Raw genomic sequence first — 144,179 nt, 5'->3', positions numbered from 1 at the left:
ATCAACAGCACTGGTATCCTTTATGTACACTGGAAAGACAGAAAGCTTGGTCCTCTTCAATTGTCATTAGTCTGCATTTGATTTAGTGTTCAAGTTAATAGTGTTTTATAATTATTTAATTTAAATTAATGGAATAGTTATACTTTTTTGGAAAACTTAGGGAAATCCTAATGTAGCCTCATTCCTTCACATTATGTTGAAAGTATTTTAATATTAATCAATGCTTATTTGTGCTACAAAAGTCTACTGTACATAGCATTAATGCAATAAACATTTTCAGATCTGCCAATGCAAAAATAGGCATCAGAGAGTTTTTGATACGTTTGTGATTCCCTAGACTCCTGACCAAACCAGATGACTGCTCCTGCAGAGATCACTTAGCATTCCACCAGCTTATAATGGGTACTCAGACAAAACCATCCTCACTTCTACCAGAAACAGCACTTTTCTGTGTTTCCTGTGACCAAAAGCCAAGACACTGGAAGGCCTTACTCTGAGCCAGACTTAGATTCACCAGTGTTAGATGGAAGATCTGTTACTCCACCAAGCACCCTACTACATCTTGGAAACATTACTGTTTCTCATCCATGCAAAAAAAAAAGGGATGAATATGTCCCTGTTATAAGCCAACAGAATTTGGTACTGGTACACTATAGTGTTCTTATATAATAGAATACAATGCTACCAATTTAAGTGCCCTATGTTAACCATTTGCCATCAGTTGAGATATTTAAAAATAGAAATAGAATGTACCACAAATAAAAGGAAGATATGCTACAGAGAAACTAGGACTCATTCTAATCTGATTTATATAGTATCAAGAGCAGGTATAAACTCAGTGGAATTATACTAGTATAAAAGTGGCACAGAAGAGTAATTCAGTACATTGTAAAGAACATACAGTAAACATTCAATGTAATCTGCCACATGATGAATGTACCAATACACTAAGGCAGAAGAACACACAAAATTGGCTACATTTGGCTGAACTAGTACCAGAGCCAGATGAGGATGAAACAGAAAAATCAGTTCTGTGGACGCTGGGCCATTACAGCTTCCTCAGTAACATAATGACTGTAATCCACTCATGAATCAGTCATGAGTTGTACAAAAAGGCAGCTGAAACTGAGCCCGCATCAGAAAATGGCATACGAAAACCAAAATTAAATACATTAACCTTCATAGCCTTTCAGATAAAGATCTGTTAATTTTACAAGAATTATGCAACCAACTACACCATAAACTATGCATGTGTGACTTTTCACTGAATTGGCCCCACAACAGAATGCTGAGGAGCACATTCCAAATTTCATGTATTTGTATATATTTATATATATATACAGTTCATATAAAAAGTTCAGCTACAATGAGCATACTCACTACTGTCTATGCAAACCCTTTTCTACATGGCACATAAAAAGGAGAGAAGCAAAACCAATGCAAAATCTACTAAAGATAAGGTTTTGAAAAAATAGGGTCAGTGAGACAGCAGAGCAGTAGCAACCATGCAATATAGTCAGTGACACTATCATGCAAAGTAGAAAGCAGCAGATAAAAATATCTGACATGTGTTGAGCAAATTAGGAGAGCAAGGTTAATACCACCTGAAGATGCTGACAGTATAATAAAGACAAAAGACTATCTTCAAGCCTAGTGCTGTTGAACACTGATAAAACAGCTAGGGTGAGCCTCTGCTCCAAGAAGTGCTTACGGTCCAGGGCAGTGACGATTTGCTGAAGAAAGAATACAGAATTGCTAAGGTCTTCTAAATGATTTTCAAGGATATAAAAACATAACAAATCTTGTTCTGCCATTGATAATACAGTTTATCAGCTAGTGAGAATACATGAAAAGTGAGGGTTTTAAAAAAAATTCTCAGATTAATTGTTAAATAACGTTACTACAAGGAAAAGGTATTCTAGGTTGCATTACTTCAAGTAGGCTGAGAGGCTAGAGAAGGACATAAAGAAATGGTTTCGCTCTGGATAATGGAGTGTGAAAACATGATTAGGCCCAGTTTACACATGCAACTTCTCTTGCATGTGACCTTGTTCTTTGGGGTTTTTTTGAAAGTTATGTACAGAATTAGAACATCATGTTCATAGACTGCAAGAATCATGCATGCTGTAGGCATGAGGCATATTATTAACCTGCAAATCTGTCTGCATGTTATTCAAGCAATTGAGAGGTTTGACAAACCACTTCGGTGTGACATACTATACTTTGTTGCATGCTGGATTACAGCCAAAAATATTTTCTGTTGTTTTTTTTTTTCAAAGTTATCTTTGACTTTCTCCACATATGGGACAACTTAATAAAAAGTTAAAAACCAGCTGGCTGTAATCTCCAGGAAATGCATCACTCCTCTGGTGCTGCATAATTAGTACCTTGCATTTGCTAGGCATTCCATAGGAAAATTAATTCAGCTCATCATCAGTGCATTGTTAGCGTGTCGATTCCCCCATCAAAACTTTCAGTAATGTTTTTTAATTTTCCTTCACATCTAGAGGGGTCCATCTCAACCAAAAAAAAAAACCTACAAGTCAACGCATATTTGTGGGAGAAAGGCAAATTCTTTGCTGCTACAATTTTAATCCTGAATCTCCCCTGTCAGAATTCTCTGCTGCCAGGAGGACATGGGAGAGTAAACGGACAACAGACCAACAAGTTACCAAAACAAGATATCTCTCTTCTGTCTCTGACAACCAGAAGTTCTGTTTTCACCAGTGGGAAAACCATATTTTCTTGTTTCGCCACTGGGAGTTTTCCCACCACAGTCTGCACAGTCAGACATCCTCTTATCAGTAATGGAAGTACATGTCAGTTGCTAGATATCTAGAGAAGGACAGATCACATCACAAGTGAGAAGTGAGGTTATAATACATGCATAAAAAAGCGATTAGGGTTTTTCATTTGATTTTAGAAAGATTATGTGCATTTTATTAAATAAGCTTCTCTGTTAACATTGATTCAGCACAGTGTAGTTTATGTGGATGGAACTGAGCCAATTTACAGCTGAGGACATGGCCAAATGGTTTTCCAGGTTCTCTCATTTCATGTGTCAGAGGGAAATGCTACTGTGTAAGCTGTCAGCTCAGACACCCCTTTGGTGGTGTCGCTAGAAATGTGAGTTGAACACTTCATGATAAACTCTGTGCATCTATGGTAAATCTGCTAATAAAACAGTAAAGTCAAGGTCATTTGAAGAGAAGAGTGACATTTATGGAAAGTTTTACATTTTATTAAAGAAGACAAAATTTGAGCTAAACAGGCATGACTAGAAGCACTAGATGCTAAATAATTGTGTGACTCGGAAACATGAATGTGCTGACACTTAAGGCAATGAACTGTTGAAGTTTTAATGTGATGCACTCTGCCTAGTGCCATTAATTAGAATTGCCAAGACTTCTCTCTCACGTCACATACGTCCATGCAACGACACCCAGCATGACATGGGTAATAACTAACTAACTGCAACTTCTTCTGAAATCTACTTTAACGTCTCTCAAAACTTTTCATAATTGTGATACTTACTTTCAGAAAATGAGTTATAGATGGTGATGAATAGGGCAGTGAAGTTCAGATTTGGGATTAACCTCTGATTTGAATCTACTATGCTGAGATATGATAAGAGCAAGATCCATGAAAATGGTGCACATATCATAGTGGCAGAGCAACAAGGCACAACATACTCATACATCCCTTCTATCAGCAATGGTACATTAACAGTATTTTTTGTCACATAATAATTATTGGGATGAAGGAAGCAATTAAAATATACAGTAATGGTTTTAAAATCTTCCTGAAAGATTTTAAATTTTTAACAGATGCTGACATGCATATTCCTCCTTAAAATATTCTCAGTGCTAAGAAGGGAAAATCAGGTTTGCATATTTGAAACAAAGAGTACCATTATGTTATTCTGCATTTCAGCTTACACTTTGTTAATTTATTTTGACTAAAATAATGAAGTTTCATACATAATATCTAGCTTTCTCTCTGAAGTTTTAATTTTTTGAACCACTTTTATATTGTAACATAAATGTCAACTAAGATCTCATTTAATTCATTATCGTTCTCAGGAAATCTGCTTCTCTTTGAACTTTTGGTGTAATTTCAAGTAAATCAACACCCAATCCAAAGTAAGTGCTCTAAACCAGAAGTCACATAAAAACTACACAGCAGCTAGTTGTATTTATATGCTATACTATTGAGTTTGTGCTATAGTTATTGTGATATTGACCTTGTGCTCACCAATAGGGAAGGGCTCGTTGGAAATTTGATGCTCCAGGGCAACCTTGGATGCAGCGATCATGAGATGGTCGAATTCGAGATCCTCAGGACAGTGAGAAGAGCGTCCAGCAAGCTCACTGCCCTGGACTGCAAAAGAGCAGGCTTTGGCCTCTTCAGGAACCTGCTTCAGAAGGTTCCATGGTATACAGCCCTAGAGGGCAGGGAGGCCCAAGACTCTTGGTTGATATTCAAGGATCACCTGCTACAAGCTCAGGAGTGTTGCATCCCAACCAGAAGGAAGTGCAGCAGGAGGGCCAGGAGACCTCCTTGGATGGATAACGAGCTCCTGAGGAAAATTCAATTGAAAAAAGAGGCTTATAAAAAGTGGAAGCAAGGACAGGCAGCATGGGAAGAGTACAGGGATGTTGTCCGGGAGGCTAGGGACCAGGTTAGGAAAGCTAAGGCCCAGTTAGAATTAAACTTGGCTAGAGGTATTAAGGATAACAGGAAGGGATTCTATAGATATGTAGCAAATAAAAAGCAGACTAGGGAGAATGTAGGCCCCCTCAGGAAGCTCTTGGGAGACCTGGCTACAGGATTTGGAGAAGGCTGAGGTTCTGAATGACTTCTTTGCCTCCGTCTTCACCGGTAAAGGCTCTGACAGCACCACCCAGTCTTGGAAGGCAGGCACGGGGACTCTGAGAATGAAGACCTTGGGCCCACTGTAGGAGAGGATCTGGTTTAAGACCATCTTCAGAACCTGAACGTGCACAAGTCCAAGGGACCTGATGAGATCCATCTGTGGGTCCTGAAGGAGCTGGCGAATGAAGTTGCAAAGCCGCTGTCCATCATATTTGAGAAATCGTGGCAGTCAGGTGAAGTTCCTGATGACTGGAAAAAGGGAAATATAACCCCCATTTTCAAGAAGGGGAAAATGGATGATCCAGGGAATTACAGACCAGTCAGTCTCACCTCTGTGCCTGACAAAATCTTGGAGCAGATTCTCCTGGAAGGAATGCTAAGGCACATGAAAAACAACAAGGTGCTTGGTGACAGCCAGCATGGCTTCACTAAGGGGAAATCCTGCCTGACCAATTTGGTGGCCTTCTATGATGGGGCTACAGAACTGATGGACAGGGGTAGAGCAGTTGATGTCATCTACCTGGACTTGTGCAAAGCGTTCGACACTGTCCCACATGATATCCTTGTCTCTAAGTTGGAGAGTCATCAATTTGATGGATGGACCACTCGGTGCATAAAGAACTGGCTGGATGGCCGCACACAAAGAGTTGTGGTCAATGGCTCAATGTCCAGCTGGACACCAGTAACAAGTGGTGTCCCTCAGGGATCAGTGTTGGGACTGGTCTTGTTCAACATCTTTGTCGTTGACATGGACAGTGAGATTGAGTGCGCCCTCAGCAGGTTTGCTGATGACACCAAGCTGTGTGGTTCGGTTGATACGCTGGAGGGAAGGAATGCCATCCAGAGGGACCTTGACATGCTTGTGAGGTGGGCTGATGCCAACCTCATGAGGTTTAACCATGCTCAGACACCTGGGTCAGAGCAATCCCAGGCACAGCCACAGGTTGGGCAGAGAAGAGATTCAGAGCAGCCCTGCAGAGAAGGACTTGGGGGTGTTGGTTGATGAGAAAATGAACATCAGGTGGCTTCAGTGTGTGCTCGCAGCCCAGAAAGCCAACCATATCCTGGGCTGCATCAAAAGGAGCGTGACCAGCAGGTCAAAGGAGGTGATCCTGCCCCTCTACTCTGCTCACCTGGAGTATTGTGTGCAGCTCTGGTGTCCTCAACATAAAAAGGACACGGAACTGTTGGAACAAGTCCAGAGGAGGGCCACGAGGATGATCAGGGGACTGGAGCACCTCCCGTATGAAGATAGGCTGAGGAAGTTGGGGCTGTTCAGCCTGGAGAAGAGAAGGCTGCATGGAGACCTCATAGCAGCCTTCCAGTATCTGAAGGGGGCCTATAGGGATGCTGGGGAGGGACTCCTCATTAGGGACTGTAGTGACAAGACAAGGGGTAACGGGTTAAAACTTAAACAGGGGAAGTTTAGATTGGATATAAGAAGGAAGTTCTTTCCTGTGAGGGTGGTGAGGCACTGGAATGGGTTGCCCAGGGAAGTTGTGAATGCTCCATCCCTGGGGGTGTTCAAGACCAGGTTGGACAAAGCCTTGGGTGGCATGGCTTAGTGGGAGGTGTCCCTGCCCACAGCAGGGGGGTTGGAACTAGATGATCTAAAGGTCCTTTCCAACCCTAACCATTCTATGATTCTATGATTCTATGATCCTTCACAATATGGGCTACCTATTTATTTTTGAAAAATCTCTTTCTGGTTAATACAAAAGATAGGTTTATAAACACTGAAACACAATTTTGAAAAATGGCAGAGAATACTAATATAGCAGATTTTAAAACAGAGAACACCCACGAAAGTGAATGCATTATCTTCCATTTCCATTTTACATGAGCAATTTTCCTAAAGGATAACAACATAAAAATATTAGCATTTTTCTTGCCTTTTTTTTCTTTTTATCATTGTGTTTGATTTCAGACTTTATGATATCATGATTCTTCTCTTGAAAGCTTGTCTTCATGGTCTGATTATGATAAAACAAAAAAAAAAAACAAACAAACAAAAAACCCCCAACTTTTAAGCTTTTAAGTACGAGTCTGGAAAGATACTAACAAGTCCATTTTCATATCAAAAACTCAGGTATGGGTGAAGTTAATTATATTTTCAGGTTTTGGATCAAATATTTAGGAGCTTCAGTTCCCTTGGTTCTATGTGTTAATTCTTTTGTATATTGAAGATAAAGGCAAAATTCCAGGTGACTTCAGTGAAGTATTAGAAAATCTCATATAAAGAGATTTTTTAAACCACTGGAGCTCTACAAATAGCAATACAGAAGTACCTGCATGCTTATGTTAAATACATTGACATATATTAGTTTACATATTTTCCAAATATGTAAATATATCAAACTTTACGTTTGATAAACCATCTTGAATCTCATTATAAAAAAGTTTTTCACAACTGAAGTTAATAAAGTGCCAACATTTCTGGGGGGGGGGGGGGGGAAATGCAGCATTTTCCCCCTCTGTAATTCTTAAGCATTTCTTATATCTGCCAAAACAGTACATGGACAGAAAAACATTTAAATTAATATACTCATAGAAAAAGAGTTTACTTTTCATTTTTATTATCATGAAGTAAAACCTAAGAAAATTACTTTAAACTGCAGCATTGCAGTAAGAAAGGTGTCCTGATTATTAAAATAAGACTGCTTTTAGCAGAGGGGAGTAAATGATGAATAGTGATTATCTTTTATCTTTTTTCTCTAGATATTAATCAGCCATTCTTTTATTTTTTTAACATCTCACCACCATTGTTTCTTATTTATTCAGTTGTTGAAAGTTTGACTTTTAGTTTTATTTCTGCATTTAAAAATATATATTGAATATTAATAATAACAGTATCAAGGAGGAGGTTATTGTTCACAGAAACAGAATTTGTCCTAGACCAGCTTACATGCAGTCCTGTGTTTACGGCAAGAAGACCTACTTTGGCAGAATTCTGTTCAGAATGAAATGAATGGCATAAATCATAGTTACTTCAGTAGGACCAAGTTTTGCCTAAAGTAACATCATATCTTTACAGTATTTTTCAAGTTTTCCAAGAGGACTTATCTTTAAAATAATTAAAGAAAAACTGCTAACAATTATTTAAGGAATAAAAATGTTTTTTTAAGAAATGATAGATGTTACCTGAAGGTATTGTTACAGAAAAGTAATGCCCTTATTAACCATTTTCTGCCCAATAAATCATTATAACTGTGAAATATCTATCATTAGCAAATGATTATTCATTTATTTTCTCACATACATGAAATTACTCAGTTTCACTGTAACTCTATTCCTGAATTTCACCACTATTCTCTGCCACTGAGTATATGTTCCATAACATTATTCTTGAAGTTCTGACATCAGAAAAGAATACATTCAAGACCTTCTGTAATAATTTCATAAATTTACAGGTTATTGATTTTAGTATTGGATGTAGTTGGAAATATGCTACTGCTAAACTTGTCCTAGATAATTTTCAATACCTTGATTTTTTCCAGTAAATTTGTATGGCAATCTACTGATCATATCATTGTGAACTTATTACACACCAGTGGATGGCTTTTCTAAAAGCAGACAATACGTTTTTAAAAGAAGACAAGGAGTTCAATGTGCAGCTTTAGGTGTCACTTGATAGATGGGAGTAGCTAACATTTAGGAGGAATTCATCACTTCTAAGAAAAATGAGAAGGGTTTAATACCCTTCTTCCCTAAAAGCAAGAAAAGAAGTATGGAATAGAATGCCCTTATGCTGGGCTGTAGTTAAAGGTGAGAATTCTTGCGAAGTGCTCAATCTTAGAGCAAAAACTGGGATCACAAGATAGCTTTTATATTCAGTGCTAAGTGTTCATATCTTAATTCACTGATTTACAGACTAATCCTTGATTCTATCACCTTTGCTGCCAATTTTTGAGCTTTGAGATTAAATTTGACTAATTGCTTCATTCTTCACTGAAACTGGTTGCATACAACTTGACAGCTTGATTAGAGATCCAGTGATTTGCTGGGTAGAAACACCATGTCATTGGACTGCATAAGTCCCAAGGGGCACGCTGGACAGAGCTTGGCAGTGCTCCATATTGAGCATTGCAAATTTTAAAGGATTGTATGTGTAAAGAAAATTATGTTTATGAGAACAAGCGGGTAGCACATTTCTACTTCTGGTTAGTCACCCATTCAAACACTTCTGTCATTGCCTCTGCAACAGAAAGGAGTATGCTGACAGCTGTATTTATCTTCCAAACCTGCAAAAAGTTAGAATAAACATCATGAATTCAGTATTGGGCAGGAAAAACTTTGGTGTCCAAGAAGAACAGTAAAATTTAATGTAAAGTAGATTTTAAGATTTTCAGCTGAGAAAAAAAGAAGGTAACTACAATGAAAAAAAAAAATCAGTTACAGTAGAGCATCAAGTATTTAACTTCTTGAGGATACAAATTATCAAGAAATCATCAATATACAAATTACATCTCCAGCCAACCAGCCACTGAAAATAACTTATTAGGTATAAATAAACCTGTCTGAAACAGGTATTTAAAACTACATCTGCAATTCTTAGCACTGAAAAACTTCTTAGATTCTTGTTATTATAGAATCATAAAATTGTTTTGGTTGAAAAGGACCATAAGGTCATATAGTTCTAACCCCCTGCCATAGGCAGAGACCCCTCACACTAGACCATGGTGCCAAAGGCTTTGTCTTGCCTGGCCTTGAACACTGCCAAGGATGGAGCATTTACCACTGCTTTTGGCAACCTGTTCCAGTGCCTCACCACCCTCACAGTAAAGAACTTCATCCTTATATCTAACTTCCCCTATATGAACTTCCCCTGCTTTAGTTTAAGCTCATTATCCCTGTCCTATCACTACAGTCTCTGATGAAGAGTCTCTTTCTTCTAAATATGTTGGTACTTGAGATGGCAGAGCAGACGTCCCAAAGCAGGTGTTGCACTGGAGAGGTGGCTCAGCCACTGGGACAGATTGTGTCCAGATCCATAACTACCAGCAGACCCGCTGAAGAAAATGTGACTACCATCTGCCAAACGTGGGTCTGGATCTGAACTTCTAACTGAAGATATCGTTTTGCATCCATTGTCATGAAACCCATTCCACTATTACACGTGCTTTTTCTAAGTCTACTTCTACTCCTTCCAATCTTCCCCTTTTGGGGTCTGACTGTGATCTTATTCTGTTTCTATTTATTCTTTTGAGCAGCACAAGTTCACTAGCTTCAGGGAAACTAAATTTGACTTATAGTAGTGGAGTTATATTAGACTTAAACCAATGATTTCGACATGATCATTTTCAGTGTTAGACTCATTTTGCAAAAAAGCAGATTTTCCTTCCCTCTCCCCCATTTGCTGTCACTATGGCAACAAAATCCAATGAGTTTCTGTAACAGCATGAGCAGGGGCGGGAGTTGGGATGAAAATGTAGCCATAAAAATATTCCTCTTGGCAACAAATTAACTCTGAAGTCATATTACTATTTTATCTCCGTACATCTATCTTTTCTATGCTATCTTTCCCCCAGATTGTTAAAAATGCCTGGTTGCTATTTCTAAACCATTTGATGCATGAAACATTTTTGCTTTGGCACTTTGAAGATTGGAAAGTGCTGATTCAGAGTTCTCAGGCTAATAAATTCAGGTTTATCATTTACATTGGCTCTTTAAGGCACTGTTTTATTACTTCTCATAATTACAGGAAAGCCCTAAGGGGACCTTGGGTGATATACACAGTATAAATATGAATATTGATTCAGTCAGTCAATCAGACAGGCATTATTTTATACTGTACATCTACATTTCAGTGCTCATCTTTAGCCAATGCAGATAAATAATGCAAAGGGAATTAGAACCATACATATAACTTCTGAATGGCAAGAATAGTCTGAAAATGTAGTACATAATAAACATGCACATGAGAGCAACTTATTAGTAAGATAACTAGTATTCTGGCTTCTGTAGTAATTCTCTCAATCATGCTATGAACTAGACGCCAAATACATTCCCTAGGGGCCAGCTATTCATTCCTTGGCTAAGCAGCAATATAAGTAACATTACTTTAAACATGGGCTGTTTCTCCTCTACTCTGTAACTATCCCACAGTGTTGCAACTGTAGTGAAAAGAGAGCTGGAGTTCAGCCAAAGAGTAATTTGCAAGCCAGTCAAGTGGGTATAACTGCACAGAGACAGGGTTTTTTTCTTCTTATGCTTTTTACCAAATTAAAGTTAAATACACCTGGTTTCTTAAAATTCCTTCTTTCACTCCTGTAAGCATATGTACTTCCAAGTGACTTTCTTATTTGCAGATCCAGAGATTGTGTAGGAAAATTCTGCATGGCGCTAAACCAGCAAAAGATTAAAATGCATTCTTAACTTTATGCACAATCCCACTTTATAGAATCAAACATTAAGCTTATTTTTGAGAGTGTTAGATGAGTTTGAAGTGAAATATACATGTATAAGTGCTTTGCTAGATCAGATACCAAGTTTTGACATTTCCACTGTTTTCTTGACAAGTAATTGACGCTAAAATAAAAAAAAAAAAAAAGGTAAAAATATTGGTAATGGAATATCTTAAATCTGGTTAAATTCTGAATATTACAGTAACCATTCTACTATTCTGTGAATTACGTTAATAAAAAGCACATCATTGAATTACATTTTCATTGACAGTATACTGAAATGCGAAGTACTCTTTGGAGAGGTCAATTATATTTCACTTTGTTCAATTAAATTGATTTGATTTCTGATTTGACAGTTGTCTCTCATGTCTTAACAACTAAGCCTGCTCAACTGTATCACAGTAGGCAGGCTTTAAAACTGACAGTCTAAAGAACAGAATGTATATTTTCCATTCAAGCATACACATATGGGCAAATACACAACTCCTGAGATGCAAGATTTTCCAAGAAACATTCAAAGTTACATAGCTTCAGTACCAAAATTAACCTTAATTCTTGTAAATTTTTGTAGCAATTTATATAATTCATACTTTATATAATAGTTCATAACAAGGAGAATAATTCTGGAGACATTCCTATTTGCTTGCCAGAGCTGACCAATGGGTTACAATTCTCAAAATCCTTACAGCATCCAAGTGCAGTCTCAGGTATCCCAAAAACCAGCACTATTTTCCCTGAACACAATTGAAAACTGTCAGGTGTATAACAAATGAACATCATTATTAGCATCATAACTCCGCCAGGATGATTGAACGCTGAATAATGCAGAACTATTGTGCATGAGTCTCATTTAAGTCTCCATTTATTAGATCCAGTCTGCCAAAGAACTATTTGCAAAGACTGTATAAACCATTTCTAGTCTGTTAGAAACATCTCTTTACTCATACATTGTTATGAGGAGCATTGCAAGATTTCTAATTGCCAATTAGAAGGACAAAGGGTTGGGGGGGAAGGATGCTAGCATAGAAACTTTTCTGTATATCTATCATCCCAAATTTTGACTACTTTGGAAAAATACTCCCAGATTCTCACATCTCAGTTATTTGAAGTATATAGAGACTTTACATATTCTTCTCCAAGTAAGGCTAGTGAAAATTGAAGATGTTCAAAGATGCAGCCTAGCATTTTATAGGATGAAACTGAAGTGCACCTCACTATGAGAGAAGAAGGCAGGCAGCCCTCTTGGAAACAGGTTATTGTAAGCTAACACCAAATAACACAACAAGCTTTGTCAGAATGCCATGATTTAAGCCCAGCCAGTAACTTGCTGAACCCATGACACAGCCTTGTTCACACTTTCTCTTTTTTTGCCTCTCTTATAAGCTCTGGCAATTTGCCATGAGACAGTTTAAGAATTTACCCTTTCCTTTGTTTTTCTCTGCCCCTGTGTCTTGCCAGAAACAACAAAATTAACAGTCTGGATGAGGATCACATGGTCACAATGGTGGTAAGGAAGCTCTAGACCATGTCAGCCACCTCATTTTCTATCCTGACACTACACAGTCTGCTCACCTCTTCCACAGCTTCTCCCTCTGCATCTCAACCAGGAGCACCATGCCCTTCAGAGGAGGGCAAGCAATAGAGAATTCCTGAACCCCAAGACCTGGACAGCAATATTCTCCTTTCAGAGCTCTAGCTAGGTCAATGGCTCTGACGTGTCAGGACAGCTTCTCTAGCTGGTGCTGCCATCATCCTGGCATATTATCACTGCACCACTGCACAGAGTTAAGAATCCCATGCTGTCTAAAGCAGAGTTTCTAGTGACTTTTACATCCACCCTCACTGCCAAAGTTGCTATTAGTTGTTCCTGTTTGCTGGAGTCCTGTTAACAAGATAATTGCTCCCACACAGCCAGTCATCAGTTAAAGTCTGAAGAAAGACTTTCCCTAATAAAGGTCCAGATAATCAGGAAACACCTAACTGAATCCATCAGATGCAGATTCACTGAGAAGAAATTAGAAGTCCAAATCTAAATGAAGCCAAAAGTAGTGGGGTGCAGCCTGGATCATGCCCCAGGTGCTTGCAGCTATGCTCAGCCTGGTACCTGCCTATCCTGCACACAATGCTGAGCCTTTAATGAGAGCCAAAGCTGCATGTGGGCTCCAGCAGAGCCCATGGTTCAGGGAGGTGCCTGCAGTGGCCTTTGTAGACAAGCAGCCTTGTGCAACTGCCCTGGGTTCAGCAGTACCTGTCATAGTCACTGCACCAGCTACTAAAGAGAAAAAATGACTGCTACTGCTGAACCCAGGACAGCAACTGTTGCCACTCTTTCTCACAGTTAGGCAGATGCAATTGAAGGCCATTTCCAAGATGGTCAGTCGTATGTTGGCTGCAGTATTATGCTTTCCAGGCAGCCACTCTGTCTCTACACAGAGGGCTGCAGTCCTGGACCTGGGCTGCTGCCCGCCTTCCTGTACAAGCAATACTGGTCCTGCTTCTCTATGTGCTCAGGCTTTTGCAGATACACCGCAGGAGGGCTCTGCCCATCCCTTCTCCCATCTCCTTCCTGTCTCGTTCCTGGCCATTTCCTTCCTACCATCTCTGGAGCTGGGCTGGCTATGTGGCAAACTGACTACATGGCAAGTAAAAAAGTCAGATTATTTTATTACTTACTTAGTGAAGGATGGGATGGGAAGATGTGGCTGGTATCAAAAGGAAGACAAAGAGGAGACAAAAGGAGTACCACCTTGGATTGTCAGATCTGTCTCATGGCATTACACTTGGGAGTCTCCTGCTTTCCTCTTACCCAAAGAGCATCTGCATTTTTCAACTCAGACCTGGCAAAAACTTCACTATTTTTTTATTATACCCAACATGGCTGTTCTGGGAACAATATGCATGAAGCATGGAGAGTTAAACATTTGCCCCTTTTGCTCTGATCATGGTTACAGACAAATTTCCATGTTCCATACAGAAAAAAAGTAGTCAGTACTTTACCATGAATCTGGGATGCCCATTTAGGGATACATATCCTAAGGCATTCTTCTGCAAGAGATTACTCATGCTTCTTTGTTTCTGATAAATAAGAAGGAATTACATTGGAATTTGCCTTGTTCTAAGTTTGGGAGAGAACTATCTATGTAGTGAATGGACAAATGAACAAACTGGGATGATGCATTCTATTTTAGTAAAATCTCTGCTTTAAAAAAAAAAGTCTGCATAAAATATTTGTATACAATATTTATGCATAAGTCAAGTTTTAGTCATGATGACTTCTGATGCAAATCATCTGCTAACACTCTACAATGGCTACCAGAAATAGTAGATTAAGGTGGCATGACATAATACCATTTGGGTAAATACATAATTAAAGGGCACTACAGATTGCAAGAACGTATAAATAAGCTTTAGCAGGTAACTGTGACCAATATACCCCCAGCAAAAGATTAATTGACAAATGATTTAATGCTGGTTTTGTGAAGGGTTTTGTATATCAATTTGTGATGAACAAAATACTTGAACAAAATACAGCAAAGTTTCTCTTTTCAGGCTGCACAAAATTATGTCTCCTTCTTGTACATTTGTTACTTAATATCTCCTTTCTAGCGATCTGATTATTTCTCAAGCCACAGACTTCATGCAGGTCTAGTGATTTTGCCAGATTGGTACATGTATAGCTTCTAATTAGATTCCAGTACAACTAAAACCTTTATAACCATTAACACTTGACAGACATCATTCTCTATAAACAGAAACATGTCAATGACCTGTAGCTTAAGAGCTGATATTGTCTAGGCAAGGTAACAGATTCAAGCATGTTCTTTGCCAGCAAACACACTAGCAGGCAGTGTCCATCTACCACTGATACTTTCAGTGTTTGAATAAAGCAGTCACCATGATTTTAATTGGAAAACACCACCTGTAAAACATCCATATTGCACTGAGGTAGCGGTATCATCATAGCTGGAAAGGGAAAATATGTCAAAACATAAACGCAGTTTCATGGTATGAAAGGCTTTCTCAAGGGTTATGTAATCTCAGAACATATGGAGAAAAAGTACTGCATTCATAATGAGGATCATCGTGTAACTCTTAGTTAGCACATCCACAGCTGTTATAGTCACTTCAATCTAAAATGTATACATTATCTCAAGGACTAAAAACTTTTCCATTGTTTTACTAGGTAAATTAAATTCAGGTGAAAAACATACTTTCTGCAAGACGAGAGGAGACAAGATGGACTCATTTCTACACGGATTTTAATTGGAATTGTCTCATCCGACCAGCTGCTCATCCGACCTACTGTTGTAGGTGTCTGTTACAGCCCACCAGATCAGGGTGAGGAAGTTGACGAGGCCTTCTACAGGCAGCTGAGAGCGGCCTCACAGTCACAGGCCGTGGTCGTCATGGGGGATTTTAACTTCCCTGATGTTTGCTGGAAGGACCACTCAGCAACCCAGCCGCAGTCCAGGAGGTTCCTCCAGTGTGTGGATGATAACTTCCTCCTGCAAATGGTGGATGAGCCGACCAGGAGAGGAGCGCTGCTGGATCTCATCCTCACTAACAAGGAGGGTCTGGTTGAAGCAGTAAGGGTAGAGGGCTGCCTTGGTTGCAGCGACCACGAGACGGTGAAGTTCAGGATCTTGTGTGGTAGGACTAGTAGAATACCAAGTAGAATTGCAACCCTGGACTTTAGCAGGGCAAACTTTGGCCTTTTCAAGCAATTGCTAGGGGAAATCCCATGGGCAAGGCTGCTTGAAGGTAAAGGGGCCCAAGATAGTTGGTTGACATTCAAGGACTGCTTTTTCCGTGCTCAAGATCGGAGCATCCCGACACGTAGGAAGTCAAGGAAGAGGGCCAAGAGACCTGTGTGGCTAAATAGGGAATTGCTGGGTATGCTCAAGTGGAAGAGGAGAGTTTACAGGTCATGGAAGGAGGGGCTGGCCACTTGGGAGGAATATAAGGCTGCTGCTAGGGGATGTAGGAAGGCAGCTAGGAGGACTAAGGCTTCCTTAGAATTAAACCTGGCAAGAAGGGTCAAGGACAGCAAAAAGAGCTTTTTCAAGTACATGGCAGACAAAACTAACACCAGAGGCAATGTAGGCCCACTGATGAACGGGATGGGTGCCCTGGTGACAGAAGATGCAGAGATGGCAGAGTTACTGAATGCCTTCTTTGTCTCTGTCTACTCTGCTGCAGGCAGTCCTGAAGAGCCCTATACCCCTGAGACCTTAGATGAAGTCAGGTCGACGGAGCGACTTGCCTTAGTCGATGAGGAATGGGTTAGAGATCAGTTGAGCAATCTGGACATCCATAAATCCATGGGTCCAGATGGGATGCACCCGCGGGTGCTGAGGGAACTGGCGGAAGTCATTGCTAGACCACTCGCCATCATCTTTACCAAGTCCTGGGAAACGGGAGAGGTGCCTGAGGACTGGAGGAAGGCAAATGTCACTCCGGTCTTCAAAAAGGGCAAGAAGGAGGACTCGGGTAACTATAGACCGGTCAGCCTCACCTCCATCCCTGGGAAAGTGATGGAACACCTTGTCCTTGGTGCCATCTTAAAGCATATCAAGGATAAGAGGGTTATGAGGGGCAGTCAACATGGCTTCACCAGGGGGAAATCATGTTTGACCAATCTCTTAGCCTTTTATGAGGAAATAACACGGTGGATGGATGATGGCAGAGCGGTGGATGTGGTCTACCTTGACTTCAGCAAAGCCTTTGACACAGTCTCCCACAGCATCCTCACGGCTAAATTGAGGAAGTGTGGACTGGATGACCAGGTAGTGAGGTGGACTGCGAACTGGCTGAAGGAGAGAAGCCAGAGAGTTGTAGTCTATGGGGCGGAGTCTAGTTGGAGGCCTGTAACTAGTGGAGTGCCTCAAGGGTCAGTACTGGGACCGGTATTATTTAATATATTCATCAATGATTTAGATGAGGGAATTGAGTGTACTATCAGCAAGTTTGCTGATGACACTAAGCTGGGAGGAGTGGCTGACATGCCAGAAGGCTGTGCTGCCATCCAGCGAGACCTGGACAGGCTGGAGAGTTGGGCAAGGAATAACGGGATGAAATATAACAAGGGAAAGTGTAGAGTCCTGCATCTGGGCAGGAACAACCCCAGGTTCCAGTATAGGTTGGGGAACAACCTGCTAGAGAGCAGTGTAGGGGAGAGGGACCTGGGGGTCCTAGTGGACGACAGGATGACCATGAGCCAACACTGTGCCCTTGTGGCTAAGAAGGCCAATGGCATCCTGGGGTGTATTAGAAGGGCGGTGGTTAGTAGGTCGAGAGAGGTCCTCCTTCCCCTCTACTCTGCCCTGGTGAGACCCCATCTGGAATATTGTGTCCAGTTCTGGGCCCCTCAGTTCAAGAAGGACAGGGAGCTGCTGGAGAGAGTCCAGCGCAGGGCAACCAAGATGATTAAGGGAGTGGAGCATCTCCCTTATGAGGAAAGACTGAGGGAGCTGGGTCTTTATAGTTTAGAGAAGAGGAGACTGAGGGGTGACCTTATAAGTGTCTATAAATATATAAAGGGGGAGTGTCACGAGGATGGAGCCAGGCTCTACTCAGTGGCAAACAATGATAGGACAAGGGGTAATGGGTACAAACTGGAACACAAGAGGTTCCACTTAAACTTGAGAAGGAACTTCTTCTCAGTGAGGGTGACGGAACACTGGAACAGGCTGCCCAGGGAGGTTGTGGAGTCTCCTTCCCTGGAGACATTCAAAGCCCGCCTGGACACATTCCTGTGTAACATTATCTAGGTGTTCCTGCTCCAGCAGGGGGATTGGACTACATGATCTTTTGAGGTCCCTTCCAATCTCCAGCATACTGTGATACTGTGATACTGTGATACTGGACTGTTCTTACCTCAACCCGTGGGAGTTAAATTCTTTCAGTTCTCCTCCCCATCCTTCTGGGGGGGGAGGGTTGAAGGGGGGAGTGAGAGAGAGACTGCGTGGTTCCGATTTATGACTGGGCTTAAACCACAACATCCTGTCATGAACTATTAAAATATTACAATAGGCTATGTAAGTAGGAAAGATACTGTTGTGTCTTACCAATTTTGACAGGTAATGCTAGGAAATATTTGGTTCCATGATACAGTTCTTATTACTTTCTTATTAATATAATTTTTTGCCTTAATAAGCTCTCCTTGATCTCTCCCAAGGTCCCACCTCTAAACCTCTACAAAATATCAAATATATTACTGTATGTAGTAAAAATGTAGCAAGAGTTTGCAGTGTTATGCCTTATTCAAACAGAAAGTTTTAACATGCTTCCATAGCCAATAGAGCTTTTTTTGTAGAGGTCCTTAACTACAGTCTTTCGCTCCTTCCTCTTCCACATCCAGTCTGTTGCTCACTTTAAGCTTCCTCAAAATTCAGGATTTTTTGTAATAACTACGATTAAAACTCTTCTGCTAGATGTTGGTGCTCTCCTATAGCAATTGTACTGACACTTATTATTACATTTGTCCCTTTTCAGTGTAGAAAGTCACTGTCACAATCATCTTTCACATTTTCAAATCACAGAGCATGTTTTTTTTTTTATCTGTTTATGGACTTCTTATCTCTTTATATAAGAGATATAATTTCTGACTTCTCATAAGCCCATCATCCTCAATTTCCTTCCTTGTTTGTTCTTCCCCAGTCACCTCACTATCTTATCAATTCTTCAGTGTAACTTCTTTGCCTGCTTAAGCCTTTATGACTTCTAACATATGGCTTCTACACCAATCCTAACCTACTGGAAAATGCTACCTCAGAGAAATGGGTGCAATAGTACATGCATGATCTATAACTGTCAGTGCATGACAACTAGCCATTAACACAATTCTGCATATTTGAAATATGCCAGATAGCAAATCTGTTCTTCAAATACCTAGAATAGTCAGCCTATTCTCCTGTACCTTGGAAACTGAGTAGGTGTCTTATTTTCTTCATTGCTGCTCTGGGTTATGTAGCTATTTCTTATATCTTGTGTAGATAGAAAAATCTTTGGAACAAGAAACGTACATTTTACTCATGTTGATAAAAGTAACATTTATTGTAGTCCTACACAGAAACACCCCCTTGAAAGATACACTCTCCCCTGTGACACCCCCTTGTCTTGGGGAAAGACCTTGCATGCGCTTGTGAGGTTGGGAGCTATGCCGGTGGTGGCATATCGCTCCAGTAGGGTCTCCCATGCCAGACAGGTCTTAACTGAAGGGTCAGACAAAGTGTGTCCATGGGCTCACTAGCCTTTGGGAAACCATCCTAGGAGAAGGACAACTCTAACTTCAAACCCGGGCAGATGGAGCTTGTTTAGCCCTGTAAGGCCGTCCATCTAAAAGAAGGATACTCTAACCAAACCTACGACCTGAGGACTTTGCTGTCACCGTCCAAGCTTGCTAGGCCCTGGCAGATAAACCTCAGGTGTAACGGGTGAGGCCAGTTCCTCTCACACTGCGTCTCACCTAAAAAATCTACTGCGCAGGCCCAAAGGGCTTACCCATACTTGCAAATCCCTGTAGCGACAGGTGAGGGATGAAATGGCAGGTGATAAGGTGCACTGGAAGCTGCAGACCCAACCCTGCATGCAGGCGGTTGACGACATTGGTCATTTGAGACTGACCCAGGGGATGACAGTTTTGTTCAGCAATATCCTGAATGACCAAGCAGACTTTTTTTAAGGAGAGCACTGCTTGCTCCATATGGAGAGAGGTCTAAAAAAGGTGGCCTAACCACAGCTCATCTTCCCCTCCACATGGCTGGCTACCCATGGCGAACAGGCATCTTCTATTGCAGTTGATCAAAGACAAAGAGACAGAGGCATACAACTGCCTCCAAAGGTGTGTCCAGATTGACACTTGCATGTCAGAAGATCAGAACCATGCTTGATACAGCGAACAGTGAGCATCCTGAGTACCATTCTGCACTAATTGCCCACGAACTGTCACAACTCAACACTGACATTGCTGTTCTCAGTGAAGTTCACCTTTATGAGGAAGGCAGCCTTAAAGAATGTGGTGCCGACTCTACACTCTACTGGTCAGGCAAATCCAAAACTGAAAGTCATCTTTCTGGAGTTGGCTTCATGATCAAAAACTCCATTGTCTCTAAACTTGAAAATCTGCTGATAGGTCATTCCGATCTTATTATCTCCTTACGTCTTCCACTACACAATAAGCAACATGTTGTTCTTCTCAGCATATATGTTCCAACTCTGCAAGCTGACCCTGCAGAAAAAGACAAATTCTACACTGACCTGCGTTGCCTCTCCCAAAAGGCTCCTATATATGATAAGATCATAATCCTTGGTGACTTCAACGCCCAAGTAGGTAAGAACTTTGAAGCCTGGAAAGGAGTACTAGGCAAGCACAATGTTGGTAGCTGCAATGATAACGGTCGCCTCTTGCTAGAGTTTTGGGCAGAGCAGCAGTTTACCATCACCAACACTATTTTCCAGCAGAAAGATGGCCTGAAGACAACCTGAATGCATCCGCAATCTAAACATTGGCACCTTATTGATTATGTCTTAGTGCGCCAGAGAAATGTTCGCGATGTCTGTCACACCCGTATGATGCCTAGTGCAGAATGTCAAACAGACCACCACCTTGTGCGTTGCAAACTTAACCTCTGCTTCAAGCCCAAATCTAAGAGGGGTGGCATTCCAAGGAGGAGGCTCAATGTTAATAAACTTCAAATAGCCACAGGGAGGGACAGCTTTCAGGCTAACCTTCAAACTAGGCTTGAAGACCATCTTGTAGATTCTTCTCCTGAAGTGCTTTGGCAACGTATTAAAAATAGCATCCTGCAGTCCTCCATAGAATCCTTTTGATTCTCCTTAAAGAAAAACAAAGACTGGTTTTATGATAACAATCAGGAGGTCCAGGAATTGCTGACAAAGAAGAGATCTGCCCATCAAGCACACCTCACTCAGACATTTTGCCATGTAAGAAATGCAGCCTTTTGTCTTGCATGCAGTAAACTGCAACAGAAACTTTGAGACATCCAGAACAAGTGGTGGCTCAACCTAGCAGAAAAGACTCAACTATGCGCAGATTTGGGTGACCACAGAGGATTCTACAAGACTCTGAAAGCAGTGTATGGGCCCACGTACCAGGTTCAAAGCCCCACACTTAGTGCAGATGGCCAAATGCTTCTTACAAATAAAATCTCCATCCTGAATCATTGGTCTGAACATTTTCAAACACTCTTTAGTGCTAACCGTGTAGTTCAAGGCACAGGAATCCAGCATATTTTACAACATCCGGTGAGAAATGAATTGGATATAGCTACTGAGATGGGAGAGACTCTTAAAGCTATACAGCACATGAAAACTGGCAAGGCAGCTGGCATTGACGGAATCCCACCTGAAATCTGGAAGCACGGAGGCCAAGCACTTCATGCTAAATTTCACGAGCTAGTTGTGCATGGCTGGGAACAAGGTAAATTACCATCAGGTTTTCGTGATGCAATTATCATCGCTCTGTATAAGAAAAAAGGTGTAAAGTCAGACTGCTCAAGCTACTGAGGTATAACTCTGCTCTCCATTGCTGGAAAAATCCTTGCAAGAATACTATTGAACAGATTAGTACCTGCTATCGCAGAAGAACTTTTACCTGAAAGTCAGTGTGGTTTCAGAGCTAACAGAAGTACCACCAGACATGGTGTTTGTTCTCAGATAACTGCAAGAGAAGTGTAGAGAACAGAATAAGGGGCTCTATGTAACTTTCGTTGACATTACCAAAGCTTTTGACACTGTGAGCAGAAAAGGCCTCTGGCCGATCTTGGAACGATTAGGTTGTCCCCCCAAGTTCCTCAAAACGGTTATTCTGTTACATGAGGAACAGCTCAGCCAAGCCAGATACGGAGATGCATTCTCTCAGCCCTTCCCAATAACCAATGGTGTGAAACAAGGTTGCATTCTTGCACCAACTTTATTCACAATCTTCTTCAGCATGATGCTCCAAAGGGCTACAGTACACCTCGATGAACAAAACGGCATTTATATTTGATATCATACTGATGGGAGCCTATTCACTCTAAGGCGGCTGAAGGCCCACATTAGGACCCTAAATCACCTTGTCCATGAACTGCTTTTTGCTGATGATGACACCCTCATTGCCCACACAGAAGCAGCTCTGCAGTGCTTAACATCTTGCTTTGCGGAGGTGGCTGAGATTTTTGGGCGGGAAGTCAGCTTGAAGAAGACAGTAGTTCTTTACCAACCTGCACCACAAGATTACCATCATCCCCACATTACCATTGTTGAGGCAGAGCTTAAGACAGTTCAGCAGTTCACTATCTGGGAAGCATTATTTCCTCAGATGACATGATCGACAAAGAGATAGGCAACAGAATAGCAAAGGCATATAGAGCCTTCGGAAAACTCCGTAAGTCTGGTGCAATAAACACCTGAAGAAAAGTACAAAGATTAGTCTCTATAGAGCCATTGTACTGTCTACTCTTTTATATGGGTCTGAATCCTGGGTTATCTACTGCCATTACCTGCGACTCCTCGAATGCTTTCATCAGCACTGCCTCTGTACAATTCTAAACATCCATTGGACTGACTATGTGTCAAATGTTACTGCCCTTGAACAGGCAGGGGTCACCAGTATCAAGGCCATATTGCTGAAATTGCAGCTGCACTGGGCAGGGCATGTCTCCAAGATGGAGGATCATCACCTCCCTAAGATTGTGTTTTATGGTGAACTCGCCACTGGCTGCCGCAAGAGAAGTGCCCCAGAGAGGAGATATAAGGACTCCCTGAAACAATATCTCAGCCTTGACCATATTGACTACCATCAGTGGTCCATCTTGGCCTCCAATCGGGAAACTCGGAGACACACCATACATAATGCCATTGACTCCTTTGAGAACACATGCAGAATTAGTCTCAAGGAGAAAAGACAATGTAGAAAGAATCATGCCTCATCTATACCACTCAAGGAGACCTTTCGCTGTGCTTTTTGCAACCAGATTTGCCTATCCCACATTGGCCTTTTTAGTCATCAGTGTGCTTGTAGAGAGCGTTGGTAAAGCCCTTGCAGAATCTTCATTCACGAAGTCAAGCCACCATCATTCACACAGATACACTGATTGTGATTATTTACTAGGGTCTCAGTTGAGATCTTCAAGCCCCTTTCATTTGCAGTGAGCTGAAAAGCAAAATTTAACACTCACTGTAAGTTCCTATGCTGGCTTTGGTCAGCATTTTGTTCTGCTATAGAGATCTGACGATTAAGCTGCTTTCTAACTTACATTTTCTATCTGAACCTCTGTAACAACTGCTATAAAATGACTCTTAGCAAACGTCAGGACAGTTTAACAAAATGTGAATTTGTTTTGATGGTCTCTTCTTCAGGATGAACAATGGCAAAATTGAAAAATTATTCTGTCTTAAGTTTCCCTGCTGATACGTTTCCTGTGGCTCACTCTTTCTTACCTTCTAAAATTAAATCACAGAAAGCAAGCTAAAATATAAATCTTTTATTCCAGAAGTGCATATATACTTTTCTAAAAAGAACCCACCAATTCAAAAAAGTACATGCATTTACTGTCATTTATGTTACTCTGGTTCACTGTACCTCCTTTAACACTTACGCTTTATTACCCATGAAGCCAGTACGTTTTAGTCATGTCTACCCCCTGGGTAAAATTATATTTAATACTGCAACCATTTAATTTTTCACTATCCCCTTCAATTTAATTTAGATTTCACCTTGAATTTTTAATAACATCTTCCCTTTTACTCATTTGTACTCAAAGGCAGAAAGTTCATTGGCAATGTGATGTCATTTCTTGCCTTCTACCTTTGTTCTTTCATTTTAAATTACTTCACTTGGAGGTTTTTTTGTTGGTGGTGGTGGTGAGTTTGGTTTGTTTTTTTTACTTTGAAACTGTTTAATATTATTTATTAAAGCTCTCTTTAGCTGGCAATTAATTCCTTGACTCAGGTTCTGGACAAACTGTTGTGGTTTAAACCCAGCCAGACAGCTCGTTCACTCACTTTCTCCCTTCTTGCCCTCCCCCTACTCCCGGAGGAACGGAGAGGAGAATCAAAAAGAATGCAACTCCCACAGGTTGAGATAAGAACAGTTTAGTAACTAAGGTATAACACAAATCACTACTGCTACCACCAATAATAATAATGATAAAGGAAATAACAAGAGAAGAGAATACAACACCTCAGCACCAGCCGACCAATAACTTGCCCCACTCCACCCTACCGAGCACCGACCCATACCTCATCCAACCCCGCAGTGAATTAGCCCTTCCGGGTAACTCTCAGTTAAATCCCAGGCATGACGTGCTGTGGTATGGAATACTTCTTTGGTCAGTTTGGGTCAGGTGTCCTGTCTCTGCTTCCTCCCGGCTTCCACTCCTCCCCGGCAGAGCTCAGAGGCTCAGAAAGTCCTTGGTCAGACTAAAACATCAGTGTTATCAGCTCTGTTCCCAGGCTGAAAGTTAAAACACAGCACTGCACCAGCTACTAAGAAGGAGAAAAATGACTGCTACTGCTGAACCCAGGACACAAACATAGAAAGCTGATGTTCCAGAGTCTGTTTTCCCATCAGCTACTGAAAAGCCTTTTCTACATAATAGTCTTCCTTTTTATTATTTCCCATCAAAGTGAGAAAGCTTTATTTTAATGCAAAATGATGTTTGATGGTGTTTTGGTTAATATGTTTGCTTTTTGCAGTACTATTCTTAGTTTAAAAAAAAAAAAAAAAGAATGAAAGCATAAGGGGAACAATTTGTAGTGGATTTACCTTCTGTAGAAAGGTGTTCTTTGAAAGGAATGATACACTCATTAGATCCTCTGGATGACCATAAAAGTAAAACAAAGGCTGAATTAGTACCTCAGTTAAAAATGCCAAGAAACCTCTAAGATTAGTCAGAATTGAGCAATTCAAAATAAGAAGTAAAAGGCAATAATTCCTTCCCTGCATGAGTTTATTCCTCATGTAGCATATTCAGAATCTACTAACTCAGAGAAAACTGAATGGATTTATGCTCAAATTCATCAGCCAGAAGTGAAATATGCAAGCCCTAAGATACTACAATCATGTTCAAATAATTACAGGAATTTAAACTTTTCTAAACAAATTGCATGCAGATAGAGAGAAAAAAAAAAAAAAAGGTAGATATAACAGCAGGGGATTTTAATTTTCCAGTACCCATGAGATCATCAGCTATTTTTAAAGCAGTGTCTACTGGCAACGGTAATTAGTTAAAATTGACAAGGTATTCATTGTGGCATATTACGACAGGGAAGAATTTGTATCACACCTCTAATTTAGTACTTCAATATATTGTAATAAATTAGTTTCATGGCCCCAAAAGGATATTTACGTTTCCTGTCTTTTAATGTTTTGTAACTCTACCATCTTTTCTAGTGCATCAATATTAGTATTTCTATTTCTATATCATGAAGCTGTTTAGAGGAGTCTCTCTATAAAATAAAATGTACATCTCCTAACCACTGCCTTTATGACTTTTATCTCAATGAACAGCTACATGTCAGATTTCTTCCTGCTAAAGCAGAAAAATCTTGCTGCATAATTTCCCATTTACCTTGAAACACAAGAAATCTTTGCCACTTCAGAAGTACGCATTCCAGGTGTTGGGGGTTTGACTTATTGTTTGGGAATTATGCAGGTTTGATCTTTTTGCTTTTGCTGGTATTTCTTTTTGGTCCATCTCTGAGAGAGAGAGCAAAAAGAGTTTAGAGGCACATTAAAACTGGCTCAATATTTTACAATCTGTCCTTGTCTGAAGCTGTTACTGACACATCACCAGAAACACTAGAGGCCTACCTAGGCTTTACACTAATGCCTCCTAGATGAAATGATTGAGATACAAAACAGCACAGACAGGCAGCCTAAGAGTAACTACAAGAGAATACTGCATTTAACTTTATTTTTTTTTAATTGGTTTATAAAGAAAAATGTGGTGTCTGACTTTGATCATTATGCACCAGTAGAGGTGGAAGTAAGAATTGTTCTTTCTTTCAACACTAGTCACAATCCTTATTAATGCAAACCCTGTGGAAGTGTTCCAAACCTTATAAATGCTATTTTTAGCTGAGCAATTGTTTGGTGTCCTTAGCTAAATCAGAAGCTCAGCAACACAGGAAATGTGCAATCAAGTGTTTAAGGAAGTTACTAAGACGTATAGACATGTTTTCTGTTTTTCGAAACTTTGAGCCCATAGAGCATGGATACATCTTTGTTCTGTGCCACATTTTTTATTTTTTTAAATAATTCTACAGCTTTCTATGAAAATTTCCACTTAAAAATCTTGATAAACAAATAAAATTCATACCTGTAAAATCACAGTACCTAACATCAGAGAGTTTCTTTTTGGTCTACGCAATAGTGTAACCCAATTATAAAATAATTGGTTCAGTGGTACTTTGTATGATCATTAAATGCACAGGAACATAAATAGGTGGAAATCTCCTTTTGCCACTCTTTTTACTCTTTCTTTACCATATCCTGCCAGTGTTTTTTTCCTGATGTCCACCCAGTAACAGGATATGCAAGGAAGCCCATATATCACCTTCAGGAGATTTACACTTAACAGGAAAGGTTTGAAGTAAGGAAGTAAATCAAACCAACTCTTCTTTCTTCATCTGTGTTCAAAGAAAACAACCAGAAATAGGAGATACAGTCTTGAACGGGTCATCTTCTGACTAAGGCAAAGGACTGGAAGTTAACAAATTGCAATCTTTTCCCTAGCTCTGTCTCACATCCTTAAAAATGTCAGGATGTTTTTCCACATCTTAAAACAATGCCAATAATAACTAACAGCCTGAAAAAATACTACTGAGGCTTTATTCTTAAGAACAATGAAGTTTTTACCAGAAGGCAAAGAAGTAAACAACACTATCGTTTCACATGGAGTGGACTATAAACCATCACATCTAGTAGGATGACTACTTTTCCCTCTGGGAAATTTGGCCTCTCCCATTTTTAACAATTTTTGAAGTATCACTTCTCTGAGCAGAAAATGAGATGACCCTTCCCGATCTCCACAGGATTTTTGGTATTTTACAGCAGTAACATAGGATTATTGACTACTGCTAAAACCATTTAACCTTGTCCACTGTTGTTTACACACTGTGCAGGTGACTTAATATCCAGTTGTTGGTATAGCTCTACACAGGACAGTATTGTCTTGCTTGCAAGACAATATTGTGAAAAAGAAAGTTGCACAGTGTGAATGTGTATAAACTGATAAATATTTGAGTGTAAAACTTTTGAGTGTAAAACTAGGCAGATGATATCTATGAACTGACTGAGCGGCAGCTCAGAATTCCATTACTCAGAATTCCATTCCTGAAAATGTCAGCTTCTAGTTAAAAACACTTTCAGACTAAGCAATTATAGAGGAAATGATGTCTACAAATGTTTCAAGATAATTCAGAAAAACTGAATTCTCTGTGTAGGGGCTGAGAGCAGAGGGAAGGGAAAGGACAGGCTGTGATTCAGTGGTTTTGCATGATTATTGTTGACATGCAAAACTTTTCCATTCAGTGTAAGTACTCAACAATGTTCATAGTACAAATATTTCTATAACACAAATTGTATGTAGCCTTTAGAAATAAGTTTCTTATTAATTTTTACTAGAAAGAACATGACTGATGTCAGATCACCAGTTTATACTCAAATGCTGGTGTTCTTGAAGGCTCTTCGATTCAGATTAAAAATTTACTAGAGCCTACCCAGCTCCATATGTTTACAGAATAAACAGTAGTTTAATTAATAAAGCTCATTGGGATTTCTCCACAGGAATGATTTTACCTAAAAACTGATTTTCTGATGTAAAGTCAAAATCAAGTATTTGACTGTGGGTCTCTCTGACTCATGTATTTTACAATGCACACAAAAAAGACATTCTTATTTTTGAAATAACAAAACATTAAATAGCATTTCCCAGGCACTATATTGCACGATGGAAATTATATATCAGGCTTCTATTCCATGTTGGCCTAGACTCTCAAAATAACATTTCCCACAATGCAATATAAACTTCTCTCTGTTTGAACTGGCAGGTATTACATGAGAGAAAAATCTGAATTCAGTGTAGAAAGACCTGGAAAGCAGAAAGGACCCTGGATGCAAAGACACTGAGTAACATGTTCAAACTAGTCTTTTCTCCCCTTGTTGACTGTTGGAACACTGCAATGCCATCATATACTGGTTTGAAAAAAAAACATAAATAAATCTGAGTGTCTATCTGAACTTCTGTTTGGACAAAACAGATCCTAGCCTCCATTAATCTTCCTTTACCAAATTTTGTGCATAGTATAGTCTTTTAACTCCTAGCATGGATTTCACTTTCTGTATTGGACCACACTGCAAATTCACCAACTTTGCTATCACTGAAATGCATTCTTAGTATCAGAGTATTTCATATTAGATTCCCAGTGTCAGAGTCCTTTCTCTTGGCAGCCCATGAGTGACCTGCAAACATGCCCTGGAGAAATATCACCTTCACAGAACTCTAAGAAAAATTTGCACTCCTTTAGAAAGATATCCTATATAATTTTATTCTTGAACCCCACGAATATGTAAAGACTCTTTAGAATTTTGTGACAATACTTGTCCCTTTTTTTTTTTTTAATAAAATTCAGACATGTCAGTTTCACTAAATCTTTTTAAGAAACATGTGCCTAAAATGTTTCCTGAACACTTGATGAGATGGGAGATGGATAGCACTTTAAGTTCTTGTCAGTGAAACCTGGACCAATTCTAGCAAAGTGCCATGTCCTGACAGCTCTTTGAAACATCTTGGCTCTTCTGAGGTAAACACTCTTGAAAGAAGGATTGCTGCCCACTGAGTCTTGGTAAGTGATTTTCCTGTGAAGGTTGACTTAGTACAGATCAATAGACTGGCAGATTTATTTGCAGACCACAATCTCTAAAACATCTTTTGGAAACTGGGAATCATTTATCACCCTTTTTTACTGCCTTTCCTCCATCATAAAGTTGGCCAGAGCTTTTCCTGTGAGAAAAAAATGTAGAATAAAAGTGAGTGCATATTCACACGTCTGGTGGTGCAAAAAGAAAACATTGCAGAGCACTGTTCTGACCACAGTTTCTCATTTTGGCAGCTGTATTTCACAGTGAGGCCCAGCCAGGGCAGGGAAATAAGGGAGTACAGAAAGTTCAAATGAGAACCAGATGTTAGGAAAGTGCTGAAACAACACTTAATGTCCCAACAGCTATTTGTTTCAGCACCCTGAATACCAGAAATGTCACGAAAACATATTATAATAAAGCATATATCACTATGGTGATGGAAATGAATCATAGAATCATAGAATAGTTAGGGTTAGAAAGGACTTTATGATCATGTAGTTCCAAGCCCCATGCCATAGGCAGGGACACCTCACACTAGAGCATAACACCCAAGGCTCTGTCCAATCTGGCCTTGAACACTGCCAGGGACGGAGCACTCACAACTTCCTCAGGCAATCTGTTCCAGTGCCTCACAACCCTGACAGTAAAGAACTTCCTTCTGTATCTTAAAAAAAATTGAAATAGTATTCTATACTTAAATAATTATTTATGAGTGAATTAATTTATTATTTATGTAATTACGTGCTAACCTAACAATACAGAACTCGGTAATAGAATTTTGTAAGTTATTAGGCAGCAAATTCTTCTGTAATTAATAGCCAAAACCATAACTGAAATGAGAATCATCAAGTAAATGCTAACTTCCCAGCAGCTCCAGCTGAGTCTTTTTTGACTACTATTTTTTTAGTACCTGTAGAGTAAACTGAATGCCATAATAGTAAATCACTGATTATCATGAAGGCTTTTCTGAACTGGAACTCCAGTTTTACTTCAAAAGATGCAATAGAGACTGACACAACTAAGGATACTCATACACCATTTTCATCTTTATAGGCAAGATAATTGCCATCTTTACTTAGATGAACACAGTGGTGTCTCCCGTGAGGATCTGAGAGTATATATAGCAAGACAGCTTTTCTATCACACTTATATATACTCCCTGCTCCATACAATATATGACTTTGGGAAGGTAAAATGCCCTATAGAATACTCACTCCTTAATCTTATTCCCTTGGAGGAGGTCTGTGTCATTTATGTGCCATCCAGATGATTGCAGGTGGTCGATTAGGCTGTTTAAGGGGTTTTCAAGGAGACTTCATCCAGTTATATTTTTCTGAAGGGAAGGCCACCTCAATCTCATTACTGCTTGCTATCATACCTTGTAAAACAGTCAAAAGGAGCAATAGAAGAAATATATTTCCTACCTTAGTTGAGCTGTATCCAAACATATATCTATTTCATATCTACATTCATATATTTATTACATTAGGTGAACTGTATTAGAGTATATATCTCACTACTTCATATATTACAAATCTTTTTTTCTTACAAAGTTTTGACGTCTTCTCTGCAGGAGTTAAGAGGCCTTTTCTAAAAAAGCTCACACATTTTTTAATCTCTTTTTAAACTAAATTTTTTAAATTCTACTTTCTAACTTGAGCCGCTGTAATTTGATGTTGCAATTTTGCTTTCAGCTACTGCCCATCATGGCAAAAACATTCGTAATGACAAATCTCCTATAAAAGACTGCTGCAATGATCACTCTTGGACCAAGTAATTCAGAGTGAATCAGTGGTACTATTATTGTTAGTACAATTCTGTTCCTCACATTTCTTGTTCTGTTAAGAATTAGAGATTACAGATGTGAGCTGGTGTTCACATCAAAACCTGAGTAGCAGTGGCTTGTACACAGAAGGATTGATTTTAAATAGTTTTTAAAATTCCAAAGTTCTACCTGTAATTTATTTCTATTTATGAGGATGTGAATACTAAAGTAACCTTTAGAAAAAACTTGGTGGACTTCTTAAAGAGAAGTTTTACGTTCCCAAGGAAGCACAGTATTTAAGGATGTATATATAAAACTGCTTTCTACCAATATACAAACCTACAAGTTCTTCATGAAAGAAAGCAGTTTTACAACTAAGTTCCTCCCTATTCATAAAAACTGTGAAATACACACTTAAGTCAAGATCCTATCTAAGCATTACATTATATTATATGCATGTGTATTTTATATGTATGAGCTTATATATTATATATAAATATTATACATCCTAAATAAACCAGAGCCTAAGTTTTGGAAGAACAGATGTTAAACTTGTAGTGCTATTGAGTATTTACTTTCCAGACAAAGTTAAAACACCTGACTGGTTTCTCATAACTTTAAATAATATCAAGGATGTTGTGATTTAATTTAATTTTCAAAAAAGTATTTGTAGGTTTTTAATTTACTCAGATATTTCCTGGATCTCAGATATTAAACTCAGCTAAGAGAAAAGAAATCCAGGGCAGTAACATCACCTAATGATACACAAGTGTTAAGTGTTTTGTTGTCTTGAATAAGGGAACTCTTGTGATCTGAACGTTTCTTCATCTTGGCCCCACTGTCAAGATTTCACTTGAAGATTTAAAAAGAAGTATCTCTGCTTAAACAGTGTGAACTTTGAGAAAAATAACGTGAACTTTTAGAAGGCTATCCCTTCTAGCAGTGCCAAGTACCTGAGTAACTCCAGCAGTAGTCTTAATTTTCTATTAAATAAAAGGATTTCAGTATTGACATAAGATGGAACATGTGCTTATAAACACTTAAAATCTCCTTTAATCAGTAAATTTCTCCTTCCCAAAGGTGCTTCCAGGTTTTGGTGGTAGAAAGCAGACTATTTATGTATTAGTGGGCAAAATTTGTGAGAACAACTATAATACATGATTAGATCTGACTGCTGAGGATGTTTGAAGGCATTGCTCAGTGATATTAAAAGCTGGATAATTTCTCCATCCATATCCACCTTAGTTAGTCGTTGTATAACAGGAAGCTACAAATATCAACTTTACGTTTTTACTCTTTCTTGTAAGGGAAAGAAAACACATACTGTTCCAATCCATATGGTATACCCTATGACCCATAACATGGGGCTATTTTCACAGGCTACTATTCCTATCTGTAGAATAACTACACTTCAGACACATGACATAAAACCTGCTTATCACATTTTAACTAGCACTTTCATTGATTTTATTCATAAAGCAGACAGAATTTGGCCACTATTACTTTAAAATTTAAAATTACTTTAAAATACTACTTTCACTCTGCTGATTTATGCAGACTGAAGATCCATTTTATTTCAACATCTTTAAAAATATGCTACAAAATGTATCTGAACATCCATGTAAATGGATGTCGCAGGTTTTTGGACTGCCAAGTGATAATAGAAAATAATTTTTTCACGCAGATTCGTTTCCCTAATTTTAAATCAGCCTTCTGAAAGTAATATAAAATAAGTTTTTGCAAGATTTGTGCATTTTTTCAGCTTTCAAACCATTAGGGGAAGTTGTGACTTCTGCTGCCAGTAGCATGACTCCTCAATTTACTGAACATGTTCAAAAAATGTTTAACAATTCTTGACATTGAACTGACAAACAACAATGGAAAAGGTTTAGTTACAGAAACTCTAAATTATATGCTGCAGGGATGTGCAAATTTTAACAAATTATTTAATGACACATACAGCTGTAGCTTACTTAGACCTATCAAAAAGATTGGGCTAAACTTACTTCAGAGAAGAAAAAATGGAGGAAAAGAAACTGTAATTCAGAAACAAAGGGAGAAGAGATTTTATCATTTACTCAAAGTCCAATGGTTAGGACTATTTCTACCTCATCTTTCGCCACAGGCACCAGAACAGCTATTTCCTACTAAAGTATTCTAAACATCGTGTCGGGGTATTTTCCAAGGTGGATTTTTTCTTTTTTAAGTAGCTCCATAAATATTTGTAAAGGATCAGGGAGACAGAGAAACTAAGAAAAACTCTATAACCTCTTCCTTAAGGAATAAAACTCAGAGAATACCAAAACCTGGACTCTAGGCCTTGCTGTACTGAACAGTAAATTTGTATAACTTCAGAAGGCAGATACGAGATCAATTCATAGAATAATTTTGAAGTTCATACACAAAATCTATGACAACAAACCAAGAGAAACCTCCACTTCTAATGCATGATCAACTTTAAAATTAAGTTGCTAAACCAGACTTGATGGAAATATTCAAATGCCTGGATTATTAATGTTATTCATATTAAGCATCTGAGTAGACCCCTTCTCATGTATCAAGAACCTGTATATTTTTGCTAATATCCAGAGTGGAGAGCAGAAACCTGCTAAATATATCTAGATTTTCATTAAATCAGAAAATTATAATTTATTGCTTAGTAGTGATAATGTTACAAGAGCAATATACCACACACAATACAAATCAGGGACCTCAGGTGGAGTAGACATCTTGTGAATTGATAACAAAATTATCCAAAGCATCACACATGGCAGCATCTGTGGATTTTTAACCATTCAGACATCCCTTGAAAAAAAAATACAAAAAAAAAAAGCTACTTCTTTGAATAAAGGAGTGGTAATTTACTGGTAACTTTTCAACAGTCTGACAGATAATAATACAACAAAAGGTATGGCAGGAAAAATTTTTCTTTTCTAGATGCTCATTCAAATGATTCTCTAAAGAGTAGGAAAGGTGTGGTAATAATGGGAAGGGCAAAACTGGTGTAAATGACCACTATTTTGAATATATAATCAGATCATTTTGAACTTTTTTTCTTTCAAGTTTCCAGGTTTGACACCAGGCCACAAAAATAAATCTGTTCACACAGCATTTTCCAGGTTATGTGTGCAAGGTGAATCTCTCCTCATTCCTTTTGTTGCATGGTCCACGGAGGCTCATGTATTACTTTGATGACTCTATAATCACTCAAAAAAACAGCATGGAAATTGCCTTCTGGACTTTTTCACTGATTTTGCATTTTAATGGTATCATAAACAAACTCATCATCTCTAAAAGAAATATCGCCCAGACGTAGCAGGAAAATTCCCATTGATCAGATCATTATAATGAGACTAATCCTCTGCCCCTACCAAACCACTCAGGACTCTAAAGTAATATTTATTAGTGAGTTTTAACAAGAGACTTGAAATTAATTTGTATAAAAAGGTCTAGCTAAGTAGATTAATTACATGAGCTGAGGCCAAACTCTTTATGTGTGAAGTCTTATGCACAAGGGTGCTTATGCACTACAGATTTTCAATACACTAATTTCAGCCTAGATTTTCTGGTTCCCAGTTATGCTACACTCAGCAATGAGATTTGCCAGTTTAGAACTTCCAGCAGCCCTGCGATTGCCTTACTTGACCCTCACATAAATTAAAGCATTCTGATAGCCTGCTGCCAGTAACTGCAGAGAAAAACTCAGTGGCTAAGGACTATCTTGACCTTGCTTCCTTTCCCCGGGAGCTTCCATGTCAGAGTGAGGAGCACAATCAGAATCCATTATCATCTTTTATTCCCCCTAGAAGTTTTACAGAGAAGTCATATGGAGGCTGAGCTATCAACTTTCTATCAACTTTCCAAAACTATTGCACTTCAGAAGACAGAGGAACCAGAAGGACGACATAACCTCCCTCTGGAGGCAAGTGGTTAAAATTTTCCTAATGAAGTAGATAGGCCATGAAGCTGAAAAGCAGAAATTGTATTTCTTTCGTTGGGTTGATCACAAATTTAAGCAAGCCACTTAGAACCTTAGAAATGTAAATTCTTAGATCCTGATCAGTCTTAATATTTCTGCTATGGCTGTCCTTCTCTCTGAAATCATCCTAGAAGTCAGTGCACACCACTGGACAGCAAGATATTGGAGGATGTGAAATAATTTCACGGTATTTCTTATTCACGTATTCATTTGATAATTCCCCTTGAAATATGCCTCATTCTAATTGGAACAAACTGAATATACTTGCTCATTTTCCAGGCATGACTGCCATGAATGGAAAAAATATGATCAGGTATTAAATCAAGGTACTACTACAGGTTGTAGGGATTTTGTACATTCATTGGCAGAGAACCAGACAAGATCACTACGTGCATGCATTTTTTCATAAAATAACTGCTATTTATTCAGAGCCTCACAGCACCATAACTGATCAGCCACTTAGGGATATTCACTTTCAGTGACCAGTTTCAGGAGAACTCATATGCACATTTACTTACTACATCAAGCCAGTCATCACTTTCCAAAACTAATAAAAACCAAGAGCCTATAACCAGTCAAAAATACTGTGACTGAAAGATTGCCTGCCACAGTTGTCAATGCCTTGGGAGTTTTCTGTTGCAACAGAAGCAACAGAGAGGCCAAATAATTCACTTCGCTCCTCTCCTTTTCTATTTGGTTCAAAAGAAAGAAAATCTACACAGAGCTGTGTCAGCACTAACTCAGCTGTGAGGATTCTGCTGCACCAGCCTTATGAATACCTTGTGAATGAGTTTGTGTAATTTCTTTTTTTTTAATACAAAAGACTTATGTTTATTCTCTTATGTAGTATCAACACAAAGTCACAGGTCCAGAGTGTACATGTGCACACACAAAGTCAGTGCTAAAAAAAAAATGCTAATGTATGATAACTGATTAGCAGGCTTAACAAATTCAATAATGATAAAAAATCAAGGAAGAAGGCAAACAATAGAATATTCTTTCTATGGTTATATAAATTAAAATGCATACGTTAATAAAACTGATATAGCAATAGAAACTTCAAAGCATTTGCAAGATAAAATGAAAACCCCAACAAATAAACAAATCGCAACAAACGAACAGCCATTCTGTTACATTCTCACACATTCTGTTTCCAGCTTATTGCACCGTAGACAGGCTTTTATTGCCATAATGAAAGCTAGACCAAGTTAGAACCGAGACCAGATATAAGTAACATAGGCAATTGAAAAAAAACAAACCAAAACCAAAAACCCACCAAAAACCCCCCAAAACAACAAAACTGACAGAAAACTGTCAGGACAAAAAAAAAAGAAACAAACAAAAACAACCCCAGAAAAAACTCAGAAGAGGACGCGTAGGTACCGCAACTATTTACGCCGTAATGCCACCCATGAGTCTTACATGTTCTAGCCTATTCCTCCACTCAGTTTCTACAGAAGTCTATGTTCTGCGAAAATTACATGTCAGAAAATGAAAAATCACTAAACTTCATGAGATTTCCTCTCTGTCCCTTTCTCCAGCCTACCACATGCCTCTGAAAGGCAACCAGGTGTACTCTTCCCAAGTTTTTACCTCCTGAAAACTTGTGCACATGCTTTGTCTGACCTCAGTGATCACCTGGCTATATTGAGAATCCACACTCCAATATTCATGAATCCCAGAACACTTCTCTCTTTGTTATATATATATTTATATATAAAGGTTATTTTCCTAACTGGAAATTTCTGAGAAATTCTTTTTAAAACAACTCTGTATTTCTTTTATTCTGATGGTAATACTGTGTCCTGTTTTTAACATACTGACTTAAAAGTTAAATGAGTTTGCTAAAGTGCGATTTTGCTAGATTTTCAAAACCAGCCAAATCCCAAAGAAAATTATAATCAAATGATTTCATATCTCACAAATTAGAAGGAATAACCAGTGCAACAGATTAAGAAATACAAGTTATTTATTGATAGAAATTTTGTATATAAATTCCCAGAAAGGATTATTGTTCTCTCTGAAAACACAACAAAATTGAGGCATAAAGTCAGCACACCATAAGTTGCCTGGAAGCTCAAAAATAAGGAATATCTGTGTCTGTAGCATAAATTTTACAGCTGTGATTCCTTTATCATCACTTTCACATCAAACCCACTTTTCTACAAACTAAATATAGAAAATGGTGTGTAGCACTGATGTTATCACTTCAATAAAGATGTATTTAAAGTTTAAAATTATAAAGTTTTCCAAAGTCAGAAAATTATGTCCCATCTTTAACTAGTTTCACAGCAAACATTCAACAATTGCTCTGACATTTGAAAGACACCACGTTTTTCTGTCATTCTGTGGCTTGAAAGCTCAGTAAATTCAGTCTTTGCCAAAGGATCACATATTACATAAACTCTGGGAATATCACGTAATGTACTCTTCTGCAATGACACAAAGCACTTTTAAGTGAAACCATTTTTGCCAGTTGTGCTGCTTCTACAATCTCATATATTATTATATTCATTAATTTTTCATCTGTATTTTTCAACTCCATTTACAAAAATATCAAAGCACGATTCTGCTAATGCTGCTGCAGTTACAGATTCATCAGGCAGAATTTCCACTACAGACACTTACTCTCGAAGCTACCTTATTAAATTGTGTTTAGGTATAAACATTAGCTTCAGATTGCTTTCTAAGACCAATTGCCTAGCCAGAACCATATTAAAAAAAACCAAACCAAATCAACAGCCGCCCCACCCCGAAAAGAAAAAAACAAACAAACAAAAAAAAAAAACAAAGAAAACAACCCCCCACAAACGAAAACAACCACAAAAAAAAAAAAAAAAAACAACAAAGAAATGATGCACTTTTGGAACTTACTACAAATGAATATCCATTGACTGCACTCGCATGCCTATAAGTAGAACTAATTACTATGAAGTTTCTACAATTCGTTAAACTGACTGTTAATGTACTTTCCTATTCAGTATTGTAACAGATGGCAGGTGAAGACACATAAAGGCATTTTATGAAATATGTATGAGAACCTAAAATACAGAATGCATCTAATATTGCCACTTCTACTCATATTCTTAGCTACCTAAACTTTTTAGAACCTCCCTTAGTTCCATAAATGATTATGCTCATAAATATCAGCAGCTGTTTCTTTTAAGCCAGACCAATGAAAGAAAATGTGATAGTTTCAAGAACTACTATGAACAAGCAACTACTTTAAGATGACTTATAATGCATTCTAGACTTCTGTTTGCATTTTTCGATTTTCTTTGGGGACAAAAAACCCCACAAAACCCCCAAAAATCATGATTTTTTTTTTCTCAGTATAAATTTTTTTTGCTTTCAGAGGAGGATATGAGTAAGCAACCCTTTTAAAAAGCTTGGGTTAAAGTGCTACAATCCTTTGCACATTCTTGTAAAAATACCTGTTAATTACAAGACTGAAAGAAATTCAGAAAACTTGCACCAACACAAATTTATTCTAGTTTGTCTGTTATCTTCTCGAAACATCAAAACTATCATTAGTATCCACACTGAAACAGGATTCTCAATAATCACCATCTAACAAATGCATGCACAAATACACAACTCCAAAGCAGTACTCTTCCAAATTCTGATTACAAAGAACTAATTAACTGAGTTACCAAACTAAGACTGCCTGAAGTGAGCAGGTTCCACCAGATCACCTTCTTGCCTGTGGGGTTTGACAAGTCCTTCTGACTCGACTCCTCCAAGGGAGGAATCCTTTCTGAATTCTACTCAGCTCACAGACTTAACTCCTAGGATCAGTTCTAAAGGCGAAAAAAACCTGAGAGGTTGATTATTCAGATGCCTCTTGGAATAGACTATGGGAATCCAATCCCCCAGCTACTTTTGTACGTGAGCCTGATGAAAGATGACATTGACTTAAACACTGGCTTTTAACAACAACACAGAGCATTCAAGAAACACATTGTGGTATCTGGAATAAATCACACCTGTTTACGATTTCTGACTTAGGTAGACGGTAAATACTAACTACACTCTTCATATTTCTGAGCTTTTCTTCACAACCACAACAGTATCCATGCCAAGATTCATACTACCAAATCAATTTTTAATTGAGGCATTTAAGTTAAGAATCTAGTCACCCTAGACTTCTATTATCCTCAGCAGAAGATCTTAGGTAAGCTCTATTGCTTTCTGGAAGTATCCCTCTGTTGCTCCCTGAAGGAAATGGAAAGGGCAATTAATGCTGATTTGACTCCTGATGAAACAACTTGCCTAAAAGCCTAGCATTGGGTGTGATGAACTTGGGCCTTCAGACTTCTCAATACAGAAAAAATCGTGCTTAAGAACATTAAATTCTGGAACAAATTTAGGAATTGTCAGAGTACAATTAAACTATAACGCTTTGCTTTACGTTTTCACATAATTAACATTATCTTATCTCTGAGTAATTTTTCCTGCTATCATAAATTCAGCAGTCCTCTCAGGAGTGAAAAATACAGGTGTTGCTTTCTATTCCAAACTCACCCTTCAGCCAGATTCCTCTTTCAGCCTGTCTTTCCTGCTATCTTGTCAGATCTAATCATCAATTAGGCTACTACCCTAATTCTACTCTCCAGCCATTTCTTCCACATCCTTCCTGAATCAACAATGACTGCAGCACCATCCTTTCAAAAGAAATACACTGGGCATTACTGCCCGTATACTGGGCCTTGAATATTCAGATAATATGCCTTGTTGTCTAAGGCATAGTGATTTTGCCTTGAAAGTACAGTCTCTCATATTCACTCATGGAGCCAATACTCTCCTCAAGGTTTCTGTTACCGCTTCGGTATTACAACTTGTGCCACACTGTAGTATGTGGCCTTGATTTATGCAGTTCTGTGCATTGGCACTGTATGCATAGATTATCTTTCTAGATAATTTTCACCTTAACAACTTTCTCTTTGCAGCCCTCCTTCTTCATTAAATACGAGCTTTTTTTACTTTCAAGATCTTAATATACTTTCCTAGATACTACTGGCATCAACAGAAAACTGCATACCAACAGTATCACACTGAGGTGAGGGAGCAAGCAGTGTGAAACCTAAGGTCTGCCTCTCACTGCTGCTCACAAATGCGAGCAACGGTGCCATAAAGATCACATTCACACGGCTGCTGGACTACTCAAAGCAAAACAAGCCACAGCCTTCTTCAAATATGGGCAAACAGCATTTGAAACGCGAGAACAGCACTTTTGTGTCTGTACTGTGTATTTACAAGGTAGTATGAAAAGGAGATCAACAATACACTAAAATGCATTAAACTAGGAAACGCAAGAAGGCAATAATCCTGTGTGGAAAACCAACCATTATATGCTCTTCCTTCTCTTTCAGATGTCAGAATTACTTTACTACTTCAAAGAATTTCAATTTCTTAGGGTTATTTGAAAAAAACCCATATCAAATGTATTTTGAAATAGGCTTTTTACTGCCTTAGAAAGGTTATTAAAATGCTGACACCTGTCTCTCAAGATGTTTTGCTCTATGCTTTTGTGATTACTGCCACCATTCTGGAATACCTTTCAATAGCAAGTTCAGTTGAATACATTAACAGAATCAACTGCTTGTAAAGCAGTTGCAAAACCTGCTATTATCTGACAATGTTATTCCTTTTGTAGAGTGTTTCTGGACTCTCCTGCATTTAAGATTTTAAACTTTCACAAAGTCTTAGCACACCATATGAAAAAGATTATGCTTAACTTGTAAAACGATTCCCATTTAAGTTTCTTGTACATATTCTTAACACAGGGTATGTACGTCTGAGCCCAGTTATAGCTGGATCTTATTCCAGTGAAGCCAACACGCTGCAGAACTCTAGTGTCATTATTTCCATAAGCGTGTTATTTTGTGAATGCATGTAGTTGCTATAATAGGGGTGATTTAATGACATTAATTCACACCAAAAATCCAGTGAATATGCTCTTTAGAAAAAGATGTCAGAAAATGCAATTGACCTTGGTTTTAACATATTAACAAGCCATATATGAATACACAGTGAACCTGGTTAATAACTGAATTTTCATATCAAAATGTGAATTATTTACATAACAAAAAAATGAAATATACCTATTTTAAAAATCCCTGGTAGTCTATAAAATTGTTTATGAAATTAGTCATTTTGACTATTAGAATAGAAAAATTGGTTCTTGTTATTGCAGACTCATTTTTGTTACTTCCTCACTTCTAAAAACTGTTGTCTTCATACATGCTTAATGGCTACTGCCTTAGTTATGCTCTTCATTGAAATTTGACATGCTTCAATCCGAAGTGAGCACATCACCCTGTTACCAAAGAAGCAGAATTAACTTTGATGTTGCTTCCTGCTTAGCATCCCTTCAATGTTCAGCCACACTACAAGCACTTAAATTTCAAAAATATTTTTGTATTAATATTTTAATGTATATGAAAAGTAGCCTAAAAAGATGATCTTGTTGTGAACTCCAGCCTGGGACATGAAGTTTGAATGCGTAATAGACACAGTTTTCTTCTGCAACCCATCACTTAATAATTCCTATATCCTACTTTCCCTTTATAAGAAGCGGTTTCAGTACTTCACCTGGCTATTTCAGTTGCTTGTTGTGTAATGCTGAATTCTTCTCTTCCATATGTAGAGAGCTAAGTAAAAAACACAATCCTACTGTCAGCTAGATCCTTGAAGCTTTGTTATAATAAAAAAAAATAATAATTTCCAATAAAAGAAAGGAGCAAGCCCTGAACAGATGCCTTGGTATCAGCGAAAAGAAACACAAGCTGCTACAAGTCATAGAACATCTTCTGGCTTTGTGGTCCTCAATGTCTAGTACATGCTATCAGCACTTGCATTCTGTGAAACTTCTAAAATTCTTAAAATTGGTTCACAAAACATAAACAATTAATTGAAATTGCTAGGATATATTTATTGGCATTTTCAACACAACACTCGCTTAATGCATATTTCATTACATCTGTACTGTGCATATAAGTGGCTGCAACAATCACACATTTCAGTAAGTACTCCAAAAATATGACTTATATGCATGACCTCTGGGATCAAGGCCAGTTGTAGCTGCAAGAGAGTGCGCACAGCTGCTGCTACATCACATAAGCCTGGAGAGTGCCAAGATCAAGGGAGGGAAGCAGGACCCTGTCATAACCCCCATTTTCCTTGAACAGCTTACCCCTCTGACTCCTCTGTATTGTTCTGCAACATATTATGTCCTATAAATACATGCTATCCTGCTACATGCACAGACAAGCAGCTATTCTCAAAGTTGAGAAGATGGTCTGGAAAAATATGTTCAAACACTAAGAAAGCATGCCAAAATATCTGAGTGAATTACATGAAAGGAAGAAAGGTCAGAACAAAGCATCAAAATATGAAAGTGTTATATGGGGCAATGCCTCAGAGCATACTGGCTGTGACAAGCTGACAAGAAAATCTTGACTTAGAATGAATTTAAGTCTGAAAAACAGAATGACAAAGAGCCAATGAACCAGCCATGGCGCACAGTAATTCTAAACTCTGGAAGCAACTGCAGTTTAAAAAGGTGAAGCCAGAAAAAATACACATTTTCATCAGTGACTAAGTAACAAAACCCCAAAATTGTCGGAAGAAGAAGGGCCACGAGTATGTCATCAGGGTCTATGAGAAACTTCCAAAGCAAGTAATTTCAGCGTCCAGAGGAAATGGAAAGAAAAATTGAAGTTACGACCCAACAGGCTGCACAGACAGAGAACAACTCTAACTGATATGAGGCCAGGCTGACAGTGGTTGGAGTCAGAACCACAGCTGGCTCCCTGGCCCTGCTTTTGTCTTTGTCTTTGCTAAAGTGTGCAATAGAATTTAAGACTTGCATATCTAGGAATTAGTTTTGTATGAAACATTAAGACAAAGGGAAGCACCTCTTTATTTTCCTTGTAAGATCTTTCCTTACTAAGTTTCTGATTTCAATTTTACACTCAGTATATACAATCTAGATATAATATTCTTATTTTAAAATATACTAATGGTATTGAGTGCATCACATTCAATACTGCTGCATATGCAGACATAATCAAAAGATGCTACTTCTCATGTAGAATACTATGGCTGCTTACCGCCAGTGGTACTACAGTGGTGGTCTGCTGACTAGGCAGGCTGGGCATAACTGCTCAAGCCAGCGCTTTTTCCAAATCAGCAGCTGTAGTAAATATCTTTCACCTGCCCTTAGAGCCAAAGCACTCACATCAACTGAAATCCTGTTAACCTGAAATACAGCTCCAGTTGGAAATACCAGTACTACATTATGAAGGGATGGGTTCAAAGTAGTTTGTTAGCTCTTTATTGATCCAAATGAAACCTAGACTGCTATCGAGCAACCAATACCACTTTCTGAAACATCCTAAATGTTTCAAAACTTGGAAGTTTTACCTTGATGGACTGGTTTGGCCTGATCCCACTTGCATGCAAGACTGGATAGAAGTCACAGCCAAAGGTAATTTAGCTGCAGTTAATTTACAGGAGATGGCTGAGCATCACTTAGAAATCAAACGTTAATATATAACAACATCTAAATGCTAGATCCTGCAGACAAAATGCAGCACAGAGGCAGCTAAGGACAGCTGTATTCGTTTATACTCAGACTTCCGAACAGAATCATTCCAGGCACCACAGTGCCACCCAGGGACCAGCTCATCGTTGGTGCACAACTGCAGAATTCCCAGAAGTTGATTAGTATAAACAAAAGGGTTTTACATTTAAAACGATTTCATCAAATATTTTTAAATATTGTCTCAGTTCTTGTGAACACTGGAATAGATAAATAGTGACTTGAAACAATAACTGATTCATTCTCTAGCCATGACAAGACTTGTTTACATTTAGCCATGAGTTCTACAAGATAGAAAAATACCTGTAAGAGTTTAAATCAGTCATAGAATTGGGCTTGGGTTGGAAGGCACTTTAAAAATTATATAGCTCCACCTCCCTTACATGGCTGCTCAACAGGTCCTTCTAGCGCAATAAATGAAATAACGAGGAAACGTGCTGATGAAAATTCGCCAAACTTTCCAGACTTCGACCGGGCCCAACCTCCAACTCTATTCACCACAGCTACTTAAAATGAGCTGTGCGTGTCGAATTTTACAGAGCTAAACCTTTATTTCTGTGCCAAGCGGGCCCTGCCTTCTGCACGAACGGGAAAATCAGTCTGGAAACTCTAAAGTGGTTTGGAAATGGAAGCTGCCTCGTGTCACGGGGAAAAGCGGGGTACTGGGGAAGAAGCCTGGAGGCGCGGCACCATTCCCCGAATTCTCCTGTGCTCTTTTACAGGCTGGTCCCGCGGCTGCAGCTGCAAGGCGAGAAAACTGCGATCCCGGGCTGTTGCTGACGGACGCCAGAAGCGAACCCTCTTGGCCGCCGTTCCCAAAGGAGCAGGGACGTGGGCGGAATGCACTACCCATAGCCGCTGCGATGGCGGCTGGCAGCGCGCCACTGGGGCTGGGCGCGGGGCGGCCGCGCAGGCGGGGTCGGAGGACCGAGGTCCCAGAGACGTGGCCTAGAGCGGCGGTTCCACCATAGAGTTTCGGCTTGGAGGGGCATCTCCACCGCACTCCCGGCGCCTGCGCGCAGTTTCGCTTCGCGCAGCCGGTGCGACAGCGTGTGGGGAGCGTGGTGGGGCTGTGGGAGCTGGGTGGGGAGCGGTTGGTGCTATGGCCACTGAGCTGAACCTCAACAACGAGGTGAGTGAGATACCTTTCACCGCCTCCTCTGGTGTGTCGGCCGGGCGGGGGAGGCGCGGGCCGGGTGGAAGCCGCGGCGCATGGAGGGGCCCGGGACACTTGGAGGGAGAGGTAGAGGCAGAGCTGGGCGGCGGCGTGTGCCAGCGGGCCGGGCCGGGCCGGACCGAACCGAGCCGACCCTCCCCAGGGCCCGCGTGGCCGCCTGGAGTGGGGAGGAAAGCCCCGGTGTGGTCCCGGCTGCTGCTGTCGCCATGTGGCCTGAGCCGGCTGCCGCCTACTCCTGGGAAGGCCTGCGCAGTGTGCTGGCTCTCGGCGACAGGTCTGTGTGATGAGAGTGAAGATATGCCTTACGAAGATAAAATTACCTTTAGGGAGGCGCTACGCAGTGGTCGACGTGTGCTTCTCTTCAACATCCTGAAATTGAGTGTAGTATCGTTATTGCATCGTGTCTGAAGTTTTGCAGGTGATTCTAGTAGACCTACCAGAGTCTCAGTTGCCTCTCTCCTGGATAGCAAACACGGTGTTGCCCTATTGCTTTGGAGGTGCTGTTAATGACAAATGACCGGGTTAGAGCTAACCTTTTCCAGTTTTGTTAGAAGTCTGATGTTTCATATTTCTTTCAGATTTTTTTATCCTTCTCTATACTGTGAATTAAATTAGTTAGGTGTATTTAACTTCTGATGGGTTTCGACTATGTATTTGCAAATAATAGTGTACGGTAAGTGTGACACGACCAAACCAGCCTCTTTAAACTTTTGCTGCAATGCCTGAAGAGTAGATTTCAGTCCTGTTGAATACGTGTTGTATTAGTTTCTGCAGATGGCATTGTGCACTTCCAGGATTCCTAGGTAATTTATGGTATGGTTAAAGTTGCTGTTTGTCATCAGCAGAATCAAAATGACAGATTATACAAGCATGCTCAATTTCTACTTATATTTAAGGTAAGTTTCATATTCTAGGCGTATGGGAGATTGGCTTGCAAGTCAAGGATTAAGTGAGAAGGTAGCCTGTTTGTTAGAAAAAAACATAGGTTGATATTACATAAAATACAGGTATATTATAAACTTTTGGTCCTTGCTATTAAAAGTGTAAGGTCAAATGTGAGTGATTTAATATTGAAGTGTGCCAGTGAATCACCAAAGAAAAAAAAAGGCATTTTTGTCTTTTTCCATAAAAAAAACATTTGTTGTTGAAGCAGAGATTTTTATTTTTTTTTATTGACCACGTTCAGGTGGTGATTCATGGTCTTTCACCAAAGAGATACTTGGGTAACAAGGGATTAGGACAGGAGTATTATTTGACTGACGAGTGACCTCAGTCTTTCAGAAAGATAGAATACAATGAGTTTCTGTAGAAAAGACTGAAAAAATTGGTAAGGACAGTGGGGATGCTGTTCCTTCTCATAGTTCAAGCATCACGTTATCCTAAGAGGAAACTGAAAGTAAGTTCTTAGGTTTTCTGGAGGTGAGAGCTTTCATCAGAGCTTGGTTAAAAAGTAGACACTCTCTAATAAGTCCATCTGAGATGTGTAAGGTAGTACAGAGACTGAAATCATGGATGCCACCTCATCAAGAGAGGCAGAAGGTTAGGCTGGCTGAGAGTCTGATGGAGGCCTCTTGTGACTAGGTTAAACAATTTTTTTCCATTTCCACACCTGTGTCTTCTCATAAGCACCAGAGCTGTATTAATTATTACAGTGATTAGTCATAATACATGAAATACTTATTTTCTTTACAAATACCTGGATTATCTGCTGTTTATTTATTACTGAGATGCCTTTAAAGAACATATTTTACTGTGTCATGGTTTAAGCCCACCTGGTAACTCAGAACCATGCAGCTGCTTGATCACTCCCCATCTTTTTCCCCACCCTGCTCCTAGAGGGATGGGGAGGAGAATCAAAAACATGTAACTCCCACATGTTGAGGTAAGAACCGTCCAGTAAGTAAGATATAACACAAAACTACTACTGCTACCACCAGTAACAATAATGATAAGGGAAATAACAAGGGGAAAGAATACAACTGTTCAACACCCATCCACCAATAAGCAGCCCGACCTGAGCAGTGATCTGAGCCTTCTGGATAACTTCCCCATTTATATACTGGGCATGACGTGCTGTGGTATGGAATACCTCTTTGGCTAGTTTGGGTCAGGTGTCCTGTCTCTGCTTCCTCCTGGCTTCCTGTGCCTGTCCTCACTGCCAGAACATGAGACTGAAAATGTCCTTGGTCGGAGTAAACATTACTAAGCAATAACTGAAAACATCGGTGTTATCAGCATTGTTCTCAGGTTAAAGCTGAAAACACAGCACTGCACCAGCTACTGAGAAGGAGAAAGATGAGTGCTATTGCTGAACCCAGGACATACTGCTAAGAAATACTTACCTTCTAATAAAGGTGAAATGGAATTTGAGCATAAATAAAGTAGCAATTTTAGAAAGTCTAATGTTTTAAACAATTTTCTTTAGTGTTCTTCCAGTTTGCTAAAGGGAAGATTTATTGTAATTACAAAGTGGCCCTATTAAGGTGCACTTTTAGCATTCTGCAGTCAACCAATACTAGGCACCCTACAGATTTCTTACCCCATTAGGCCATATGAAATAGGCATGATGGTACTTGTTGCAGAAAGAACTTTGTCGCCCTTGTATAGCTGATAACTTGTTTGTCTTAGCTGGATTTGTGGTAGTTCTGTGTAAGGCCTTGTAAATTCATCGGTATTATATTTTAGTTCTGGTTTTAATTCAGGTTTTAATTCTGGCAAAAGCATGCTTCTGCTCTTAACTGATGTAATGAACTATAATATTCTGTTGTATGATAGAGTCTTAAATCCTAGGATGACAGGTTTCAAGATTTTTTTTACCAGTTCATATTTTGTTTACAGGAAGAACAAATAGCTTGGTATCAGTGTTTTTCAGTAACAAACCGTTGTCTTGATAAATCTTTTAAGTCAAATTACCTTCATTTTCCTTACTTCCTGTTGTGTATTTGATACCAGTAACTAAGAAAACAAATAGTTATCAGTGTCCAAAACTTACTTGTTCTGGAGTGTCTACAACATTCTTATAATCTGTATTGTCCTCGGAAAAAGTTGCACAGCATCTGCTTTGTACAGGTAATATATACTTACTTAGCTTATTTCTGAATGGGAAGGATAATTACTTACCATTTGAGTAGGTAGCATCAGTTCAGTTTAATTCAATGGCAGGAGTTGTTCTGGTGTTAGTGTCCTGGTAAAAACAAACAAAAAACCCCTCACTCTGAATGGAAAGTTTTGTTAGTACAGTGTGAACATGTAGCCTTTGATTCCAGTATTATAATGAAGTAGAGTACATATGTGTTTTGAAATTAAAGGACACTTAAAGGGGTAATGCTTTAACTTGCCACCAGTGAAACTTCAGAGTTGAATATTATGAACAATTATCATTTGATTAAAGAGTAGTGCTTCCATGAAGCAACATGCTCCCAGCTGTAGTGATCTAATACAGAGACTAAAAATGTCATACTGTTTAGGTGGCTCTATGAATGGGATCTGAAATTCCTGTACAGTGGTAAGCATACTGGATAAAAATAAGAGGGAATTGCAGTTGTTCTGATGAGGTGAAATAAAACAGAAAAGTGTAAGAAATAATTAATAATTATTCGCTATTCACAGGATAATTAATTTAGACATTCTATTCATAATTTATCTTTCCATGTAAAGTTGCTTATATTGGTGTAACAGCTTCAGAAACTCACATTACGTCCATTTTTAACAACATTTATTGTGCCAAAAATGTATAAATCTTCTTTTTCTCTAGTTGCATGTATAGCTAGATAATAACAGAAAAAAGCAAGACCTTGGCAGTACCAGTGTTTGGCAAAGTCCAGTAATTTTAAGAAGCCATCATCTTCCTGCTGACAAATAATGTGGTACAGTTTGACTGCATGACTGAAAAATTAGGATTGGAAAAGAGTTAAAAAACACAAACGTTTTTGTAATCCAGACATCCCAATTCCTGTATGGCATTATTGCATTTTTATTTCTGTACCGGAGGAAGAGTGGGGTGGGAGGTGGGGAAAAGTAAAGACTGCACTAAGTTATAACAAAGTGAAATCGTGAAGACTAGAGTTTTTGAAAACAAAGAGGAAAATGCAGTTCTATTTTAAGATTTTCTACTTATCATTTTCAATTCTACAAAGGAAACATAACTTGTGGAATAAAAATGTTTGATTTTGCAATTATTATGTATTCATAGAATCATAGACTGGTTTGGGTTGTAAGGGATCTTAAGATCATCTGCTTCCAACCGCCTGCGGTGGACAGGGAGGCCTCACAGTAGACCGTGTCGGGCAAGGCTCCGTGCAGCCTGGCCTTGCATGCTGCCAGGGATTGGCTGCATATGATCAGTGATTTTGCAGGGTTTGCATTGAGCCTAATTGTGTTCTCATCTGGTATTCAATTTTATAATTCAGGCTGAAGGAATCTTTTTCTTTTTTTTTTTTTTTTTTCCCTCAACTGTTTCTATATATGTTTCCTATTTTAAAAAGCTTTCTAAATTTTCAGGTGTCTTGTCACAGAATAGGTTTGGAAGTTAAACTTTTCTGGAAATGCTAGATGGCAGCACATAATCATCAGCTGCCATGGACAAGGGAAGTGTAAAGGGAGTTAGCTCATGTTTAATGTGAAAAATGATTGTTGTTGATCAACAATATACAGTTGGGGGACAGGGTTTGGTTGTGTTGGGTTTTGTTGTTTTTTTTTAATTTTAAAACCTGTACATCTTAAATGATGTTGTTCCGTTTTTACAGTCATACTCTGCTACCAGTGTTACATGTTTACAATAAATAGTTACCTCTCTGCCCTTCTTTTTTCATTTCTTTGTTTTAATTAATTTCTTGTGACTAACTCAAGGAATTAAGCTGCAGAAAGCCCATGAAGCTAATGCATATTATGCCTGTATGAATTGTTCTAAAAATAAGTGTTCTAATGTGTGTCTACCTAAGTGCTGTAACGGCTGAAGCTGAATATTAGTAAGCAAATTTAAATTTTCTCAGAGTTGAGAGGTTTTTTATGTCTGTGGACATACAAATTTAGTTTGCTAAACTTGTTTGGGAATGGAATTGGTATCAGGTGATTTTTTTTCTCTTGAATTTATGTTTAATAATCAATTGCATGCATTCAAATTAATTTCTCTCTATAAAAAATGTTATGAATCTCTTGCTGAATTAGAAAAGATTGAACTTTATTTACAAAGCTGTGGGGTTTAGAAAATTAAAGCTGATGTCTACAAAATGCTTGTCAGCCACAATTAGAGTATTCTCTTTTTTTTTTTTTTTTCCCTAAAAGGTAGAGTGAAGATACATTTTATATTCAGAGCAGTATGTGTGCACACACATTTTTCAGTTGGCTAAACAAAGTGCAGATTTCAAAAATGTAGGGAGCTTAATAAAGAAGCTCAAGGTGGGGGATTCCAATCAGGTAGTGGTTTGAGTACCGACACTTTGTGTTGTGATGCTCAGGCTCTTTTACTGTTCAGATTTAGCACTGCATCCTGACCTGGTTTGCAATTTAGATGAATGACATAATCAGAAAGCAATCTGGACATGTGGCTGAGGATTTAGGCTGGTGTGCAGCAAAGTCAAAGATAGATAATGTGGCTGATTATGAAAAAACAAGAAGAAAGCCATGGGGAATAACTTTAACTTGTGAAGAAAGCTGACATGCAGCCTCTTAAAGTCTCAAGTGGCAGTCCAGGTTTTATCTGTGAAACTTACCATAGTGCAACCAGAAGTAAATGTGTATTTGTAGATGCTTGTATAAAGCATCTTGTATAAATGGGTTGGCCTGGTGTAGCATGGGTAGGTGCATTTGTCATTAGGTGGTCAGACACAGCTAAGATAACAAAAGTAAATAGAAAAACAGTTACTGAACTTGAATTTATACATGCCTTCACTCACAAACTGCTGAAAGGCCAACTACATTTTTTAACATTGAAAGGCCTTTCATATAAAGCTTTTTGTGAACAATTGGTTGCTTTGTGGTGTATTAGATGCATGCAACATTCCCGCAAAGGACTGTAATTCTCTGACTGCGGCAGTTGGACTTACTGCTTCTGAAGCTGGGGCTTCTCACTGTCTTTGCTCCTCACGCATTCCAACCACGTAGTCATGCCTCCCTCTTCTGTGAGCAGAGTAAGTTTTTTGCTAGGGTAGATCTCTGCAACTGAGGTAGCAGGGTCTAACAGGCTGTGAGAGCAGCAGGAACAAGGGACCAGGGATGGATGGGAGAGGCTTGGAGGAGGGGTATAGACAGATTGTCCCTCTTCCACCTCAGTGAGTTGTTCAGTTGGTTTGTGGCACTGATAGTACTGTGGTGTTCTTTGCTACTTAAATGTTTATCTTAAAATAGTGGCTTTTCTATGAAATAGCGTTTGGAGAGGGTGTGCAACCACCAAAATCCAAAAAAGGATGAATATATGATGTGCAGCTGTGTTGTCCAGCAGGTGTTTATGTTACGTAAGTTAACTATTTGTCACAGCTGTAAGGGCAGGAGAACTAGAGAGTTGAAAGAGGAAAACAAAGGAGCCTTTTATTTGTCTGGTCTTGATAATGTTACATAATGTGTTCATTGGAGAGTGACTGCAAATCAGCTTGAAAGAAAAATCTAATAGTTTCACTATTAGACTTAAATAAGTTTATATTTTTTTTTGAAAATATGACTAAGGGGAAAACACAACTGGTCTCTTACCTGTTTCAAAAGAGCCCTTAAAATAAGTTGCAGTCCAGGAATAAGTAAAGCAAAATGTAATTTTTCAGGAGTTGTATTTCCCACATGAATTAGAGAAATGAATACTTAGGCCTTCTTTCCTGAGTTTCCTTTAAAATTGCATTTCACTATCATGAGCAAGCAGATGTAAGCATTAATATTTTAGTGCATCGTATCCAAATGGCTAGCATTACCTGAGATATGTTTTGATACTTTTAAGTGCATTCCTGGATATTCTTTACCAGTGATGAAGAATCCTAGATGGAAACTTTCAAAATAACAGTGTCTGAGTGCTGTAGGCATTATGGTGTTTAAAGTGGTTTGAAATGCTAGGCTGTTAGCCCAGTGAGGTGATGTCCTGGGTTCAGCAGTAGCAGTCATTTTTCTCCTTCTTGGTAGCTGGTGCAGTGCAGTGTTTTGACTTTCGGCTTGGGAACAGAGCTGATAACAGTGATGTTTTGGTTTGGCCAAGGACTTTGTGAGGCTCATGCTCTGCCAGGGAGGAGGGGAAGCCAGGAGGAAGCAGAGACAGGACACCTGACCCAAGCTAGCCAAAGAGGTATTCCATACCACAGCACGTCATGCTCAGGATGTAACTGGGAGTTACCTGGATGGGCTGGGAGTCTGCAGGGTTGGAGGAGGTATGGGTCAGTGCTTGGTCAGGCTTGGGGGGGGTGGGTTATCAGTCAGCTGGTGGTGAGGTGTTGTATTCCCTTCCCTTGTTATTTCCTTTATCATTATTATTATTGGTGGTAGCAGTAGTCATTTGTGTTATACCTTAGTTACTAAACTGTTCTTAACCTGTGGGAGTTGCATTCTTTTCGATTCTCCTCTCTGTCCCTCTGGGAATGGGGGGAGGGCAAGAAGGTGGGGAAGTGAGTGAACAAGCTGGCTGACTGGGTTTAAACCACGACAGGTGATCCAGGCTTCTCTGGGGAGATGAGATACTTGACCAGTTATCTGGTATTGAACTGAACTGTGAGATGTCCTGCTGCTCATAATACAAAATATCATGCTGTCTTTCAAGGCATGCCTCTGTCTGATGGGAAAAATGCTTCAGTTTTTGTTTAATGGTTTAGTTGTTAGAAAACTTTCTAGCAGTTGAAAAACTTTCTAGTAGTAGTTTCTAGTAGTGTATGGGTTCCCTCAGTCTGAGATGAGTTGAATCTTGAATGACTAGCAAAGTGCACTAATCACAAATACTAACACTAATGCTGGGGCTACTGTCCGGCAAAGACGGGAGATTTTATGGGGTCAGGCGAGCCTGGTCATGTATTTCACCAGTGGGAGCATTTCCGTAGGAAAAGTCCTTGGCAGTGCTCCAAAGGCTGCTTATCCAACGGTTAATATAAAATGCGTGAGTTCCCTCAAAGGAAATACTGGAACTCAGAACTCTTTACCCCTGAGGAAACTCTTCTTACTGGTCCACAGATGAGTTCCCTTTTGTTAGTCTTGGACTTACGAGCCTTGTTTATTTCAACACCTCTCCAGCATTCTGGTCAAGCTATTCTCTTGAAGTGGAGGCATTTGTCCAGACTCCCTCAGATTGAAGAAGGTCTGTAATGTTAGGCTTTTCAGTCCTCGTAAGCGCCCCAACCTCTAAACTGTTCTTCATGTACCAGTTTCCCTGGTGGACACTAGTTGTGGCACTGTTCTGAGCTATCTGCCAGTATGGTTAAACTCTGAGAGATGTGTTCTCTCTCTTAGGCAACTTAAGTCAGCTTTGATTCATCTGTGACCACTTCAAAATTATTCTTTAGGTAAAGTGGTTAGCACTTCGATGCTTTTGAAAAAGTACAGGTGCCTAGGATGATCTGTGGTCAGAATTGAAGCTGTGCCTGAATTCTGGCACTGCCAAGATCTGTATACCCCTGACTTGCACATGCTCTTACAAGCTTCCTTGAAGCTGGTCTTGCAGTCTCTTATATGTCACTGAAATCTGTCTAAAGTCTTTGAAAAAGCATATAAACAAGTTATAAGAACTGAGTAAAAGAAAAAACTGTACACAGTTCAAAACCAAATAGCTGATCTTTTCCATCAGTTTATTTCTGAGTATGCTGGTAAATAACTTTTTTTTTTTTCTTTTCTGTAAATTACAAATCTGCACAAAGTTAGAAAGCAAGCAGGACTTTGAACTCTGGAATACTTGACAGCAGTTGCTTTAGCTCTATGGAAATGCATGTAAAAATTCTTGCATTACTTGTGTTATTAATAATTCTAAGCACAACAGTTTCTTGAAGGAGAAGAAAATTGTGCTAGATTGGGCTTGAATTCTGCTTAAAACAGTTAGAGTGTTAAATTACTGACATTCTTTTACAGACCATATAAATGTCCTAAGGAAAAGGTCTGTTGAAAGCTTATGAGATTTCCAAACTTATACTCTGTGAGATAGAATTCTGAGGAATTGTGGTCTTTCTTTTTTTTTTTTTTTCCCAGGAACTGTTCCAGCAGCTGTTTCTAAAGTTTCTAGAGTTGCCACATCATCACTTATACGAATTTGAGCAGCAAATTCTGATCTCATATTCACACAGATTTTGTTTCAGCAGATTGCTGAAGCAATTAAACATGTCAAACTATGCATTTTTTTGCCTCTGACAATATTGCATACAGCCATTGTCAAACTACCGTACTTCAGGACTTCAGGACAGAAATGAAAACTTTTCCTTAGCTCAGGTGGTTTTTATAAAGTGTGTGTGGTAGGCCACGTAGACTAGTAAGATGCTCGCTCTCATAAAACAAAACATCTGTGGTTCCTTGGTGTGGTAGTGTACAGTAATGAAAAAAACATGCAAACACGCTCATGGGAAACTTTGCAACTTTTATTTTAAAAGAACTATGAGATACTTGTGATACACAGTGTAGTGCTTTATCAGATGTAATTTATGGGTATATATCCATACATTAAGATTCAGTTTTTAAAAACAGTTTCAGTAGGGTAAACATGCTTAATTTATTACTGCTATCATTGCACACATTTGCATTGCAGGGCCTGAAGCTTCCTGCTAAATGAAGAAGGAAACAAGGCTGAAATGAGTGTAGAAGGGAGAGAGTGGTGCTGGATTTTTTCCTAATAGAATTTGAGTGCTTGGGGGACTGTGACTTCTAGAAAGGCAATAGTAATAGTTGTGGATTCATTGAGAATTGCCAGTTGGTATAAAAATTATAAAGTTTCTTTCAGTTCTTTGATGTGGAGGTCAGTAGTGAAAAGCAGTTAAGGGAAAAGTTTTTTAGTTATGGTTTTTAGCACAAAAGTGGCCATTTACTAAATTGAGACTTTTTTGATTATCCATTAAAGGATATAAGAGAAAGAGATTTTAAATTCTCATACTGTTTTTATATGAAAAACAAAAATAGCATTACATTATTGCAAAGATGGTTCGGAATGATACATATTTGTTCATATGGCATTTAATACCATGCAAAGCTAAGTACATAGAATGTAAATCAGTTACTTTTTTTTTTTTTTTTTTTAGAATGTAAATATTCTGTTCTTTTTTATTGTGGTATATTTTCTGTCATATGGTCACATGACTGACAACAGAAAGGCGTGACTTTAATTTTTGTGTTGAGTAAACAGGTCAAAATTGGGTCCATCAGAGTTTGGGTCCATCAGAGTATTTGTGTAATGCATCTTAGAGAACTTCCATTTAAATCGCCACTAAGTTTGATATCGAGATCCCCATGACAGCAAAAATAAGCTAGCAGCAGTAATTCACAAGTTTTAAGTTTGGGTGTACTATCTAGAGATCTAGTTGGATACATTCAGTTGTGCTGGAAGCTACCTTATTGTGTGTTTGTAGACTTGTTTGAATTCTTTTTGTCTGCGGTCAAGCAAACATTGGATTTGAAGTAGCTCTCAGCAGCTGAATTGGACAACTATCATTTTAAGATAGTGTTGTATAGCAGCTTGGTAGAGTGAGAAGTTAGATTGCAACATCTTTATAATTGATACAACAAGAAAGCGTTGAATCTCAAGAATTCTTTTACCTGACTACGAGCAGCAATGAGTAATATTCCAGTAGGAGCAGGAGCTCAGACTGAGGAGTAAAATGTGAGGGACTTTTTGTTTCATACTTTTAATGAGATATATAGAATATTGTGATTTGATATAGATAATATCTTAATGGGTCAAATGTTGGAATTAGGGGTTGTTTTTTCTCCTAAAAAATACTGTGTATTAAGGTAATGTGCAAACGTAAGCAGTGAATCTGGAATAGCTTTTTGTTTGGAATCTATTTTAGAAAATGAGTGCCATCTTATGATTTGGCTTACTCAGTGTCCAAATAAACATTATAATGAGAATAAGCCAGTTTCTGAGTATGGCTTGATATTACTATAAAATTACGTACATTCCTTAATTATTTTTTTTTGTGCAGTTCAGAAGTTTATTTCCCTAGATTCTGACCTTGATAATTTCAATAGAGAATGAAAACTAACTAGCAAAATAAAATATGCCAATGGAAAGCAAAACTTACTCGCCAGGGTATAACTCTTAGTACTCTTTAAACTAAAAATATTGAAATAGCATTTATTTTGTCTTGAAAAAGAAGTTCACAAGAAACCCCACGCCATTTAAAGAATATAAATTATTTAAAGCTAATGGTGTAGCAAGGCAAGCAGAAATGAGATTTTTGAGCAATGCATGCAGTGTGTCACTGGCATATAAATACCAGTAAATGCTGAGTATGAATATCTGAGTCTCTAAGTGGTTGGGAGAACATTTTCCTTTGAATTTGTAGCCATTACAATGCGCCAGGTAGATAGCATCGCAGTTCTTACTGTGGTAACAGGCTGCTTTCATTATTTTCAGAATTATCTATATCCTTGGTTTCTGCCTAGGGGTACTGAGGGAGCTGGCAGAAGTGCTTGCAGAGCCACTTTTAATCATTTATCAGCAGCCCTGGCTAACCAGGGAGGTCCCAGTTGACAAAAAGTTACCAAATGTGACACCATTTACCAAAAGGGCTGAAAGGAGGATCTGGGGAACTACAGGCCTGTCAGTCTGAACTTGGTGCAGGGAAGGTCATTTGCAGATCATCTTGAGTGCCATCACACAACACGTACATGGCAGCCAGCTGATCAAGCCATGTCAACATGGGCTTATGAAAGCAGGTCCTACTTCGCTAGCCTGGTCTCCTTCTGTGAGCAGGTGACCCGCTTATTGGATGAAGGAAATTCTGTGGATGTTATCTACCTATACTTTAGTGAAGTCTTTGACACTATTTCCCACAGCATCCTCCTGGAGAAACTGGCTGTTCATGGCTTGGACAGACGTACTCTTCGCTGGGTAAAAACTGTCTGGATGGACTGGCCCAAAGAGTGGTGGTGAATGGAGTTAAATCCAGTTGGCGGCTGCTCGCAAGTGGTGTTCGCCAGGGCTCAGTACTGGGGCCAGTTCTGTGTAATATCTTTAGCAGTGGTCTGGAGGAGGGAATCAAGTGCACCCTCAGTAACGCTGCACATGACAACATTTGGGCAGGAGTGTTGATCTGCTGAAGGAGAGGAAGGCTCTGCAGAGGGATCTGGACAGGCTGGATCAATGAGCTGTGGCCAGTGGTGTGAGAGCAAAGTTCTGGGTCCTGCCCTTGGGCCACAACAACCACATGCAAAACAAAGGGCTTGGGGAAGAGCGCCTGGAAAGCTGCACTGGACCCAGGGGTGCTGACTGACGGAGCTGAACGTGATTCAGCTTGTGTCCAGGTAGCCAGGAAGGCCAACAGCATCCTGTCCTGTATCAGCAATAGTGTGGCCAGCAGGTCTAAGGCAGTTATCATCCCCCTGTACTGGGTACTGGTGGGCAACATCTCAAATCCTGTGTTCAGTTCTGTGCCTCTCACTGCATCAAGGCCATTGGTGCTGGTCTCTATTCCCAAGCATCAAGTGATAGGATGAGAGGAAAAGGCCTCAAGTTGGGCCATTAGAGGTTTAAACTGGATATTAGGAAAAAATTCTACACTGAAAGGGTTGTCAGTCATTGGAACAGGCTGCCCAGGGAAGTGGTAGAGTCACCATTCCTGGAGGTATTTGAAAGATGTGTAGGTGTGGCAGTTGGCTTAGTAGTGGACTTAACAGTTCTAGGATAACGGTTGGACTCAATGACCTTAAGCATCTTTTCCAACCTAAATGATTCTATGATTCCTCTTCACTGTTTTATGAGACCACATTACAAAAAGTCTGAGGTCGTGTACAGATATGCTAAATGTAGGAAGGGGTGAGTGAATAGAGACTAGTTGTATGAGAAGCTGGTAAGAACTGTTTTAAATGGCAACTGGTTCAAAGAGTAAGTGATTTCATTCAAGGCAAAAAACAGTGGGGGACTGCTGCAAAGGAAATGAGTAGCATAGGAGCAGGAGAGCATAAGTTAAATGTAGTTGCATAATATAATAGGAATTCAGATGATATAAAGCAAAAGGACAGTTAAGCGATTGTTTGCTCGTGGAGCAGTTCAGAAATGAGATTGATGGAAGGAAGGGGTGAGCAAGATAGCTGATAATTCTTTTAAATATTGTAGCCATCGGAAATGGTGGGTGGGTAATGAGGTGTGTGTGTTGGACAAGAGGAAAGAGGATGAGGAATGAGAAGGGCTCATAACAAGGGGAAACTTGTATAAAATGCGAGCTTCAGAAGAAGGGAATCCCCCAGTAGAACCACCACTTGGTGTGGTGAGAGGTTCTAAATGACTGAACAATAGGTGGGTAATGTGAGAGCACTTGCTCTGTTACAACAAAGAAGATTTTGTAGGAAACTTTGAGCACTGCTTTAAGTTGTTAGTAACTAATACTGGGATAGGTTACACAACTTTTTATAGATCTGGTGTCTTGGCAACTGCCTGGTAGAGAACTAATTGCAGGAAGGTACAGTTTTTCAATGAAAGACTAACAAAGAGTAGTGTCTGTCAGACATCTGAGAGGGATATTTAAGCTCCTTACTCTTACTTCTCATCCTTGTCCTTTTCCCTTATTTCTATTTTATGTCATGAAGAAACTTCCAAGAAGAATGCAGATTATTAGATATTTCTATTTTTTTTCCCCAAGCATTGACTTTCGTTTGTGTTTGTGAAAAATTCTCTTAATGAAATTAATTTTCCTTTTTTAACTGTTCTTAGGGAATAAAGAACACTAACTGGTGTAACAAGGTAATTCTCTATTCCCTCTAGAAAGAATTCTGTCCATCCAGAAAGACTGAAAAGTAAGTTATATGGTTGTGCTGTTAAAATAATTCACTTGTAAAGCTCTTTTTAGGTTTGTTTTTTTTTTGTTGTTGTGTGAGAGGAAGAGTTCTCACAAGAAGAGACAAGTTGTGGAGACATGGTAGTAGAGATCACCTTAATGGAAATTGTTTCAGCTTGTGAAGTAGTATAGGGAGAGTTGTTTATTCCTTCAAAATGAATCAGTACTGGTGATACATAATCCTATGATGAAAATTAGCTTAAAATGTTGCAAGATTTAGTTTGACTTGTGGTTTACTTCTATCCAAAAGTTAATACTGAGTTTCACTTCAGCAGTGGGAGTTGATATGGGATCTTTCCTTTTTTTTTGATAGGAGTTTTCAAATACCTAAAGAACCTTTCTGCTTTTTGGTTTCCTAGCACTTATTACTCCTCTTACATGTATGGACAGGGATGAATTTTACTGAGAGGAGTTTGAAGGAAAGTAGGTTAGACTTTAAAACAAAAGCTTTATTTTTCATATCATAATACGAGCAAATACTTTTGGTTTTCAGTTTTCACAAGAAACAAGCTATACACATATTTAATAGGCAATGTGAGAATTGTGGTATTTAGTTAATTTTTTTTATCCTTCAGATTCACAGGTGGATAAATGATTTAATAGTTCTTTCCCCAACTTGATCACTTCTCAGATGATGCTGAATTTCACGTTAACAAGCTTGAAACCTTTTTTCTTTATGATTCCTTTATGCCTGCGTAATAACAAATGCATAGTGACATTGCAATAGATTCTAGAAGTGGATGGGTCCTAGTACAAAGTAAGTAATTGTGTTGAATGACAGGCTCACCAAAAAAAATGCATTTTCTGTTAATACTAAGGTACAAAGATTGTGCTGCTGTAATGTTGCACTGGCTTCCTGTTCTTTCACTTGCTAGGAGACTAGTGTAAGCTAAAGGTAATTGAAGTAACTATAAAATGTATTGTTATACATGAAGTATCTTGCACAGAAGAACCTCTCCTTCTATCCGGCAGGTTGTCAGTGTTCTTATTTGCCTTGAAGCTTCAATCACCAGGTTAAAAATCAGTTGAAAGAACTGCTAAGAATAAAATGTACTATATGTTTAGGTTCCAGAACCAGTAATGCTTGGCATCTTAGACTTTTGAGTCCAGTTTTCTCTGTCCCTACCATTGTTTTCTCTATTATCCTGGTAGTTGCTGTCTTTGAGCTTTAATCAGTAACTGTAGTTATGGCCCATGTTACCCACCCATTTGGCCGATAAGAATATGTGACTGATGTTTATGTCTGGTTCAGAGCCACCAGTGTGTGCTTGCAGCCCAGAAAGCCAACCGTATCCTGGGCTGCACCAAAAGGAGCATGACCAGCAGGTCGAAGGAGGTGATCCTGCCCCTCTACTCTGCTCTCGTGAGACCTCACTTGGAGTATTGGGTGCAGTTCTGGTGTCCTCAACATAAAAAGGACATGGAATTGTTGGAACAAGTCCAGAGGAGGGCCACGAGGATGATCAGGGGACTGGAGCACCTCCTGTATGAAGATAGGCTGAGAAAGTTGGGGCTGTTCAGCCTGGAGAAGAGAAGGCTGCGTGGAGACCTCATAGCAGCCTTCCAGTATCTGAAGGGGGCCTATAGGGATGCTGGAGAGGGACTCTTCATTAGAGACTGTAGTGGCAGTACAAGGGGTAACGGTTTAAAACTTTAACAGGGGAAGTTTAGATTGGATAGAAGAAGGCAATTCTTTCCTGTTAGGGTGGTGAGGCACTGGAATGGGTTGCCTAGGGAGGTTGTGAATGCTCCATCCCTGGTAGTGTTCAAGGCCAGGTTGAACAGAGCCTTGGGTGAGATGGTTTAGTGTGAGGTGTCCCTGCCCATGGCAGGGGGGTTGGAACTAGATGATCTTAAGGTCCTTTCCAACCCTAATTATTCTATGATTCTACGATTCTATCTTCCATATGAGTACCCTGGCACAGCAGGCTGATCTTCTTAAAGCTGGAGATGAGCATCTTTGTTGTCATTTGAAAATTAATGTTGATATTTTAATATATGCCCAAGAATGCTTGCATGCTAATCTGAGACAATATGGGAGTTGACACGCTGTCTGGCTGTGTGATATTGGAGGCATGTTGGGGAGGGATGAATCATCCATGAATGCCAGTCATGTAGTTCTTTTAAAGTGAACTGTAGCATGTAAAGGACAAGTGGTTGGCCTGAAGAATGGCACACAGATCCTTCAAATGCACGTTTGATCAAGTGCAATTTACTGGCCTGTTACTTTGAACCTCATGGGGCTCAGCAAGGCCAAGTGCAAGGTCCTGCACCTTGGTCAGGGCAAGCCCCAATACCAATAGAGGTTGGGAGAGTACCCCAGAGGAAAAGGCCTTGAGGGCACCGGTGACTGAAAAACTGAACATGAGCTGGCAATGTGCACTTGCAGCCCAGAAAGCCAGCTGTAGCCTGGGCTGTATCAAAAGCAGTGTGACCAGCAGGCTGAGGGAGGTGATTCTGCCTCTCTACTCTGCTGTGGTAAGATCCCACATGGAGTACAGCATCTCAGCTGTGGTGTACTTGGCACATGAAAGACATGGACCTGTTAGGGAGGGTCCAGAGGAGAGCCACAGGAATGACCAGAGTACTGGGGCACTTCTGCTATAAAGAAGGACTGAGAGAGTTGGGGTTGCTCAGCCTGGAGAAGGCTCCAGGGAGACCTTATTGCAGCCTTTAAGTATGTATGTGGGGCTTATGAGAAAGCTAGTGACAGAGTTTTTAGTAGGGCCTGTAGTGATAGGGAGAGGGGTAATGGTTTTAAACTGAACTGAAAGAGGATAGATTTAAATTAGACATAAGGAAGACGTTTTTTACAATGAGTTTGCTGAAACACTAGAACAGGTTGCTCAGAGAGATGGTAGACTCATCCCTGGAAATACTCAACGTCTGGTTGGATGGGGCTCTGAGCAGCCTGACCTAGTTGGAGATGTGCTGGCTTATTGCGGGGGGGTGGACTACATGACCTCTAAAGGTCTATCCAACCCAAACTATTGTATGATTCTGTGAATATTAAACTGTCAAGTGCTATGTGGAAGTGAATGTAAATGTGGGAAGGCAGAGAAGAGTATAAAGCTCTTGGTTAGAAGATTGCCAAGGAAATATAAAATGAAACCAGTGCTTTTGATGTGCCCTAAAATGAGGAAAGAAAAGGAAAGGAAAAGGATAGGAAAAGGGGAAATCCACTAAGAACTGAAACATTACCTAGTACCGTGTTTTTTCTTAAACGTATTGGAAAGGCCTTGAATAATTAAATATATTTCATTTTTTTTTTTTAAACTGCATTTCTTGCTTTAACATTTGTTGATGTGTAATTGAAGCAACATGCACAAATGGTTTTGGTGTGCTTTTAGTAGCTTTCTCCCTTTCTTCTTTAGCTCTGGTGCTTAAACTTGGGGGTGTTCAGAAGCAAGTTTCTTAATGTGGTAAAATCAAAACTCAGTTGTATATCTTCGGGCACATATAAATATTTTTTTCCTTTTGCTTTCAGCTGTTTTGATCTTAAGGGATCAGACTCTCAACCTGCTAGCGTTTACTTGCCGCGACAGGGCTCCCCTAAGAGAGGCATCACCATATTGGGCAAAAGGAGGGAGGCCTCTATTTAGTGGGTGTGTGTTTGAATAGCATTATGGATATTTCACAATGCTATGAACTCTTACAGTGAGTTTTTTCACTGGATAAGCTTACGTGCAATGTTGCTCCTTGAGGAGAACAGAATGGTTTGACTTCTGGTTACTTGTACAAGAACTAGGACTAGAGTGTGTGCTGGCATAAAGCAGAAGTGGATGAAGAAACTCTGGTCTATCTAGTGCTGGTTGTTTAAAGATGTAATCATTTGTTTAAGTGCATTATTGGATCAGGACCAAAATGTTCAGCACCTCGTGGGCTGAAGCCCAGGGAGAACAGTTCTATGTGCTTCATGCTGCTCAGAGGAAAAAGACATAGAATCATAGAATCGTTAGGGTTGGAAAAGACCTTAAGATCATCTAGTTCCAACCCCCCTGCCATGGGCAGGGACACCTAACGCTAAATCATATCACCCAAGGCCTCATCCAACCTGGTCTTGAACACCGCCAGGGATGGAGCATTCACAACCTCCCTGGGCAACCCATTCCAGTGCCTCACCACCCTAACAGGAAAGAATTTCCTTCTTATATCCAACCTAAACTTCCCCTGTTTAAGTTTTAACCCATTACCCCTTGTCCTGTCACTACAGTCCCTAATGAAGAGTCCCTCCCCAGCATCCCTATAGGCCCCCTTCAGATACTGGAAGGCTGCTATGAGGTCTCCATGCAGCCTTCTCTTCTCCAGGCTGAACAGCCCCAACTTCCTCAGCCTGTCTTCATACGGGAGGTGTTCCAGTCCCCTGATCATCCTCGTGGCCCTTCTCTGGACTTGTTCCAACAGTTCCATGTCCTTTTTATGTTGAGGACACCAGAACTGCACCCAATACTCCAAGTGAGGTCTCACGAGAGCAGAGTAGAGGGGCAGGATCACCTCCTTCGACCTGCTGGTCATGCTCCTTTTAATGCAGCCCTGGATATGGTTGGCTTTCTGGGCTGCAAGTGCACACTGCCGGCTCATGTTCATTTTCTCATCAACCAGCACCCCCAAGTCCTTCTCCGCAGGGCTGCTCTGAATCTCTTCTCTGCCCAACCTGTAGCTGTGCCTGGGATTGCTCCGACCCAGGTGTAGGACCTTGCACTTGTCATGGTTAAACTTCATGAGGTTGGCATCAGCCCACCTCACAAGCGTGTCAAGGTCCCTCTGGATGGCATCCCTTCCCTCCAGCATATCAACCGAACCACACAGCTTGGTGTCATCGGCAAACTTGCCGAGGGCACACTCAATCCCACTGTCCATGTCAACGACAAAGATGTTGAACAAGACCGGTCCCAACACCGATCTCTGAGGGACACCACTTGTTACTGGTGTCCAGCTGGACATTGAGCCGTTGACCACAACTCTTTGTGTGTGGCCATCCAGCCAGTTCTTTATCCACCGAGTTGTCCATCCACCAATTTAGAGACAAGGATGTCGTGTGGGACAGTGTCGAATGCTTTGCACAAGTCCAGGTAGATGACATCAACTGCTCTACCCCTGTCCATCAGTTCTGTAGCCCCATCATAGAAGGCCACCAAATTGGTCAGGCAGGATTTCCCCTTAATGAAGCCATGCTGGCTGTCACCAAGCACCTTGTTGTTTTTCATGTGCCTTAGCATGCCTTCCAGGAGAATCTGCTCCAAGATTTTGCCAGGCACAGCGGTGAGACTGACTGGTCTGTAATTTCCTGGATCATCCATTTTCCCCTTCTTGAAAATGGGGGTTATATTTCCCTTTTTCCAGTCATCGGGAACTTCACCTGACTGCCACGATTTCTCAAATATAATGGCCAGCGGCTTCGCAACTTCATTTGGCAGTTCCTTCAGGATCCGCAGATGGATCTCATCAGGACCCATGGACTTGTGCATGTCCAGATTTTTAAGATGGTCTCAAACCAGTTCCTCTCCTACCGTGGGCCCAAGGTCTTCATTCTCACAGTCCGTGCCTCTGCCTTCCAAGACTTGGGTGGTGCAGTCAGAGCCTTTGGCAGTGAAGACCGAGGCAAAGAAGTCATTCAGAACCTCAGCCTTCTCCAAATCCTGTGTAGCCAGTTCTCCCGAGAGCTTTCTGAGGGGGCCTACATTGTTCCTAGTCTGTTTTTTATTTGCTACATACCTGTAGAATCCCTTCCTGTTATCTCTAGCTAAGTTTAAGTCTAACTGGGCCTTAGCTTTCCCAACCTGGTCCCTAGCTTCTCAGACAATATCCCTGTACTCTTCCCATGCCACCTGTCCTTGCTTCCACTTACTATAAGCCTCTTTTTTCAGTTGATTTTTCCTCAGGAGCTTGTTATCCATCCAAGGAGGTTTCCTGGCCCTCCTGCTGCACTTCCTTCTAGTTGGGATGCAACACTCCTGAACTTGCAGCAGGTGATCCTTGAATATCAACCAAGAGTCTTGGGCCCCTCTGCCCTCTAGGGCTGTATCCCATGGAACCTTCTGAAGCAGGTTCCTGAAGAGGCCAAAGCCTGCTCTTTTGAAGTCCAGGGCAGTGAGCTTGTTGCACGCTCTTCTCACTGTCCTGAGGATCTCAAATTTGACCATCTCGTGATCGCTGCATCCAAGGCTGCCCTGGAGCGTCACATTTCCAACGAGCCCTTCCCTGTTGGTGAGCACGAGGTCAAGCATGGCACCTCTCGTTGTCGGCTCCTCTGTTACTTGCAGAAGGAATTTGTCTTCCACACAATCGAGGAACCTCCTGGATTGCTTGTGCCGGGCTATACCGTCCTTCCAACAGATGTCAGGGTGGTTGAAGTCACCCATGAGAGCAAGGGCCTGTGAGCGTGAGGCTTTTCCTATCTGTATATGGAGTGTTTCATCTGCAGGTTCTCCTTGATCAGGTGGTCTGTAACAGATCCCCACAGTAATGTCTCCCATAGCTATATTCCCTTTAACCCTGACCCACAAACTCTCTGTTCACTGCTCACCTGTCCCCAGACAGAGTTCCATACTCTCCAGCCTATCCCTAGCATAAAGCACAACTCCCCCTCCCTGCCTGCCAGGCCTGTCCTTCCTAAAGAGCCTGTAACCTTCCATTCCGACACTCCAGTCATAGGATCCATCCCACCATGTTTCTGTGATGCCTATTATAGCATACCCCCATAGACGTGCCCCCATCTCTAATTCCTCTTGTTTGTTCCCCATGCTACGGGCATTTGTATAGAGGCATCTGAGCCGAGCTCCAAATGAAGCCGGCTCATTGGCTGGAGCAGCTGGGATATCTCTGCATTGCTCCAAGCATTTATTATAGGTGCTGGCAACTGACTGGGTGTGTTGGGATGGAATGATGCCCCCCTCCCCCAACACATCTAGTTTAAAGCATCCTCCACCAGTCTGGCAAGTCTCCTACCAAAACCGCCCTTCACCTTCTTTCCTAGACCAGCTCCACCAGCCTCCAGTACACGTGGCCCACTAACTTGGGTCCTGTGTTCAAGATACCCAAACCCCTGACTATGACACCACCCTTTTAACCATTTATTAACCTGGGTAATCATCCTAGCTTTTTTTAGGTCCTCCCCTGTACCCTGGAGAATTGATGAAAAGACCACCTGAGCTCCAGAGCCCCTAACCACCTCCCCCAGGGCTCTGTAGTCCTTCTTTATGTTCCCCAGGCTACTACTATCTATATCCCTAGCACCCACATGTATCACCAGAAGTGGGTAGTAGTCCGTGGGACTTACTACAGCAGGCAGCCTTTCTGCCACATCCCTGATCCGTGCCCCCGGTAGGCAACACACCTCCCTTGAGACAGGGTCAGGCCAACAGACGAGTGCTTCTGTCCCTTTCAGTGTAGAGTCCCCTACTACTACGACCCGCCGCTTTTTCCTGGCAGCACCAGTAGAGATCTTCTTTAGCAGTGCATCAGCCGGCTGTTTCTGGCTCGAGTGCTCTTCCTCATTAGCCCCCTGCAGGACAGCAAAGCGGTTCTGCGTGGAGACAGGGGATTTAGAGGGAAGCCCCTCGCTTTTGGTTGTCCTTTACCTTCTTTTTTTCGTTGTTTTTTTTTGTCAGTAATTCCCAGCTTCCCGGGTTAGCGGCCTCCTTCTTTCCTTCATGAGGTAGAGGTGAAGCTCGAGGCCCCTGCACAGTTTGGGCCAGGAGCAAGCATTCCTGCTTCCTCTCAGCTTCCCTGACATCTCGCAGCCTATTAACAGCATGCCGCAGCTCAGCCCCTGCTGCAGGAGGACCTCCACCAGGGAGCACCGAGTGCAGCCCTGCCCGTTGTGCACCCTCCCCTCACCAGACCCGTGCAGGCACTCTCTACACCCCGAGCTCTGCGCGGCAGCCTCCCCTCTCATCTGCTCTGTCTGGGTGCCTACGCTGGCCACCGCCGGGGCAGCCAGAGCAGAGCTCCCGGACCGGGCCCTGATCATACGACGAGTGCTCATGTCGTGGTTTAAACCCAGTCAGGTAATTTGTTCGCTCACTCCCCCCCCTTTCTTGCCCTCCCCCTGCTCTCGGAGGGACAGGGCTGAGGGCTGGCACTGCTGTAACTCCAGCCTGTCTCCTTCAAAATGTCGAGTTCTGTTTCGGTTGCTACGATGCAGGTCTCAACCTGCATCCAGGACAGCTCACCATCCTGCATGCCTGCCTGCGCGAACTGCCGTCCAAACTGCCTCGACCCGCTCTGTTTGCCTGCTCTGTTATTGGCATTCATGCATTTTGGATAGCTGGGGCCACCTGCATAAGTAAACTTTTATTAGCTTTGAGTTAAGAAGAATTTAAGACATCCTGTGTCTTTCAGGTATTTTCGTGTACTAGTTTTTGTATCTAGCAGCATGAAAAAAAACCACTTTTCATATTGTAAATGTATGCAGTTCTAGTATTTCAGGGGTTTTGCATAGAATATATAAAAAAAGTCATGGGCAGAAACATGTTATTGCTTATTTTTTCTCTTAATCTGTTGGATTAATATTTTTTGAAGAATGGTGTGGTGTTTGTTTTTCGGTTACAAGGTTACAAGTTTTTTGGTTAAATATAGTTGCTACTATAGTTTAGTCACGTACCTTTCTTGTTACATCTACAAATCTTTAGTCACACTTTCCTTTATTTTTTTTTTTAGTTGGCGGAACACTAGCTTGGTTTGGAGGCATGTTGCCTGTACAGACCTCAAAACAAGTGTCATAAGTGGCCAAGTATAACATTTTATTCTCATGTAGTGTTCCTTTGAGAACTTTGCTGCTGTTCTGTTAAAAATGTGAAGGCAAATACTTTGACTAGTCATGTGGATTCTAATGTAATATTGTGCCTATACTGTTATTTCCGCATTGCTTTGTTGCTTTGTGTGTTTTTGTTGTCATCACCAATATGTGGATCCTTCATAGTGTTTTAGGGTTTTGGAACCTAAACCAGATTTTTTTGATTTTTTTTTTTTTTTTTTTTTTTGTCTAAAATTACCATAGGTTTCTCTTCAAGAAACTTGAAAATATTCACAAAAGGTTTTTTTTTTGCAGCAGCTTAATTGTGTGGGAACTCTTAAAGTGACTGTGTTCTATTACATGTGTTTGTCTTGTATCATACACAGTAACAATGTCATATTAATTTTAAAGGGGTAATGTTAGTAATCAGAAGCCCTTTCCGGTAAGTCCAGCACTGAGCTAGGCTTGATTCAGCCCCTCCAAAGATTTTTGTAAGTTGAAATTAAGTATTCCATGTCTATGATTGAAATACCAGCATTCAAACCAAACTTTTACGGGGGAGGGGGGCAGAGAGGGGTGTGAACTTAGAGATCAAAGATATGATCAAACAATCCTGTGTCAGTTTCTCTCCATTTATTCCACCTGCTTGGGCGCGTGAAAGGCTTGGACATGATGAGGTTTGGGGAGGGCTTGACCGGACTGTCACACAAAGGGAACAATCTCTGGAAATGGTTATTTGCCCTTCAGGAGCCAGAGCAACCTGGAATAGGAAGGCACAGTGGCTGAAGTTTTTGGTTTCTCCATTCCTCAGTTTTAAATTCTGGGTTAAATACAGTTGTCATGATGCCTTCACACACACACTTGTTAGGTGCATTGCTTTCTGGAAATCACCTTGGTTTGACAGCAGTGAGTACCAAGACATATGAGCAAAGATCACTTTAGTGTAGGTAACAGCATTTCCTGTTATAATCCCCCTCAGTAATGTACACTGCTTGGGCAAAGGCAAATTGCAGGAGGTGGTTTCTAGGCCTTGTCTGGCTCATAATCTGTCCTGTGCTGTGCTCTTTGTTTTGCCTTTCTCTCTTGAAGCAGCAGCAGCTACTATCTCTGTATGGCTTGAAATGGCCAGTTCATGCCATGTTTTGTGACAGTCCTTACTGTAGGTTGTAAGCTGTTGAGGTGGTGGAGGCCTCTATTTGTGTATACCTTCAGCTATGGAGCTTTTTTTGAACTTCATCTTTGTTTATGGTCTATATAAATAATTCTAGTATACTGTGAAATGCACAATGCAGAATGGAAGTGATTTTTTATTCCTAACCATAGCTTTTGAAACATGCACATGGCTGGTATGTGTTACTACCTAGGCTTGTTTTTTTAAAATGAGTTAATTTCCTCTATGATTTCTTTCAGATGTAATAATTTATATATTTTCTATTATTTTATATTATCCTTACTATTTAAGAATTTTAGTTAATAAATGTGTATTAATCATCTATAAAGACATATTTGTTTGCATTAATAAACAGTAGTGGCTTGATTAGCTTGCAGATAGTGTTTTCCTACAAAATTAAGAAGTGTCTTCAACAAAGGAAAACATCTCTTGTTGCAAGGAGTCCTTGAAGTGGTTATTTCCGTTTAAAACTGCAGGCATCCTGAATATCCAGGAATCCTATAATGCATTCCTATTGATAGAAGAGATTGCTTACTTTGAGGTTTGCCTGTGTTTATAATTATTCTTTTGTATTTACTGCAACCTCTTAAAGTGATTAAAAATTCCTTATTGGCCAGTCTGAAAACATTGGTCTTATCTTGACTTACACTGGAGCCTTTCTAAGTTTCAGTGCAAAGACTTTTCCTTTTCTTATTATCTTTTCTTAACTTGTTTATAAAAAAATACCTTATTATGAGTAAATATTTGTTACTATTTTTCAAAATCTACCAGTGGTTTTGGTGGGTTGGGTTTTTTTGTTACTGGGTTTCTTTTTGGTTTGTTTTTTTCTGTTTGTTTGTTTTTGGTTTTTTTTTCCTCAAGAGGAAGTTTGCCTTTCTGGCTTCGCAATACTAGAGGTGGATAGTTCAGTGAGTCCTAGGAGCCACCCTCGTGGTTTAAGCCTCATTGTTTCAGGCACACTGTAAATCTAAAGCACAACTTTTTTGATTTCTATCCCAAAGAGCTGACTGCTTTCTTGAGAACTTCGAGTACTTCCAAGAACACAGCTGATGCATACTGTCCCATGTGAAAGAAGTGACTGCAGATTACATAAACTGATATTCCCAGTCTGCCAAAGAGCGAATACCATCCCTCATTCCTGCTGTCATATGTCTATATGGCCTTCATTGGCTGGCAGCGGTCGTGGCTGGGGTTTGGCTCTGTAGGCCCTGGAAACATGCTGTGTCTGTGTTAAAATATTTCTGTTAAAACATGAAAGTATTTTTTGAAAGTTAAATATACTTCGTATTTGGATATGCAGCAACTAATATGTAAAAAATGAGTTATTTAAATCCAAATATATTTGTAGCTTGTGGATGTTTATAATGGTTATTAAAAAAACAAACAGAAAACCACAGACCAAAACAAGCACTCCCCTCCTCCCAAACTTTCTAAGAAGGCATACCCAGTTTGCATCTGAAATGCCAAAGTCTTTAAATGTACGTAATATCTGAGAGTTATTCAACCAGAAGATGCTTTATTCTGTTTCTTCCATTTGGAGGAGCATGTAATACAGACAGCTGTGAAAATTCTATTTAGTATCTTATAAAAAGAAACGTTTAGATGCTCAGGTGGCAGATGGTGATGTCAGGAATTTTTTTTTTTGAGGAGTGCTGCTAACAGAATTGGCACAGATGCTTTTTAGCATGTGGCTTCTGCTGTTAACTGCAGTAGAAATGCATGTAGGTAGGCCTATATGGACAGTTATTTTAACTAGGGTAACCTTTGCTGTACCAATTTGAGAACAGGAGACTAATTTTAACTCAGTCACTCTTCTCCCCGAAACCCTTTTCGCCTTTTTCTTTCCCTGTGGGCAAGCACCAGTAATGCTGCCCCAGTACAATTCCCCTTCCTATTTTTCAGGGGAGTGATGCTCAACAAATTCCTTCTCTGCACTGGCAGAAGTGAGGCTGGCAATTGGTGTGTGCCCCTCTCTAGAAATTGTTTTGCTCTGACAGATTCAGCCTTCAGTAGAGCCTGCTGAGTACAGTTCAGAGTACACAAGGTACATTGCTTCTGTTGGTAACCTAGCTGCAGGCATAATCGGGTGTGCAAAATGTGGTGTTTTGTTTGTTTGTTCTGGGTTTTTTTGTTGTTTGTTTGTTTTTAATTAAATAATACACTCTTGCCTTTGTGATCTCTGCACAGTCATACATACTAGACAAGCTTCCCATTGTAGGTTTGCAGTACTCGTCTGTGAGATCTGAAGATTTATTTTTTCTCTATTTTAGTCAAGCTTGGTGCAGGTTTATAATACTAATATTCCTGGTAGAACTAACTTGATGGTTGAGTCACCAGCAAGCAATCATTTTGATGTTATCTCTGAGAAATTAGGAGATGAAATAGAAATCTGAATTAAAGAAGAGCTTCCTTGAGAAGTAGGTGCCAACTTATTTTGGAACTTAACCCATTGAATAAACTTAAGCGCAGTTTGGCCTTTTGTCAGGAAGACTGATTTTTTGTTTGCTTTAATATTTAATATTTTCTGTTTAACTGTTGAATGCAAAATCTTAATAGTTATAGTAAGATACAGCTGAATAAATAAGAGGTGGTAAGTCACTTTTGATTCCCTTTATCTCCAAAATGTGTGTCATTGACAAGAAAATGCCTAGGCCTCAGGTTTTCCGTGATGGAATGTAATAGCAAAAGATTCCAAAGATTTGTCTGTGTGTACCATCTTTCTAATAATAATTAGTATTCTTTTATTTTGGGGTGAGAAATAAGACCAAAACTTCAGTGTCAAGTTTTACTTAGTACTGTCTACTTTGAAATAAATTTTGGGAACAGACTAATGGGTAGGGTAGGAAGTTAAAAGACTGTAGAGAGTTGGAAATCGCTTTGATTTTGTATTCAACAAAAATCAATTCAAATATGTAAAAAGATTTTCATATCTTAAATTCTACCCTATAACAATACGTTTAGTTTGGGATTCTTTCCTTAATCTTTAAAGTGTTTCATAATGAAAATGCCTTTATGTATTATATCCTAATGGAAAAGTACTGGTGCTGCTTCACTGGGACAAAAATAAACAAAGTGAAGGCAGAAGGTAAGTCTTTTCAAATCTCCAGCTCAGTCTAGTTCTAAGAATAATATTAAAGTATGGCTACTTAGGAATGTCTTGGTCTTCTGTTTAGACCTCAGACACATTTTTAGACTGTTGGTTGTTCTTCCTCTGGTGTTTATGGAAGCAGCTTGATTTTAAAATCTGAATTAATTTGAACTGGGATTTGGTTAGCAGGGGAATGCAGTCTCTTTTCAAAAATAGTTCTTTTTGTTGAACTAATTTCTAAAATTTACGTCAGGGTAATGAATGTATTGTATATGGAAACTAATCAAGGGAAACAAGGTTTATAATGTCTTCCATCTTTCTGACAGGTTGTGAAGATGAGAAAAGATGTGAAGAAGGCCAGAGTCCTGACTATTCGTAAACTAACCAGACACATCGGGAAATTAAAGTTTAAAAGGTCAGTTTTAAATATCAGTGTTCTTGTTTGTGTGTTCATAAGTGAGACAGCATCTTAATTGTTTTCCCAAAAATGGAGAAGTGGGAGAAACATGTATTACATTTAAAACACAAGGCACTGCAATACATAAATTGTTTGTCTTATTTATGTCACTTTAGATAAATTAAAAATGCTAACTAAAAAGCAGCTTCATTAGGCAGAGTTGAAATAACATTTTTTAAAGTGATTTAGTGTTTTGGGAGCTAATCCAAATCACTTAGAGAAACTTTTACAGCACTATTAAAGGTGTCAGATCTGATCTTTTAGGTTTTTCTGCTGTTGATTGCAAATTGTGCAACCTTTTATCACTACAGTTTTCTGAAAGGCTCTATAAGTGAAAAATATTGTTCAGTTTGCACTTAATTTTTAATAAAAGTATTAATATTTAAACAAATACTTAAAACAACATTTAGTAAATTGTTTTTAAAGATAACTAGCCTGAAGTAACACATAACATGTCTTATTGACACAATAAAAATACATTTGTTACTGTGTTCAAAGTGTAAATTGAGCCTACTTTTCTCCCACGACTTTAGAAAATTTTGCAAAATAAGAAGCAAGCCCAGTGATCTTTTATATTTAAATATTACAGAACTTAAACCATTATTATATTTGAGACATCAGTTTCTCCTGTGTTTTATTGATAGGAATTACTGTTGCTGTTTTTCAGTAGAATAACATTTGTCTGTCTTGTTCAGGTAAATCCTCAGTGTTTTTTTTCTCTGTTCAGAGCAGCAGAAACATTAGATTGTGCTCAACTCTTTGCTGGAATATTCATTTAACAATAGGGGAATGTGCTTATGCTCACTGTTGTGATATTTTAATTTTGCTGTTTAGCCCACGGGGAAATAAAGTGAGCAAAAAAGATTTTATTTTTTTTTACTGAAGACAGAATTCATTTGCAGGGGCTCTGAAGACTTGAAAGTAAAGAACCAAAAACGAGTTGATAGATTAATAGAAGAAATCCATGCCATGAAGGTAATACCATGTTTAGATATTTAAATATTAAAGGCAATTAATTTTTGTTACCAAAAGCTTTGTTTTCTGGTACTGCATTACTGAAACTTAACTGAAATATTTCAAGAGTCAGGTTGGTCATTACTGTAACACTGAAGGAAAATTGTGAATAATTGCATATGTCCATGTTTGCTATGACTGTCAAGGTGTTAAGACAGATTAAGTCTTAATATTTGCAGGCTAAACATGAATTTGTCTATAAATACATGGTGCTTTAAGTTTTTAATCTAACAGTTAAGTGCAAAACTTAAAGTTCTCTTACTGCTCAGGAGTATGGAAGGCATTTTGTGTGCCTGACAGTATGGTGTCCTCATTGTCAGTTCTCTTATCTCCACACGATTCTATTTACATTTTACTCTCAACTTCAAAATTCTGTAGTAGTTTTGAAATTTTCGCTGTAGGAGACTGGTAACACTTGAGTCGGACCTTTTTTTATCTGCAGCCTTGCTGACAGAGTTTTTGTATCTTTGATGTTATAACATGTCAGCATATGCTTCAGAAATTTTGTAACTTTGTAGTGTTTTGTATTGTCATATCTCAGTTTTGATTGATACTGCTGAAAATTGTGTATGTTGAAATGAGGTACAAATTCCAGTCATAAGGTTCAAGTATAAAAGTCCTGTATAGGCTAAGGAAATTGTCACATAAATGCGTGTTTATTTTTCCTTGATGACTATAGTGATTAAGTCACTGTTACTGTTGTGTGTTGGTTTTCTCTTTCCACCTTTCTCTACCCTTTTTTTTTTTCTCCTTTCTTTTTTCTTTCCTGACCCTTACAGAGACCTTAGTCTTCAAAAGAGCTGCTAACTGCAAAGGCTTCCCTGACCCATTTAAATGTGCTTTGTGCCATATTCATTAGGTGGACTCATGGGGATTTTCAGTACACTGCTTAAAGAGGACAAGAAACTGTGCAGCGCTTTATTGAAGTATAAAGCGCTGGTCAAGCAACATGAAAGTCGTATTGAGGCCATCTGTTTTTCTGGCTTGCCATCAGTCTTGGTCATGTGATTGACTTGCTTGGGTTTTTTTATGGCACATTTGTGTCACATTTATTTGTCTGTTGGAGCATGATGAGAGTTCTGGAAATATCTCTCGAATCATTAGAGTGTGCATCATGTGATCAGGAGTGGTGCAGTTCTGATCTTACAAGCCCATGTTTTATACAGCTTCTGTGAGCACTCCAGAGAGCGATTCACTGCAAGATCCATTCTGTACACATCTCCCTCCCAGAAGTATTTCCTTTGTCCAGGTGTAGATAAAATCCTTCCAGGATTGGCTCATGCAGATGTCTTAAATGCTGCTTGCCCTTAGGACCATATTGGCCAAGTACATTCAGGGTGTTTCTTCAGTTTGCGTTAATGAGTGCAGGACATGTGAGTGTTAACTTTCAGAGTGATTGTTAAGGGAGTCAAAGAGCTGAAGGCAAACAAATTTTGCTTTGAAATAGTTTATAGAAATGGAGTAGTCTTCAAAGTGAGCAACTGAGAAGGAGGAAAAGCTCTACCACGTCTCAGGCAAATACCTAGTAAATACGCTTATTTATCTGAAATTATGCTGTAAGTGATCTTTATTGTTAAAAAATGCACCCTTATAATAATAGTAATGATATTTTTATAGCAGAATGGTTGGTTTACATGGGGCTTTTTAGTCTTTTAAAATGAACAGACACTTACTAGCTCTACAGTGTATTTGTTCCGTACACGAAAGAAAAATTACTGTTTCTTATGAATCACAGCCTAAAAAGCAGTAGTTGTTTACATGTTTTTTCAAGACCTGATTTCAAGACTAAGACAACTTTTTAGAGGTGGCATAGAAATAGTTCTTGCTCAGGATAGGAGAGTAACAAAACAGCTTTTGCAGAAATTATATTTGAGACAGTGGAAGGTTTTATGCTGATATAATGTCACTTTCAACAAACTTTTAATTTATTCATCATAGGAACTCTTTGCATAACCTGAATGCGTATTTTAGAATTTTTAGGAAAGAATTGAAAGAAATGACTAATAAGGTAAATTGGTAAGCAACATATAAAAGTGCAACTTAGAGCAGGATTGTGTTATCCAGACTATTCTAGCAGTTTTAGTATGGGGGTCCAAAACACTTCTCAGAGAAGTTGCAAATTCCTTTCAAAACTGATAGTATACATGCAAGAATTGGTCATTTTCCATGTAACATGCAGAAATAGTCCATAAACTTCTACTTACATGTTTTATGTAAGAAAAAATATCTGCTTTATCCATTATTGAATGTTTAGTCTTGAGGAGTATAGCAAGCTGCAAAGAGAAGTTGAGTTGAAAGACAAAAATCAAAATACTTAAACCATCCAAATTGGTTTTGGAGCCAGAAAATGCACCAGAGTCTGACAGTGTGTGTATTTTCAGATTAAAAGATTTCTTGAGATGGCTGTGTACAGCTTCTAGAACTTCTTTATTGGTTGGAGAAGGACTTGAAGGGTTCCTGTAGGTTGAAGAAAATAGTACAGGGTTTTTTCCTGAGCTTTTCCCAGTTGCCAGAGACAGCACACCTATTCCTAAAGATGCCTTCTTCTGCCATTAGTTAAAAACAGACCCAGACCACCTTTCCCCTACCACATATCCAGGAAAAACAAACAAACCACTTTGGGTGCTCCTGGCATGAGCAGGCTCTTTTGTGAAGGACTTCATGTATTGTGATGACCTGAGAAAGTGCTAGAATAGGACTGCATTTTGCAGAGTGTTTGTTTCAAGCTCAGGGAAGAGAGACTGAAATTCTGGGACCTTGACTCAGTCTGTCTTAATGACATCACATCTAATGTGATGACTGGAGTTTCTCCTACTTGAGAAAAATATCAGAGGGGTTGAAACCACAGTAAGGAAGAATTCCTTTCCTTCTTAAGAATTTCTTATCTGTATTCAGCTGCCTGTAAACCTGCAAGTCTTTTGTACTAGTCATTTACTTGAGGAATCTGTTTCTTGGTTAGCACAGTGTTTCAGTATGGTTGCTGCCACTTTGTGGAGCAACTGTAATCTTTCATCCAGAATGTAAGCAAAAAAAAAAAAGCATCAATAAATCAGTTGCCTGATAGTGCAACTGCTTTTAAAGGTTGACTGCCTGCACCTCAGCAGGACTTGTAAGGCCTGATGTCCTTCTGAATGAGACAAATGTGAACTTTCAGGTGCAAGATTTTAACTTCTCTTTTTAGTGTAGATCTTTACTAATGACAATTTGATCTTACAGGAAGGAGAAAAATATCTGCTACTATTTGACAACTGTCTTATTGCTAGCTCTGGGGTATGTTATTTTCCTGTCTTCAAGTAGACTCTAAACACACCCCGCACACTTAATTTCATGGTACATACACTGTTTCCTAGGAGTGGGATAGAATTAGATGCTTACTTCTGAGATTAAAAAGCTGTGTCTGTGTCTAGTTTTGTTTTATGGTCTTTTTACATAATCACAGATGCAGAGTTCTGCATATATTGAAAACCTGGGAAGTTTTGGTGCTGGGCTGTATTAAGAAACCTTTTGTTATTTAAATTTGAAAATAGCATATATTGTTGTGTTATCGTTGGAGCAACTTTTAAATTTTGATTCTATATGTCTTTATTGTTAGAATTGGAGATCTAAAATAACTTAATTGGCAAATACAATTAGTACTGTGTCAAACACAACAATTAGAAGTAAACACTGTGGGGCTTCAGAATAGTTAAAAATTCCAGCTACATGGATGCAGGAACTGGGCTAATTGTTTGCAGGGTTTCTCAAAGCTATTGGAATAGTACACTGTTTTCTGAGTTCTTCAGACTTTGTTTTGCCAAATCCATATAAAATATTTATTTAACAATTCATGAAAGATGAAGAAAAAGAACACTATGATCCTTCTAGACCTTCTACTATGATACTACTTTTTTATAATATAAAAACTTGCAGGATTTTTTAGTTGTTTGTCAGGCTTGATGGTACTGTCACAGTGGGTTAATTGTCCATTGTAAGATACTTCTTACCATATTGAGGAAGCAATGATATTTTAAAAAATTTACTTACACAAAAATAACTGATTGTCTTGTGATTTCATAGCAACATGTAGGTTATCTTGGATTATTTAAATTTCTTGGAACTGTTGGAAGAAGTCCAGAGGAGGGCCACGAGGATGATCAGGGGACTGGAGCACCTCCCGTATGAGGATAGGCTGAGAAAGTTGGGGCTGTTCAACCTGGAGAAGAGAAGGCTGCGTGGAGACCTCATAGCAGCCTTCCAGTATCTGAAGGGGGCCTATAGGGATGCTGGGGATGTACTGTTCATTAGGGACTGTAGTGATAGGACGAGGGGTAATGGGTTAAAACGTAAACAGGAGAAGCTTAGTTTGGATATAAGAAGAAATTCTTAATGTTAGGGTGGTGAGGCACTGGAATGGCTTGCCAAGGGAGGTTGTGAATGCTCCATCCCTGGTGGTGTTCAAGGGCAGGTTGGACGAAGCCTTGGGTGGGATGGTTTAGTGTGAGGTGTCCCTGCCCATGGCAGGGGGGTTGGAACTAGGTGATCTTAAGGTCCTTTCCAACCCTAACTACTCTGTGATTCTGTGATTCTATGAAAAAAGTTCTGCTTCTGAAATGAAAAGCATTCCATTAACATCAAAATAATGAGCGAAGACAAGGTTATACTTCAAAGAGAAATGAGAGAGTCTGAAGAAATATAAATTACTCCTGGAGCAAATGCTGGTGTATGTAATTGTCCCCAAGTCAAGGCAGAATGGATGTTGCTTGTAAATGGAATTTATTTCCTGGAAATTTCACTTACACCTGTCTTCCCATATGTACATGTTCTTATCCTTAGAAGCAAATGATGACAACTGTTTTATTATAGCACAAATGTTTTGGTCTTCATGGCTGAGGAAGGAGTGATGAGCCGAATGACAGACAGCTTTTTGGGATGTCTTTCTCAGTATTTATGAGGTCTGAGACTGGGCTTTTTGATTGTCTGAATAAGAATGAGGGAGGAATGGCTAGTCAGGAGACTACGTAACTGTCTCCTCGTTTTGCCCACTTTCCTTGAATATTCCTACCTGCCACATTTTCTCACAGGATTCTTAAAATAGTGATAAGGCAGATTAGTATACTCAGTGACTGAGTTCTGTTCTTAATCTTCATGGCATTTCTTAAGATTTTCACTGATACATTGCTTCCTTTCATGTTTATGCTAAAATGAGAAACCCCATATTTAATACAACTCATTTCCCAAGTCAGTCTCTCATTTTCTCCTCCTGTGTGGTCAGAATATCTTAACTGAGAAAGCTTAACAATCTCAGCATGAGAAAGCTGTACAATATACTTTTTTTTTTTTTTCCATAGATAGCAAGCATAAGAAACTTACTTATAACTGTAAGGAAACCTGGAGAAAAATGGAGGGGAGGAGAATCCCATACTGTACAGTTTTAGTTTGGAATGAGAAAACAACTGGCAGCCATTCCTACTCTTTCATTTCATTATGATAGCAGAGGTAATGATTTTTTAAATACCAGATATTGCTTTGATTGCATGAAAAAAAATGGGCTGCGTTTGTTAAATATAAAAGTCAGTAGAAATATCACCAGCTTCATTTTGAAGACGTCATTGTTGACAAGATACTTCAATAGAAGCAGTTACCATGTGGTGTGTTTTCTTATGCACTAAATTCTAAGCTACAAAATGAAAGCAGATAACAAAGACAGCTTTTTATTGGATTTAAGACAACTGAAGGAAAATGCTAAAGTAGGTTTTAAGTAAAGGTTGTCAATTGCCTTAAAAATGTTGCTTGCAGATGATGAGTCTTGTGTTGGATTCAAAATCAGCTATTTTCACTTTTTTTAAGGAAAACTGGCTTGCAGATGAGACTCTGAATTCTGCATATTTTTGTTTCTTCTAATAAAAATGCAACCTTTGCAGTAGTGCAAAAAAACAAATTAATGCAGTCCATATGCCTTAATTTATTTGAAAATTGAGCAGTGACAGCAAAACAAAACAGTTTTTGTTTTATTGTTCAAAGTAATGACAGAAATATCAGCATGGTTTGTGCTTATTTTGAAAATATTTATGCGTATTCCAAGTAGATAGTTTGTCATTGACTTCTTTCATCATCCCGACATATATTTTACTTCAGGGCACAACCCTGGGCCTCTTCATTAACCTTCTCTATCATTCATCTGAACCTGAGACACAAAAGAATGTTTCCGTAAGCGCTGCATACCCTTTCTTTACATTTTGGCCGTTCCATGTTGAGGTGTATTAACAGCTGCTAAATACAGTGGTCCTTGTGAGAGATCTGCGAGGCAGTTCTAGTTAATTTCTTGCTGTATAACTAACTGGTCTTTGTACTTAATTTATTCTGAATAAGCTAAGAAGAATATCTCCAGTTACAGTAGATCTACTTGGTGTGGTGGATGATACTAAACTGTCTCAGGATTGTTAATCAACTGTTCTTTTGGGGACTCTTTATTCCAAAGAAATATGTCACAGAAATTGGGTCTTTTGTTCTTCACAGATACAAAAGAAGTCATTCTTGAATACTGTACTAAATGTTTTGAACTTACTTCTAATTAGAGAGGTTGCAGGGAAAAAAAATGGAGACCTACTGTAAATATAGTCACTTGGAAACGAATTAATTCAGAATGGTGACTGCAGCTGCTATGACTTGTTCCAGTTAATCCTTTTGTGTGTAAAATCTTATTTCCCCATGGTTGCCCCCTGCTTACAAAAAAGGAAAAAAAAAATACATTAAATCAGTTCTGAGAATGTAATACTAGTGTAAATATGACTTCAGTGCTGGACAGACTCATTGGCACTTTTACTGAAGAATGGATTTAGTGAGCACATGGATGAACAGGATGAGGAAGAATAATTGTACCTTTAGGAGATGGAAGCCATGCCTTGCAAATGAGTGGTAGTTCTTTGAAGGAATAAGTACATAATGGATGCTCATTGAATCTGTATCTTAGTTTATTTCCAAAAAGCCATTGTCTAGTTTTCACCAAAGCCTATGGCAGGGTTGTTGGTTTTTTTTGTGGCTTAGCTTGGGTTGTTTGTTCTATTCTGGCTTTTTTTAAAGCTGTTCATGGATATGAATAATCTTCTTTCAGTCACAGAGTTAAACATAATAAGTCCTAAGAGAGGTGTAGGTGGTTAGCCTTCATAGTTCTGGGAAGCTAACAGCGGAGTTCTCCGGAGATCAGTGCTGGAAATTATTCAGAAAAAGAGAATGAATGACAGAGCTTGATCAGAATTTTAGGATAGCGTAAATGCTAACACTAAGACACCACGAAATGATATTATGAAGCTGACTAACTGGACAATAAAATGACTAAAGAAATTCAGTAGTGATAAATGCAAAGTAACGCATGTTGTGGTGGTGAGAATTACATTTCCAATGGTTCATTTTCACTGGATCAAATTCGCTACTACCAGTAAGGAGGTGGTTATTGGGGTTGCCACAGGTACCTGTGTGAAAATGCTATATTGGTATGTTGTGTCTTCAGACAGAACACAGTCTGTTCCTATTTAAATCGATTGTTTTATCATACACTGCATAAGTCTTTTTAGTGTACTTGGAAAGGAAAAAAGGCTGAGGGAAGAAGAGAAAAGCTAGTAAAAGCATACAGAAAAGTGTCAAGAATGATCAGAGGTATGGCATAGCATCTACAGACCGTGTAACAAAATTGCGATAGGACTCCCCAGGATACAAGGTGAATTATTGATGTTGGATGTTTACACAAATCATGTATTTGTCCTGGATAGTTCTTTTGCACTTTGTATACCAATACTTTGCTTTTAGCAGCCATTTTGGAAATCTGCAGGTACAGAAGCACAAGAAAAAAGTCTTTTTTTTTCGTGTTTTGTTGCCAGATCTCTTCTTTCCAATTTTACCCCTCACCTGGAAAAAATAAGATTGCAGGTTTGTCTTGCTCAAGTTTCAAGATCTCTGGGAAAGGAGAATAAGTAATGTATTTATTTCCAATGGCGCTTTAAGAAAAGACTGCAGGAGAAGTACTTTTCCTGGAGATAAGTGCATAGGGGGAAAAGGAATGAAGGAAGGAAATTTTTTCTCCATTGTGTCTAATCCTAGAACTTTACCCTCTCTGGAAGTGGACAAAAAGGGGCTGTGTATATGTGTGGCTTTGTGTATTCATGCTCTTCTACCTCTTCCTGCATCTCTCTCTGTTCTTCTGTTTTCGTTATTCATTTCATTTCCGTATCTATTTCAAACCAGAATCTAGTGGTGGAGATTATTAGCTGGATTGCACCTATTTGTCAGTCACTGTGTTCATTAGGAACACTGTGAGAGAACAGCACATCTCTTTTCTGATTGCTTTGGTGGCAGTGTTGCTGGCTTAAGCTCCTGCTGGAAGAAACGAGGCCAAATGGAGGAGACAGCTTTCTGTTAATTGTGCATAGCGTCCCCTTCTGGCAAGTAACACTGTTTTTCTTTAAATTTTTACAAAAACAGTTCATCTGGCAACCGGCTATACTGGCAATGGTTGTAAATACCAGGGATAGTAATTCCAGACCAAAGACAGTTCCAGCCAACACAGGACTGCTTGGAAATATGTTAACCCTGAAATTGCATGTGGTTATTATTTTAATATTAGAAGAGCAGTGTGGAACAAATTGCCAGTACAGAGTGAAATTGTACTGGTGCAAGTAAGCACTGACATTCAGAGTTAGAAGATGTTTGAAGAAAAAAGAATATTCAAATAATGGTAATTTTGGCATCATCGTGCTTGCTGTACTGAATAATCCAGTAAGCGTCTTCTTTCCTTTTTTGTAACTTTTCTTTCGAATGCTTGTAATTGACATTTACATTCATAGTACCTTCTACTTCTGAAATTGTCACAAGATTACAGGTTTCCTAACTTTTTTTTTTTATATGTCCTGTGATGAAAGCAGTGGCTGTTGCTTCCTGAATGTGGCTTCTGAATCAGATGAGAACCTCCAGAATTAAACAATTCATTTAATCTAATTGACTAAATAAAACGCTGAGTTCACAGTGTTCATCTTGGTAGACTGATGTAATTGCTGGCATTTGACTTGCATACCTCTTGAAATATTAAATTAGTTTATAAACGTGGCAGAAAAGAGCAGTCTATACTTGCTGAATAAAGTTCGAGTATTTTACAACGGCTTAAACTAGTGATGTTAAGTCTTCTTTTGGGGAGTTGTTTTTTCATTTAGTTTTGTTATTATACTGCATGAATAAGTAGTCTTTGCCTCAGCTGTGTGCTCTGCTTTTTAAGAGAGCTTGTACAGCGTAGCAGAGTAAGGATATTTAGCTAGAGGAAGGTAACCATTTGGACAAAATGATGTTCAGAGGAATATTGTGTAGTTTTGTTTGAGTATTTTAATAACTCTAATTTTCCAAGGAATAATAAAAAGCAGAATATAAAGTTTTGTAGTGTGAAACTTAGTAGATGAAAACTCACAGGTTGACATTGAATTTCACTTGGATCTAAACTGAGACAGCAATACTGTAGACATTTAGTAATGTTTAAAATTGGTGCCAGCAAAAACCTGACACCAGTGTAGTTTACAAAAGAACAACTGCTAAGCAAGTTCCACTCGAAATACATTCTTGCATTCCCAATGATTAAATTTTGGGGTGACTTTTTTTTTTTTTTTTTAAACAAGATAGTAATAGTTAATTCGTATCAAAACCAAATGCCAAATATTCCTTTAAAATAAGATATTTCTACAGCTTTCATTTCTGGGGGAAGTTCTGATAATTTCCTCTACTGACTTACTTGGGTTTTTTGTTTTAAAATGAGAATTAAGTTTTACTATTTTTTCTTTAATCTGTTCTGTAGTATTCCTGCCCAAGTTGTTATTAATCCAACAGGGCTGATAATTAATTTTTTCAAAGAAGGTTATTTTTATTTTGAGAAGTCATTTACTAAAATAACAGGCAGGACAAACCAGTATTAAAATCTGTAAAGCTTTCAAAAATGTAAGGCAATTGATAAAACATGCAAAGTCATTTAAAAAAATACATGAAATTTTCTTCAGTGTATACTTTATGAAAATGTGCAACAGTACAACCCTTTCTTTTTATGCTTCCTTCCTTTTTGTAATACAAAATCTAGGTATTCGATAAGTGAAAAATACTATAATTACTGTAGGACATAATAATAATCTTAAACCCTAATGATACAGGGGAATGTATTTAAACTATAATTCACTTTGTCTGCAATTAAAGAGAAAATGTCTCCGTTTCCACTGAATAAAACCTCTGGTTCAGTATGTGATGATATAGAATCAAGTCATCCAGTCAGGTTTCCAGGAAAAGCTTTGTTGGCTAGACTGATGGAACAAAAAAAGATCTATGGAATCTGGTTTTGTTGTGGTTTTGCTTTCCTGCAGTTGTCTGTTCTTTATGACACAGGTATTTACAGTAAAACTTAACTTCTGTGGAAAGCTAAATCTGTGCATCCGTATACTTTGAAATTTTATCAAACCACATCACTACAGTGGTCAGTTACTATCTTCTATGGTCTCTGTTAGCACCCAGTAGAGTACTGTGTATCTTTTTTAAGCTTTACATGTTTGTGTGACTTAGATTTTTGTGTCCATCTGTAGTTTAAAAAGCAAGGGTTTATGCCAATGAGGTGCCAGCGAGTCACCAAAGAAGTCATGACAGTAGCTCCCAAATAGATTTCCTCACTTTCTCTATCTGGAAGGTGCAGGCTGTGGTGTAAATATGCACAAACATTGAAAATCCTCAGTTTTATCTTGCCAGGAAGAACAGGTCTTTAGATTCTTTTTTTTCCCTCTATAATTTAATCACTGGATGGCTTCGTGTCATAACCAGTTTGTTCTCCTAAGTCTGCAAAAGATCATTCTGAGCATAAGTAGTCTTTGAGTCTTACTGTAAATGATACCATTACGAAAGTACGCAAAAATATGGTATCTTCAAAGCAATGAAATAAATCAGCCATGGTTTACCTGAAAGTTTATATGCTTTTCAAAAAGAAACTAAATCCATGATAAGATTACAAGTTTTGTTTCGTCTATGAAGGCCTGTTTTCAAGAAATGCAGTACTCTAACTGGTTATATCAAACTGATTATGAAGAAAAAGTGACACACTTTTCCCCTGACAGTTTATGAATCTAAATCATTTGTCAGTTACATATATACACACACATACAGACACAACAATTTGTACAGATGTAAGTCTCGTTAGTGGGCCACCATAACAAACTAAATGGCACTCTGCCAATGTAAGAAAAACAAACCACAAACCAACTGTCCCCTCCGCCCCCCCCACCAGGCTGTATCTTTCCAAGCTCCCATTTTACCAGATGAGAAACCAAGATTAATACTATTGCCAGGAGGGGAATTTGGATAAAATTAATAAACAAAACAGCAGGACAGAAAATTTAAACTGGTGAGTAAGAAAATCTGATATTGTCTAGTTAAGTGTGACGTAAACTTATTAATAAGCTTATTAAACAGATTAGTGCTATACCAAGATGTCTGTCTTATTATAAAATAGCTAATTTTACCAACAGAAAAAGTTAAGCACTTTCGAGTAGCTGGCTGCCTTTCTGCCGGGACTTACCAACTATTAACAGGTCACCTCTTAAGCCCCCTTTGAGTAATTAAATGTCCCAAACTTCGTCTACCACGGAACGAAAATTTGTCTCTGTGTAACCTTTTAAAGTCTTTTCTGCATTTGTTCTCATTTTATAACCAGGATTTTTAACATAGGAATAAAATGGGTTGCAGTATCTGTCTTGATAATATCATAAAGGAAGAGAACTCTCATTCTAGACAAAGGGCCTATAGCCTTTCTTGCTCCTGGAAATTTAATCTTCCATTTGGCTTTACCTTTTTCCCCTCAACAGAAGCCAGACAATCCAGGTCACTCTCATCTTTATCCATCACCTTTAAGCTGCGTGAAGTCCTGCCAGAGAGGTCTACTGATTTGTCTCAAATTTCTCTAACTGTAACCTGATGTTTGGTAGACTCAGAACACTGTATTTGCTACTTGTTTGTGACTGCATCTTCTGCAGTAAAGATTCAGACTTTCGTTTTAATGAGTTCCTGCTTTGTTGACTGCGACAATCCCCAAATCTTATTTATTTCTTCTGGACGAATGACATCATGAGAACGCCTGGATGATGTAACCACACAATTTATTTTACTTAGTGCTAAGAAATAGATTGGATAATCATTAAAATGTTCCAATAATAACAATAATAAGAATACATTCATTTAAATGGATATAGTAACACTGCTAGATACCAAAACTCCTTTTGCTAGCTGCCACTAGAAACCTCTTGTCTCTGTGCCCATACATTTCTACTAAAAATACAGCACAGTCTGAAAGCATAGCAAGTAAAAACCATATTTTTTTCATATGAAATTTGATCCAGCATTTCAGCATTTCACGTCTAAAGACACCTGCCGTTACCTCCTGATGCAGCAGACTTCAGACACTTTATGTACATCGGAGTTGATTGATCCTGTCACAGGTCTGAATTTGATGACCAGAAAATTAGGAAGGTATACACACTGCTAAGTCACTTGTTCAGAATATTAGTGTCCTTCAGGAGTCAAGTGAGTATCTAAATACCTTGATGCTAAAAGCTTTCCTTTTTTTTTTTTTTCTTCCTTTAAAAACAGTTACTAAGAAACCCCCCAAAACCCTGCACTCACCAATCCTAGAAATAGGTCTGTGCACCCACTGGCCCATGCAGCTTAAATGAGGACTTGCTCTTGGGTGAACTACACTTGGAGCTTAGGACAGAGGATGTGCTATGAAAATTCAGTGTGTCAGCTCCTCCAGTTTACAGAATCCTGCCCATACTACACAGAAGGGCCTTGCTATGCCTCCCAAGTTAACTAACTTAATTTAGCAAGTTAATACTAAATTTAAATAAAATGCAAGTAAAAGCATTTAGGTGTAACACTTGAAACAGATACACAAAGAATTCTAAAATGCTTAGGTAAAGAAATGAGAGATGAGATATGCTGAACCTACTCAGCATATCAGATCTCTGCCTTGCCCAGGTTGACTCACCGTTCTTCCTGGCAAGGTTTGGGTTTTTTTTCCTATACCTTTCTCCGCACTAAGGAACCTAGAAAAATGACAGGAAACAGCAAAGTCAGACTGAATGCTGTAGAAAAAAATATAAGAAACTTTTTGAGGAAGTAGTCTCAAACACCTGTTCAGGGGTACAAATTCTGATTTTTCGGTATGGGTATTGTTTTCTGCTTGTATATAACCTGATTCTACTACCTTTTTTTAATAGAAATCCCTCCTTTTTTAAAGACAGAAATCATGTTATAAAGATGGTGTGTATGGAGTGATTTCATAAGGAAAGGCTCAACACTCATACAGCTAAGAGAATGTGAAAAATGAGGACAATGAATTAAATTGTATGATAAAGTTAGAAGGAAAATACTAGTCAAAACAAAATTGAAACTGAGTGATTTTTAATGGTGTGAGGAATCCTAAATTGCTTCCACAGGCCACTACTGGCAAACTTTTTTTTTTTTTTCTAACTCTTGAGTCATCTAAAACTGCGTTAGACACCATAGCTGGGAATACATGTTATGTGAATAATCATCATTTCTGAGATGTGTCAAAGCCTCATCCAGCCAGAGTTTTTTTATATCTTCCTCAGTATAGCATAGGTAGTGTTGTCTGAGCAGCCATTATCAATATTGGCATGAAATCGTATTTTCCAGATGCCATTTATGTTTGGCATATTTCTGTCCAATATAGCCTTGCCTTTCTGTGTAAGGCAGTTACAATTTATATAAGAAGTTCATCATTAAAAAAGAGGTAACAACCACAACAAAAAAGCCCTGCTCTTCTAAGTTTCTGTAAGTAGTGGGGTGAGCTTGCTGCCTCTGGTACTAGATGGTGGTGTAGAGCTGCATGGTTGCCCACAGCTACCTCTTCTGCATGCCACCATATCCCTTCTTGTGCCCCAGCACTCCCTTTTCCCAGCTCAGGCCAGTCTTTGTCTGCCCATAGTTACTGACTATACAGGTCACATAGCACTGGCATTTCAGAAAACCATCTGTGCCCCATGTTACTTACTACACATTATCTGTAAGTGTAGCAGCATTTGCCAGCTAGGGCACTGGTGCCATCAGTGCTGGTAGCATATCTGACAGTCAGTAGCGCTTGTAATTGTAGTCTTTTTCCCACAAAGAAAACATTGTCAGCAAACGGGGGGAAAGTATATACCCAAATATAAAAGTATCTATCCTAATACTTGTTTTTCATCAAGCCTTAAGGGCAGTCAGGACTTTATTTTGATGGCTTTTTAAGAAAAGAAAAAAAAAAATTGAGGGTTGTTTAAAATGTTTGCCAGAGATGAGTTTGTGTGTGTTGGTTGGCAGGGGAGCTTTGTCTGTATTGACCTAGTCTTGGATTATTGTGGGATGGATACTTCGTAAAGTAGCATACTTACCTGGTACCTTGTATTCCCTCTTCTCTTGGAATGTAACATCTCATTGAACTTGGAGACGTACTGGCGCAGGATGTTATGATACCAAGTATTAACATGATTTCAGAAAGCAGCTATGATACATGAGAGCATGTGGAAGGTGCTAAGATTAGTCTTCATCATTAGCCTCCAGTAGTGGACCTTTCAATGCTGCGAGGATAATAAGTAAAGGGGGAAGGAGTGAACAAAAATGCAGAGTAGAGCTAGCAGACAAGGGATAACAGAGACAGTGACAGACAAAAAGTCTCCAGCACTATGTAATGGGCTGTTAGAAAACTACTGGTATTGCTCTGGGGAAGGTGAGCCTGGATTTTGCAACTGATAAGAATGGGAAGCAATAGGAATGTGAGGATTTTGAGATATGGGGTGCCTGTGGACTATGCAAAACAATGTTGAGGGGGCATAGGTGGGAGCAGGAATTGGAGGGGCCAGTCCCAACTGGTGCCAATCAGTAGACTGATCTGACCACGTTTTGTGTCTGATTGCCAGTCTCTCATCTTTTTATAAATCTTTCTGTGTAATCTCATTCTTTATCCTGTGTGTGCTAGTGCTCTTAAGGACTAGGTCCCAGCTATGGGGAGGACTAGCATAAGTGGATACTGAGCCAGCAGCTGGAATCAGACCTGGAATGTAGGTGCCGTGAGCCTGCAGTGTCAGCAGCAGGAAGTGTTGAGGATCTTGGTTCCAGCAACAGGAGCAGCATTTATCCCAGCTGGGGAGGGCAGGGACAGTATGTGTCCTGGGTGCAGCTGGGTGAGATTTGCTTGCTTCAGTGGGGCAAGTGAAGCAAATGAGGCTCTTGGCACAGCATCTGAACTGGGACCACAGTTCACAACCTGTGTGTTTGTTGCCTGCTACTGATGGGGCCGGGCAGAGTGTCTGTACTTTCACATGGTTTTATCCCACGTGTGTGTTTCTGACTAGTGTAATTCACTAGTTCAAGTTGAACTAGCAGTTAGTGGGAGGCACTGGGTCTGGGAAGGGATGTCAGGTGGGCTGAGGGCGCTGCTGGTGTTTGGGAGGAACGAGTGAACATGAGGTCCCTTTAAGACAAGAGTAGCTGTAAGTGTGAGGGCATGTATCTGCCTGGGTAGCACCTTGCTTCCAGCCAGCAAGTAGGAGACCCAAGAAATAAGTGAAAGGGCTCTGGACCCAGGCAGAGGGGTATTAGGTGGACAGAGATATATGCTGTGCTGATACTTGAGGGATCCATAAATGTGCATGTGCTGGTGAATCTGGAAGGGATGGGAAGGGGCATACTTCCAATCCCGACCACATGAAAAGGAGAAAAAGGGCTTGGGTGGCTGTACTTAAGTTTTTGTGAGTCCTGGGTGTGTTACATGTGGGTGCTGTCAAAGACAGGATCTTGTCTGTGGCAGCTAGCTGCATGGCTAAGCTTCACAGCTGTTTGAACTTGCCAATAAGAAAGCAACTGCCACATCTACAGAACTGGGATGGATACCTCCGAGGCGTTGGATGCACCAGGCAGGGCTCCAGCAGCAGGACTGGGAGAATCCCTGGACTGGTCCTAGAGATGCTGGAGGTGGCAGCCACTTAAACCATCCTTTAACATAACATGTGAAAGAAGATTTCATAATATATATTCAATACAAGGGTTTTTTTTTTGAGTCAGGGAAAGTTCCATTTATTCCAATAACTGGACTTACATGGCTGCTTTTACAAAACCAGGGTGCTGCTAAAGTCTGTATATAAGTCAAAAATGCTTGTATTGCCTTAAATCTAAGAGAAGTAAATTTGGGGGTTTAAGCCTTAACAGGAGGTTCTTGGCATTGTTCTGTATACCAGGCATTTCAGTGAAGCTCCGTTCATGACTTCACATTCCAGATTGTAATTATTTCTCCATTATTATGCATGGTCCTGCATTGTTAATGGAATTCTGTAATATTGTCATGCAAAAATTAAATCTTTGACATTCCAGTATTACTGAAGTTTGCCTGCCTTCAATCTGAAACAGGTTGTTGCATTTAAATCCTAAAGAGACAGGAAATAGTTTAATTTGGGATGAAGATTCTATAAATTATCTTTTAAAAAAATAAAGCAACAGCTTGATTTAATGAATAATCCTGGGTTCCATAGCTGCCAACATAACCAACTATGTGACAGTCAGCATGTCACTTAACTACAGTGTCCTGCTTTCACCATCTGTGAAATGCTTTGGGAAGTCATGGAAAACTGAATCATGGGTCTTTTCCATCTCTAGATTCTGCTAGGTCATCCAAATGTCCATCTGCCAGTGGGAGATTGTTTCCTACATCCACCAGTGTTTTTCCAATCTGGATTCTGTTCTTCAAGTGATTGGGCTTCCACCAGTACCTTTGGGAGATTATTTTGCAGACTTTTAGACCTCATTATGAGGAAGCTCTTCTGACATTCACAAAAATAACTTTTTTTGGTCTGTTAATTTGATTTCGACTGTTCCTTTATTCCCATTGTTACATGCTTGCTTATAGCTGTAAGACATGCAATTTATGCCACACCTTAAAGATGTAGGTACAATGCAGACTCTCTGTATGGTATCTAACATAGAGAAGGAAGGACAATATAAGATTTTGAAATGCAAGGTATGACCATCTATAAGAAAGTAAGCGCCTTAGTTTTTCCTAAAATTTTCCGAACATTCCATCTATGGAAGTCTGCAGGCTGCTCTATATTTTATATTTAAGTGTTCACTTCTTTCCTGGAGTTTTAGAAATTCAGCAAACATAAATTTCTTGAGTTGTTGAAGTATCACCATCACTGTGATATAGGCTAGATCTAGGTGAAAGCTATCAGAGTCACTAGGTTTCTTTGTACAAAGTTTGTACAAATTTTTTGATTTTTCAGAAGTATGAATGTGTGGAAGTGATTTGGGCTCTTTGTAACTTTAGTTAAACTGCTTTTAAAATAGCCATCTGGCAAACAACTGGTATGTAACATGATTTATTTGATGCAGTGCCCTAGGAAGAAAAAGCAATATTCAGTGAGTTCAATTTGATAAGGTTAATAGGGTATTTTGTAATACAACGTATATAAACTATTTATTTTAGAACAACAAGAAATCAGTTATAGGGACATGTTTTGTAAAATACCAACTTTTAACAAAATCCTTTTGTCCGGGATTTTTAGTCTTCTGTTCCAGCTGCCAATGGAAATGGTAAAGTCTGGGAATGAAAACTGCATGTGTAGTCACTCTTCAGAGAAGAGATTTTTTTTTTCTTCTCAGAATCTTTTTTGTTGTCTTAAACTTGTATATTCACATATGTTAATGATTTCTAATAATAGCTTCAGAGTCTAAGATGTGGGGCATTTGGAAGTTTATTTGTAGCACAACAACACAGGCAATGTAAATATTTCTGTAAATGATACCACCTTTCTGCATATTTTGCTGTTGAAAATCTCTTATTACCCTCAGTATAGAAGGTATTTCGTAAAGTCTGATTATAAGAAGAATATTTTTTGTCTACAGGAATTAAAGCCAGATGAAGTTACCAGACTTGCACTTAGGACAGAAATTAATTTTGAAAGTGTCTGCAAAAAGGTAAGGCTTTTGAGTTGTTTTCTTTTTTTTTGTTTCCCTGCTTCTGTGAATGTGAGAGCACTCCTTACACTCCTTAGGAAATGGTACATATGTGGGTTGGAGTACATGCATTAGCACAGTGTGTTCTGTATGTTATATTGCATCCTCATTATAGACCTTACTTTTCTAAGGAAATTTATCCACTAGGACATATTTACAAAAAATTGTATATCTCTTTAATAAAAGTGGCTTGTCATCTAGGCTGGTGGGCTAATCCTTACTAACTGAAATAGAATACCAGGAAACATAACAGTGGAGTTTGAGACTTTATAAATAAATCTGTTTTGTTTATATAGTACATATACATGGTTCAGTTAGTATAAGTAATTTAGGCTTTCAAAAACATTTGGAAAAAGGCTCTAAATACTTTTAGATGCGGAGAGAATTTTCCACATGTTAACAAAACATGACAAACACTAGCTTGAAATAAAGGTGGAATTTTAACATCCCTGTGGCTCATTAACTTCAGTGTGATGTGTCTCCTAAAGCCTACTGATGGTAGATCATTAAATATTAACTAATTACTGATATCTATAAGAAATTAAATTAAGAAGTACAAGTGGGAAGTTGGTTGATGGAATAAGCAGTAATTGAGGTTAAGCGCTACTGGACACGGCAGAATTGAAGAAGAACAGAAATAAGTACTCTTTTAAGGGATGTGCTGCAGAAATTATGCCAGAAAGCAATTCTAAGTCAAAAAATATCAGCAGATGAAACTCTGTATTTTTCCTCTACATTATCCTAAATTTCTTTGGGAATGAGGACTCCAGTGAGTCCTCCACTGAGGGAGTCTGTATTACTTATAGTCCATAGACTATTTTTTGGTGTATAACTGGGTAATTTCTTTCTATAACGGCATCATTATATAATGATATATAATTGCAAAGCAGAGTCATGTGTGATGTAGTTCAGCAATTAGCATAGCACTTAGAAGGATATCCATGCTTCATGTAAGCAAAATCAAGTTAATAGGAAAATACTATAGGAATGTGGTATTTCTGGAGCAAAATTTGGATGGAAGCATCTTACTGCTTTTCCTTCTCTTAATGTTAGAGTGAGGAAAAGGTCGCAGTTATGCTAACATGGAGCTAAAAAAGCAGCATTCTTTTTTAAATTTATTTGACCAAGATTTTCAAGTCTGTAAGTGAGCTAGTTAGAAACTGGTTACTGTCATGTTAGAAATGATGCAGAAGTGAAGAGTCTGGACATGCAGGGACATACAGAGAGGGATTTTGTGCTTGAGGAGGGATGCTAAATTCAAATAGATTTTTTGTCACTTCCTGTAGGAGTTTCTTCTGGCAAGAATTTGAATACATCAGGCTTATGCTGGTTGCATAAAGCACAGGAGTCCTAAAATGAAATAATTGATGCTTTTGTTTTAAAGAAGTCAACAGATTTACAGTTGGAATTTTATTTTCTAAGAGGAAAATTTATTCCCAAGAACATAAAAAAAAAACAAAACAAAATGTACTGCTAATCTTACTAGTTTATTTTGTCCCATTATTTGTGATGTATTCAGAAGTATGGTTGACTGACTGTTTTCCATGTTTACTTAATGTAGGTTTTCATTTAGCTATAAGACTTGTAAACAAATAATACAGATATCTTCATGGAATTTATTTTGGTTTTAGAACTGTTACTTCTGGTATTTCCTGCTGCTGGTCCTGTTTTCCAGTGGTACGAAACTCTGTTAATCTCATATTTTGTAGGGAATATGTCTCATGTTTAAAATCAAGTTTATGGATGGGTACTGATGCTTTTTTAAACTCATAGAGGGTTTTTATCCTTACTGCAGTAGATCATGTAATTGTTACAGTGCTATTGACAAGTGGTGGCTAAGTGATCATAACTTTATTGGTTGGCCATAGCATATCCCCAGGTGAAGGCAGCATCCCTTCTATGCTTTAACAAAAGTTAATTTTTCAATGTATTATTTCTTTTCCCACAGTTAGTTATTAAGCATACAATTTAAAAAAAAAAACTGATTTACTATACCTAGCAATATTCTGTAGGAAACATCAAATGCAGACCACACTGTTTACCTTTTTATTAACTTGAGTTTCAAAATATTTAAAGGAAAACATCCTGTGGCTGTTTTCATTTTCAGGAACAGTTTGTTTTCATTGATAAAAGGCAGTCTGCTTTTAATTCACTGTGGAATGCTGAATATTAGTTTTGCCTAGTGGACACGTAGTCAAGATACTTAATTCCTTCTGCCCACTGAGATTTTATGTTCCATTACTATGTTTCTGCAATACTTTTCAGAATAAGATAGCAAATTTTTCTTTTTAAAAAAAGTTTACATAGATTTCAGTCAGATAGAATACAGTTGTGCTAAGTGTTTAGCAAGTGGCACTCTAACTTAAGTTTGTATGATTTAGCTGTCAATATTGCTATATTGATGGTTGCTATTAAGAAAATCAGATTTACGATAGTTGCAGTGTGTGTTAGCAAGAGTCATCAGCCACATAACAGCAAGGCTTCTTTTTCTAATTTTCATAAATGTTACAGGGCTTACAATGTTACTGTAAGGCAAGAAGCAGAAGGTGAACAGTTGTTCACTTCTGCTGAAACAATTTTAATCCAATTTAATACTGCTGTGGCTGGCATCATTGCTATCAACATGTGATAAATTCTATTGTAAAAATTGTGATGAATGTTGTCATGCAACTTTATCTAGACTTTATATTGTTGGTGTTTAGTTACAGCTGTTGAACAGCAGATCCTGTATTGTTTAGTTTTTGACTTAAGGCTTTGTGCACATTCTGTACTGTCTACAAGTAATACATTTTGCCAGCCATTAATAAAATCAAAAACATGGAAGGTCTGTTGCCCAATGTTCATTTAAACTGGTCTTTCTACCTGTGCTTATACTTTGAAGTGTTCCTTACAGCATGTATACCTGCACTGTTGCAGAAAGCTTGGTTCATTACACACCGAAATTACAAATTGGAAGCTAATCCTAAAACTGCTGTTCATTACAAGCAGGAAACTGACTTGGGAACTGACAAAGGTCTTAACTGTTATCTTCAACTTATTGCTAACATAGGTTTAAAGTAACTTGGATACATTAAAATAGGCAGGATAGATAGGTTAATATGTATCAATATTTTTACAGTATTAGAGAAATTATGTGCTGTTTCTCCAGAAAAGGGGATGTTGGTCTACCTGAGGATACCTTCATCGTAACCACAGTTGATTGCACTGTTCTAACAGATCTTGACTAACTTGCTGTAGCATCTTTAGTTTTTCTTCCAATAAGTCTTTGGTATATAGGACATAAGGAAAAAAAAGCCAACCCTGTGTTCTAAACACTGAGAATGACAAAATTCTGCTCCAACATAATGAAACTGCCTAATACAAGCAATGATCTGGGGTGCTATCTTGCCTTAAGCCAAAATACCTCATTTTTTGCTAGATAGTAAAGTCTGTGTACTTCAAAATTATCAACTTTCAGATTTAGGGAAGAATGAGTGGGGGAGATTGAAACTGCAAAGGGTTATTGTATTTTTCTTTATGTGAAGAATAGAGTAGCAGTGTACGTTACTGTCCAAGCTTGAATTGAGCACATGCTTCTGACTTGCAGAAATACCAACAAACATTTCCAGATGATAAATACATCCTCAGTTTTTTGCTTCCAGATACGTTCTTCACATAACCTTAGTAGCATAGGTTTCCTTCTTTTTGCACTAAGATGCAGTCTGTGGTCCTTGAGAAGTTTTTCCTACTAAGGCTTGTACTTTTCCACGTTTTCCTACTAAATCTTGTATTTTCACCTGTTACTTCAGTCCTGTCATGTTTGAATCATGCAGATGCTTGTCTGAAATAAGGATCTTGCAGAGCAAACTTTGAATATCTTCTGAGCTTCAGAGGTTGTTGGGGCCATGCCACATCCCTCTGTGGCTCAAGATTACTGAAAAGCTTCCCACAATTTCTAAGTGTGTTGAGAAATTCTTCTGGACCAGAAATCCAGAAATGTAAGCCATTACTAGCTATTAAGAGCGGTTTTTTTTTTTCTTTCTTTTCTTGCTAACGTAAGGCCTGGTGAGCTTATTTTGTATTGCTTCAAGAAACAACTTCATCTTGTTTTGAATTTAAAAGGAATTTGAAGGCTTTAGAAATAGAATCTCAGGCAGCTCATGCACAGGCATGCATGATGTGCCAGGATTTGACTGAGCAGCTTAATGCACAGTGTGATATTGATCATTAAAAGTATAAGCTGCCTAATAAGGACAGCTGGACTTAACATTATTTTGGAGTGATAATATTAGTGCTGTCTAGTCCCAGGTCCATGTATTTTTAATGGATATCCAGAGGCTGTTATGCTACACTTAATGTTCAGGGGTGAGTGAGTTTAATATTCAGGTCTCTTTATCTACATGTCTCGAATTTGGATCAGGCGACCAGCTAAAATACTAACAGTAATAAGAACTGTTTTCTATGATGCGAAGCAATAGAACTCTCATTTGATACATGTGAGAACACCCTGTTTACCTCCTAAACTCCTCTATGAATTCACTGGATCTCTGGTGCAGGACTAAGGAAGTCCTTCAGCAAGAAGTACATGAGAAAGAGGTAGAAGGGTATTTCTGCCCAGGACAGACAAAGATAAAAAGGGTGACAGAGCTGATTATGCGTTACCTTTGTGTCTTCCAAAAGAGTATTTGAATCACATTATCAAAATAGCATTTCTCAGATTCATATCACCTTTTTAAATTCTGCAGGTGATGGCGTGAGGTTGGTCTCTTTATCAGTCCAAAATCTCTCTCAAATCAGCAACCAAAAGAAGATCAAGGACAGGGTAGTCACCATGCTTGTGCTGGTTTATGATGTTCTTTGTAGATTTACACTGAAACCATATTTCACACCAACAGTCTATGAAAGGCAGTTTATTAAAGTCTGCTAACTTCATGGCACTAATTAGCACTCAGTAATTATGTATATCACTAGATAGTAATCATTGGTTATTAACGTTAACCCAGACCAGATATGGTTACACAAGTAATAAATGAAGAACATTTATTCTAATGAATACACTTCCTTATTAAAGAAATCTGAAACATGATACTGCTACTTAACTGTGTGATGGGAAAAAAAGGAATCTCTTCTGAACTGAGTAGAGCTTTTGATTTAAACACATCTGCATCCGTGGAGGAACAGTCATATCTGCATTTTCTAAACTTAAAAATATAAAGGTTTCTGTTTTAGCTGACAATCCTAAGTGTATACTTGTGATCTTCACCTTTAAGATGTACCTTCTAGTAGAAAATACATAAAACCTCTGTTTTCTCTGTGGATTTGATCTGAAGAAATGCACAAAATCATAGAAGGAGCCTGATGCAAAGTCTCTTGCAGTTTAATTGAAGACTTTCCATTAACTTCAGAGGCTTTGGATCAAGCACAAGAATAGTTGCTGTCTTTCGTTTGGGCTTTGGGGGATTTTTTCTACAACCTCCTTCCTTCTCTCCCCCAAGTTCCCCCTGAAGAATTCTATTCACTAAAAAACTCCCTGATTAAGATAGATGTTATTATTGATATAAAACTTCTACTTCTGTTGTTAGTGCCTCTAATGGCAGCATAACTAGATAATTACGCATGGATTTTTAACATTCTTTGTTTCTGAAAATATTTAGTATGCAATCCATAAACCATAGGGAGAGAACTACTGTATGAATCAGGTTGTTGTGTAATATTGATGTGGTAGCCCATTAGCTTTGTATAATATGCTTCTCATTAATTATTTTCACTTCACTGTTTTGTGGTTTGATTTTGTCAATGTGGGGGTGAATGGCTGGTGGTTTTTGAAGAATCCATAAAAACTGCCATCTAAACCGTTGCTGTTACACTCTTCTTAAATTAGAAATTACTTATAGACAATCAGAGCATAATTGTAGGAAGAAAATGTTGTTACTTAATAGCTTTTAATAGTCACATACCTGGACTCTGTTAACACTCTCCATCTCATTCCTCCTGTCAGGCCCCTTTCTAAGTATCAACTATTGGAAACGTCTATAAAATGAATTTATTAATCCTGTAAGTCCAAAGATGTTTCCATTCTCCAACTGTGTGTTTATGCTGAGAACAGTATTTATTTTCCTACACATTAAAATGTTATATCCTTTCTTATTTCAATATGGAAATAAAGGTATGTCATTTGCATTTCAGATACTAGATACACTTTTCTCTATGTAATAGCTGCATCTGTCAATATCTTATGTTTTTGGAGATCTGTTGCATTGATTTAATAGCACAATTTCCTGTAACATACGCTAAAATAATTGATACGATGCTGGGAATCAGTGTTGCAACATTGAATTCTTTTTGTCCTGGGCATTTTGACTCTATTTGAATGGAAGTTACACTGAATCTATGAAGCCACTGTTTCCTGAGAATTTTCCATGTCAAGCACCAGATGTTAACTTTAAACAGAAACGTCTGTGGTCTTCGTAAGACTACTGACAAAGTGAAGAATTTCACATTCAGGTGTAAATACTTTCTCTGTGTGACGGATTGGTTTTTGTTTTCTTTTCCTGAAAGTTCCTCATCTTCCAAATGTGAACACTTGAACTGTGAGCAGTTCAGCATGTCTTTTATGTATACTCCTCTATATTTTAGAGCCTAGAGTCCATTGCTGTGATTGCAACTTAGGTTGTACATCAGTATAAGACTGTCAGTTTTTGACAAATCTCTTTCCACTCTACTCCCACCTACTACTCTACCCAATTGTCCATCTGTCTGCTAGTCCAGCCAGGGCCTTTCATTTCCCAGACTTCCAATGGGAGACTTCAGTCTCCTGTCTGTCCTGTGTTCTGTCTATTGCCTTCCCACCTTTGGGTGCCCGTTCTTCACACACACTCTATCTTTTGCTTACTCTCTTTGTGACAATTTGTAGGTCTTTTCTTCATTAGTCCCTTTGCATTCAGACTAAGCTGCCACACATGTACCTCGGTAGGGTTGTGCCACCAATTGAGAGCAAGAAGGTAGACCAAAGTTACCATCATCTTCAACAGCTGCAATAGCAGTCATCCCAGTTTAATTACAGCTCAGATTTTGTCCATTATGGAAAGAATCTTTTAAAAATTTGGTATTGAAATAAACAGCTAGTAACTTTGGCAGTTTTTCACAGATGTACTGTGTTTATCTCTGACACATAAAGGCTGTCTCCTGTCAAATTTTATATTACTGGTTCAGGGATCTTTTTTTTTACCACTCATTTGCATTCCTGTGAAGCTGTATTACCTGATTTTGTTGCCTGGCTGAACTGACTGTTCAAGATTAAAATACAAGACTCAAATTCAAAAGTGATGTGATTGCTTTGATTTGAATATTTTAATTTCATTAATTTGGTGTGTCAGACCAGAATGTGGGCAGGCATATTGTTGTCAATAAAGCTTACTGGGAGTCAGTTCACTTTGTGCTTTCCGGGGGGGGGGGGGGGGGGGGGGGGGACACCAGTTTAAAAATGTAGCATAATAAGATCTCAAGGTTTGGGCTGTGTTTTGGTTTAAATAAAGTAAGGTCCAGAATCTGCTTGGTGTCCTTCTCCACAGTATTGTTCAGATTTGCATACAGTGGCCAAAAGGGAGGGCAAAGGTCCAGAATCTCAATGAATGGGTGAGAGCATGATATAAAATAGAGAGATCCAGGTGTCTGGGGAACCTTTGGTGCAAGAGAAAGCTGGAGAGGAATGGTGAGCATCATAGTCAAACTAGTACCAGGCAGCTTGGTCCAGTAAAGAGTGAAGGTAAATCAGACTGCCTGCAGTACCAGCTGATTGGCACCTCCAATGCCAAGCTACAGAGAAAGAGTGTAATTTATGAATGCTTTCATACCAACCCTTGAACCTAAAAAGTTAGCAGAGGGCAACTAGGATACTTGACATGCAACATCATCACAGACAGAGTAGGTATCTTCCTTCCACCAGGTCTTCAACAGATGCAGTCTTTACACGGATAACGGGGTAGGATGTATGTGCATGGTGGCGCTGTGTTGGGGAGCACTGTATTTTAAGTCAAACAGCACTCTTGCTCATTACAGGAAATGAGAAGCACTAAGAAGCCTTTTGAATGGAAGTTACAACTGTCATAAAAATTGGGTACTACAAATGTACTACAGCCTCCAGTGAGAATTATGGTAGCAAATAGAAAATGTTAACTGAGATTAGAGAAGCTACAAATTTAGGATGGATAATAATAGAGTTTTCAGTTACCTTTAATTCATTTAGGTATTAAAAATGGAATCTTAGAATTTCATCCTTTGTATGCATCCATAGGGTAAGTAATCAGTTTATAAAGTTGATCCACATGAAGGGGAAAGGAGGATATGCTCAACGAAATAGGAAAGGAGAGTGTTTTCCTGCTAATCCTTTATGTATTGGTATTAGTACCTATTGAGCAATTGCAGCCAGGGTTACTGGAAGTGGTTTTAAAAACATTAACTTCTAGCAAGGGTTTTTTTAGTGTGTGTGAGAAACCAAGATCAGTGTACCACTGAGAGAAAGGTGGCCGTTGTTCATTGCTGCTTGATCTTGTTTTAAGAAGCACCATAGAGTTGGCACTGAATGTAAGTGCAAGAAGAGAGGATGTAAATTAGAATATACATGAGTTTAAATGTTTCATTAGTTTGGTTGCTTAGAGGACTTAAAGTGTCCAGATGACTTTAAATGTTATATTATACAATTGTAACCATTTATTTTAAGGACTGAGAGCTGCTCACACATTACTAACTGCAAAAGCTCTTTTTGCATATATGCTTTTTAGTGTGACTCAGAATTGCATTACAAAATCATGGAAAAAAAATTACATTCTTGATATTTCTAAAAATGAAAAACAACTGCTGCTCTCTTTTGCTCTTATTTTTATAAATGAAACTATCAGTTTTTCAATATATGTCATATAAAAATGAAGTACAAAACTAGTCTGATTTCTTCCCCTCTTTCCTATCCAGATCTCTTTTTAAAGTGCTGCAACTCAGAATTAAGAAAATAAGATTTATGAAAATAAAAGCCTAAAAAAAAAAAAAGGCTTTTCAGCTCAGTATGCCCAATCAGTCTGTTAATATTGGAAAGTTAGATGAAAAGTGCTGGAGGCACTATTGCTTGAACTTTTAAAAACAGAAAGTTAGGTGTTCTTACGTTAGTGGAATTCTCTTAAAAAAAAACAAAAGAAATCTCACCTATTTGAATGTCAATGAATGTAGCTGCTAGGACTGGCTACATTAGAAAGGTACAGCTTGGTAAAATGAGGGCGTAAGTTTACATCATATTGCCCCTCTATGGCAAGATTACTAGGTAAGAGAAAGTATGGGAAACATGAGTAACTAGTCACTTAGTGAAAGTGTAACAGCATTCAATTTAAAGGGTGATTGTCTAGTTTTTCTTGGGTTTAGCATTCAAATAACTGCATAATGATTGAAATGTTTGAGTGGTTACACATTAGGGAAATTCTGCATGCCAGAGTTAAGTAATAATAATGTAATGGCCCAGAAGATGGCCAAGAGCCTCTGAGCATAAAGGTGACTGTTCTGTGTGCCATACAGTAAAATACAAAATGCGAACATCCAGGATTTCCATGTATTTTGCATCCATCATCTTCTGATATGCTCAAGTAATATCAGGGCTTCCATATATATCTGACATGTGTTTATCATTAAAATAAGTTTTGAATGCATATACTCCCTCAATAAATTTAATGATGGAAAATTTTGATGCCAAAGAACTGGTATGTTTATCTCAGATGTTTTAATAGTTTTTTTGGTGAACTGAATTTCTATTTCCGTTTTCTTTTTCAGAAAGTGGCTGAAAAATATATAGATTAAAAGAAATCTGTTTTCAGTTGTGCACACAAATTGCAATGTGGTATGCCAAGAAACTCAGTCTTGTTTTGAATAGCATGGCCTACCCCTGGTTAGTGTGTGCAGCATTTGTAAAGTTAAGTCGTCAAATCCCTGGCTTTTATATTTAGATCCTTCAGCAGTGCTCTGAACTGAAACACATCTCTCCCAAGAGTTTTATCTGAAGACACTGACACCTGACAACAGTTATATATGGATATATGTGGTATATATGTTTGTAAATGTAAAGTTCTGAGAAAGACAGGGTTTGTTGGCAGGCATAAATCTTTTATGTTGTAAATTACCTAAATATACCTGATTAAATAGGAGCTTCATTTTCAAGCTCTCAGATATTAGTTGGTTTTGAAGCTCTGCGTCTGTTTTAAATTTGAAGATCTGAAGTATGTCTATTTTCTCTGTTCTAAACTGTCTTTCATATGTGCATATATATATAGTGCTGTATCAGGTTGCATCTGACAAGTGATAATTTCAGTTTGAGTATCTGTTTTACATGAAATATTGTAAGGATGTCTTAAGATTACATTCCTGGGAGTTTGGTACAGGGTTTTGTCATCAGATTGACTTCATAAAGATACTGGTGGGTATCTCAATTCTGAAACTTCTCAGGTTCATCCAAGGCAGAATGCTGTCAACTTCTTGGCCCATTAAATAGTTTTAATAATATGGAGCTCATCCCTGTGTCTCTGTTTATTTACAACCACGTGCTTCCACACAGTTTTTCTACAGGCCCGTCATTTGCAGCTGGATCTTAGGAGCTCAGATGCATTCAGGTTGTAGCAAACTTGGAGAGTTCTGTTTCCTGCCCGGCTTGCAGCACTGCCTGAGTTTTGGTGGTCTATGCTGTGTTTCTGCTCTCATTTCTATAACAGATAATTACTCAACCTTTAAAATTATGTTTTCCCAAATAGTAGTTGTTTCAGATTTCATTTTGAGATTAGCCAGCATAATTCCCTGTTTGGAGTAAATAAACAGCTGCCTATTTTGAGTCTCCAGACCCTCATTCTAGATGGCTAGTTACTAGCAAAAGATCTATCGACTTCATTTTTCTGCAAGTCAGCTGTGGTTTCAGATCTGATATACAGTGGTTGTCAAACTAATTTATGGGCAACCTTTCCTCCGGATTTCATTATGTTCTCTGAAAAGGTCTGTCTGAATTTTATGGCTAAGACCTTTCTCTTTGTATTGTTCACAGCTACTGCCTGTTATCCAAGATGCATTTTGTTTCTGTTCCCCTGAAGTCCATTTTTTGTTTCAGGTTTTCTGTTTCGTCATGTTTAGCTTTCCAGTGTACTTTCTTAGTACGATTTGTCCACATCATAGACATATTTTTTCTGTAGCATGATGTTCAGCATGCTTCGATTGTCTGAAAGGCCAGCAGAGGTTTCAGTGCTGGTAGTCACAATGAGTTAGACTACAACTGGGGGGGAGGGAGTTGGCACAGTGCTCCCTTCATGTTCTCTTGCATAACCTTTAGAAGTTAACATTTTTCTCTTAAAAAATGTGTGTGTTGATTTTGTGGGATGCCAAACTATACAAATAGTATAGACATTTTCTTACTAGCCCTGGAAGAAGTAGGGAAGAGTTAGCATTTGAGTTGTCCACAGTCTTGTTTTTTCAGCTTATACCTAGAGTTTACCCTGTTCTCCATGAGGAGATAATTAAGAATCTATGCCTACTTTATTCTGGATTTTTTTGCTCTGACTTTTCTTTCTTGAGACAATTATAGGAGTTTATGCCAAGCTATGCCGTAGTTCCCTGTGGTAGTTTGGGATGAATTACTCCATTTCAACTTGACTATTTACCTATCTGAAGACGAGGAATTTACCTCACACTTGTACGGTTGGCTAAATTAGTTGTGACAGGGTAATCCAAAGAACTTTACTGACTCTTTTATGTTCCAGTTAAATATGGTCTTCTAATACTTGTAAAGTGCTAGGCTTCCTAAAGAGCCTTTGAACTTTTTCAGATGCTTGGATAATAGATATTTTTTATCATGCATGCAGCAAAGAACAGCAAGAAATTGTTTTCTGTTTGAATTTATGGTCTATTTTGAAATTCTTATTTTAAAACAAGAGGAGGCAATGATTGAAATAGTTTATACTTAATAATTCTTTCTGATAAAAGACAAGCCAAAATGGATGTTGGAGTGTAGGTAAGTGCAAGTGAACAAATTATAGGGAAAAGAATAGCTTTGGTCCAGACCTACAGATTAATTCAGAGCAGTGTAAGCACCTTGATAGTATTTAGAAGACTGTCATGCTGTCCCCAGATCCTGGATTCAAGAGTCCAGAAGGTCCGTGATGAATTGACAGTCAGTGCTAATGCTGTCAATGCAACGTCAGTTAGATTCTCCAGACCTCTGCCTTCTATTGTGTGCAGTTCTGCATTTGAGAAGGTAGTCCAGCTAACACACCATGTTGCTGCGGGTATTCAGCTTCCATAATGCTGTATATGAGGTTTGCATGGAAAGGTTTTGGTAGCAGAGGGACTATGGGGGTGGCTTCTTTGAGAAGCTGCTTGCAGCTTCTCCATGTCCGATGGCACCAGTTGTCAGCCAGCTCCAAGTCGGACCCACCACTAGCCAAGTCCAAGCCCATCAATGATGATGGGAGCACCTCTGCGATAATGTATTTAATAATGGCAGAAAGTTACTGAGCAGAAGTGGTTGCAGCCAGGGAAAGGAGTGGGAATATGTGAGAGCAGAAGCTCTGCAGACACCAAGCTGTTTCTTCACCAGGTTGAGATGGTGCTCCAGGCACTGGAGCAGAGAGTCCCCTGCATCCCATGGTGCAGCCCATGGTGAGGCAGCTGTGCACCTGCAGCCCATGGAGGTCCATGGTGAAGCAGATTCCACCTGCAGCCCATGGAGGACCCCACACCAGAGCAGGGGGACTCCTAAAGGAGGCTGTGACACCATGAGCAGCCCACACTGAAGCAGGGTGCTGACAGGAGCTGTGACCCCATGGAGAGAGGAACCTGAGCTGAAGCAGGTTTGCTGCAGGACTTGTGACCTGACAGGGACCCACACTTGGAGCAGCCTGTTCCTGAAGGGCTTCATCCCATGAAAGGGGCCCACACTGGAGCAGTTCATGAAGAACTGCAGCTTGTGAGAAGGGCTCACATTGAGGAAGTTTATGGAGGACTGTTTGCCATGGGAGAGACCCACACTGGATCAGGGGAAGAGTGTGAGAAGGAAGGACTGGAAGAAATAATGTGTGATGAACTGACCACAGTCCCCATTCCCCTTTCCCATGTGCTGCTGGCACGGAGGAGGTAGAGAATTTGGGAATGAAGTTGAGCCAGTGAAGAAGGGAGGGATGGGGGCAAGGTGTTTTAAGATTTAGATTTTATTTCTCTACCTGCCTCTAATTTGGTTGGCAATAGATTAAGTTTTCCCCAAGTCGAGTGTGTTTTGCCTGTGATGGTAGCAAGTGAATGATCTCTCCCTGTCCTTATCTTGTCCCACCAGCCTTTTGTTGTATTTTCTCACCTCTGCACAGCTGAGAAGGGGAGTGATAGAGCAGCTTAGGTGGGCAGCTGCCCTCCAGCCAGGGTTAACCCACCACAGGTTGCAAGATAAAAAAGGTAAATACCAAAATATTTTCGTGGTTGAATTACCACAGTAACAGAAAACAACATAAATTAATATAAGCTGTAGCAATGGTTGAAAATAAATGAAGAAGCCAAAGGGGACTTCAGGTTTACTAATATATCTTGAAGTTTTGTAAGAAATTTTGAAGGTTTTCTGCTCTTGTTCTTTTACAAGACATTGTCCTGCTGAGGGTTTTTCTAAAGGCTTTGAATCTGTTAGGACATACATTTTACCTTCAACTGGAAATTATTCATCAGTCTATTTTAAAAACTGCATATAGCCCAATAAAAAAATGTTGCAACTTGCATGATTTCGCAAGATCCATACCGAATTAATTGCTGTAAGAGCTTCTTACCTTTCTTGCTAACTAGGCATGTATAGCTACTTCTTCATAATACCTGTACCATCATTTTGATGTTATGTGGAAAATTGGGAAAGTTGAGTAAAAGCTGAGTAGAAGTTGATTATAAATCTGGCAGGTTTGGGCTATCCATTCCCATTGCGGAGTTTGAAGCATTTAGTGCTGATGTTTCTCTCCTTTGAATGCTATGGGATTGTTCTCTGTTATTTCAGTATTTGGGAGAACCGCTCACTTGTAAACTGTTGCTATATCTAACAGAGACCAGTTTACTGCATCCCCTAGTTGGTCCATCCTTCTATTGTCAAAGCAAGACACAGTCAACAATCTCTTGCTGTTGGATGCAGAGAGACAACAGAGCTACCACGAGTGATAGCATTAACTGGTTGCTTCTCATAACAAAATCTTCATGTCTGATAGCCACAAATCATGTGCTCTATGTCTCACAGACATAAAGGAAGGGGGAGAGCTAGCAGCATTTCACAGTCAGAAAGTAACTTTTCTCCAGGGTTGTATTCCAAAGCAGTATGAGGTCATGGGATGGAGTTGGGTGGCAGCCATGATTTGGCGCCTTCAGCTACCCTGTGACTCCACATTAACCACATCTGCTATTATGAAGGGCAGCTGTAACTAGTCAGAGCTCTAGGAGGAGCGTGTGGATTAACAGGTTTTCTGTTGGGCTTTTTGTTTGGAGTTTGTTTTGTTTTTTTTTAGTAGGGAGTCGCTTCTCCTAAGCTGCTACAAAGGGTATTGTGATATCTTGTTTTGGCCCAGAATTGGGGTTTATTTTTATGGGATTTTATGCTTACGCTGGTTAACATTATCACTGCCATTTTTTTTTTGCTTAAAATCAGGCTGTTACACTCATCATTAAACTACATTTCCCATTAGTTTAGGAACTTGAGTATGACTTGATTCAAGGTTACTTTTTGTGTCATAGCTTTTTTTTACTGAGTACTTGTTAGTGGGGTCCCTGAATGTCTCTATTTGCATGTCATTAATTTAAATAACTGAGCAATGATCTAAAATGACAGATGCAGGGCCACCAGGCATTACAAGCAGCACTGTCCTTCCACCTAGCTGAAATTATAGTAGTAGTCTTTGCAGTGGTACACTTTTCTGGTAGCAGTCTTATTGCTGGTGAGACCCTTCCATAAAAAAGTCAATTGAAAAAAATAGAAGTATGAGCTCTTTCGAATCGTTTGTGTTGGAAGAGATCTTAAAGATCATCCAGTTCCAACCCCACTGCCATGGGCAGGGACACCTTCCACTAGACTAGGTTGCTCAAAGCCCCATCCAACCTGGCCTTTTTTTCCTATTATTTGTTACAATTATAGAAGAGAGTATAAACAAAAATAGATTCGAACATGAAGAGTAACTGGAATGAACCAATGATTTGAAGTCTCCTTTTCATGTTCCCAAGTTAATCCCAGGTTTCTGACCTTTTATTTTTCCTGATGCTGTCGTCTTAAGCATGGTAATAAGGTATTCCTATCAACTCCTGCCCCAAGGCTCCGATCCAAGACACTTGAGTTTCTTTTTCTCACTTTTATCGCCTGCGATTGTATGAAACAGGTACTATCCACAAAAACATCTCCTGAGGTTTCCATTATGCTGCTGCTTCGTTTTTGGCTTTGGGTTTTTTTTACCCAGTTCTGCCAGCCCTCAGAGCCATTCCGTATCTCAAAACTTGTATTGTGAGTCTATCTTAGTAAGTTTATAATGTCCATACTCTTCCCAGTCATTGCCACATAGTACAGTTTGTCTGTGTATGTGTGTTTGCGCATGAGTAAGTTATATGGCTGCTGCTTTATTATGGTATGACTGACAGGTTATGTTTTGAGGTCTGTTGCTCTCTGAGCAAATCTGATACTCAGAATGAAGAATGCCTGTTTATGCAGTTTTGGTTCCTTTTCATTTTAAGAGATTTAAAAATACAGTGAAATTAGTTCAGTTAAATGTCTACATGGAGTTTAATGAAACGTAGCAGTGATGATAGACGTTTTTACTACTATATAGGGAAATAATGCATCACTTACCAAGATAAAGTTTGAGGAGACTCTGACTTTCAGGTGGTTCTGTATGTAGCCTGCAACTTTTCACTGAAAAGTGGCTGTGTACTGCTCAGTTGCTTTGTTCACTTCGCAGCACCTTAGTTGCACACTGAATGAGTTCCTAAGGAAAGTACCTAGGACATTCTTGAGTGAAAAAAAAAAAATAATACTGTAAAATAATACAAGAAGTAACAAGAACGTGTGAAAATAAATATGTATGATTCCAGTGTCTTTGTAATTAAACATAATGGGGGCAGTAGGAGGCAGAAGGGGTATATGCTATAAATATAGCTGATGTTTTTCTGTTATTTTCTGCCAAGGTTCTTATATACTGGAAAATACTTAAGAAAAAATAAAGTGAGCATTGAATGTGCCAAAAAAGCAGAAAAATGGGAGATTTTAAAGAATGTGTCATATTGTATGTTTGTTGGCTACTGTCAGTGTGAATAGTGTTTGTATTTTGCTATAAGGAAAAAATGTGGTTATTCCATATGGATTGGCATGTATAAGCTTAAACCCTTTCTATAAATATACGAATTAAGGGACACCAGATGTTGCACAGAAGCTGCTGCTGCTTTCTGAACTTCATGGTATATTCTTTCAAAACCCACAGGAAGTAGCTGAGGGGAAAAGTGTATTAATTAAGTTCAGAAATAGATTTTCCAGCTATAGAACAATCTCCAAAGAAAATACCATTTGATCTTAGAAATGTGAGCTTGCTGTCCCAGGAATCTGGTGGCAGCCTGCAGCACTGTCACATGGGGATCAAAATTCAGATTTCAAGTTCTCAGAGCTAGGCTAGCCCCAAAGTAAGCCACTCTGTGGTCCTTGGAAATGGACCCATCTTTTGACCCATCTCCTCTGGCCAGTGTTCAAAGTTCTGTAGACAGTCTACAGAGAAAATATTTTTCCAGTTTTTCTTGACCTGAAGAAATAGTAATAGCAGAGAATTCAGGAGAAAGGAAGGTACTCAATTTCTCAGATGCTCTGCACTTCAAATATGAAATATGATTGGACACACCCTGGATATATTTTGTAGGCTCTAGAACTACAGCCGAAGAAATAAAAATGGCATTTGCTTTGCATTGGTTGAGGAACAAGATTTACATTTTGCAAACTAATTAAATGGTTTTGCATTTAGAAGTACTGGCTCTGGTGTAGCTGTAGTGTCATCTTCTGTTCCATTTCCTTCAGACCAGTGCACTGAAAGTGACTGTCTTGAACTAGTAGTTGGCGCAAAGCATCCATCTCTATGCAGTGAATACATAAGTTTATACTAAATGTCATAATTCTGCTGAAAGAAAATGCACATACAAACAAGTAAGATCCCCGCTGAGAAATCTTATGTCAAGCAAATCAGTTACCTTAAACATGCATTGCTGATGTATTAGGTAGTGTTTGTGTCATGGTTTGACCCCAGCCAGCAGCTAAGCACCCAGCAGCAGCTGCTTACTCACCCCACTCCTGCAGGATGGGGATAGCATCAGGAGAACAAAAGTCAGACAACTTGTAGCTTGAGATAAAGACATTTCAATAAGTGAAGCAAAACCGTGTGCAAGCAAAGGAGAATAAGAAATTAATTCACTACTTCCCATCAGCCCCTAGATGTTTAGCCACATCACAGAAAGCAGGGCTTCATTTCATCGAACAGTTACTTGAGAAGACAAATGCCATAACCACAAACATACCCCTTTTTCCTTTTCCTTGCCTTGAGCTTTTATTGCTGAGCATGACTTGATACGCAATGGAATATAGTTTGGGTCAGTTCATATCAGCTATCCCAGCTGTGTTTCCTACCCCCTGGCTGCTTTTTGGGAGGGCAGAGTGAGAAACAAAGAAGGCCTTGGTGTTGTGCAAGCAGTACTCAGCAATAACTGAATCATTGGTATCTTACATGTTAGGGAAAAAGGACTCATCACACAATCAAGGAGTTACATTCATACCAGCTGAGAATTTAACTACAAGGACTCATAGTCCCTTTGTGGTGGGTGGCTCTAGTGACCCAGTGAGTGGCCCATATTGACTCCATAGGCACAAACACACACACACTCAATGCAGACTTTTTTCCCTGTTTGGCTCAAGTTTAGGATTCCCTGAGCAGACTCCCAAGCAGACTAACCAGCTTTTTGGTACATTGGTAAGAAACAGCTTAAGCTGGGTGCCTCCGTAGGCACCCTGAACAAAGAAAACCATGTAAGGGCAGTTATACCCTTATAATCTAAACTACCCACTGCTCTTGTGACAGTTCCAGACAGAGGTAATATTAAGGTCTGGGGTCTTCCTGTTCCTCAGTGGGTCCCTTCATTCACTCCGGGCAGGTGATTTCTTATCTTGAAGATTGTACCTTCTGCTGACAAGCATAGTGGCCTTCCTCGCTTCCTTATATTCCATCATGAACCAGCACTGGGGCCTCCTTTTACTTAACTAGGTTAAAGTTTACAGCCTGCAGCCTAAGGCTTGAGTACCTATAGCTACTTACGCTAAGTGAATCATGCTAAGTGATCAGTATCCTTCATTTCTCTACATTATCAACTCTAAAATGCTTTAGTCACAAATCCAAAGCACAGTACCTTCTTGGCCATTATGGAGAAAGTTACCTCCTTCCCAAGGCAAAGCCTGTACAATCTCCACCCTTTATTCTCATACCTGTGACTTGGGCTCATCAGTTGCAGTGTTTGTTGAGGGCAGGAGAGGTAACATGTTCTGCTGAGTTGCTGGGCACCAAAATCAGCTCAGGTTGGGTCACAGGGCTCTTACCTGGTGAGACTCGTCAGCAGTTGGTTCGTGTGGCCTCTGCTGTGGTACTTACTGCAGCGTATGGCTCAAATCACAAGTAGCAACAGTTGAGAAATACATCCATCATAGTACCAGTAGGAGAAAAGGAGGAAGGTGTGTCTTTTCTCCTCTTTCCAAAAGAATTCCGCTGGAGGCTTAAAGAAATCTTCCTGCTAAGTTTGTGTTTTGCAAAATTTTTACACCTCCTTTCCCTCCCTTCAAAAAAAGACAACATAGCTGTCTTTGGAAAAGTCTTAAACGCCTCTCATGTTGTTCTTTAAGCAGAGTGATGACGCTTAATCTGAAAATGAGGTAGCTTTCATAATGTGCCATACCTGTGACTTCTAATATATAAAAGGAAAAGTCAGACATAGAAGCAATTCCTACTTTTCTCCTTTTTTTTTTTCAAATTAAAGCATGAAGATCATGTTTGTTCTTTGAATCAGTCTAAAAAGTTTTGGTATTCTGCCACATCAAATTCAGGATTGTTTGTCTAAAAGATCAGGTTAGACATTGCCTCTTAAATATGTTTAATGTATATTTCTTCAATACCTGCTGTGTCATTTTGTCTACTTTCATGGCATTCATACTGCACTTCTTGCAAGCTGCTTGTATTCTTTCATGCAGAATGTCTTCTGCCACTATGGTGTTCTTTATTCAGTAAATTCATGAATTTGCTTTACGTGTACAAGAAACAGTGAATGTAAAATCAGTGTGTTAACTCTGAAAGATGTGTCTGTTATGCTTTTAAAATAAAAATCACATTACCCATATTCAGTACCTGAGAACAGTTTTGCTTACATGTGTGCTACATTTCTGCCAATATTTGGGCAGTCACATTTTTCCTCATTTTGAATGAAAAAAAATCAAATATTACAGTGTCGTAAACCTTTCCTCTTGTTTAGTTAATAATCCAGAATCACATTAGTGTGTATTGTAGCATAACTGATACAGACCTGTATAAGTATCCACCGTTTTATTGACTTTGTGCCTTTGAATTTATTTTGTAAAGCCAAACTGTACTGCAACAGAGCGAGCCATTGCAAGACTTGCAACACACCCCACCTTGAAACCCAGATTTGTTGAACTTAAAGGTATGAAATATTACATTACTTGTTTATGACTTCAGTAACTTACTGGTGCGTTACCTTGTTCCTATATATTCCTGACATGAACAACCAGTATAAAAAGAAAACTGAATAACATCTGTAGTAATTACCGTGACTAGCTGCAGTGAACCAAGTGTTGCACGCTTTAGTCATTTATATTGATTAAAATGAGTTTATTCGTGACAGTAGGCTATATGACATTTAAGAGTATAGGACCTGATAAGTAGGGCTTATAATGGGAACTGAAAAAATTCTAAAAATTTAGTGGATATAACAGAGTATCTCTAAATTAAATAAGACTGAATTGGCAGTAAGCACAGTAACATGCAGATAAAAAGGCAAAAGGGGCACTACAGCTGGGTTCCCAAAAGCAGCTAAAAAGTTTTGCAACGACTCCCTTAAACTTCCCTGGAAACTGTCCCCAGAATCCCTAGGGAATCTGTCCTAGTTCTTTAGGTTATCTCCTGTTCTCTTTAAACTCAAATTTTCCAACTAAAATTGATGTTGAAAAGGGGTCAGGTACAAATACCCATTTCATTATATCTGAGCAATTTAGTTACTGTTTGCAGTTTTTACATGCAAAGAAGTGTCCTAAATAAACATGATTATCAGCTGCAGATTATTTGCTGTTGGAAGAGTTCACAGTTAAACCCAAGTTTAACAGTGTATTCAGTTGCAGATAATTTCACATTTGCTTCCTGGCTTTTCCTGACCACCCTGTACCTGGGATATCTTTAGAATCAATCATAGACTCAACTAGGTTGGAAAAGACTTTTAAGATCATAAAGTCTGACCATTACCCCAGGACTGCCAAGTCCACCTCTAAACCATGGCCCTAAGGGCCTCGTCTGCATGGTTCGTGAACATTTCCAGGGTCGGTGACCCCACTGCTGCCCTGCGCAGCCTGTTCCAATGTCTGATCACCCTCTGTGAAGAAATTTTTCCTAATATTCAGTCTAAACCTCCATTGACGCAGCTTGACTCTGACGTATTTCTTGTCGCATGTGTTCAGTAAATGGTTGATAAGGAAATTCCATTTCTGCTTATCTTGTGGAACATATTTAACTTGCAAAAGTGTTTTATTATATTAAAATAATATACATAAACTCATGTGTAGCTGCAACAAAAGATTTTCCTTCTGTCCTTTGTATAGCTGCTGTAAAAGCTTTTAAGGATGCAAGAAAGAACCCAGACAAAGCCACTTACTCGAAAAAGGCTACGTCAGAAGAAGAGCCTAAATCAGCACATTTCAATAGCATTGTGGATGACCAGGCTCTTCAACTAGCTCAAAAACAGCAAGGATGTGAACACAAAACAAAAAATAGTATGAACATAGAAACTGATGAGGTTGCTGAAGAGCCCTGTGAGAGTGAATCTGAGCAGAAAGCTGTAGAAATTAAGAGAGCATATGTTCTAGAAAAATCTTCGTTTCAGGCAGTAGAAGTGCAAGCAGTCAGCCAGAATAAAATGGGAAGGAAACTTGGCTATCAAACAAGGAAAGAAAATACAAGCTTGAACAAATTAAATGCAATAAAAGTTGATGATAGAGACCAGAAACATCCTAATGAAGAGGAGTACTTTGATGATAGTACTGAAGAGAGGTTTTATAACCAGTCATCAGATTCTGACACTGACAGCAATGATGATTTCTTCATTGGCAAAGTAAAAAGAAAGAAAAAGTTAGCAGCAGTTACTGCTCTTTCTTCAGTAAAAGCAAAGGGTGGACTTCAGAAGAACATAGTGAAGAAAGAAAAGAACACAGTGGCTAGGGCAGAGCAATATTTGATCATGGAAGAAGGAAAGCCACATGCAAAAGCAAGCAAGCTAGAATCAGTGTTCTGCAGTTCTTTGTCTGCCTCTAATCAGAAATCTCAAAAGAAAAGGTAATTTTTTCTCATTGTTATGTTCTCTATTCCCTCCTTTCTTCCCAGTAATACAGATGATTGTGATTTTTATTAGCCCTTCCCAAATAAGAAGGATTCCTGAAGAGACCTAAAGCAAATACTTCTATTTTTGCTTTTTATTAGCAAAGAGAAATCAATATATAAGGGGTTTGGCACATTTTGCTGGAAAAGTCATTGCATGAGTGTTTTGGTGATGACAGTTCTTTGGTCACAAGTGTTTGTTATCTTACAAGACTATTGAAAAATCCTAAATTCTCTTTTTATTTTTAGAAATACAAAAGACCAGTCTCACAAAAATGAAAGAACAGGTATGTATTACTTAACCTGGTAAAGTTGTAAGAGTAAAAACGTCTTGAGATTTTGTTGCCTCTGCAGTCTAATCATGCTGTTTTGTTTCATTTCAGTTTTGTGGCACACATTTTAACGTTTGTTGTTAAAATAGTCAAATTGTTGAGCTTTCATTTTAATCTGTTGGTATCATTTACTATTACCTGTTTTTGAATATTAGACATATTAGGGTTTATACGGGAAAGTCCCTTCCTGTCTGACTTCATGTTGAGTAGTTAGTGTTACCCATGCACAGAAAAAGGTGTCAGATTATGATATTTAACAAGTAGTTTATCTCTTGAGTAGGTCCTTCAGTAGCTCCTTCAATATTTTATTCCATTTATAGTATATGGTACCATTTTTTAATTCATTGGCTGAAGGGTATCATTTCAGTCATATTGAGTTACACTGTGTAATATCTCATTGGTTTATGTGAAGAAGAGAGTTGAGACTGCTGAATATTGGTCTACACAAATTTTGAATGCAGTCAATAATAATAAATCTTAAATATCTGCAGTCTACCAAGTGATAATTTACTGGGCTGCAAGGTGAGGAAATGTTGCTGTGAACATTCAGATGAATGTGTTCTCCATGGCTCATTATGAATTTGTTGAAAATATCTGCAATTCCAAGGCAGTTTTAGCATATTTTCATGAAGGTTCATTATATAGTTACTGGTTTATTTTGTACTTCTTGCACAGCTCTTTATAAAAAGGAACCACAGTTCAAGAAGCAACCATTTGTAAAAGCTGCAGGTGTTAAATGTGATAATAAGCAAGCATTTTTGGAGCAGCCTCTTCATCCATCGTGGGAAGCAAGCAAGAGACGCAACGAACAAATGTCTCAAATTACAGCATTCCAAGGGAAAAAGATTAAATTTGATGACTAAACTATATGTAAATTGACATTTTGAAAGAAGATTCTTGCAGATTTGCAAACCATGGTATTTCCTTATGAAATAACAACTGCTGTTTGAACACTTTTGCTATGCTGTCCTTATCCTTTGCAACCTATAGAACAGCAACTGCTAGAACTTATCATCTGTTAATAATGAAGATTGCTTCATTTATTCAATGGACTGTTGATTAATGTGTGTTTATTTGTTGCTGGTTCGTAAGTCCCATTACATAGTGCCACCATTTATGAAGTACACCCTAACATGAATGAATGGTTTTTAGGAACATCATTTGTGCCCTGTAGGAATAGCTCTCTGGAGCTTTTTCTTAGTGTAAAAATGTGCTTTGAACTATGTGAGGACTTGCATGTCAAAAGAGGGGAAAATACGAAGTATTCAGGTGATTATCCTAGAACTGTATTATCAAGTACATCTCAACTGATGCAGTTAAAAGTAAGAGATTCTTAAACAGACTTTACAAAACATGAATATATCAGGTATCTGGAAAAGCTGGTCAGTGGTATGCATGATATGAAAATTTCTGGAGAGCAGTAAAATAGTGGCCTGTAAAATTGTCATCTCTATCCTTTGATTATATTGCTGATTTGAAGAACTGAAAGAGTGTCTGTAATACTGTTGCCGTGTTGGATGTATCTGGATACTCCAGCATCTCTGTCCTGCAGTTTCTGAAACAATGCTAAAAAACTGAAGGGTCTTTGTACACTAAGAAACATTTCACCTTTAAGTACCATTCTGAGTTTGGGAGTTTTTTTAATTGGGATATGAGGTAAATTCTTCATTGTATTTTTCTTCAGGGGCTTTTCCCACCACTTAACTGAAACAAGTTCTGAACTGGTAATTTTTAACAGATGTGTTTATTTACACAATCTTCCATCTTTTATAAACTTCAGTCTTTCCTAAATTAATTCAGAAATTTGGTAAGTGACTGCAGTGAATGTAAGATAATATGCTCTAGAAATCATGTAGCATTCTATAATGCCTAAGAACAGTCCTACATCAGACCCAGAGGTCTATCTAACCTAATAGCTTCAACAGTCAAAAAGGGATGCTTTAATCATAGGGATAGAGGAAATACACAGTACATCTTCCACATCCAACTCACCAAGCTTACAGTTTTGTTCAGGGACATCTTGTGATATTGTAGCTTATTGTGTTTATTAATCATCAATGAATTTCTTTTTTGCCGATTTGTCTGCTCTTAAATCCATGGAAACTTACAAAATCTGTAATCCCTGAAGGTGTAGAAGTCCTTCAAAAAACTGTTTTTCAATGTCTTGGCAAAGAAGGCCAGCAGCCTCCTTGGCTGCATTGGAAAGAGTGTGGCACTGGTGAGGCCACATCTGAAGTGCTGGGTCCAGTTCTGAGCTCCCCAGCATATGAGGGACAAGGACAGACTGGAACAAGTCCAGCAAAGGGTGACCAAGATGATTAAGGCCATCAAGTATATGACATACGATTAGAAGCTGAGAGAACTGGGACTGTTCAGAAGAGAGGCCTCGGGGGTGGATCTTGTCAATGTGTGTAAATATGGGGGCAGTGAGCAGTGTAAAGAAGATCAAGGCAGACTCTTCTCAGTGCTAGTGAGTGGCAGGACAAGAGGCACTGATCACAAATTGAAATACAAGAAATTCTGCTTACACAATAAAAACTCTCTGTGAGGGCAACAGAGCACTGGCACAGGTCCCAGAAAGATTGTGGTGTCTCCATCCTTGGAGATACTTGGAACCTGACTGGACACAGTCCTGAGTAACTGTCTCAAGGTGACCTTGCTTGGACAGTGGGTTTGAACTAAATGATATCCAGAGGTCTCTTCCTACCTCAACTACTCCTTGTGGTATGTAGGATTAGGACTAAGTCAAGCAATGACTCTAACCCTCAATGGCTCCGTACGGGAGTTACTGGATGTGTCTAAAACTTGTAGTCACTACGTAATAGCCCAGTGTATTCCACCTGGGATGATGTAAGAGTCAAATGGCCAAACCTACTTTAGTTGTTTTAATGTAAAGTATTGCTCTGTTGCTGGTATGGCCACCACTATCTCTCCCCCTTGCAGACTTTACATATTAATATTTATTGCTCAGCAATTTCTGCTCATTCTGTCATCATATGTTAAATCCTTGAAGGCAAAATGTTCCAGTCGGTCCACTTTGTATTATTACCTAGCATGTATTTACCCCACTCAGTTGGGCTTTCTTTCCTGCACCCTAAACAGATGTCAGTATATGTGTTATTCTCCTCCTGAATGGCGTTGCTGCTCAGAGGAATCAGAAATTCAAATAACCTTCCATTTCCCATGCTTTTTGTTAGTTTTATTTTCACTGTACTGTATGGAATAAGATGTAAGGCCAGAAACTTCAAAATAAAAAATGGAAACATTTGTACTGTGGTTTTGTAGGAAAGGATCATATTTTGTGGAAAAAGCCGTGCATTTACCTCCTATATCCTCTTTAAGTTTTCCAGATGCTAATCCTTATGGCTTTCAATAAATAAGTATTTACTTACCTACGCCAAACAGATGTTTCGTATGTGACTTACCTGGTTCCAATAAAAGGCAAGAAAAAATCCTTTTGGTATATGTCATCAACTATAATAAGTTTGTCATGGACATCTTACCTTTCTTTTAGCAGATGAGCACCCTAATGCAAGAGTTGATTCACATTAAGCACCAAAAATTTGGAGTTTGCAAATAGTCTGAGGGCAGGAGGTGGAGGGGAAGAGCTTATGTTCTAAAGTAATTTTTAGCATGTGCTTAGAGATCTAGGAGCTTTGGTTTATCTTGGCATTTGAGCAAGTTCCTTACTCCATTCTTGCAGCTGTAATTTGTGGCCATAGAATTCTTCCTGAAGGAAACCTGACTTAACCAAAACTTCTGTTTTCATCTTCTAAAGCACTTCTGAGCTCTTACTTTAAAGAAAAGAAAAAAAGATAACATCACTGAACATGAATGAGAGAAGAGAGATTAGGTAGCTGGCATTGCTTCATATTTTAATGGGTTACTGCTACTTCTAGCTAATGCTTAGTGACTCACCTGGATCACAGCATTAATGCACTGTGCAAACAAGTGGTGATGCTTGAGACTTGATAATATTTTTAATGTGTAACTGGGCAACTTTTTACGAACTGATAAACCCGATGAACTTGCCCAGAGGTTGTTGATAAAGTTTAGAACATTTTCTCCTCATTATATCAAGATAACATTTTCAGTATGTACATGATTTTAATATAACTTGTATCTGAAATACTGTTTAGACAGAGAACTCTCACAAAGTACTACACGTTTATTTTTACAGTGATATGGAAAGTTATTTCATTCTGTGATTGTTAGATTTACAAAGCTTTCAGAATCCTGTTCTCCACTACCGTACCGTAGAATAAATGTTCTCAGCTAGGCTACATACTGTGAGATACTACTAGACTGCTTCAGGTGCATGACTTTTTCCTTCATGCTTAAATAAATAACAAAACAATCTCAGATTTTTCAGTGTCTTTTAAGAGAGTTGATATTGATTTAAATGTGTTGGTTCATAGAACCGTAGACTAGTTAGGGTTGGAAAGAACCTTAAGATCATCAAGTTCCAACCCCCCTGCCATGGGCAGGGATACCTCATGCTAAACCATGTCACCCAAGGCTTTGTCCAACCTGGCCTTGAGCACTGCCAGGGATGGAGCATTCACAACTACCTTAAGCAACCCATTCCAGGGCCTCACCACCCTTACAAGTAAAGAACTTCCTCCTTATATCCAATCTAAACTTCCCCTGTTTAAATTTTAACCCGTTACCCCTTGTCCTATCACTACAGTCCCTAATGAGTCCCTCCCCAGCATCCCTATAGGTCCCCTTCAGATACTGGAAGGCTGCTATGAGGTCTCCACGCAGCCTTCTCTTCTCCAGGCTGAACAGCCCCAACTTTCTCAGCCTGTCTTCCTACAGGAGGTGCTCCAGTCCCCTGATCATCCTCATGGCCCTCCTCTGGACTTGTTCCAACAGTTCCATATCCTTTTTATGTTGAGGACACCAGAACTGCACACAATACTCCAGGTGAGGTCTCACAAGAGCAGAGTAGAGGGGCAGGATCACCTCCTTTGTCCTGCTGGCCACACTCCTTTTGATGCAGCCCAGGATATGGTTGGCTTTCTGGGCTGCGAGCGCACACTGAAGCCAGCTCATGTTCATTTTCTCATCAACCAACACCCCCAAGTCCTTCTCCGCAGGGCTGCTCTGAATCTCTTCTCTGCCCAACCTGTGGCTGTGCCTGGGATTGCTCCGACCCAGGTGTAGGACCTTGCACTTGTCATGGTTAAACTTCATGAGGTTGGCATCAGCCCACCTCACAAGCATGTCAAGGTCCCTCTGGATGGCATTCCTTCCCTCCAGCATATCAACTGAACCACACAGCTTGGTGTCATTGGCAAACTTGCTGAGGGTGCATCAGCCCCACTGTTCCTTGGTTTATTTTGTTTTTGGTTTTTTTTTAGAGAAAGGTGCACTATTGATAACACCAGTTTAAAGATACCTCAACAGTCATAAATATTTCTTTCAGTTTTTATTGACTGATTAGATCAGGAGAAATAGGGCTTGATTGAAAATTCAGATACAGCATTACTTTCTTAATTGAAAGTGCTTGGCTGCTTTGTAATTGTTGACTGGTGATGTTATGATACCAGGCAGGTGATCTAATGTGAAAATGAGATAGTAGAATAGCAGGTAGAAGATACTTGAAAACTAGGAGATGCTTTATTTTCAATAAATTTGAATATACTTTCTTCAGTAACTGTATTAATTTTTACTGTGTTTTTGTATTTGCATGGCTTCTGATCCACACTGAGTTCTGCACTCTAGGGATAGCATTTACAGGAATTTTCAGTTTGAAGCTCTTAGCTCCAAGATGTAGTAGTATAGAAATAATTTCGTTAGCTAAATTATAGGAACATCATCACAACATTGTGTCTAAAATAATTTGACACTCTATGAATTTTAAAAGATATTCCATCCATTTTTGTCTCTATTTACTCAAAGCCAAGAGTGCCATTAGTTGGTATTTGAGTGTTTAACAACCTCTTACTAGACTGAAGATTCCAGAGTTTTAAACATGATCATCTTCTGTATTAATCCCTCAGTGCAGGGACAAGAGATGCTTCACAATTCAGCCTATTTCATCAGTTTAGCATACAGATTGAAGAGGCATCAAAGATGTTGGTTTATACTGTAATAGCCAATAACAAAGAATAAAATGGTTTTGGAGTAATTGAGTGTTATGCATGTTAGTCAATTTTTTAGAGTTCATGACTTTCTACTACAGACTGATCAACTGTTATTTCCATGATAGAAAGGGTTTGGAGCAGAAATTCTGAAAGTGATTTCCAAGTGCCTGTTCCTGCAGAGACAAGCCTATATGGTAAAGAAATCTTCTATCCAGACAAACCATACATTGTGCTGTTATGCCTTCACATGTTAAGCTTTTGTGTAGTGTGAGATGTAATCCATCATATCTTGCAACTTTTTCTTTCTTGTTTCTAAGTTCTGACAATTTTTCTGAGACCATGTCAGCATGATAGAATCTTCTTCATTTTCTATAGTTATAACAACTTTAAGTCAAAGGTTTCTCATTGAGAGATGGATCTGGCCTATGCATTAAATATAATACAACAAGTAGAACGCTTGAAACAATTTATTCAAGTCATTTTCACATAAACTTGCAACCATAATACGGGCATGTAACACAAGAATATGAAAGTGCAATGAAGAATACAAAGCTAGTGCCTGAATATTATAAATTAAAGCTCTTCAAATAAAGATGCAAAGTTACTGAAATTAAGACTCTTGGAAGAAAAGTGAAGGAAGTAATGGAAAACCTCCCAAGAAGTTGAAAAAACAAGTGGCATTTCACTGTATCTGTAGCACTTAGTTGTATAATAAAAACCTCCCAATAGCATACTCTTTGGTTTTAATTCAAGTTAAAATCTTTCAGCACCTCTTAGGATTTGGAGAAAATTAAAATGCCTTATTGGCATGAGCATGAGACACAGGATAAACTACCTTTCAATGTCTCCTTTATGAAATTCACCCTGCTGGTTTTGAATGAGTGCACTGCAAACAATGCACAAGTGACTGTAGGAAGGTACCTTTGGTGTTTGCAGTCATTCGACACTGCATAGCAAACTTTGGAGCAGAGAGAAAATGAGTAGACTTTTACTAACACAAAAACATCTACACAATATGTTGGTTCCATTGGCGACCAATCTGTCATTTTGTTACACTTTGTCTAAAAATATGCATATATCAAATGTATTTCAGGATTAAAAAAAAATATGTAACAAGCCCCTCCTTTAATGATCCTGACATACAATAAGTTCCTTATGTGCAATTTTTATCTAAAGATCTGAAACGTGGGAGGTAATTGTTTCACACACATTTTTATTATTTGGCTTTAAAAATTAAAGTTGAGACTGCAAGACAGAAAATTTATACTAGAATTCTCACAAAAATTTAAATCTGATTTTACTCCCACTGAGATGAAAGGCAAAAAGCCTCTCGAAGATGATTGGAATAAGCCCACTGTCTGGTAAAAAGGATTCAAAATATAATTTGCTTCATAAAATAAGGTTTTTTTATCAAAACAGCATTTATAAATGTTTTTCAACAAAACTGCACAAAACATAATCCCACAAATATATTCCAGTATGAAAAAAAAGTAAATTAGGTAGCTAGGTCAAAACTGCAGAATCAACACACTGAAAATACTGGTTGGCACTCCCCAGTTTAGAACTGCTTTCTACATGTTATATAATAAACTCTTGTACAGCATTGTGATTTACTGTAGTTAAAAGGGGAAGTTAAAATCACATTCCTTCATTTTTTTTAATCCTAAAATCCCTCCTTTTTCTGAATAGACTGTTCATGATATCTTGGTCAATTTTTATGCTATTGTACATCACTTATGTCATGTTGCTTAACACACATTTCAATAGAAATACAATATTTTGCTATGGAAAAAAAAAAAAAAAAAGCTACATTTTTGTAGCTCCAATATCCCCAGTATTCAAAGTCATGGCGTTCAACACCTTTCTGAACCAGGCCATTCCCACTGAAAGGACCAAGTCCACTATTACAATCTCCTCCGCCTGCACCGATGCTCAAGGTCCTCTGGCTCCTTGCTGAATTCAAGTGGAGTTCTGCAAGTAGTTTGGGTATAGACATGTGAGCAGGTTACTGCCTCCTGAGTCAAGGGATAAACTCAATTTCTCTGGCTGCTCTGTGTCCAGTTAATGCGGTCTTATCCCACATTCAGCACATTATCAGGCACAATGAGGTACCAGCAAACAACCTTTTACCAGGAAGTAGCTGGTGCCCACAGCCTAGCTTCCATTACAGTAGCTTTTGTGTCCATTGCCCAAGCTGCTGTCAAAACTTTCACCCCAATTTTGACCCAAGTCTTTAGAAAGGTGAATGCATTTGCATCCCTTAACCCCTTTAATCTTAAAAAATCTGGGCTGAGATTTCAGAAGCCTAGACTTTAAACAGACTCTTATTTTTGCAGACATATTGTAATAAATGGCTTTCTGATAAATCCGTTTCCAAATCTTGCTTCTCTTTGTTGCCCATACTGGTGGAAATGGATCTCTCCGCATGCAAAAAGAGACTTGCAGGTATAAATTACATTAATTCTGCACCCACTCCCAGTGCTGGGTAGTGATCACTGGGTTGCTGTTTCTTAGATTATTTTTAAGTATGCATACTAGTTGTGCAAATTTTTAACCAAGTTATTATGATAAAGGTGAAAATACTTTATAATCATGAAATAAGCTTAAATATGTAATAAAGAACAAGTTGATCTTAAAAGTATTGCAATAGTTCATAAAACTATCAAATCCATAGGGTTCTATTGTGTATAATACTTACAAATACTGCCTCAGCTATTCTCAACAGTGACAATAAAACCTCTCCATACTCTCAGACTTTATTTTTTCACCATGCCAAATAGCACACACATTTTTCAGGGTTTTTTTAAAACGTAATTAGATTTCCATATTTCATTAGGTGTTTTGAACTGCTGATTACACTTAACCAATGCCAATCAGTATTTCTAGGTCCCTTTGTTTCAAAAGTAGATCCTTCCTTTTACATGACCAGAAGTCTTCTGAAAAAAAAAAAAAACAACCCACCAGATCCCCTTGTGATATGTTTAAATTTCACAGTTTAAAAACAAAATCACAGCTACTGTAGCTTACAGCAGGGTGCACTGCAAAAGCAAAATAATTTGGGGATGGGAGGATGAGTGGTGTGCCCAGCACCAGTTAAGCAGTTCAGCAAAAACTTTTAATTTGGGCTGGAAATTTTTCCCCCTACAATGTTTATTTGGTTCCTGAACAGCCTAAAGTAGGATGTTAAATACATTGACTTTTATTCTCCCTCTATATATAGTATAGTTTCAACCTGTGTTTGAATACTGACATTTTTAAAGTCAAATACAGTACTTAAGGGGGAAGCAGGTAGTAGGCTTTTTCACAACAAAAACTTAGATATTCTGACCTACTTCTGTTGGTGGTGCCACCTGAGTTAGTTGCTTATATTATTTTGATGGTTAACCTGTTCAAGTTGGATGTTTTTCACAGATAACTATATCAGGGACTCTTCATCTCCAAGAGCCCTTGTCTTGACAGGTACTTATTTGTATCCACATTAAGTTTGCAGAATTCTTTTAAAAGCCCCACCTTGAAAAATCTCGAACATAGAAAGGTGGCTAAGTAAGTTCTTTAATTTATTTCCACAGATGAAAGATTTCTTTCAAAACCCCATCTGTTTTTTACTTAGAGAAACACTTCTAATGTATTAAAAATGTAAACATAACTTTTCTTGCAGGGGTATAACTGATATATATATATTTATATGTATTTCTTTGCTATATGTTAATATTCCTTGAAAACCGAACAGACTTTTCTCATTCAAATCATGTCCTAGCAAATTCATTTTAATGGTACTGTAGCATTACTCCTAAGCTTTTTTTTTTTTTCATTCTGGTATTTTCTTAGATAGGTGACATTAGTACTTTCTATTGCATTTAATTCATTTTACATAAATTTTCACTATGTTTTAAAATGTTCAACTCATTCATCAATAATGTTCCCACTGCAGTCTATTATCATGTAAACTCCAAATTTTCAGGAGTTAAGGAATGCTCATGTTTTTATGAATGAGTTAGATTTTCAAAATATAAAGTATCTGTGCATGAATCACCAGTTCCACACATTTCAATAGTAATAAAAGTAATGCCAATTAAAATGCATAAAATCCAGTTGCAGCTTTGGTTGAGAAGCAGCTGAAGTGCTTCAAAATCACATAAGGTGTGTGGGTGTATGTGTGTATGTTCTGTAGTTTTGCTTGTATAGTGTTTGCATCCTATTTAAGTTTATATAACGATACTTCAGTTCAAAACATTTGTCATCGTCTCATCCATTTTTTTGCGTCTTTCTCAGTATCTGTTGGGAGAAAAGAAAGAATGTGAGGCAGATGAACACACAGGAGTTCCTGCTAAATACCTTTTTCCAGCTTGAAGGTGCAGATCAACAAACAGTAGCAGAAATTGTGCTTCCTCACCCTGACATGATAACATTTACAGGGGTATGATGGGGAGACTAAAGGTTAGAGACATGAAGCAAAAATTTCCCTTCCATGTGAATGTGAGTAGAAATGGTGTTCCTGTGTTCCTAGAAGTACCAGTTAGTCCTCTTACAGACAAATGCTTTAAAAGCTCCTGCCACAGGTTCATCAAATATGATTGCTCATGACTTGCAGGATACCTGGTTTTTTAGCTTTGTTTCCTACAAGTCTGACAACCACATGGCAAGAACAAAGAGGATCTTGCTGAAGCCATTTAACTTGTTTCATTTGTGACCAAAATGTGATTATAAATACAGATCTCCACACTGGCATGAAAAAATGTTTCTCATTTTAGCTTCATTTAACTACTGGCTTCCTAATGAGGCTAATTAAGCAATAGTCACATTAATTTGATATGTTTGTTTCACTGATGCTGTTATAGCAGACTATAATGATCATTTACTTCTTACTTTTCATTTTCTGCTCTGGAATTTATCTCCCATGAATCTCCATACAATGTTAATACTCCTTATGCAATCCAAATGAAACCACTTGATAAATATTTTGTATGAGCAACTCATGTGTTATCCTGTTACAAAAGACTGATTGCTTTGTGTGTGTGTGGGCTTCACAGATACTAAGCTACAGCAGATCTGCTATGAGAACATTAATGAAATGAATTCACCTTTTGGAGGGAAAATAGAGGGCATAATTGTGGCATTGTTTCAACTTTTGAAGAACTAAGCTGTAAATGAGATGTGTCTGGAGGAACTGCTTCAAAGAGGATGGCTGCAGTGTCAAAAGCAGCAGCAGCAAAGTAACTTACACTCATCGGACTTTGCAGAATGTCTTAAGAGCTCTCTAACTGCTCCAGAGTTCTGTGTGGGTGGTATAAATGGGTACTGAATGAGCACAGAAAGGTTTTAGTGCAAATACTGAGGCAGCGTGGACCAGAGGTAGTTACCTAGCAGCCCAGACAGCAGCAGTTTTGAAAGAGTTATATGTCCTGATGGCATGATGGCAAGAGCAAAATTCTCCCTTATGATTGCTTTTCTAGACTAGATCTTTCAAAAGCAGTGCTAGCCCTCCAGAAATAATTTAATTACCAGAGGTCAGGATTTGAAAGGTCTGCAGTTGTCAAGAGCAAAGCAACTGTTCCCATCATCCTGCCAAAAAAGACCTTTGAAAAGCACCATCTGAATCCTGAATTAACACACTAGATACTGAAACCCAAGAAACAACTTACTGAAGAAACTAGTATCACTAGAATTAATGGTGGAAGTTATTTTTTTCCATCTAAAGTAAATGCCTAAGCTTTATATATCTGTTTGTCAACTTTAGTACTATGAATATAAAACAGCTGCAAAAACAAAGGAATGTACTTACGGTGAAATTGTGCAGCCAGAGGCATATGCATGGTGGCCTGTGTAGCGTATATCGCAGCGTACAATATTGTTGGAGTAATCGGATTCAGGTACCAAATAGCTGGGATTTACGCTGACCTTAAGGGAAGAAAGCACAGTGTTGTCTAACAGGTTTGAGCTGATAACTTATATTCAGATTGGCATAAGCATATCATTTGCTTCTTTAAAAAAAAAAAACAAAAAAAACACAAAAATATCAAAACCTCCCCACTGCCAAATACCCTTACCTTCAGAATGTAATTTCCAGGTTTTACATCTGTAATATCAATCCACTGGCAATCTATATCAGCATTGTAAGTGTCATAGCAGCCAGGGCTCAGTCCCTAAAAATACGAAGTTAAGATGGATGTAAAAAAATCGTTAGGAATAGTAAATTCTAGCCATTAGGGGCACTCAGATTGAAGTTCACTTAACCACCACATTTCAGTAGGAAAATTATCTTAGGAAATTAGGCTTATTTTTTCTTGGCATTTTACTTGAATATCTAAACTAGAACATGAAAGTCTAACATATCACTTTATGGACAGCACTATATTACTCCTCCATAAGAAACGCCTATACTATTCATAGTTGTTCATCTGTGAGATAACTGTATTTTATCTATATTGTCACTTGTCACAGTATTCCTTTTATGTAAATATTGTGGGTGCTGTTACTGTTCTTTATGAAAGATAAGAATAAAATTAAAACTGAACAAAGGCTGGACTTAAATGTCTGTAAATCAGAAGTAAATAGCTTTTGAGATCCTGGAGTACCAGCTTGATCACCATGTTTGATCCTGCCTCTACCCTTAGAAATGATGCAACATTTTGCTATGGATGTACTCTGCCAAAGTGGCATCTTTGAATAGTAGAGTGTATGGCCACTTTTACATTGAGTTTTGCACAGAAAAAAAAAACATCTCTTCAGGCAGACAGTGACACAAGAATCTGAGAGAACTGAAAGCCTTTCTTCCAGATGAATCTTTTCTGCATTTTAATGGTTGCTATTAGGAACATCAGTAAGAATCTCATATAGGAATATATCGGTGGTTTAAATCTGGTGTCTTTTAACTGTGGCTGATACAGATTGCTCTGTGCAAAGCTGAAGTGTTCTGGCAACACACAGTGCAAAAAAAACAAGTTCTGCAGGAATTCCCTCTTGACCCAGCTGGTGATCAGCTCAAACTCTCACATGTATGTGCCAAGTCTGAAGCTGGAGGAAAGTTTTACGGTACAATTACAAACCCCTGAAATATGGGCTTCCAGTGGAAACGCTGACACAGCCATAGATTCTAGTGACACAAACACTCCAGCTGTAAAATATGTATGTTGCTTAGTTAGATGTCATAGTCTCCAGAAAGAGGAAAGATATTTATAAAACCTCTTCAAAGCCTTAATGTATTACAGATCATTCATTGTATTTAAAATTCAAATGTGGACATGTCAGTCACTGAAACATAGCTGTCATTTCTCTGTGATAAAATAACTACCTCCTAGATTAAAAACTGCAGGATAAGGGATACAAGTTTATGTGTAAGTGTGGCCACATTGAGTTAAACCACAGATCCATCAAGCTCAGTGTCCTGTCCCTGACAGTGATCAGCAGCAGATGGCTGAGGAGAAAAGAACATAAGAAATGGGATGTATAATGTCCTTTACCCAGCAAAATTCCTTTTACCAGGCATTTAACGGTATTTAAGATATGGGGTACCATTAGATTTTTGTATTTAAGAGCCTCCATTACTTTATTTGATTTTTTTTAACACATGTAGATATTTTTGTTCTCTGCAACATCCTATGGCAAGGCATTTAATTCTTTATTTGTATGTCAAAAGAGCTCTCCTCTCTGTTTTAATGCTGTTGTCTGGCAGTTCTTTTGGATATCCTTAGACTCCTGTGCTGTGAGAAACAGTGAATATCAACAATTTCCTCTTTCTATACAGGACCACTCAAGATTTGGTATTTTTTTCTGGTTTTCCAAATGGAATTGGTCTATGAAATCTCTTACTGTGGTAGCTATACTACACTGCTAATCATCCTCATTCTCCTAGGGTTGTTTGGTTTGGGTTTTTAAGCTTTTCTGTAGCAGTTTCGAGAAGTGGTGACTGGACTCCATGCAGTATTTAAGGTAGGAGTCTATCATGGATTTGTATCATATCATAATGGTACATTTAGATTTTTTATCTGTTCCCTTAATGAGCTCTAACACCTTGGTTTACTTTGTATACAACCCATCGTAATTGTCACATGGCTGCCATTCTCTTCAACAACCCTCTATACATGCATAAAGCTATGATGTAAGTTTTCTGTATTGGACTGCCAGCCAGAAGCTACAGGTATTAAGGGCATTCAGCAACTTGCAGCCTCATGCTCTGCAAGGGGGAAAATACTACATATGAATTCTGCCACCAGCCAAGCACACTGGAAAAGACTTCTTCACTGACTCTATCTCAGGTTTCCTTTAGCTCACTTCACCTATAACCACAAGAACTTGTGATGTGTTTTAATACCATTCACTTACCAGTGATGCTAGGCTAGTAAGTGACCCTGCATTTTAATGGGACATCCACATAGCAGCACTTGGGCAAATTGTTAAAAGTCTTAAAGTTGCTGTGATGGAGAATTTCAGAGCTAGTTAGGGCATCAGATAATTTAGGCCAGGAGGTGATTGGTAGAAAAAAAATATCCAAAGATAAATTAGAGAGGGAAAATAAACTTGGTTGTCTCCAAACCAACTCTTACCTGTGTATGTGCTGTACATGCATACCGTCTATAATACCCATAATCACAGGAGGTATCTTCAAGACAGAAACTTGCTTTGTGTCCTTCAGCAACTTTTCTGTGTGAGCTTGCATCCAGCAAGTCATAGTGGCTGAATTCATCCATGCTGTGATAATGTCTGTTAAACCATAGATACTTTATTAAAGATGGATCAGATCTTGTCAATGACATTTTACAGATTCCTATTTGATCTACCTTCTGTTAGACATGGTGAAATTTTATTTATTGCACAGAACTTGTGTGGTAGGATATTTCCTATTACCAGACATCTGGGTAAGTTTTATTTCCTTTACTCCAATTTTCAATGACTATAAAATAAATATATAAATAAATAATAGATTTTAATTTGTTAAGGGAAAGACTCTATAGCATCATCGTTTTTCCAAAATTTCCTGTTTCAGCTTTTTTCCAATAACAAATATTAAGTAGTTCATATTTGAACTGTACATCTTATAGCTGCCCTTAGCCAGAGTTTCACTAGGAATGCTTACCTTACATTCTGTAAATTCCAGGGAAGTTTCTACTTGATAGTAAAAACTCAACAATCCATTTTCACATTCCCATGGCCCTCAATCAATATGATACATTCATAACATTAGCAAAAACAAATCTGCATAAAGAAATCACCTTCTGTGTACTGGCAATGCAGATCTCATCTGGCATCAATTTTTGTAGATTATTCTTAACGTAGTCTCTTGTTTCAAAAGTATATGTATTTTGGATCTGGGCACAGTGATGCATTTTTCTTGTTGTCACACAGATTTCTGGTTCCTACTATGAACTTGGAACAGCTATTATTCTCTGAATTTCACTTTTTCAAACACAAGGAAAACTAAACTTGTACCATCTACCTGCACAGATGTCTGTGCAACATCTGGCTACTGTTATTTACAAATGCCTTCAGCTGAAGAGTTATACAAGAAAGATACAATTAAACAGAATTCAAATGTATTGTTAAAATGAAGCATGCATGTCAGGAATACTAAAAGTGGTCCTCAGATGATGATGACTAACACTGAAGCCTGATGGCTAGCCAAACTAAATGGCAGTTACAGTTCGTTTCCAAATGAGCTTGTTTCACTCTCATGGAATTGATCACAAGAAATGCATTTTTTTTTTTTTTTTTTTTTTTTTTATGGGCAGTGTATTTTCTGTCCAAGAACTGAATCAGCACTGGAGACACTTTGCATCTAGATAGTGATCATGGCAGAGTAAACCTGCTTTTTAACAAATGGAAGATTTCAGTTACTCTCTATCCATCTCATTCATCTATCAATTTTGTAAGCACCAGGGTTAAAGGGTTTTTTCGGTGGTGGTTTCTTTTTCAGGGGTGGGGTTTAACGAAAGTATTTATGAAAGCTTTTTTGTTTGGATTGATTTAGTTGTAGCTTTTTTATCCTCACAATATTTATAAACTAGCAATATTTGTCTTTTTTTAAAAAAAAAGAATTTGTTGTAATGATCCTGATTTTTCATCCAAAGCTTAAAGCCTCTGAAGCTAGAAAGAAATATTTCATTGCCTCTAGGGGCCTTTAGATCAAGACCACATTACATATTATTTTTTAACTAGAATAATACCCATAACAGCAGAATTGTATTTGAAGTAAAGTGGGAGTAAGGTAAGCGTTCTATTGGTCTTGCTAAAAATAGCGAAAATTGGGCAAACCTGCAAACTGTTGCATGTGAATTTTCTGAAAAGGTGCAAGTCTTCAGTGTAACCTGCTCCTAAAATGCTGGAAATGTTCTACTACATTTGCCTTGCCATGTTTCCAGCAATTCTGCTATTTCTAGGGCAGTACTGCTATTGAAAGTATCATATGAGAAGGATACTGATAATGGGATCAGTCATCTCAGTACCTTCTTTTTCACATTGACCAGACCATTCATTGTCAAGAAGTAACCCATTAAATTTAAGTCAAGAAGTATGGTTCAATGTTTACAATGATATATTATAGGGAACATGTAGTAAAGGTACATTTTAGGGTTTGCACAGTTATTTTACCATGATTAGAACTTCTATTTGCTGGTTCCACTTATATGTAACTGGACTACAATCAGAAGAGAAGGTGCCGGTGCCACTGTCAAAACTGATTTGAGCCTTGTAATTATAATGAATTTATACTTGTGAGAGTTTTATACTTATGAGTAAGCTTCTTATCCATTTTGGTTTCAGGTGGCTACATAGCTTCCCCCTGGCTTCCCCCTGCTTCACTGCAGCTTTAGAAAATGTCACCTTTAGAGTGGCAATTTGCTAGTGAAAAAGATAATTAGAAGGTACCATACTGAGCACTTCACTCACTGGTGACAGCTGTGCCACTCCCATGAGTAACGGGGTCTGCTGGGCAGAAAATCTGACGTGCCTTGATTCTTCACTCTTTGGGGGAATCTCAAGAGCACCCGATTGTCATAGTCTCTAACATCTGCTCGATAAGCTGAGCTGTAATAATGCAAAAAAGAGATGTAAGTATATGCAAGAAACACATTAAGAAAATGCCTTATGTGGTCTCGGAAGTAACTGATCTTTTCAGCCTCCGTAAAGCTCATACGTTGAAGACACACAAGAATGCCACATGGCATACTCAGAAGTGTCTGGTGCCAGACCAAGACCTGAATAAGATTCAGATCTTCTTCTAATAATGTAAATGGAAGTTTGACCACTGACTGTACCTTTGAAGCAGACTGTCTTTGAGGCAGGCCACCACTTAGATGTAAAGTTGCTGATGGTACTGATGCACCAAACCCACAATTTTATTAATGGCTGTTAACCAAAGGAACTCTGTGTGTAAGATCACACAACAGATGTTTGTTTCTATTGGAAAAAATATGCATATGCCTTAGGCTTTATTTCCCTATTTCACATAGCCTTTATCTACAGTATTTTAAATACTGGAATATTTTAATCAATTGGTAGCGGGCAAGAACATGTCAATTAATATTCACTGTAAGATTAGCATAAAAAATACTGCTTCTTATGCCATGTTTTCTTTTTCCATCAAGTGAAGAAAGAGCATGACCCTGGAAACAGCCTGGCATCAATTAATGGTGCTGGTAAATAAGTAAATCTGTTTTGCATGATAAGGTATCAAACAAGTTAAAATTTTAAAAACAGCTATGTTGATCTCTTTCCCATCAAAACAGAAAAAAATCCCACTTTGCCAACTGGACAGGACCCAACATAATAGAAAAGCCATTATTCCAACCCATTAAAACACTTTGAAACATTTTTTTCAGGGAGATTTTAGTCTTAAGAGTCATCACAAGGCACAGGCCCAGAAACAATTAGCATTTTATAATTTAACTTGTGCTGGTAAGAATAGTTTGTTTTTTCTTTTTTCTTTCTTTTTTTTTTTTCCCTATTTTTAATGGAGTAGAATATGAGCCCATTGGATTAGAGAAATGGAATGAAAATCACCAGATTCAAATGGATGTTTTTAGGTGCCTCCATTTTGCAAAATTCAGGTATGTTCAAATGAGCTTGATAACAGAAATGTGCAATGTAACTTTTCATAAAATGTAGGTTCTTCTGTGGTGTGTGTCTCTCTGGTACGGCTCTTATGTGCACATCCCACCATCTGCCACAGGCTCGTAAGAAAGTTACAAACTGGGGTACGTTTCCTGGGCCCTCCAGCCTCTCTTGTCTCCACTCTCAACCAAGTCCTTAGGCACTCTTGCGGTGGGTGCAGGAGCACAAGAACCCACCGTCAGCAGGCAAAAGCTGGAGCTATGCCTACCTTGCCAGGCAGTTCTCCTCGGCAGCACATCTCAAGTTATACATGGACATCCTCTGGACATATGTGGACGCCTGGATGTAATAGGGATCCGGGACTAAGTCAGGGAGACCTGCAGTTCATCAAACCAACCACATAACAGCAAGATCAACCCAGGACACGTCTGCAAATTCTTGGCTTCCACCCCAATTGTTAGAAGCTGTCGCTTTGCTAAAGACCCTGCCACCCATTAAGGCCGCTCTCCCTCTTGCTCAGGTCCTTCGGCTTTTCTCAAAGCCCGCACCACAAGCACGACGCACAAGGCCCCTGCGGTGGGTTCCCCACCTTCCCACCCGCACGTCGCCCTCCCCTCCCAGCCCCGGCGACCGCTGCCTCCCGGGATCGGGCAGTCCGGGAGCCCTCCAAATCCCTTGCTGGGTCGGGTTTTGCCCGGAGCGAGGGGTTGGCAGAACCGCAGATCCCGCACCGTGTCCCTGCGGGACGCTCCGGGCTAGCACAGCGGGGCCGGGGCCGGCGGGGGGCACGGGACAGGACGGGACGGGAAAGTAAAGGCAGGCTCTTACCATACTGGAAGTAGCCGGTGCCATAGCCGGGTCGGTACCTGCTGCCCTGCCGGGGCCGCTCGTAGGTGTCGTAGTAGTTGTAGTAGGGGTTATCGTCCGTGTACTTGTAAGGGTTGTAGGGGTCGTCTCCTACCATGACATCTTCCCGCCCGGATCTGAAGCTGCTGAGGGGAGGCAGGTCGCCGGCCCCAGTGCTGCTCCGGCTGCCGTCGGTCCCGGTGCCGCCGCCGGGGCTGGTGGAGGTGCCGGGTCTCGACGCCCCAGACGATCCGCTCCCGGCCACCCCCGTGGCCGCGGGGATAGCGGAGCTCTGGCTCAGCGGCACGGGGGAGGCGCGGCCCCCGGAGGGAGACTGGTAGCCCGCTTGGAACCAGCGCCGGGAGCCGGAGCTGCCTCGGCTGCCGGCGGCGGGCTGGGTCTCCGCGGCTGCTCGAGCGGCGGCTCTCCGCGGCAGCGTGCCGTTGTTCCGCAGCAGCAGGATGGGGCTGCCCACAGCCTCGGCCGCCTGCCTGCGCCGGGGGGGCTGGTACTGGGAGCCGAGGCTGAGCAGGCTGTACACCTGCCCATTGTTCTCCCACTGAATCCGCTGCCTCCAGGCGGCGGGGGGCGGCGGGGGGTCCCGGCGCGGCGGCGGCTGCTGGCAACCGGCGGGCCACAGGCAGCTCCAGTAGATGCAAGCATGGAGCTGGGCGAGCAAGAGCCCTGGCGGCGCGAAATGCATCTTCTCCTCTTTCCTGGGTACCGGCGGATGGGAGAAACGGGCGAAATCGGGGTGGCGAGCAGAGAGAAAGGGGCGCCTTCCTGGTCGGGACTGGGCGGAGGGAGGAGAGGCGGGGAGTGTGGGGAAGCCGGGGGGAACGTACTGCGCCTCTGGAACGGTTAGGCAGCCAGAAGGGGTCTCAAGCGCGGCAGCACCCGGGCGGTGCCATCGGGCAGGTCAGGCCGTTAGGAAGGAAACACGGCCCGAGGAAGGCGGCGGGAACGGCTTTTCTTCTCGCCGGTATTTATAGGCGAGGGGATGCGAATAGGGAGCCGGAGCAAACAATCAGCCTCTCATCGTCCTCCGGCCCGCGCTGGTGTCTGGAGAGAGGGAAGGAGGAGGAGGAGGAGGAGGAGAAACCAGGGGCTTTAAAACTCGCTGGCACGCTCTCAAAGTTACACAAGCCCCGCTGGCTGCGCCCCCGCCATTTATTCACGTAATGCGGCTGGAAACGTGCGGCCCTGACAGTTCCCCCACGGCCGCCCCCCACCCACCCCGCGCGGGGGAACAGGGGGGACGGGGCGGCGCGGGATGGCGCGGCAACGGCGGCTGGGGCTCCCCATCCTCCCGCCGCCCATCCTCCCCGCCTCCCTCCTTCTATCCATCCATCCATCCATCCATCCATCCATCCATCCATCCATCCATCCATCCGTCCCTGCTGCCCCCCCGCGCCCCTATCCGCGCCGAGCCTGCGGCGGGCGGGCGCGCTCAGACACACGTAGTCCGCCAGAGTATGCGGTGGAGCAGCGCCAAAATATGCAAAGGAAAAATGCTATTAGCTCATCAGCGCTGGAGAGACTAGAAACGGGGTGGCGGGGAGGGGGAAGGGGCCGCTAGCGAGAGAGGAAACATATTTCTGGAAAATGTGCTGGCCAGCAACTGTCTCCCGGGCTGGAGCAGCTGCTGGGGACCTTGGTCTCAGCGCTGAGTAACAGTCGGATCGCCTTAATGACCTCTTAATTAGGAGAAAATCTCCATCAAATAAACTCTTGACTATTGACTTTTGGGTTTTCTGTGTATGAGTCACACGATAATTATGCTGGAGGTGGTGCTCCCGGAGTAAGATTTCATTGAAAAGTGAAATTTCACATGGGAGAGGCTTAGCCCAGTCACCAGAACAAATAAACCTGACTGGGGCAGCGTCTCCCCAAAACCATGATGGAGAAGAGGAGCACGCTGTGGCCCGAAAGCCTCTTCCTCCCTTCCTGCTTTTACAAGAGTTCATTAGCCCTGTGTTTTGATAAGTCCAATCACCCAGCAAGACAAACGAATTAAAGTCCATGGATTTCAGCCAGAACTCATTTTGGGTGTATTTTTCCAAGGGCTGTTTGCTTATGAATCCTTGCAAAGGAATGAAGGAGAGTACACAAAAGTTCTCCTTCACCAGAAGTTTGGTGGTGAGGGTATTTCTCAAGCTATTCTTATCAAAGGCCATCCATCAAGGCCAGAAGAAGTTTTTAAACTCCCGAGGTAGATGCAAGGCACTTTCCTGCTGCTGCCTGCTTCCCCAGGTCAGGCTGGCAGTTTGCAGGCTACTGGCTGAGCAGATAGGTGCCACTGCATTTTAATGAGCTTGGTACATTTTCCTGGCATTTTTGTTATATTGCAGTTTATTGTAATTGAATATTACTTCAAGTGCTAGCGGGTCGGAGGCTGTGACCAGTGACTGTCAGTGACTGCTCATCGAGCCGGGCTTCCTTACTCTGCTTCTGGTCTGGGGAGACCTGTGCTGCAGGCAAGTGTGCAGCCTAATGGACTTCCTTAAGAGCTGCTCCCTTCCCTGCAGTCTCCCTAACAACCTGGAGGGTTAAAAATCGCTGGGGAATCAGCAGTTCACTGTAAAAATTCCCAGCCTGGAGAACACTGGGGAGCACAGGCCAGGGATGCATCAAAGAGAACAAAGTCTTCTTACTTGGCAATAGCCCCAGTAGCAAAGTGGGTGCTTGTTATCGCTGTTAGCTGTCACCAGGATGGTGGGGACTATCTGCTGGACTGAGCCCCCAGGCAGGACCAGTAACTGGAATCTTTCCCAAGCGGTTTGTGCCTTACATTCCAGTTAGTCCTAGTCTGGGCAGTTTGGTACAGAGGTGGTTGGGTTTGGGTTCTCTTATTCACCATATTAGCAGGCTTCTTTTCCGTTTGGTTTTTCTTCTTGTGGCTTAAAATATTATTCTCCACTTAAAGGTTTGACTGGAACAATCAGTGACTAAGACTGAGTAAAATGGAAAGGTTGAAGATAGGGAAAATGCAACACTGAAGGAACAAGGTTTCTGTCTTTCTAATCTTCCTATAAATCTTACTAGTGTTACAAACAGCAGGTTGTTGCCCAATGTGTGACATTAGACAATGTTTCCACACAGTGGGATTCTGGCCATTTCTTTTTCTTTTTTTTTTTTCTGATTAAGTAACTATTTTTCGTGAAACTGGAGAAGTCTACTCCTGCCCATTTATCAGTCATTCACACTGTTTGCCTTTTTTCCATAGCACGAGTTTAATTTGTTAATTAATTTAGGTTTCATAAAGCATGAATAGCACTATCAGCATCCCTAGAGAGTCATGTCCTTCTCTTATCATTAGGTGCCTATGTCCATTGAACTACTGTCCTCTCTTCACAGGTTACCTAATTATACATAGCTTTAATACCTTGTATCTGCCCAGACTGTCAAAAAGCCCACTTTGTGTCTGTGACCAGAGTACAGAGGTGAAAATCTTTGCAATACCTTAAAAGACTTGTAAGCAATGTCAGGTACTGTGATTGCTTTAAAAATACCCTAAAAACTGTCAAGTACTCTGGTATTAAGCTTTCTCATGTGGTTAATACAGTAAAGCCCAGTTCTGACACTAGATCACCGCTAATTTACTTAACCTACCTCTTTCTTAGACTACCTCTTTCTCTTTTGGCTGGCGTGACTGGTATGCTGGGGTACTAGTTGCACTGGAGACTTTGATTTCTGCCACCTACAGAAATACAGTCAGTCTATATCAACTGAGAAATTATATTTTCCCTCACCAGGTATCAGTAAGTAATCACAGTAATTTCTCAAAATCTAAGGTTAGGAAGTATTTTATATTTTAATTAGTAGGTTGTTGCAGCCCTCATTCAAAGGAAATATGTCTTCCATGGAATATGTAGCATTTGGAGTCCTCATGGAAAAAAAGATTAACCTGTTCCTCAAAAAAAAAAAAAACAAAACAACAAAAAGCCCCAAACAGAACCAAAACTATTTGAATTTGGCATGTCTGAGTACATGTCCTAAGAAAGATATTTGTGATTGAAGAGTTGATTGTTGAGGTGTCACTATGAGAAAAAGCTTGAAGAGTAGTGCTTGGTTTCAGCTTTCTGTATCTGTGAAAATTTATTTTACTCATTTGAGTTATGGGTGAGTAGACAGAGAACTCACTCTGATTTTTCTGTTTATGTGAACATTTAGTTTCATCCAGATTATTTGTCTTGTTTTGCAGGTTTTAATTATAGTTACTATAACTTGCCATTTTTTTCATTCAAATATTCAAAACTGAGTAACTTTGTTGAACAGTAGAACACTGGATTTTTCTGAAACACAGGTCCGGGTATTTTTATTTAGAAACTCACTTGTCAGTGCATTGGATTGAAAGGTTCCCAATTACAGTGAATTCCCCTTAATGGCTGGAATTAAGATGTTAAAATAATGTTTACAGCATGTGAACTTCACTAGGAACTAAGATCACTGACTATTTTCGATTCAGGTCTGTAAAGACTTCTTTTAACAAACCGACTTAATTAGAGACCAGGGTTATAGACTTTTTGTGACAGAAGTTTTTTAAGTAGACTGTATGACTTTACTGTCACAAAAGTTAAATTCTTCTAGTTAAATTTGACTACCATTTATAGGTCTGATTTTAAAGTCTCTAATCAGGCAGCTTTCTACAATCCCAGCCAAGTGCAAACGTAAACTTTCAGTCTTTTTTTGTGCTCCAGATTTATAAAGGAACATGTAGATTTTCGTTGCTTCAATGGACTTGCTATTTTGTTGAAGAAAGAGAATTGTTAGAATTTGATTAGTTGGTAATGTCCTCAGTTAAAAATTATCAACCAATATGCCATCTGTCCACTTTCTAATATTTTTTTTGGGGGGGTGGGGGTGGGGGGGTGGGTGGTCTATCTGCATTACAAATTAGTTTGTAGTTTCTTAGTTTTATATAATCTGGGTAGAGTTACTGTATTGTGCATATCTATGCCCAATGAAGGAAATTTGGCACACTTGTCTTTCTCTGCAGCATCTGACAGCATATCAAGAAAAACAGCTACAGGACCTGAGATAGCTGTTGTTCCTTTCTTTCATGAGACCTCAAGACAAAAGCCTTCTGATGTCAGCAGGGTTTTTGTCAAGTCAGGCTTTTGCAATGAGATTTTAATAGCTTTAAGTTTGGAGGGTTGATTGTGGATAAATCTGAATATGAATGGTTTCACAGAATGCAGTTACATGGTTTCCTATGTGAACCTAGGTTTAAAAAAAAATTAGTGAAAATTAAAAAGCCTATCCCTTCTTCAATTTATAGTGTTTTGTCTCTGAATATTGTTTTGTAACTTTTCTGTTTGCTTTTTGTTGGCCTCCCAAAAGTTTCTATAACAAGTGAGATTTCTAAAAAGGTTGTAAGAAATAGATAAACAGGCAGCTACTGCAGATGCAATCAGAGAATTTGGAAATCCACCGAAGTTACTTCTTTTCTTACACATCAGCAGCTGCAATGAAAGCTTCCTCAACTGCTGTTTTGAAGTATTCGTTGCAATGGTATGTAAATTACACGTAAAAATGAATAGAAAACCAAGACACTCAAAGTAAAGAGCCCACTATCTGTGCACTAATGCCCGTGATAAGTATTAGTTCCTTTAATTTAGCAAAGGTGATTAATAAAATTCATATTAGATTTGTACAGTGCATGTGTAAACGGTACTTTACTGTTTATGGAGTTCAGTCCTGAACTGTCCTCATAAGCAGAGTGTGTGCTCAAGAACTGCCTACCATCTCAGACACAACTACCGAATTCCGAATTTTATTGAAGTTTTTTAATACTGTGAAGGGATTATCATGATAAACTTGAAAGACCTAAGTAAAATCAGAAAAAGCAAATATTTGTGTTCCGTACACAGGTATGTCTTCACTGTGGCAGGGCTCCAAAACGAGTCTTCCATTCTGTGCATTTTGCACAAAAGCAAAAATCCCCTCAGCTAGTAAGTAGAAGCTGAGGAAGACTTGAGAAAACAATTAGTATTTAATGGAGGCACTCACCAGACTGTTCTGATTAAGAGCACTATGTGTGAAGGGAGAGGAATGGATAACATTTCAAATCTATCATTTTCCTTTCCTCTTCAGTGGGAAAGAAGTCCTTGTAAATCTTTCACAAAGTGGAACACTCTCCAGGGTTAAGGTAAGAGCAGAACATGTTGGCAGAAATTTTGGAATATGATTTTAGTATGCATCTTATCAAAGATTGCTAGTGCGGCAATGCTATCTCTAATACAAAACTAACTTTGTAAAAATAGCAATAAGAGAGCATTTCATGGAGTTCTAGATTCATGTTTCCTGGTTTCCACTGGGATAGAGTTAATTTTCTTCCTAGTAGCTGGTACAGTGCTGTTTTTTTGCAGTCAGCATGGGAACAGTGTTGACAGCACGTGGATGTGAGCAATCAGCTGCATGATACTTAGTTGCCAGCTGAGTTTAAAACTACAACAATTGTATCTCATTCTTCATACCTAAATCGCTTGCTTTACAAGTAGATACAATTCTTAAATCTCCTATATACCTGGATCTGATAGCTCTTTTCCATCTAGTGTATAGCATCTTCGTCTTCATAACCATACCTGAATTTGCATGGCTTTCACAGGGATGGGTAATTTTATTTGTAGAACTTCAGTGTCTGCTGGAAAAATACCAGACGAGCCCACTTCACATCCCAAGGTGAATTCTCATAACTGACATTAGAAAAGACTTCTGTGTTATGCTGATAAGGAGCATACAAAGGCTCAATTAAAATAGCAATCACTAATGCCATTCATAATGCAAATGTGAATATGTAAAAGGTAGAACAATGATGAAGGTGATAAAGAACTGGTACAGGAACGCCAAAATCCCTCTGACTAGGATTTTAGTTGCTACTTTGTTTTCACTGAAGAACACGTACAGACTAAACAGCAAACTCACACCTTTGCATTACAGGAAATGTTTTAGAGGTGAGTATTGAGGACACTAAATACAGTTTGAATTCAAAAAGAAATAAGGGAAGTATAAAAAGAGATGGATAGCCCAACTTCTCCACAGTGACATCTACTTTAGCAGGACACAGAAACCTGACAAAAGGCCTTCTTACAGAAATGCAGGCTCAGACTTCTAAGGTACCTTTCAAGCCAAGTTCCCACAGAAAAACAGTGGAATTTGGGCACCTATCAGCCCTTAATCCCTCTTAGATGTTTCCAACAGTCTTCTACTGTATCAGCTGTTGTAAAAACATAAATGTCTGATCAGAGAGTAAAAATTTCTAAAATACCCTCATATTTGCAACTCAGTCTTGGTTCCTAGCTTGGTATTGGCAAGCAAATATTTGATATTATTAAGACACATTGGCTCATTTTTACTTATGAGATAGTTATGCATAGAAGTTTCATCTGTGAACCCTGAAACAGTTTTTCAGTGTGGATTATGTAAACAGATGTGGTGCATTCTTCTGGAAGCTATGGCAAGGCATATGGATGACAGAGAGGCAATTAGAGACAACCAGCATGGCTTCACTAAGGGCAAAATCCCAAGATCTGCAGTCAACAGTTCAATGACCAAACGGAGGTCAGTAACAAGGGGTTCCTCAAGGGTCCATACTGGGACAAGTACTGCTAGATATCTTAATTAATGACACAGATGGTGGCACTGAGTTCATCCTCATAAAGTTTTCATCTGACAGCAAGCTTAATGTTGCAGTTGATTTGCTTGAGGGAAGGGATGCCATCCAGAGGAACCTTCACAGGTTTGAGGAGTAGACCCCTATGAACTTAATGAACTTAGCAGGGTCAGTTGCAAGGGTTGGGGCAATCCTCAGTATTGCTAAAGACAGGGGGATGATGGGTTTAGAGTAAATCTGCAGAGAAGGACTTGGGGACAGTGGTAGATGAAAAACTGAACATGTCCCAGCAATGTGCGCTTGCAGCCCAGAAACCAACCGTACCCTGGGCTGCATCAAAAGAGGCATGACCAGCAGGTCGAAGGAGGTGATCCTCCCCTCTAACCTGCTCTCGTGAGATACCACCTGGAGACCTGCATCCAGCCCTGGGGCCGCCAGCACATGAAAGATGTGGACCTTTTGGAGCAAGTCCAGAGGAGTGCCAAAGAAATGATCAGAGGGCTGGAACACTTCTGCTAGGTGGAAAGGCTGAGAGAATTGGCATTGCTCAGATGGGGACAATTTACTGTGACCTTTCAATACTTAAAAGGGGCTTAAAAGAAAGATGGAGACAGACTTTTTTACCAGGGCCTTTAGTGACAAGACAAGGGCAATAATTTTAAACTGAAAGAGAGGGGACATTTAGGTAGGACATAAGGATTCATTTTTTTACAAGGCAGGTGGTGAGACACTGGCACAGGTTGCCCAGAGAAGCTGTGGATGCTTCATCACTATAAGTGTTCAAGGCCAGGCTGGACTGGGCTTTGAACAACCTGGTCTAGTGGAAAGTGTCCCTGCCCTGGATAATCTTTGAAGGCCCCTTCCAAGCCAAACCATTCTGTGGTTCTATGAAAATAGATATATTTCCCACCCTGAAACAAGTCAGCTTACATACAACAGTAGAGATACACCAGTTTGCCTAAACTGATGATCTGAGCTAGTGAGTGTTTCTTGGCTGCCAAGCATTTCTTTCTCTAGGCATAACTAAGCATAACTATTCTAGGAAGATCAAAAAAAGTAGCGTCTAATTGAATGAGTCTTGGGAAGAACTGACTTTATTTATTTACCTTCCTTATAAAATGAAGAGAACACTAAGCCTATTGAGAAATTGTTCATATCTTTTCCAGGTACATGATCTTGGTCACGTTATCTTTCCTCCTTAATACTCTCTTGTTTTTTTCCAAAAGTTATGTCCTTTCTCAAGCCAGAACCTAAGCTCTCCACGGCAGGGATCATGGCTTCTATGCACAGGCTCAGTGATGCTCACAATAGGGCACTCAGTCTGACTATTACTTTTGGCCACCTTTGCAATATGAAGAGCAGCACTGAATACAGAATGCTGTATTGAACAGATGTGACATTTAGAACATGTAAAAGCCCTCATGCCGCTGTGTGTATTCGTGAACAAAGCTGACACTCAGCAATCCTGACTCAAATAAAACACACATGGTGGTTTTTGCTTGGTCTAAATTTCATCATAATATTTTGTCTTACATACCAATATTGTGACCTCTTTTACTATTCTGCTGTACAGTAGATTCTTTTTGAAGTACATTCCTAATTAAATTCCTATTTTCATCCACAGGTAATTACCAGATTTCACTTTAGGTCTTTTCATTGCTTATATGATTGGAGAAATTATTTGAAGTACAACATTAAGTCATGCAGTTAGATTGAATGGAATGTTTATAAAAAGATGTTGGAGGTATATAAGGGCAATGACTGTAATATTTGCTTTACCAACTCAGTAGAAAAGAGATGTAATTAGAAAGTGCTTGTTTGGCTTTAATGAACCGAAATAAAAGTTGATGCTAAATATTATTTTCTCCTCTCAGTGAATAGACTCAAGCAGCTCCTGACTGAAGACCAATCTTCATGTTTGCAAACTGTCACAGTATAACAGGTTGGTTTCTTTGGGTTTACTCTACCTAAGTTGAAGCCTGGCACAGTAAATTGGTTTAAACTGCACAGCATGTGTGTCATTTCAAAGCATTCAAAATTGTTGCAACATTTGATGTCGTGTAGCCAAAAAAAAAACACAAACAAACAAACAAACAAAAAAAAAACCCAAAAAGATAGATACATTTTTTTCAGGAATGTATGTACTCAGTTGTGCTAGTTTCAGCTGAATATTGCAGTGACTGAGGTCACTGGTGCCTTTATCTGAGAAAGTGGAGGCCCTTCCTCATCCCTTCAGCTGACTTGTGCTGTCCCCCTGTGATACATCTGGGCTACGTGACTGCATCGGTCAGGGGATAGGGTGATGCTGCCAGTAGTGTCCACAAGAGGATAGGCAATAGTATGAGGGAGAGAATAGATGGCAAACATTCTTGACTGGTGCAGCAATGACTTCTCTGTAGCTTTGGAGGCACTAGGATAAAGCTGTGGTTTCACACAGAGGCTGGGTTTCTATGCATTATCTGTACGATGGCATGGGAGCAGGACACGAGGACATGAGATGGGGAAAACCAGGTACAGTTAAATCCCTTATTCATCTTCCCCAGTAAATCTATAGCTAAACTCACAGTGGTTTTTCTTTTAGTCTAGTCTTATCATGCTGATTTATTTCTGTAATTGTTCTTGTTTAACAAAACTTCCTAAATGTGTCTATCTATATAACAATTTATCTAGGTACAAGTACCATTTCCCGGCATAGCTGTAACAAAATTACACTCTTGGATGTATGCAAATACAACAGCCATCATAAAAAATACTTTGAGTCCTAAGCTTTAGGAGATTTTATATTTCTGGTCTACGTCCATGCTTTGTTATGGCGAACTCAATAGGGAGGTAGGTGTTCTGCAGAGCAGGGTGTCTCATCGATCATAGTATGACAGATTACATGTTCTAGCACAATGATCTTTAAGGACTGTAGGGAACTGTGCCTGCTTCTAGGTGTTCTGCTTTTCCTAGTGGAAGGTTACTGTGATTGCTCCACTCAAGTCAAGCTTCATAGAGGAAGCCAGAAAGAATTTCTCCGAAAAGCCATGAGAAATCAATGAGGAATAAAAAATTCTTGACTTGGCAGCACTGTTTTACTCACTGTCATGCATCTTTTGAGGAGTAAAGAGAAGAGCCTGAAAGAACTCCTATAGGGCTTCTCTTGGAATCATACCAGCAGAAGAGACCCTGTAGGAAGAGAAAACCTGAATATAAGCTCTTGGCAAGTTTAAGAAGCAAAGATACTCCTTGAGGAGCATGAAGCTTACTGAATGGTTCCAGAACAGGTGTTTCCCCGACTGACACACAAGGAACAGTGTGTCTGGATTCACCTTTAGTGTTGTGGACAATATTTTACTGAATGACTCCAATGAAAATCAGTTAAGTTACACCAGGGTAGGACTTTACAGCTGAGATTAGAGTATTTAATAGGTCTGTATCATGTCTTGCGATGTATTTTTTAAAGAATGAGAATTCCTCCAGATACTGTATTTTCCACATTTTTAATTATAGCTTTGGCTTTGCATTTCACTTAGCATTAAAATTAGAATGGTTTCCAGCACAACCCTCTTGTTGTAAAACTTTGGCTAACTAAGGTTTAATTTTGGCTGTGGTATGAAGTAGGAGCAGAGCGCAATTTAAAATGGCTGAATTAATTACGAAGGGCAAGATACTGTCTTTCTCAAACTACCATTTGCCTTTCCATCATTACTATACTGTCCTTACAGATTAGTATTTACCAAAGATTAACAATAACATGTAATAACTTAAGTTTGCATTGCATCATGGAACATTCAAGACCACAGCGGAGTCTAGTTGGAGGCCTGTAACTAGTGGAGTGCCTCAAGGGTCAATACTGGGACCAGTATTATTTAATATATTCATCAACGATTTAGATGAGGGAATTGAGTGTACTATCAGCAAGTTTGCTGATGACACTAAGCTGGGAGGAGTGGCTGACACGCCAGAAGGCTGTGCTGCCATCCAGCAAGACCTGGACAGGCTGGAGAGTTGGGCAGGGAATAACTTGATGAAATATAACAAGGGAAAGTGTAGAGTCCTGCATCTGGGCAGGAACAACCCCAGGTTCCAGTATAGGTTGGGGAACGACCTGTTAGAGAGCAGTGTAGGGGAGAGGGACCTGGGGGTCCTAGTGGACGACAGGATGACCATGAGCCAACACTGTGCCCTTGTGGCCGAGAAGGCCAATGGCACCCTGGGGTGTATTAGAAGGGGGGTGGTTAATAGGTCGAGAGAGGTCCTCCTTCCCCTCTACTCTGCCCTGGTGAGACCCCATCTGGAATATTGTGTCCAGTTCTGGGCCCCTCAGTTCAAGAAGGACAGGGAGCTGCTGGAGAGAGTCCAGCGCAGGGCAACGAAGATGATTAAGGGAGTGGAGCATCTCCCTTATGAGGAAAGACTGAGGGAGCTGGGTCTCTATAGTTTGGAGAAGAGGAGACTGAGGGGTGACCTTATTAGTGTCTATAAATA

The 144,179-nt window shown here is 39.3% G+C and overlaps 2 protein-coding genes across 3 annotated transcripts; one reads left to right on the top strand and one right to left on the bottom strand.

The window, feature by feature from the left end:
* The first annotated feature begins 44,426 nt into the window (after positions 1 to 44,426).
* Positions 44,427 to 114,558, top strand: SRFBP1 (serum response factor binding protein 1). The gene is made up of 8 exons (XM_062604469.1): positions 44,427 to 44,629; positions 71,928 to 72,016; positions 72,961 to 73,033; positions 91,004 to 91,075; positions 110,758 to 110,839; positions 112,008 to 112,737; positions 113,029 to 113,066; positions 113,787 to 114,558. Exons 1-8 carry the CDS (start codon positions 44,600 to 44,602, stop codon positions 113,972 to 113,974), a joined length of 1,302 nt encoding a protein of 433 aa, XP_062460453.1. The 5' UTR covers positions 44,427 to 44,599; the 3' UTR covers positions 113,975 to 114,558.
* A 5,094-nt stretch (positions 114,559 to 119,652) lies between these two features.
* LOX (lysyl oxidase) lies at positions 119,653 to 133,185 on the bottom strand. 2 transcript variants are annotated; one of them, XM_062604467.1, is made up of 7 exons: positions 132,077 to 133,185; positions 131,517 to 131,625; positions 130,085 to 130,222; positions 127,747 to 127,903; positions 125,251 to 125,346; positions 124,986 to 125,101; positions 119,653 to 123,478 (listed from the first exon to the last, which is right to left on the bottom strand). In XM_062604467.1, the coding sequence occupies exons 1-7, from the start codon at positions 132,795 to 132,797 to the stop codon at positions 123,472 to 123,474; spliced, it is 1,344 nt and encodes a 447-aa protein (XP_062460451.1). In that variant the 5' UTR covers positions 132,798 to 133,185; the 3' UTR covers positions 119,653 to 123,471. The 2 variants fall into 2 exon arrangements, with proteins under 2 accessions (XP_062460451.1, XP_062460452.1); XM_062604468.1 differs by lacking the exon at positions 119,653 to 123,478 and having other exon boundaries at positions 124,982 to 125,101.
* Between the last annotated feature and the right edge of the window lie 10,994 nt (positions 133,186 to 144,179).

The sequence above is a fragment of the Pezoporus occidentalis genome, unplaced genomic scaffold, assembly GCF_034315485.1.
Source record: "Pezoporus occidentalis ecotype Australia unplaced genomic scaffold, CSIRO_AGI_Poc_V1 ctg86, whole genome shotgun sequence".
Lineage (NCBI taxonomy): Eukaryota > Metazoa > Chordata > Aves > Psittaciformes > Psittacidae > Pezoporus > Pezoporus occidentalis.
This window is presented reverse-complemented; position numbering and strand designations above follow the sequence as displayed.

Excerpts from the sequence above, each read along its gene's own strand:
- SRFBP1 (XM_062604469.1), top strand. The coding sequence starts at position 44,600 with ATGGCCACTGAGCTGAACCTCAACAACGAG. Across the intron at positions 110,840-112,007 it reads CAGATTTGTTGAACTTAAAG|CTGCTGTAAAAGCTTTTAAG; the intron begins GTATGAAATATT and ends TCCTTTGTATAG. Across the intron at positions 112,738-113,028 it reads CAGAAATCTCAAAAGAAAAG|AAATACAAAAGACCAGTCTC; the intron begins GTAATTTTTTCT and ends TTTTATTTTTAG.
- LOX (XM_062604467.1), bottom strand. The coding sequence starts at position 132,797 with ATGCATTTCGCGCCGCCAGGGCTCTTGCTCGCCCAGCTCCATGCTTGC. Across the intron at positions 131,626-132,076 it reads CACCGGCTACTTCCAGTATG|GTCTCCCTGACTTAGTCCCG; the intron begins GTAAGAGCCTGC and ends GATGAACTGCAG. Across the intron at positions 127,904-130,084 it reads GAGTGGCACAGCTGTCACCA|ACATTATCACAGCATGGATG; the intron begins GTGAGTGAAGTG and ends ATGGTTTAACAG.